This window comes from Corvus hawaiiensis, chromosome 33, assembly GCF_020740725.1.
Source record: "Corvus hawaiiensis isolate bCorHaw1 chromosome 33, bCorHaw1.pri.cur, whole genome shotgun sequence".
NCBI lineage: Eukaryota > Metazoa > Chordata > Aves > Passeriformes > Corvidae > Corvus > Corvus hawaiiensis.
The window spans coordinates 362,852-477,022 of record NC_063245.1 but is presented as its reverse complement, the minus strand read 5'-3'; the positions used below and the strand labels follow the sequence as shown (position 1 = coordinate 477,022).

General features: G+C 55.6%; 8 protein-coding genes and 1 long non-coding RNA gene across 9 annotated transcripts in view; 6 read left to right on the top strand and 3 right to left on the bottom strand.

The window, feature by feature from the left end:
* Window positions 1-19,067: 19,067 nt before the first annotated feature.
* Window positions 19,068-19,610, top strand: LOC125318961 (zinc finger protein 664-like; the record flags this gene model as incomplete). Its single annotated transcript, XM_048289928.1, has 2 exons — window positions 19,068-19,283; window positions 19,527-19,610. Coding segments are annotated over 2 exons (300 nt in total), but the record flags the coding sequence as incomplete, so codon positions are not given.
* Window positions 19,611-21,807: 2,197 nt separating this feature from the next.
* LOC125318960 (boLa class II histocompatibility antigen, DQB*0101 beta chain-like) lies at window positions 21,808-23,921 on the bottom strand. Its single transcript, XM_048289927.1, is given in 4 exon segments — window positions 21,808-21,962; window positions 21,965-22,165; window positions 23,009-23,258; window positions 23,916-23,921. Coding segments are annotated over 4 exon segments (612 nt in total).
* A 322-nt stretch (window positions 23,922-24,243) lies between these two features.
* On the bottom strand, window positions 24,244-31,682 carry LOC125318964. Its single transcript, XR_007200548.1, has 3 exons — window positions 31,648-31,682; window positions 28,979-29,125; window positions 24,244-24,282 (listed from the first exon to the last, which is right to left on the bottom strand). It is a non-coding gene; the product is annotated as an uncharacterized LOC125318964 (long non-coding RNA).
* Window positions 31,683-42,455: 10,773 nt separating this feature from the next.
* On the top strand, window positions 42,456-46,889 carry LOC125318959 (serine/threonine-protein kinase pim-1-like). Its single transcript, XM_048289926.1, has 8 exons — window positions 42,456-42,533; window positions 43,205-43,354; window positions 43,974-44,134; window positions 44,566-44,983; window positions 45,101-45,151; window positions 45,357-45,723; window positions 46,358-46,534; window positions 46,783-46,889. The coding sequence occupies exons 1-8, from the start codon at window positions 42,456-42,458 to the stop codon at window positions 46,887-46,889; spliced, it is 1,509 nt and encodes a 502-aa protein (XP_048145883.1).
* Window positions 46,890-51,191: 4,302 nt separating this feature from the next.
* LOC125318958 (serine/threonine-protein kinase pim-1-like) lies at window positions 51,192-56,153 on the top strand. The gene is made up of 6 exons (XM_048289925.1): window positions 51,192-51,259; window positions 53,830-54,247; window positions 54,365-54,415; window positions 54,621-54,987; window positions 55,622-55,798; window positions 56,047-56,153. Exons 1-6 carry the CDS (start codon window positions 51,192-51,194, stop codon window positions 56,151-56,153), a joined length of 1,188 nt encoding a protein of 395 aa, XP_048145882.1.
* Window positions 56,154-60,455: 4,302 nt separating this feature from the next.
* LOC125318957 (serine/threonine-protein kinase pim-1-like) lies at window positions 60,456-65,417 on the top strand. The gene is made up of 6 exons (XM_048289924.1): window positions 60,456-60,523; window positions 63,094-63,511; window positions 63,629-63,679; window positions 63,885-64,251; window positions 64,886-65,062; window positions 65,311-65,417. The coding sequence occupies exons 1-6, from the start codon at window positions 60,456-60,458 to the stop codon at window positions 65,415-65,417; spliced, it is 1,188 nt and encodes a 395-aa protein (XP_048145881.1).
* Window positions 65,418-69,719: 4,302 nt separating this feature from the next.
* LOC125318956 (serine/threonine-protein kinase pim-1-like) lies at window positions 69,720-74,681 on the top strand. Its single transcript, XM_048289923.1, has 6 exons — window positions 69,720-69,787; window positions 72,358-72,775; window positions 72,893-72,943; window positions 73,149-73,515; window positions 74,150-74,326; window positions 74,575-74,681. The coding sequence occupies exons 1-6, from the start codon at window positions 69,720-69,722 to the stop codon at window positions 74,679-74,681; spliced, it is 1,188 nt and encodes a 395-aa protein (XP_048145880.1).
* A 21,369-nt stretch (window positions 74,682-96,050) lies between these two features.
* Window positions 96,051-98,940, bottom strand: LOC125318962 (olfactory receptor 14J1-like). Its single transcript, XM_048289929.1, has 2 exons — window positions 98,782-98,940; window positions 96,051-97,286 (listed from the first exon to the last, which is right to left on the bottom strand). Exon 2 carries the CDS (start codon window positions 97,261-97,263, stop codon window positions 96,331-96,333), a length of 933 nt encoding a protein of 310 aa, XP_048145886.1. The 5' UTR covers window positions 97,264-97,286; window positions 98,782-98,940; the 3' UTR covers window positions 96,051-96,330.
* A 7,041-nt stretch (window positions 98,941-105,981) lies between these two features.
* The window catches only part of LOC125318973 (myosin-4-like), an 11,130-nt gene continuing 2,940 nt past the window's right edge, over window positions 105,982-114,171 (top strand). The window contains exons 1-4 of the mRNA XM_048289944.1: window positions 105,982-106,104; window positions 108,177-108,257; window positions 113,044-113,102; window positions 113,991-114,053. Coding sequence (XP_048145901.1) covers window positions 113,087-113,102; window positions 113,991-114,053 — 79 coding nt within the window. The 5' untranslated portion in view covers window positions 105,982-106,104; window positions 108,177-108,257; window positions 113,044-113,086. The remainder of the gene's footprint in view (window positions 106,105-108,176; window positions 108,258-113,043; window positions 113,103-113,990; window positions 114,054-114,171) is intronic.

Genomic DNA, 114,171 nt, shown 5'->3' with positions numbered 1-114,171 from the left:
AGAATGGAAATACAGAGTGCGGCGGACAGTTTCTGGTGCTTTACATGAGGCAAGGGGAAAGGGCAACCCAGCTATGGCTTTTACTTCTGGAGCCTTTTTCTTTGGTAGCAGCTGCTGCAAGTGGGTGACAGAGCTGCGAGAGTGAATAATGTGACGGTACGTCCATCTGAGAAGGAAGCTGCCGAGCTTGCAGTGTGTTGTGCTCAGTTTCAAGGCTACTTGGAGGAGGGGGGTACTTGAAGAACGCCTTCTTTCTGGACACGTCCTTCTGGGTGTGCTCAAGCTGCATGGACTCTGCAGCATTGAAGGTGTAAGAACCTGCTTCTGGCCAGGTAGTGTCCAGGAGTGCAACGGCTGCGCCTTACTTTGTGATGCAGCCAGAGCATTCTCAGCTGAATCTGCTTGTGAAGCAGCTTTTGGCTGGACAATTTGAAATTCGGTCCACTGAGTACATGAACCCGGTGCCCAGCTGCTTCGTTCTTCTCCTTCTGCGGTCTGGACAGAACTGAAGCCCAGCGATGCCTTTGAGCTTTGCCGCTCGTCAGTGTGAACACTGCACGCATCCACAGTGTGCTGTGCACGGATTTTCCTCAGCTCAACGTACAATCATTTTCTTGCTGTGTCACAGAGTCCAAACTGTCCGCGTAGCTCTCGCTCAGCGAAATGCGTCAGGAGAGAAGCACTTGCTGGATTAGCTTTTCGCTGGCCAGGATTTTCAACACAGCACCACAATTCGGGCAACGAGGAGGAGAAAGGAAGAACATAATTTCATCCTGGCACCTTCTTCTTTGAAATTCGGGACACTGAGTACATTAACCCGGTGCCCAGCTGCTTCGTTCTTCGCCTTCTGTGCTCTGGACAGAACTGAAGCCCAGCGATGCCTTTGAGCTTTGCCGCTCGTCAGGGTGAACACTGCACGCATCCACAGTGTGCTGTGCACGGAATTTCCTCAGCTCTCGCTCAGCGAAATGCATCAGGAGGGAAGCACTCGTTGGATTAGCCTTTCGCTAGCCAAGGCTTTCAACACAGCACCACACTCTGGGCAATGAGGAGGAGAGAGGAAGAACATCTTTTCGTCCTGCCCCGTTCTTCTCTGCGAGACGACTATCCGCGTCTTTGCTCCCTGCAAGGCTGTAATGCGCGCGGTGGTACTTGGAACTGAGAAAGAAGGTGCAGAGAGCACCGCGATCTGCCGGCGCTGTGCAGGCTGTAAAGGAAAGAGGGCTACCACTGGAATGTGGTGCAAATACAGGTTTCCACGCGTCAGAGTAAAGCTCTGGGTAAGCTTGTCAACCTAAAACTGTTCTCTGTGCCAGACGTAGCCGAGAATCTTTCCCTTTACATTCAGACCGAATGTGCTGCTGTATGTCGCTGAGAGGCAAAATGCATAGCCCAGGCGTGTGTCGGCAGAAGCAGTCGGCTGGAGCCTTTCGCTGCCGGCACCGTGCTCTCTGGGCGAGAAATAGACGACGGTTCGACTCCGGCAGAATGAAAGCACGACATGGCTACTAAAGAGGCCGAACAAAGGCGCCGAGCACCGGGCTCGTGTCTGCCGCGTACAAACTGAGAAAGGAGCGTGGCTGGCGCTCGCCTGCCTGCTGAATTCACATTAGCATTGAGAGGAGGAAGTTCAACAACAGCTACTTGTGCTACTACTTATTCCTCTTCCAACCATCCCTGGAAACACTGGCGCTTACCTTTCGGCTCCGAGATGCAGAAAACACAGTGGTCGATGCCAAGGAGAGGGGAAGTAGAGAGTGCAGCGGGGAGTTGAAGTGGCTTTACGTGAGGCAAGAGGAAGGTGCAGCCCAGCACTGGCTTGTCCTTCTAGTTCTTTTCTTCAGGAGAGCAGCTAGCAACCGAGCTGCGAGAGCCAACAATGGGATGGCACATCTGTCAGAGAAGCCACGGTCTACAGTGCTGTAGACGGCTGTGCACAGTTTTAATGCTGCTGTAAGTACACGGTACTTTTGGAACGTCTTCTCTCCTGACTCTCCCATCTCTGTGAGCTCTAGCTGCTTGAACTTGGCCACACTGAAGGTGTGTGGATGTGATTGCGCTGCGAGTATCAAGTCTTCCAGAGACGAGGGATAGTCAACAAATGCTTTCTCACCTGGCCCATCTCTCAGTCCGAACTGTGGCTGGAAACGCTGCGCTGCAAGGGTGGACTAACCCACTTTGAGAGAATGTAATGATGTTCTATATATAGTTGCGAAGGAAAATGCTGGTCACTGGAATGTTTCGCCTAGTTTACAGACTTTAGAGGGACTATGAAGGCCAACACCTTCTTCTAGCACTTGTTCTCTGCGTGCAGCTACTGGATGTTTGGAAGGGCTTTGGGATCCGCCAGAGGTGGAGGTACCTAGGTAGGATGGTAGGATGGTATCTAGAGCTTGAAGGAAAGTGCGTATCTCCAGGACCTTTGATGCAGTTCAGTGGGTGCGAGTTCCATGTTGAGCATGTTCATGATGGCACAGAAAAGGTTCTGAAAGAAAGAGGCCGTGCTGGAACTGCCTTTACTTTTGCCACTTAGAAACTGCACAGCCAACAATGAAAAGATTCCTCTTGCTTCCCCGCTACGCGCAGGATCACATTCTTTTATGTCTTCAAGAGGCAGGATGCACAGCCGAGCTCTTCCACCAACTGCTCGCGCATGACTGGGGCCACGCCAGCGAAGCGCTTGGCTTTTTCCTGGGCACTGTCAGCGCTCATCGAAACAAGCACACAATGGCGCTGAGGACTTGCAAAAGAAGGCCAAGCACCTGGCGCTGCTCGAAACCACCCCAAGGGCAGAGGCAAGTTGCAAACGTCCCTGCACTCAAATCAACGGTGTCAGGACAAAAACATTTCCCTCATCTTCCCCTTCCAAGAGCAGACTCTTCTTTACACCACACTCTAAGAGCCAGACAAACCTCTTTGGCCCAAACAAATCTTTTCCCTCTCCCAGATTCTGCCCACCAACTTGAAACCATCTGGCAAAAACAGAGCTCAAAACAGTGCCAGCTGAGGAAGCTCTTGCTGCCTACAACTTCAACTGCACCCCTCAAACTAGCAGCACACACGCTGTTCTCAGCACTTTCCTTCTCAGCTCTAGGTACCATCCTAAGCCTTCCCTGTCCCAGAGTCAGGATCCAAAGACAACGGCACCAGGCACTGCTCACACACTAAAGGCACCAGGACAAAAGGCTCAGGAGCTTGGCCTTTGCATTCCCACGGACAGCTCAACAGCTCTAACCCAGAGAGAGCTCTGCCTCTTGGGAAAAGCCCTTAAAATCCCTAAGAGCACCTGATGTGCACGTCCAAACCTGCTTTCCTTGCCAAAGAGAGCAACTACAAGCCTATCTCCAAAGAAACGGCATCCCCTCCTCCAAAATACAACACATCCAGCCACTGATCCACCTCCAGGATTGAATATGTCCAACAATTGCCCCTACCCGCCCAGGGAGAAATGAAGAGAAATGTCTTGCTGGACTCTTCCTCCCCATGGTACCTTAACATCTGCTCCAGCAACACTGGCGCTATGTCCTTGCCTTCCCAAGGAAAGGCACTCCGAGTCTCTTGGCCTTGCCTTGCCTTCAGTACCTTGTCTAGTTCTTCTTAAGCTACCCTTGCTCTGCTTCCTTTGCCTACGTCTGCCTTGCCTCGCACTACCTACAACTTGCTGGCTTTGCTTTGCCCTGCCTACCACTCTTGCCCTTGCCTTCCATGGAGGCAAGGCACTGCAAAGCAAGTGCAGGCAATTGTGGGCAAGTCAAGGGAGAGCTAAGCAAGGCCAGAGCAGTGAGGGGAAAGCAAATGGAGTGGTAGGCAAGAGAAGGCCCAGAAGTTAGAGGCAAGGCTGGCCGTAGGAAGGAAAGTCCACTGATGGGAAGGCCAGGCAGAAACAGGAAGGGCTCGGCAAGCCAAGGCCCTGGAGGAAAGCGGTAGGCAGGTCAAGGGCGGGGCATGGCCATGCAAAGGAATGCAAGGCTCCAGAGGGCTACAGAGGGCTAGCAGGGCAAGGCAAGGAAACGGTTGTGTTGCCAAGGCAAGGCAGGTGAGAAGTATATTCAAGGACTGCTGGTACACAAAAGTGGCCAGGACCAAGTGCTCTGTGTGGCCTTGATCCCGCGTGGGTCATCTCTCCTCTGCACCTCAAAGACTTGAGCTACCTGCTTTCCTTTGTATGCAAAAGAACTCTCATTCTGGTCCCCGAGCTCAAGGGCAAAATGTGAATTGCCCTTCCAAGATTCAAGACATGCAAGGATTGCTCCCAGACAAAGGCTGCCCATGGAGATGAGTGTGGCAACATGCGTCCTCCCCTGGTCTTCCTCTCCTGTGATCCTGAAACACCGGAGATGCTCGAGAGCTTTGAGATTCCTAGGAGGAGCAGAAAGGGCAGGGCAAGGCCATGAAATGTCATTGAAAAGGGGTCTGGGATTCCAGGTGGGAGAGGGGTGAGCAAGGTCATGCAAGGCAAGGGAGGGCTTCAAGGGCAGGGCAAGGCAAGTGGTGGCTTTGCGAGGTGAGGCGAGGTGAGGCAAGGCAATGAGGGTCCTAGAAGGAAAAGGAAAGGTGAGGCCAGACCTAGACGAATGTGAAAGGAAGTCAGGTGGGGGATGGGTGAGCAAGCCAATGCAAGGCAGGGGAGAAAAGGCAGGTTGAGGGAAGGCTACAGAGGGGGCAGCAAGGAAACGCAAGGCATGGGGAAGCATGTGAGGAGTGGGCGCTGCCAGCCGGCCGGGATGGCAGGGGCGGGGCCACTGCAAGTAGCATGGTGGGGATGTGGAGGGGGGTGTTAGTGTGCGGGAGGTGTGTGTGTGTGTGTGCAGCGGAGTGCAGGGTAAGTGCAGGTGTGCGTGTGCGCATAGGGGGGTTTTGTGCCAGGTGCTGTGCCGGGGGGAGCCGTCCCACCTCCAAGAAGGTGTGGGAGTGAAAGGAGTAACATAGATGTGTCTTTACAAAGAGACCGTGTGAATCCGTCCTCAGACAAGGCTAGGCATTTACAGGCAGGGAAGTAACAGAAGAAAGTTCTAGAAACTGTTACTAATCAACAGAGACTGTTGCTCAGCCAAGGCCGTGTTAAATTCCTGAACCTAGAGCAAGGCAACAAAGACTTAATAGCATTAGGAATAGTTCCGTTTTCTTCCTTATCCATACCAAGAGGGGTTGCATATTAGAGGGGGGCATAGAGTAGGCGGTTCCGGAAGCCTGTAATTCCCGAGTACCTCAGAGGGTGCTGTTGCCAGGATCTTAGCATAAAAAGGGGGCTGCATCCCGCAATCAGTTGAGAGACTCCATGGCAAAAGCCCCATGGCCTCTCCCTGTAGTTGAAGAATGTTACAGGACTCCTCTGTCTCCTTTTTGGTGGATGAAGAAACTCAGAAAGCAACACTTCTGCCAGAACTCTCCAAGATGCCCCCTTTGCTCCCAGCGACTCCATCACTGCCCGGGAAGCTGTCTTTTCTACCGGAGGAGTTCGAGATACAGTTAAAAGCCGTGTGGCAGAGAAAAAAGGCAAGAATTGGTTTACAAGGGATGGCAAACAAGAGATACCAGAAGCTTTGGCCCTACCAATATTAAAAGAACTCCGTGAAGAGAGTCCTTGTACTTCCTGAGGATTGGCAGAAGCCTTCCTCATGCTGTATGTTGCTGGGGGTCTTTTTAGACTGGCAAAACGAGCTGTTGAAGGTTGCTTGATCTGTGCTAAAGCAAACAGCCAAGTTACAAAGTAACTTGCCAGGGGAGGGAGGCCTTGGGCTGCATGTCCCTTCCAAAGATGCCGGGTGGATTTTCCTGACATGCCCCAAGTGGGAAGGCTTCATATCTTCTGGTAATCGTATGTCAGCTAGCAAGGTGGCCAGAGGCATTTCCAACTGCTTCAGCAACGACAGGATCAGTTGTTAAGGCATTTTTGGAACAAATCATTCCAAGATACAGCATTGTAGAAGCAATAGACTCAGATAGGGGAACTCATTTTGCAGGAAAGATCCTTCAAGGGGTTTTGGCTTCTTTAGGAACACAATGGAACCTCCATAGGCCCTGGCACCCCCAGAGCTCGGCTCGGGTAGAAAACAATGAATAGAGAAATAAACAGCTTTTGAAGCTGCTAATAGAAACCAAGATGCCATGGCTAGGGCTTTGGACATTGGCTTTGGCGAGAATGAGAGCCCGACCCAGAAGAGAGATTCCGTTATCCCCCTTTCCGTCGTTGTTATGAATTACCCGGCTAAGTCTCAACCTAGTGGGGAGGTAGAGGCAAGCGATGCATATTTAAAACCATCTGTGGCCAGGATACTGCTTCTTGTGAAACCCCTTCAACAGGAAGCTCAGCTGGCACAAGCCCCGCCTTCTTTGGACTTTGCTGCTTGTAACATCCAACAGGGCGATCGAGTCCTAGTTAAGGAGTAGAAAGAAGCACCAGTGGTTGTGAAATGGCGTGGCCCATTCCAAGTTTCTTGACGACAGAAACAGCCGTCAAGTAAGCTGAACACAGGTGAACCCGTCACTCTCGGGTCAAGGTCTCTGAAGCCTCAGAGATTTGCACATCTCAGCTGGAGGAGAAGGCCGGGAGGCCATGACTGACACTCTGCAGGAGTGGGCCGGAGCAGTAGCCAGTGCTTCGACATTGGAGGAAGCCCTGAGTGCCTACCCACAGACCATCTGCTGAAATAGTCTGTATAGGCATCCCTCCTCTAGAATCTCCACTCACTGGGGGGCTAATACTTGCTGGATTATTTTATGTTAAGTGGTTTCTGTGTCTTCAATTGCCACAGGTGGGGCAGAAGACAACGGGAAAATGAGACTAGCTAATTAGATCACACTATTAAAACATTTTCCTTAATAATTCTACTTTTATATGGTCAGCTAAATTTAGGCCAGGAGTGGGAGAATCAATTTGCAGCCTTAGGAGAAGAAGTAGCAAAAGTTTTTAACCTTAGCAATTGCTGGCTCTGTGGAGGGCCAGGAGGATCTGAAGAGTGGCCATGGTTGGCTAGCCCAGCTGAACCTAAATGGTGGGTCAATGGGAGGGCCACAATGGCATGGGATTTGGGGCCAAAGAAGGAAGTCCATGGCCACTTCATTCTTCTCCAACAGGCACTTATTGCCTAAACAGGACAGGGCGGGTCTATGTAGGAAAAGGCGTTTGTCAATTGACTTTCCCTCTGGGTTTAAACAATTGGGTTTGGCCCTCCAATTGCCCTCCTTACAATTGTTCCAAATATCAAGACAATTGCAATCAAATACCTGTTCAGCTCACTAATGGTAGCTGCGTAAGGTGTTCTTACGAAAAATATTTGGAAGCCTGTAAAGCAATGGGGAGGGACAAGGGGGTTTTTTGACCACCTGTTTTTAAGCTGTCCCCACAAAAATTCCACAAGTAGAAGACATGTTGTTTGTGATTATCAGTGGGAATGGCAACACCGGATTGGAACTCAAAGCCTTTTAGTGAGTTCTGCTCCAAATCCAACCAAGCAACTTGCAGATGTAAATGTAGATGGGAACCCTGTGTGGGAGCTTGGAAATGCAAATACTGTGACCCTTATGGTGGGGCAGCTATTGTTGGAGGACCGTTAGGCCCGGGAATCCTGCTGTATTTTGACCCACCAATTGATGACCAAGGGTAGGAAGGCCCCTTTGCTAATGGAACACGGGCTTTGAAAGGACATTATTGGATTTGTGGCCAACATGCTTAGCTCAGGTTACCTCCAAACTGGTCAGGGATATGGTATATGGGGTATATTAGACTGTTGTTCTTTTTGCTACTACAAATTCAGGGAAATCACTTAGGAATCAAAATCTGTGAGGATTTAATTAGAGAAAAGCAGTCAGCTGATGCAGCCCTGGCTGGAGGGAGCACCCAAAAACGGGGAAAAGATGAATGGTCACCAGAACGAGTTACGCAACACAATGGACCAGCCCCTTGGAAAGCTAAGGAATTAATCCCAGATGCCTGGGAACCCATTTATCATTTCAATGAGATAATTAGGTTACAAGGTGTCTCGGAAATAATTACCAACCAGCCAGCCACAGCTCTTGACCGTCTTGCTGAGCAGCCCACTTCAATGAGGAAAGCGGTATTTCAACATTGGATGGTATTAGATTATCTGTTAGCAGAAGAAGGAGGAGTTTGTGGGAAATTCAATGACTCCAGCTGCTGTTTGCAAGCAGATGACAGCGGAAATGTGGTCAAACAAATAACAAAGGAAATAACGTCAGCTCATGGACCTGTCCAAATGTTGAAAGGATGGTAATGGGACATGTTTTCATGGTTAACTGGCCAGCTATGGGCTAAATGAATACCATTTCTCCTCTTATATGCTATAGCAACTCTAATCTTTTGAGCATGCGTGACACCATGCTGGGTGCAGCTCTTTCAGCAGGTGGTCAAGGCAATGCCGCTAGCAGCCATGCCTACCTGATCCAGAAAGGACTACAAAAGGACAGAAAAGGATGTCACTGCAAATAATAGCAAAAGCCAAGAAGACTCAAGAAGAAAAAATTAAATCAATGGTAATTAAGGTTTGTAAAGACAAATACAGATCAAATAAAAAGAGGAGGGATTAAAGGAATGAGATGGATGAGTCTTTACAAACAGACCGTGTGAATCGGCCTGTAGACAAGGCTACGAACTTATGGGTAGTGAAGTAACAGAAGAAATGATTAGTTCTCTAGAACTGTTACTAATCAACAGAGACTGTTGATTAATCAAGGCTGTATTAAATTTCTGAACCTAGAGCAAGGCATCAAAGACTTAATAGCATTAGGAATGGTTTCTTTTTCTTTCTTTTCGATGCCAAAAGGGGGGTGCATATTAGAGGAGGGCATAGAGTAGGCAGTTCCGGAAGTCTGTATCTCCCGAATACCTCAGCCAGTGGGGAAAAGGAAGAGGGCGTTGTGGCCAGGAACTTGGCATCAAAAGGGGGCTGCATCCCGCAACCATTTGAGAGACCCCATGGGAAAAGCCCCATGGACTCTCCCTGTAGTCGAAGAATGTTGCAGGACTCCTCTGTCTCCTTTTCGGACATCAACCTCAGGCATCGTGGATTAATTTTTCCCTGACGGCAGCGACCTGCCGCGTGCTCTCCGTGCGCCTCCCCAGCCCCCCGGGAGGTGTAAAATAGTTCCCGGCGGCTCCCACCGCGCGTTACAGACGGCTGCATGGTCCCGGGGCTGCTCGCAGTGCTCCCCTGCTCCGCAAGGGCTGCCCGCGGGCTGCGGAGCCACCTCGCCACCGGCGCGGCCAGGGCCGGGGCCCTTCTCGACAGCAGCCGAGGGGCTGCGGAGCGGGCGGCTGCGGGACGATCAGCCATTTTATGCCGCGCGGTGCTGCCGCCTCCATCCAGTGCTCCATCGCGCCGCCGGCCGACCCCGCCTGGCGCGTTCACGCTCGGCCGCGCTCGCCGCCCGCCCAGCCTCGCCGGAAGCTCTCCGGCCCGGGCCGTGCCCCGGCTCCGCCTGCGGTTCGGCAGGGCCCGGCCGCACGCGTGCTGCGTGGCTCGGAGCACCCGCGTTGCGCCGCAGGCCACGGGGAAGGCGGGGCGGGGCGGGCCGGCGCCATGGTGGTAGCGCGAGGAGAGGAGCGCCCGGGCGGGGCGGCGCGTGGCGCGGCGGTGAGCGCTTCTGCTTCCTGTCGCTCGGCGGCCGCCCTCGGCAGGTGCCGTGTGACCCCGCGGAGCGGCGGGGCCGGCCGGGCGGTGCGCGGCGAGGCTTTCGGCCAGCGGCGGCCGCAGCGAGAGGCTGCTGGCACTGCCCGTGCCGGTGGAGAGAGCGGGGATCCGAGGCCGGCCTTCCTAGGGTAACGAGGGGTGGCCGCCTTTGCCGTGCTGCCCTCCGTGCAGCACGTGGCCGATTCCGGCGAACCCGGGGTCCCCGCAGCGGCGCGGGCGGGAGGGAGTGGGGAGCGCGCTCGGTGCTCTGCCGGCCGCTCCCGCCCAGCGCTGCGCTCCGCCGAGGCGTTTTCCCGCCCGTCCTGGGAAGGACATAAGGCACTCCGAAGTTGGAGCTTAGCTGTCAGTGGGAGCAACTTCCCTCCATTGTGGATGTCTTTTTCCTGCCCTCCGATTCAGCTACTTTGTGGTAGGTGCGGTGGTGCTGAAGAGGGGCGGTGTCTTGGCACAGTTGCTGGCATAGATGGTGCGAGAGCTCCATGCAAGGAGCTTGGAGTGGCATGTGTGAGGGTAGGAGGGTACGGCACCCGTAGCTGAAGGGAAAAAAGGTCAGGGCATGTCATCAGCCGCAGTCGTGTAAGTTGTTCATCTTTGCAACCTGCTTGCCGAGTTGTTCCTTTTCTTAGGTAATGGGGGTTTGTATCAACCAGAACTGCATATGGTCAGTATTTGCAGAGAAGGTTACTTGGACTGTTGTTGAAGTGAGTGTAGCAGTTTCTATGGCATTCTGCAAAAAAAGTGACAGGTGTCTCTGTGTTCCCCAATTCTTAACAAAAATGAAGTTAACAAAGCCCTGAAAAGAGGTTTTGCAAAACTTCAGGGATTTTTTCCTACTCGTACTGTAGAGACAACCATAGTCACCTTGTCTTTCCAAAAGTGAAGGTTACCTATTTTTGTCCAAGAGCATCAAGTGCTTTTGATCAGCGTTTGTGTGCATGCATTAGCCTTGCTCTTGTTCTTCCTTGGAGAACTTTTACAATACTCAGATGATCTGTGTAGGCTGCAGACTGCAGTGGTGAACTTCAAGGCTTCCAGCAGAAGGGAGATGCTGTCCACGTTTTGGATTCTCCTTAGTCTGAACCTTCAGTGTCCAAGAACGCAGCGTTTGGTGCTCGAGGCACCGACTCTGGCGGGCCCCGGGTCAGAGACAGTCCAGCTGCGTTACCTCCACGCGTCGCTGAAGCGACTTGGGGAACAGGAAAAGAGCTGCTTGCTGGGTTAGCTAGCTGGCTTCTTTGCAGAGGGAAAGACGGCAGGAGCCCATGATGTCGGCTCACGTTAGCTCAGAGACAAAGGAAGAGAGAGGCTGTTCAGGTCTGGCTTCTAACAGGTTTAATGCGATAGGATGATGATGAGGTGGGATTGATGGGAATCCGCTCCTCGGAGCCTTGTCCTCAGTTTTATAGGGAATTTGAAAACCCCCTGTAACTATTCCTGAAAAGACGTGCCATGCTAAATTAGTGCCTTTTAAGTCTTGTGTCCCCAGGATAGAACCAGAAACTCACAAAGATAACGGCAGTGGATCTACGGGACTTCCGCAGGCCTTCTGGACTGCAGACATCTCTGACCAAAGGCCACAGATGACATGTACCCTGATCCTGCCGAACGCCCGTCCGCCCTGGACTCAGCTTCGAGGTTTGATTGATACGGGTGCTGATGTAACTGTCATCTCCTTCTCTGCGTGGCCTCCCTCATGGCCTTTACCCCCAGTGGGATCGGCCATCGCAGGATTAGGAGGAACCACACAGAGCTATTTAAGCGAACAGCCTGTGGTGGTGAAGGACTCAGAGGGGCACACAGCTACAATTAGGCCTTATGTTACTACCACTTCCCTTAACCTTTGGGGACGGGATGTGTTGGCAGCCTGGGGCATACGGATTGGGACAAATTTTTAGCAGGGGTCACTGTGCGCAAGGGTGCACAGTATCCTACGCTGCCTTTGCAGTGGTTGATGAACACACCAGTCCGAGTCAGACTCTGCTTAGTTCGTTGAATTAAGGGCTGTTATCATGGCTTTTCAACGATTCTCACAGGAGCCTTTGAATTTGGTTCCTGAAGCCAACTAGCAAAAGCTCGTATACAATGAATCACCTTACAGTACCACAAAATTCAAAGAATCCTGTTATTCTGAATCGCTTTCTCTCATTGCAATCTGCAGGCAAGAGACAACTGCCCTGGGCAAAAGTCTGGGTGTGGAATTGACTCACTAACCAGCGGGAAGGCCTGCGTGAGCTTATCGTTTGGGGTCGTGGGTATGCTTGCGTTTCTACTGAATCATGCCACAACCGGGCCAGGAGACACTTGAGAGACAGAGTCAGAGAAGTGGGTATTTGCTTTATTCGGCGCGCCGGCTGTGTGGGGATCGCTCCTCCAAGCACACACACCCGGTGCTCTCTACAACACAGTATTATGGGCTAAATTATGAATATTCATCACATTCCTTGGGACAGGTGTGGTTATACAACTTCTTTATCGGAAGTCATTAGCATATGGGCCACACATGCGCTGTGTGTCCTGGTGGTCGCGCTGAGGAAGACCTCTCCTCTTCCTTGGGGGTCTTCTCTGATGAAGGCCAGTAGTCATCCTCTCATGAACTTTTCACCTTTCTCCCTGGGCATGCGTAGTCCTTTGAGGAATGATTCAGCAGTCTCGGAGATGATCCTTGTCCCCTCTATCTTGACAAGATGAGGGTGAATTCGGCTTCTTAGGCTTTGTAATTAACATCTTCTGTCTGAACTAACATTTGCTGTCTCCCAATAGTTAACTTGTGCTTCCATGAGTTAGTTATTGACTGCCCCTTCTTCAATCCCCCCTTTTCTTTGGTTATTTGTAATTCTTTACAAATCTTGCATGTCTTTAAAGTAAGAACCCTTCTCTATTTTATTTCTAAGTTTATGCTTTTGTCAATGAGCATAAGCATCGTGATTCTAAGTACATAAGATCATACAACAGTAACTACTAATACAAACAGTAAGAATGCAATAACACAAATAGCTATTCCAAACAATTGTTTAAGCCAGGATAAGTTGGGTAAGCATGATGTAAGTTTGTTTCATACCTCTTTAAGCCTTCAAGAAGTCTCATCTAAGGTGATTTGATGCAATGTTCACTTTGGAGCAATAATTTTAACAGTTTTCTGGGTATGACTACGAGACCTTTTTATCTTAGCCCACCCATCTGTGCTCATTTTTTTTTCTTGTATCTAATTTAAATCATAATTAGAGTTAGGGCTTGGATCTGAACTCTACTGGCCACTGCCTTTGCTGTTTTGTCTGCCATAGCATTTCCCAGTTCAGGGATAGTGTTACCCTGGGAGTGTCCCTTACAATGCATTATAGCCACTTTGGAAGGTTTTACCACTGCTTCCAGTAACTGCATGATTGCAGTAGCATGCTTGATTTCTTTCTTCTGTGAGGTTAATAAATCTCTTTCTTTCTAGATAGCCCCGTGAGCAGGTACCACCCCAAAAGCATACCTTGAATCAGTCCAAATGTTGATAGGTTTTCCTTTGGCCAACGCCAAGGCTTGAGTTAGGGTTGTTATTTCAGCCTTTTGAGCTGATGTCCCCACAGGTAATGGTTTTGCCTCAATGACAGCGTCTGTGGTTGTAACTGCATACCCAGCGAGCCGCTTACCATCCTTGACATAACTGCTTTCATCAGTGAACCAGTTGTCTGCATTTTCTAGCGGAGAGTCCTTTAGGTCTGGGTGGCCGGAGTCAACTGCCTCCATGGTTTCAATGCAGTCATGCTGTACAGGCTCCTCAGCAGCCTTGCCCTGGAGGTAGGCTGCTGGGTTTAAAACGTTGGTTACTTGGCTACTCACATCCTCCGATTCTGCTAGGACAGCTTGGTGTTTGAGAAAGCGAGATGGGCTTAACCAGTGATTTCCTTTCTGTGTGGGCACTGCTGACACTGTGTGAGAGACAAAAACAGTTCTCTGCTGGCCCAGCGTGAACTTGAGGGCTTCCTCTATGTTCAGGGTCCCAGCTGCCACTGCACAGGCAGGTGGGCTCTCCTTGGCTGACCACGTCCAGCTGCTTGGAGAAATAAGCCACTGGCCTTTTGTGTGGTCCCAGCTTCTGTGCCAAAAGTTCCAGCACCAGTCCTTGTCTCTCATGTGAGAACAACAGAAAAGGTTTAGTGACATCTGGTATGCCCAATGCTGGAGCTTGCATTAACTCACGTTTCGGAGTTATCAATGCATTATTAGTCTCTGGTGTCCAGCATAGGTGAGTTCCCCCAGCCTCTTTTAGAAAGAGTTGGTATCAAGGTTTCACAATGAGTCCATAGTTGTAAATCTAGAATCTACACCATCCTGTCATTCTCAGAAAAGTTACCAGTTCTTTGGTTGTGGTTGGCCTGGGCATTTGACAAATTGCCTCTTTCCTGTTGTCTCCCGAGGCTCTCTCCCCTCTTGCTAGTTTATACCTTCGATATGTAACATTCTGGAGGACTAGCTGAGCCTTTTCAGGGGAGACTCTATATCCACTTAGTCCCAGAAAATTTAGAAGACTTACAGTCTAGTTCTTGCAGTCTTCATGGGTCCTTGTTGCTATCAGCAGATCATCGACGTACTGCAGAAATGTACCTTCTCTAAGTGGCAGTGTCCAGGCTTCTAGTTCCTTGGCTAATTGGTTTCCAAATATCATGGGTCTTGAATCCTTGTGGCAATACAGTCCATGTAAGTTGGCTTTTTCTCCCTGTTCTGGGGTTTTTCCATTCAAAGGCAAACATTTCCTGACTGCTTTCAGCTAATGGCAGACAAAAGAGAGCATCTTTTAAATCTAAAACTGAAAATCACACTCAGTCACTTTGTAATTTTGTGAGTAAAGTGTCCTCAGGTCCTGAACTAATCAATCACTTTCATTTGGCTTTCGTACTGGTAGAATTGGGGTACTGCAGGAAGATCTACACTCTCTCAACAACCTCTGATTAATCAATTCAGTAATTATTGGTTCTATTCTTACTCATGTTTCATGCCTTAGTGTATATTGTTTAATTGACACTGGTTGTGCCCCTTCCAGTAGTTCAATAATCACTGGGGGAGCCCGTTTTGATCTCCCTGGAATTTCAACATCTTCTACTAATGGGATCACTTAATTTGTTCTTTTACTATCTATGGGTATTTCTCTTTCTTTTATCTAATCTTAGTGGTTTAACTTACACTTTAAAGTCCTAGTCAGGTATCTTCAGGAGGCTTCTTTGGTTGTAGCTTCTTTCTACAGTTTTTGTTATAATAATATTCTTACTCTGCTGTATAATTCTATACATTATGAAGGATTAGTTTTTATGATACAAAACTAACACACAAAACATTTTCATACAAAATGTTCTCATGCAAACATATCTTTACATTAGGGCTATGCTCTGTTTTCCAGGAGCCAGATTATAGCACTCTTGTCATTTAATCTTGACACAAATTACAAACTGTGGCTTTATTTTTGGTGGGATTAAAAATGAAATGAATTCTCTTTCAAATGTAGGGTTGGGGTTTTTTTGGTTTTTTTTTTTTTTTTTTTGGTGAATAAATTGCCTTCATCCCATTCTGCACCTACAACTGAGATTGCAGAATGTGCTATAAATAGGAGGGGTGAGGAAAAGTTAAAACATCCTCCTAAGACATATGGCATGAGATTGAACAGCACTTTAGTTTGAGAGCTGGTAGAAGGCTTTTCTATATCCCTCTTGGTTTAGGAAGGGGGATTCAATCATATCTCATGTAGCATTTGCTTGCGATTTGTCAAGATTTTTTAATTCGCTAATTAGAAAATCCAAAAAATTTAGCCAGATGATAATAATTTTGAAGCCTTCTGAGGCAGAACTGGGAAGGTTAGTCCATATTGGTAGGATTTCAAATATGTGTAAATTCTTATACCAACTCTCAGGATAATATTGGTTGAGACAAATGATACATCTAGAAGACCTTAACCACACCATTTTTCAGTAAAAAGACAAAACAAGTTAGACAAAAATTAAACTCAAGAATATGTAGAATGCTTTAACTACTATTTGATCTTTCACTAAGTCACTTGCAATGAAAACACAAACAAATTACAAACATTAACCAACTGACAATGCGAGCAATTATGGTGACACTTTAAATTTCATTGGTTTTCACACAGCTCCATCTCATGTGTTGGTAGATTCCTAGAAAAGAAAAGTGAAAATTTGGCCCACTAGACTGATTATTAAGAAGTAAAACTTTCTGGGGCTAACACAAAGTGACAGTGAAGCAATGGTTATCACATTTAGGTGTGATTTTGCTGCTTGCAGTTTCCTTGCTCTCAAACTGCTTTCTTTATCTTTGATGTCGGGACATTTGACATTCCTAGAAAAGAGAAAAGAAACAAACTTCCCCCCCCCTCCTCCCCCCCCCCAGAAAATGAAAAATATGTTTGAGTGAAACAAGACTTTAATTGCATTAACTTATTCAAGTGGAGTTTTAGTTTTTATTCTATGAAGAGCTTGTTGCACCACTTTGATTGTCTCCCACAGGTTTTCAGTGGGGTTTCTTCCAATTGATTCTTCAGTGGAGGGAGTGAGACTGCTTTTAAAAGTTTTGCAAGAGTTGCAGTCTGTGAATCAGGCATTTGGATTGCCTTTTTTTTTTTTCTCCTCAGGGTTTTAGTAGGCTTCTGCTTTTTGCCCTGGAGCAGTTTGCCTTATCTGTTTGCTCCTTTTGTTCTAGTGATTTTCCTTTTGGACAAGATCAAGTTCGGCAGCAAGCAATGCTACTGCCTAAAACCCCCTTCTCTCTCCTTTTTTTCTTTTTTTTTTTTTTTTTTTACACTAAGTCCACCCCAGGAGTAGAGAGGTGACTAACAAATTAACCAAGGAAGGACAGCAAAACACTTTGCCCATAGGTTTCTCTACAGCCCCTGCAGATGAGGCTGCGTGACAAATACCTGGGCCTGCACAGGGACAACATTATCCCCACAAGGCTGCAGGATTAGAATCTGCCAATTCTAGTTCTCCACAATAATCCACAGACTGGTGGCTGTTGCAGTGGGGATCCTGCAACACGCATATATCAAACCAGGAGTCCCGTGGAAAGGAAATATATATGGACAGACAGATTCTTGCTAGCTGTTTCAGAGATGTTTATTTCTCCAGCCGCATGGCCGGAGCTCTGCCCAGGAACTGTTCCAGTCACGGGACCAAGGGTCCTTCTGCCCGCGCAGGGAACACAAACCAACCAATGGGAACGAGGCTGAGCAGGGGCAGGGAAGCCCCGTGTCTGTGCCGTCAGGGCCCCTCTCCCAGGGCTACACGGCAGGGGAGGGACCCCAACACCTCACCCGTTTTATTTTAATAAAAGGAGAATGAAAACAACTGGATAAACATAACAAGAACAGTTTCAAAACAAAACAAGCCACCCTCCTGAGTCCTTAAATGTCCAAAGAGATTCTGTGGAACATCTTAGGGCTGACAGAAGGGAGACAGAACTCTCTCAGCATGCTTTGTGGGGAAACTGAGGCAGGAGAGCGTTTAATTTCTTCCCTTCCCCTTTTCATCCCCCACTCGGCATTGGAAAGAGATTTTTGGGGAAACAATTGGCAAAAGCATGGTTTTGTGAGGGAAACCATGGATAAAAAAAACCAGATTGGGAATACACTGGGGGTAATAGGACATAGGGTAAAAGGGAAAGGTGGGATTAGGAAAGGGACACTGTAGGGGGGGCTTACAATGGAGATATTGTCTAACATGACTACGATTTTTAGCATATATACTGCCTTTTACAGAAACACCATCAGGCCCAGTGACCTGCGATGCTTGTAACCCTTTTCTCCCTAGCACAATTTTGAATTCCACCACCTCTCCATCTCCCAAGCTTGGGATCCATTTTTCAGGGTTATTCTTTTTAATAGCAGTTCTATGCACGAATATGTCTTGCTGGTTGTCACACCTTGTTATAAAACCATAATTTTGCTTAACATTATACCATTTTACTATCCCTAATATCTTAGTTATTATGATCTTTTCCTTTTTCCGAGTGGCTGCTGTTTTCTGTCTCGCTGCGTCTTTGCTCTCTCTTTTGGTTGCTCCTGTGTTGGAATTGTCGGGGCTGCTGGTGCCTGCGCGCTCTTCCCGGGGTCGCGTTCGGGGCTGCGCGGGCCGGGCCGGGCTGCGCCGCTCAGTTCTCCGTGCGTCGCCTCCTCTGGTCGCAGCTTCGCTGCCGCTGCCAGGCGCTGCACCCACATCTCGGCCGGGCCCCCGAGCGACGACTCCCCCACGCCCCGCTCCAGCGCGCGTCTCGGTTGGGCGCGGCTCTGCTCCACCGCCACCGCCGCCAGCCGCCGCCCGCGCGCCGCCCCTCTCGGTCGGGCGTTCACGGGGCTCGCTCCACCACGCGCTGCACGGGGCCATTCGGGCACCGCCGGGTCCTGCCGCTCCTCGCTCCGCCACCGACACTGCGGCTCGCGTGGCTCCGCCCGGGCGCGGGAACTGCCTCGCTGCTGCTCGCAGAGCGCTCAGTGCACGTGGCCTGGGCCGCACGGACCCTTCGCCAGGCTTCCCTTCGCCAGGACACAGCTGACATTGCTCAACAGTCTCGGTAACTAAATAATATTCACGAAAATATTCTTCCATCGGCATATATTTTGACTCCAGTATTAACTGTGTCCAAACGGTTTTCCAAAAGCCCTTGGTAAGAATTAAATCCCAAGAAACATAGAAAAAGTTCTTAAACAACCATGCCAGGAAGTGTTTCAGTTCTTTTTGAGCTTGAATCAAGCTAAAATTTACAAATCGTTGTTCAAGAATCATTTTAAGTTTAAGATAAATGTCCATATGCGGCTCTGAGAGCCAAGAGTCTTCCCACCGTTCCTCCATAGTTTAGATATGGAATAGCAAAGCAAAACCAAGAAGAGGAATCCAAAGTTTCCAGGGTTTACTCACACAAATCAGTCGCTTAGGGATCGGGGATCGTTCTGCTCTCAATTCTCCACCATTTGTTGCAGTGGGGATACTGCAACACTCATATATCAAACCAGGAGTCCCGTGGAAAGGAAATATATATGGACAGACAGATTCTTGCTAGATGTTTCAGAGAGATGTTTATTTCTCCAGCCGCATGGCCGGAGCTCTGCCGAGGAACTGTTCCAGTCACGGGACCAAGGGTCCTTCTGCCCGCGCAGGGAACACAAACCAACCAATGGGAACGAGGCTGAGCAGGGACAGGGAAACCCCGTGTCTGTCCCCTCAGGGCCCCTCTCCGAGGGCTACACAGCGGGGAGAGGAGACCCCAACAGGAAAGCCCCGGAGATGCCTCACGAGGAGGGGCTGCAAATGCAGCCCAGAGAGATCCAAGGAGGAAAGAGCCCCCCTGTGCCGGGAAGGCGGCCGGAGATCCAGGGGGAGCTCAGAGGTGGGGGAGAAGCCTCAGGGTGGGGAGAAGCCTCACTAGTGCTTGGAATGTGGGAAGGGCTTCAGGTGGAGCTCCAACCTGTGGGGACACCAGAGGATCCACACTGGGGAGAGGCCCTATGCGTGTTCGGAATGTGGGAAAAGCTTCAGCAACAGCTCCAAGCTGATGGAACACCAGAGCACTCACACTGGGGAATGGCCCCCCAAGTGCTTGGAATGTGGGAAGGGCTTCAGCTACAAATCCCAGCTGAGGGAACACCAGAGGATCCACACCGGGGAATGGCCACGAGTGTGGGGAATGTGGGAAGAGCTTCTGGTGGAGCTCCAACCTGATTCAACACCAGATGATCCACACCGGGGAGAGGCCCTACGAGTGTTCTGAGTGAGGTTTCAGACCAGCTCCACTCTCCTTGTGCACCAGCGCATTCACACGGATGAGAGGCCCTTCCGCTGCCCCGACTGTGGGAAGGGCTTCAAACACAACTTGAACCTCATCAGGCACTGGCACATCCACACCGGGGAGAGGCCCTACGAGTGTCCCCAGTGTGGGAAGAGCTTCTCCAGCAGCTCTCACTTGACCCAACACCAACGGAGGCACCGCTAAGGGAAGCCCTGCGAGTGCCCCGAGTGCGGGAAGAGCTTTGTGCGCTGCTCCAGCTCCATCCCCCGTGGGAGGATCAGCGTTGGATGATCCCCAGTGACCCCCGTTGGGCAGAGCCCTGGTGATCCGTGCTCCTGGTGATCTGTGTTGGGAAGACACCTGGCTGACGGGCTCCACATCTTCCTGGCTCCCCGTGGGCACCTGGATGAACCCAGGGGCAGGAACATTCCTCAGGACACAGACTGACATCGGGAATTCATTGGGGAGAGCAGATTTAATGAATATTGAGCCCCAAAAATCTTTTCCATTCAATCCTATCTTCTGGTGACATCCAGGAATACTGGACTGTCTTGGAGGTCTTTTCCAACCTCAGTGATTCCATGATTCTGATTTTCTCTGGCCCAAGGGCATCTTCCACAACCAAATGGTGATGGAGTGGGGCAAAGACCAAGATTCTGGAGACAATGGGGTGGAAATCCCTCCAGAACAGGTTCTTCGCTCCAACCCAAGCACAAAGATCCTCAGCCAGCATGGACACAGAAATCCTTTTCTTTTGGCTTTGGTTTTCTTTTCATTTATCTTCATCCCTTCAATACACTTGAAACTGGGGAAAAAATAAAGGCATTGAACCAAGAGATGGGTGGGGACATGGGGGACATTGCATGGAGGGAAACGTGGTGGGGACACAGCCATGGGTGACGACACGGTGGGACAGGGCCAGGGACATGTGGGGATGTGGCCATGGCCGGTGCCATGGGGGGAACTTGCAGGGGATGTGGGGGATGCTGGGTTTGAGGGAGTTGAGGGTTCCTGGGAGGGATTTGGGGGTTGCTGAGGGCTTTGGGGCCCCCAGGCTGAGCGGCTCCGGCTGCGCTGGGAGACCCTGGCGGAGGCTCTGGGGCAGCTGCTCAAGGACCCCCTGAGCTGGACCCCCAGCCAGCATTGGGCTCCTGGAAGGGAATGAAGGTCCTTGTCCCCAGGAAGGAAATGGCTGAGAAGCTGCAAGAGGGAGGGGAAGGCGAGATACAGCTGTCCCCCTCCAAAACTGCACCCCAAAAATCCTGAAACAGAAAAAAGCTGCCAGGAGCTGCCTGAATTGAGGGAAAGGGGGAATGGGACCCCCAAATTGATTTGGGAGGGGTCCTGCTCCTCCTCCTTCCTCATCCCACCTGCTTCTCCTCTTCTCTCTGTTGTTCCTTCTTCTGCTCCTTCCTCTTAAGGAGGCGCCTTTTGGGGTTCACTGGGTGCTGTGTTGGGGTTCAGGTGCTTCCCAAAGCCCCCCCAGAGCGGCGTGACACGGGGGGGGCACACAGGGATCCCCATTCCTGATCTATCCCCGGGTTCTCCCCCCACAATCTCAGCCCCCCCAAGTCCCTCCCCAGTGCCCCCCCAATAAACGGGACCGGGTTGAACTGGGAAGCTTTATTGGGAACACTGGGAGCAGCCGGGCAGGGTCAGAGTGACAGCGGGGCGGGGGGGACACACGAACCCCCAAAATCAGCGCGGGGACGGAGCGGGGGGTCCCGGCCGGGCCCGATGCCACGGGGAGGGGCTGCGGCCGCCGGCGGCTCAGGAGCTCTGTGGGCAGAGCAAAGGGGGTGACACTGGGCTGGGGGGCCCTGGGGGAGCACAGAGCTCGGGGGGAGGGGGGACACGACCCCGGGACCCCCCCTCCCCCACACCTGCTTGCGCAGGTAGAAGCCGAGCCCCAGCGCCAGGAAGATGAAGCCCAACACGAAGCCCCCGATCCCCATCGGCATCTTGCTGTAGGCGGTGTCCAGCGCCATCTGTGGGGGTTCTGCAATGGTCAGGACCCCCAAAATCCTCTCACAGACACCCCAAAACCCTCCAAGCACTTTCTTAGTCACCCCCAGCCCACCCAGGACCTCCTGAAATCTTCTCCTCATCCCTTCCCAGCCTCTCCAGCACCCACCAAAGTCCCTCCTGTCCCTCCCAGTTGCCCCCCACCGCCCCAGGACCCACAGACCCTCTCCCAGTCCCTTCCCAGCCCCACCAGGACTCACCAAGACTCCTCCCAGTCTCTTCCCAGCACAACCAACCTCATTCCAACCCCTACTTTTCCACCCTTGATCTTCCAGCCCCTCCAGGCTCACTCAAATCCCTCCCAGTTACACCCAGAACCCCCAAACTCCCTCCCAGTGTCCATCAGCACCCCTGGAACTCCATCTCACCCTCCCCAACATCCTTCAAACCCCTTCCCAGTGCCCCCAGTGCCTGCCCCGCTCCCCCCGGAGCTGTGGGGCCGGGCTGTACCCCAGTGCAGGCTCAGGGGCTGCTCCAGGCTGTTGTGCTCCACCCGGCAGCTGGAGCTGACCCCGCGCTGGGGGGAGTTTCCAGCAGCACCAGGAGCTGGTGGGTCCAGTCCCCGTTGGGGACAATGTCGGTGGCCACCACGTGCCCCGAGAGCTCCTGGAACCACCTGAGCTGCACCTGCACAGGGTAGAAATCCATCCCGGAGCAGAGCAGGCGGCCGGGGCCGGGCTGGGAGCTCGAGGGCACCAGCAAGATGGACACGCTGGGGGGCACTGGGAGAGAGCGGTGAGGTTTCGTGTGGCATTGAGAGGGACTGGGAATGGAGTGGGAGGGACTGGGGGGGCACTGAGAGACAGGGGAGTGGATTGGGGGCCACAGGCATTGGGAGAGAGGGTGGAGGTCTGAGAGTGACCTGAGAAGGGTTAGGAGTGGACAGGGAATGGACTGAGAGGGATTAGGAGGGATTGAGAAGGACTATGGGGACACTGTGAGGGACTGGATTTGCACTGGTTGGGACTGTGGGGGCCCTGGTAGGGACTGGGAATGAACTGGAAGGGACTGGGGGGGGGGGGCACTAAGAGAGAGGGGAGGTGGTTGGGGGGCACTGGGAAGGCACTGGGCAGAGGGTGGAGGTCTGGAAATGGGCTGGAAGTGGACTGGGAATGGACTGAGAGGGACTGGGAAGGATTGAAAGGGCCTTAGAGTGACTGTGGGGAAACTGGGAGTGCCTACGGTGTCACTGGGAGGGATTGGGAATGGAGCGCGCGGCACTGGGAGGCCGAGTCCAGCACGGGGCAGTCGGCGCTGCGGGTCTGCCTGGCAACTGATGAGTCATCAGAGAGACGCGCTCTGATTGGCTGAGGGGCGTCAGCGCCACTCAGGGCTGGGATGGACACGCGCGGAGGCACTGGGAGACACTGGGAGGGACTGGGATGGACTGGGAGGGACTGGGAGGGACAAAGAGAGGGACGAAGGTGACTGAGAGGGGCAAGAGGCCCCGGGGATGGGCACAAGGAGAGCTGAGGGCTCTGGGGTGATTCCCAGAGAGGTTTTGAGGGGCTCCAGGGTCATTCCCAGGGCAGGGCCCGAGGGGACACGCTCTGCCCCACGCTCACCTCTGCGGCCCACCAGGAATGGGGTGGACACCTCGAGGCTGTGCCGGCAGTGCCTGTGCACCTGGGCCAGCGTTCTCTGCTTGGCTGAGGGCTGCCTGAGGGCTGGGGCTGCAGCAATGGAGGGACACCCTCCTCCAGTGGGGATGTCCCAAAAACGAGGGACACCCACAAGCCCCTCAGAAACCCCGGGGCTGGGCTGGCCCTGCCTGGATGCCGGGAGACACCAAAACCGCTCTGTCCCTGCCCTCTGCTACTGCACAGGGACAGGAAATACAAGGAAAAGCCCAGGAGCTGCGAGAAGGACCAGGAGAGATCCCGCCCCAAGCACCGGCACGGGCACACCAGACCCAGCCTGGGCACAGGGAGGGAATTTATTACCAACCACATCACAGCAGCACAAGGGGAAGGCAAAGAAATCTCTCCAACACCTTCCCCCCACCCAGCAGGGATCACCCGGAACGGGGGTCACCAGGGCTCTGCCCAACAGGGGTCACTGGGGATCATCCAACGCCGACCCTCCCACGGGGGATGGAGCTGGAGCAGCGCACAAAGCTCTTCCCGCACTCGGGGCACTCGCAGGGCTTCCCTTAGCGGTGCCTCCGTTGGTGTTGGGTCAAGTGAGAGCTCTGTGAAAAGCTCTTCCCACACTGAGGACACTTGTAGGGCCTCTCCCCGGTGTGGATGCGCTGGTGCCTGATGAAGGTGGAGTTGCGTTTGAAGCCCTTCCCACAACTGGGGCAGCGGAAGGGCCTCTCATCCGTGTGAATGCGCTGATGTCTGAGGAGATTGGAGCTGATCCGAAACCTCTTCCCACACTCAGAACACTCGTAGGGCCTCTCCCCGGTGTGGATGCGCTGGTGTCCCCACAGGCTGGAGTTCCGCCCGAAGCTCTTCCCACATTCCCTACACCCATAGGGTCGTTCCCCAGTGTGGATCCTCTGGTGCTCCATCAGGTGGGAGCTGTGCCGGAAGCTCTTCCCACATTGCCCACACTTGTAGGGCTTTTCCCCAGTGTGGATCCTCTGGTGTTCCCTAAGGCTGGAGCTCCACCTGAAGCCCTTCCCACATTCCAAGCACTTGTGAGGCTTCTCCCCACCCTGAAGCTTCTCTCCCAGCTCCAAGCTCCCCCTGGATCTCCGGCCGCCGCCTTCCCGGCACAGGGGGGCTCTTTCCTCCTTGGATCTCTCTGGGCTGCGTTTGCAGCCCCTCCTTATGCGGCTTCTCCAGGGCTTTTCCTCCTCCTCCATCCGGCCACGCCTTGGGAATGACAAATCCTGGTTTGGGGGGAGAAACAAGGAGTGTGATGCCATGAAGATTTTTGCCTTTTCTTTTATACCCCTGTTATACCTTTCTACAACTTCTGTATTCCTAGTGCCTTTTGCCTACATTCTTGGATTTGTTTGTCAAGCTAAGAAACTAAACATTTTGGAAGCTTTGTAGCTAGGGATCAGTGTGCCCCAGAGCCCAAGGTCCTCTCCAGAACACATTCTGTAAACCAAGATAGAACCATCCAAGGGAAGGTTCCTTGGGGAGGGGGGCTCACTTGAGCCTCTCATTGGGGAATCTTTGATAGACCTGCTAATTAGTAAAACCTATAATGTTATACCCAATGTTGGCGGGGGGGGGGGACACGGAGAGAGACAGAGAGAGAGACAGACTCGGCAGGGTGCATCTCGATGCATATGACCTGGACGTGTACACCTAAGGATCTTTAAAAATAAATACCAAGGTAAAATCCCTTTTCCCCTTCTAACCGTGTATGCCTCTTGATTTTAAGACCAGGAAAAGGCATCAAGTTAGTGCCTTGGGCTGGGAGTTCCTCCTCCCCAAGTGCATCACTGGGCAACCTGTGTCTGTTAAAACCTCAAAAACACAGAGATTCAGCCCAAAAGTCCCACAAACATCAAGACACAGACCCAGAACTCCCAAAACATCAAGATTCAGACAAAACTCCCTCCAAAATATAAACATTCAGCCCCCACAAAAAAACCAAAGCACCAACATGGAGCCCAAGAAACCTCAGAAACACCAAGATTCACCCACGGGGAAAATCGTGGATCTCCCTCCCTGATCACCTGCTGGATGGGGGGTGCAACTCTCCTGGGGCTGGGGGGAGGCTGCAGATACAGCAAGTGCTGGAACCTTGTGGTGTCTCCTCTTCCTGTTCCTCCTCCTTCTCCTGTATCCCTACTCTTCCTCACACTCCTCTTCCTCACACTACTCCTTCTCCTGCAGAATCCCACCTGCTGCTCCCACGTGCATCGTTTCACCATTCTGGTCTCCAGCCCTGCTCCTCCAGCCTTTCTCCTCCTACCCCCAGGCCCAGCACCCGCCCCTGGCTCGCTCTGCCCCCCAGAGCTCTCGGATCCCACAGCACCAGCAGGGATGCAGCTGCGGCAGCTCGGGCTGGGGCAGCGCTGGGCTCTCGGCCGCTCCTGCCCGCACTCGGCCCCCGCCGCAGCCACTTCTGCCAGCACAGCACGGGCCGGCCCGGCCTTGGCGCTCCCCCCCTCCCACCTCCCCAAATTCCCCTCGCGGGGGGCGCCAAGGCCGGGCCACACGGGGGCTCCAGCTGGGGAGCGCCGGGCGCTGCGGCTCTGCCTGGCAACTGCTGAGTCACCAGCGCCGCGCCTTCTGATTGGCTGAGCGCTGCCTGAGGGCCGCGCCTGCACCAAGGGGGGACACCCTGCTCCAGGGGGGATGGCCCGAAAACCGGGCACCCCCAGCCAAGGAACAACAGCAACGCCTCGCTACAAACACATGCTCTGAATCTGCTCGGACACAGCCACACCGACTTGGACACAAGCAAGTGACAGCACAAACCATCAGCTCCACAAAATGGTACTGATTGACACACACTGCTGCTCAGCCAAGCTCCTGCTCAATTCCTCGACTTCCAGAACAACAACAAAGCCTGAACAGAACCATGGACATCGTGTCCTATACAAAAGGGGACAATGTTGAGGCAGTTTGCACATTCTCCCAGAGGTATTTAAGAACATGGACACCCAGCGGGGGTAAAAAGGGAAGTCAAGAAGGGGTCTCAGCAACAAGGGATGGATGGTGTTGGTGTGCTGGGAAGGGATTGGTTGAAGGGAGTGTGCAGGAATATGGTTAAGGCAAACAGCAGCACGAGGAATCTATGTGGCAAGAAAGGAAAAGGAAGATGGAAAAGAGGAGGAAGAGAAAAACCTGAGGACAGGGATATTTTTCAGCACCATCTTATCCTCAAAATTTGCCAGCTGATCCAAATCTTCCGTATTCCTGGTCTCCAGGACAGGGAAACAAAGAAGTTCAGAATCTCAGGGTGTTTCTCTGTGGTGGGGAGCAGCAGGACAGGGCAGCACGGGCTGGGGGCCTGTGGGGAGCTGCGGGGCCGGGCCGGGGCTGTGGGGCAGCCGGGGCTCAGCGCCGGGCACTGCCTGACCCCAACCCCCCCCGGGCAGGGCCGGCAGTGGCCCCCGGCCCCCAGGAGGCTGCGGGATGTGGAAGGATCAGGATTTTCTTTTCTCGATCTCGTTTGGGTCACTGGAGAAACGAATGATTGTGCAGAAAGCTCAGCAGCTGTCAGAGGATGAGCACCCACAGGCACTGAGGGGGCTGCAGGAGAGGCACAAGAAGCCCCTGCAGCACTTGGCCAGAAAGGCTCAGCAGGGGAATGCAAGAAGGGATGAGCAAAAGGCCAAGGTGAAGGCAAAGGCCATGGCAGAGTTTCTACAGCCCCCCAGGGATGAACCGCAGGGCCCAAGGGGGCCCCAGCACCCAGGGGACGGCGGCGGCCACAAGCACCTGGCACAGGCATTGCCCTCCTCGGCACGGCAGAGCCCACCCAAACAGCCCCTGCCAAGGAATCAGGGCTCCAGCTGCAGGCCACAAGGACACTGCAAGCACAGACAGCAGCACCCTCAGCACCAGCAAGTCCACCCCTGATGGATATGGATTGTCAGGGCTCTCAGAGCTCCCAGCACACCAAGGACCCACCGCACCAGAGCCCTTGAGAACATTCAGGGCGCCTCTGGATCGAGACGAGGCCGCTCCTGATGGACACAGGGGCCTCTCGATCCACTCCGAATCTGAGACCTAAGGGGGGAAATTGTCAAGAAGTTCTTTCATTATTCAGGCAATAAGTGGGAAACATGAGCAGGTGTGTTTTATTCAACCACTATCAGTAGATGTGGGGGATGGGTTTGAAACGCATCAATTTCTGTTTGTTCCTAATTGTGATTGTAATTTACTGGGAAGGGATTTGGGGGCTGAAGTGGGAATACAAATTCATGTTGTAAATGAGATACAGAGGCTAATGCTGCTGTACCTTGGTGTCAAATGTCTGCGAAGGCCTCTGCTGAAGGGAACCCAGAAGTGTGGGCAGCCCCAGGGAAATAGGGAAAATTAGATATGGAGCTTCTCCAAATTCCTTTGAAGCATCCAGGACAAGTGGTGTCTAAAAGCAATACCCTGTTCCAAGGGAGGCAAGGAAGGGGTTACAGCCTCTTACTGAGTCCCTGCTAAAGGCAGCGCTTCTGGAGCCAGGCATCTCTCCCTACAACTCTCCTCTCCTGCCAGCCAAGAAACCTGATCATGGACACCAGAAGGAAAGCACAATTTTCAAGGCTTCAAAAGCAGATTAACTGAGCCTCCTGCCCTGGCCCTCCCAGACAGGGAAAAACCATTTGAATCGCATATGGATGTTAAACAGGGCCATGCCAAAGGAATTCTTGGGCTCAAATGTTTAAGCCAGTGGCCAGAGAGTGGCCTCATTGTCTGCAGAATTGTGCAGCCCCGGCTTTAATGGGAACTGAGGCCTGAAAACTGACAGCAGCACAATCTCTGATTGTTCAAGCCTGGCATCAAGTTAAAGCTTTGTTAACCAAAGGAGCCTCTAAATGGATGAGCAGCGCTCGGTTCTTACAGAATGAAACTCGTTGGATGGAACAGGAGGATTCAGAGTTGAGGACAGGGCAAGGGTTGAACCCAGCCTCCTGTTTGAACGGCCCTGCACAGGGGGCTGGGAAGAAACCCATGGCTGCAGCCAAGTGACAGAGCTCCAGACCTGGGCTAGGAGTGATTTACCAGACATTCCCTGGCCTGAGGGAGAAAATGTGTTTAGGGATGGGTCTGCAAGGGCAGCAGAAGGGAAAAGAGTGACAAGACACGCTGCTCTGAAGGAAAGGGAATGAGACAAAGCGCAGCTCAGTGCCCGCATGCTCAGCTCAAAGGGCCGAGCTGGGGGTGCTTGGAAGAGCCTGGCACTGAAATGCCCCCAGCAGGAAGGCTTCAACATCTTCTGCTAACAGCATGGCAGCTCACAGCGGGGCAGAAGCATTTCCAACTGCTTCAGCAATCCCTGCAACAGTTCTTAAGGCATGTTTGGAACAAACAATTCCAAGATATGGGATTGTGGAAGCAATGGACTCAGGGGAACTCATTTTACAGGAAAGATCCTTCAGGCCGTTCTGGCTGCTTTAGGAACACAGTGGCACCTCCAAACGCCCTGGCAACCCCAGAGCTCAGGTCGGGTGGAAAGAATGAATGGGGAAATAAAGAAACACCTTCTGAAGCTGCTGAAGAGAAACCAAGATGCCACGGGTACGGCTGCTGCCATTGGCTTTGGCACGAAGAAGAGCCAGACCCAGGGCAGATATTCAATTATCTCCCCTGGAATCCATGTCTGCAATTCCGTACCCTGGTGTGATAAATGAGTGAATGTTAAATGTTGTCTTTCACATATATGATTCAAACATTTAGAAGTGATGATGGATTGTGTAGAAATAGCGTTAAGGTAAAATGTAGTTAAGTAGAAACGAGATTAAGGTAAACTGTAATTTCGAAATAGTTGTAATACGCTAAGAAATGTATTAATAAACACATGGTAATAAATGTCTTTTGAGCTGAGAAACTACAGAGCCAGGAACCAAGACATCTTCGAGAAACAAAGAAGATAAACCGCATGCATGCCAGGAAGATTGTTACCTCATCAGAACTCACACCGCCCAAGGGAACTGGCAGCTGCCAATGAGGCTGGAGACTGCGGAGGCACCGGAGAGAGGGGGCCTGTCTGCAGTTCTGAAGCGATCCAGAGGACTGAGGCGGTGTCCTGCTGGGGGAAGGGGCAGAAACCTGTGCGGGGAAAGGTGAGTGAAGTGTAAATTCCTTCCTGGGTTAATGAATATGTAACAGTTCAGGAGAGTACTTAAGTCCACAGTAAAATGAATGGAGGGCGCCTCTGGCAATATTGCCAAGCGCCCCAGAGCTGTGATTTGCCTTTGTTCTACTAATAAATGTTCAATATTACATTGCTAAAAATTTAGCTTCTGTATTCATTTTCTTCAGCCTTAATCCTCTAACACTAAAAAGGTTGTTGGAGAGTTTTTGTTCTTCCCACAGTTTTGGTAACAAGATTACATCATTAGAAGGCTTTTTCTTAATAATCCTACTTTGATATTGTCAGCTGGGTTTGGGCCAGTGGTGTGAGAATCAATTTCTAGTCTTAGGGGAAGAAGTAGCAAAAATCTTTATTGCTTTGGGGCTTTTTTGTGTATGTGTGTGCATGGCTGTTAGTGATGGCAGAATTTTGGAATGGGTTTTTCGATATTCACCTGTAGGTTGCATTTTGGAAAACTGGAAGAGCTTTAAAACCGACCCTTTTCCTCATAAACAGTTAAAAAATATGAAAAAAAAAAGGGGAAAAAAAAGCCGCTTTTGGGGGGGGCCACTTGTGAGTCACCTGATGGCTGCCCTGGAGGAGAAGCTTCCTTCCAGGCAGCCAGCAGAGGAGCTTTGGAAATGCAAATTAACTCTGCTGGGGGAAGTGTGCACAATGTCCCAGGCTCTCCTTGCCTGCCACAGGAATTGAGCTGATTCCCTCTGCCCCTCACCCCAAGCTCTGCCTCCCTGCACTGACGGAATTTGCATCGCTAAAGGCAGAGCCCACACTGAGCATCTCTGACTCTGCAACAGAAATCCCTGAAGCTGCAAAGGAAAACAGCAAACGGAGAATGTTGGGAGAACTTCACTCACAAAAGCGGGGGGAATCATCCCTCTCCCCACTCCAACATCTGCTGGCACTCTCTGTGTTATACAGGGTGGGTTTGACCACTGGGCTGCTTTTGCTGCCACAAGTTCAGCGAAATCACTTGGGAATCCAAGGATGTGATGATTTAATCAGAGAAAAGCAGTCAATTGATGCATCCCTGGCTGGAGGGAGCGCCCAAAAATGGGGAAAAGATCAACGGCCACCAGAACAAATCCTACAACACCATGGAGCAGCCCCTGGGAACCCGAACAAATTCATACCAGGTGCCAGAGAACCCACTGATCATTTCAGTGCATCATTAGATCACAAACTGTCCTCCAAATCATAACCAAGCACACAGCTCCAGCTCCTGACCTTCTCACCCACCAATCCACTCCCATGAGCAGCGCCACATTTCACCCTGGGATGGCATCAGATTCTCTTTCAGCAGAAGGACCAGGAGGCTGTGGAAAATTAAATGACTCAAACTGCTCTTGGCAAAGAGATGGCCAAGGAAAAGTGGTGAAACAGAGAACAAAGGAAATAAGAAAGCAGCTCATGTACCACTCCAAATGTGGAAAGGATGGGAATGGGACACGTTTTCGTGGTTCCCTGGCAGACCATGGGTTAAACCAATGCTGTTTCTCCCCTCAGGTGCTACAGCAACTCTCATCTTTTTACCATGCACCACACCTTGCTCAGTGCAGCTCATTCAGCAGGGGATCAAGGGCATGCAGGTGGCAGCCAGGCCTCCTGACCCAGAAACGGCTACAAAAGGACACAGAATGAGGTCACTGAGAATAATCCCAAAACCAAAGAAGGCCCAGGAAGAACAGATTAAGGCATTTCTAGAGTTTGTAAAGAAAAGTACTGAAAAAATAAGAAGAGGGGGGGATTAAAAGGAAAAAAATGAACGCGTCTTTACAAACAGATGGTGTGAATCCCATTAGAGAGGGCCAGGGACTTGGAGATAAGGAAGTAACGAGAGAAACCATACATTTCAGAAAATGTTACTAACTGACACGAACTGCGGCTCAGCCAAGGTCCAGCGAAATTCCTGAACTTCCCGAAGAAGAACAAAGACTTCACAGAGCCATGAATATCGGATGTTATACAAAGTGGAGGTGCACATTAAGGGGCACATGCAGAAGGCAGATCGGGAAGTCTGTACCTTCCAAGGACCTCGGCCACTGGGGAAAGGGACACGGAGATGCGGCCGGGCAAATCGGCATAAAAAGGAGGCTGCGTCCTCCAACACTTGGACAGACCCCACGGGAAATGCCCCGTGGCCTCTCCCTTTGTCCAGGAACAAAGTTACTTTTACAGGATTCCTCCGGCTCCTCTGGGGACACAAACCTCTGGCCACGGGAACTTTCCCGCACACTCCCGGCCACGGGGCAGCCACCTCTGTCCTACCCACAGCAGCCGGGACGAGCCAGCGCTGCTCCGGCACCGGCTCCTGCCGAGGCAGCAGCGGGAAGGAGACCGCGGGCAGCCGCTCCCGCAGCGCCCTCACGCCAGGGCGAACACGGCGCCCACACGGCACAACGAACCCGCCACAGCCCCCTGCCGCCCCCTCCGCCCGCAGCCAGCCCCGAGCCCCGCCAGAACCGAGCGCGGCTCCCACCTGCGCTGGGGCCGCCTCCGAGCTCCGCCGCTGCCGCCTCACCGAGCTCCGGCCGCCGCCGCCGCCGCTCCCGGGCCCGCACAGACGCTCCGCCAATGGCGCCTCTGCTGCGCCACGGCCGCCCTGCCGGCGGCTCCGGGCCCGGGCTGCTCCCCGCTCCGACCAATCAGCGCGCCAGAACCACGACTGACGGCAGCACCGCCCAATCGGAGCGAGGGGCGGGCTCTGCACACGGCCCAGCCCCGCCCCGCGCTCCCAGCGCCCCCCGGGCTGCGTGAGGGGAAAGCCGCAGCTGAGGAACAGCCCTGGAACGGGCCCGGCCCGAGCCGCCATTCAGCTGAGAAGAGAAACAAAGCTCTCCGCTGCTCCCGGCCCGACCTGCCCAGCCCTGCGTGTGGGGTGCCTCCGGCTCCTTGGGAAGCCCTGCAGCCTCGCTACTCCCGCCCCTAATTCGGAGCATCAGTGCATGGCGTTGATTTCCCCGAAAAAGGGAAAACCGCCCCAAACTCCTTTGGCTGAGTGCACGAGGGGAGAGATTTGTGGCAGAAAACTCCAAAAACTCAGAGCAGGGTAATGCGAAGTAAAAGAAGACCCTTCCAAACTTCTTCCTCCCACCCCTCCCTCCTTCTAGCTCCACCTCCCACCCCGGCAGTGCAGGACACAGGGAATGGGGGCCATGCTCAGTTCATCCCCGGTGCCTCCTCCCGCTGCTCAGGGACAGGAGTCGTTCCCCTGCTGCACTCTGGGCTCCCTCCCACCAGACAGCTCTCCAGGAACTTCTCCAGCCTGAGTCCGTCCCACAGGCAGCAGTCCCCTCACACTGCTGCAGCCCCGGGGGTCACTCTGCCCCGGGGTCAGTCCTGCAAGGACAGGCTGCTCCGGCAGGGCCCCTCTGTCCACGGGTCTCGCACGGGGTCACAGCCTCTCCTCAGGCATCCCCCTGCTCCGGTGGGGGCTCCTCCAGGGGCTGCGGGGTATCTCTGCATCCCCATGGATTTCCAAATCTCTTCCACATTCCAAGCCCTTGTGGGGCTTCTCTCCACCCTGAGGCTTCTCCATCAGCTCTGAGCTGTGGCTGGATCTCCGGCTGTCTCATGGGGGGTCTTTTCTCCTCGCAGCTCCCTGGGCTGGGTTTGCCGCCACTCCTCGTGGATCTCTTCAGTTTTTCCTCCCCGCTGGATTCCTGCACTGAGGAGCTGCTCAAAGCGGCCTCTTCCACGAGGTTCTGCCGCAGGGATTTGTTCCCCCTGGTCTCCATCTGCAGCTCAGTGCCTGGGGCAGGAAGGAGAAGGAGAGGAAGGGACAGGGAGAAGGGAAGAGGAAAAGGTAGAAGGAGAGGAAGGAACAAGAAGAAGAAACCAGGGAGGAAGGAGAGGAGGAAGGAAAGTGGAAGGAAGAAGGACAGAACGAGGAGAGGAAGGAGAGTGGAGAAAGAGAGGATGGGATTTGCCTCCATGGCACAGGGAAGGGGAAGGAGATCCCCCCGGTCCGTCCCCGGCAGGACGGCGTCGGCAGCGGGGCTGTCCTGCAGCCAGGGGCGATGCTGGGCTGGGAGATGGAGCAGGAGAGAGGGGGAAAGGGGCACTGACTTCCTCCCCACCTGCCTGGTGGTCCCGGGACATCTTCCTCTTTCTTGCAGCCTCCTTCTCCATCTGGCCATAGCTTTGGAATGACAAATCCTGTTTTCAGGGCAAAAACAAGGGGTGAGTGTGTTAGGCTGGGGGTTCCTCCAGCCCAAGTCCATCTCTAGAAGTCACCAAGCATTTGTGTTCATAAAACCCTTCAAAATATTAAGATCCAGCCACAAAAGCCCTAAACACAGAGACACAGCCCCAAAACTCCCAAAATCTTGATATAAAGGAAAAACTCCTCCACAATAGGAAAATTCTGCCCTTCAAGAAACCAAACCACCAACATTTAGACCAATAAAGCTCAGAAACAACAGAATTCCCTCCCTCACCCCAAAAATTTAGAAAATATCAAGATTCAGCCCAAGAGATCCAAATTCAAACAGAAAACTCCAAGATTCAGCAAAAATAACCTCTCAGGAGTTCCCTCTCTCTGGGTTTCTGGGGGTCCTGTGTATTTTGAGGTTCCCCCATATCTGGGGTTCCCACCTTCTCTGGGCTATCAGGGGTCCGGGGAATCCCAGGGGTCCCCCCTTTCCAGGCTTCCCACTTCAGTGTCCAGGGGGTCCCTGGTTCCCCCGCTCTCCATCTTCCGCCTCCCTTCAGGCTGCCGGGAGTCCCCCAGCTCCAGGATCGCCCCTCTCCACTCTTCCCACTCCGTGGCTCTCGGGCTTCCCCCAAACCTGGATTTCCCAGGCAGTCCCCAAAACCGGTGTCCCTGAAACCGGTGTCCCGCTCGCGCTGCACCGGCACCGGGCGATCGCCACGTGGTACCAGAGCCTGACCCAGGGAGACCAACCCACACGTGGGGGGAGACCCCCCATCCCCCCACCCACAGCCGGGGCTCTGCTGTGAGCTACCAGCGGGAACCCCCCCAAAAATCCCTCCCAGGGACCACCCAAGATACTTGGGGCAAGCTTCCCCTCCCTGGTCCCCTGCGGAATGCGAGGGGAGCGATGCTCCCGGGGCAGGGGGGCTGCAGATACGGGGAGCGATGGACGCACGTGCTGCCTCCTCTTCCTCTTCCTCCTGTTCCTGCTCCCGCTCCTCCTCTATCCCTCCTCTTCCTCCCACTCCTCCTCCACTTCTCCTCCTTCCATCCCTTCTCCCTCTTCTCCTTCATCCCTCCTCCTCCACCCCTGCTCCTCCTCCCACCAGGCCCAGCGCCCACCCTTGGCCCCCTCCCCCCAAACCCATCGCATCCCACGGGAGGAGCAGGGATGGAGCCGGGGCCGGTCGGGCTGGGGCAGTGCTGGGCTCTTGGTTGCTCCCAGCCGCTGGGGGGGAAGCCAGGAAGGGGAAAAGAGGGAAGATTGTTGTGTGGAGAAAGAAGTTTGGTGCTTGTGGTCGCACTAGATGGGGATTTGGACCCCTTTGGTCTCCCTGCAGTAGCCTGGAGATTTTGGAGGGGGAATACAGAGATGGGTGGGGGATGCCAAGGGATTTTGGGGACAGGGTGAGGGGTTGTGGGAGCCACTTGCTGGGGGGGAGTCAGGCCAGCGACTTCTGGGCTGGACTCCTGGTCTGGGCATTCCAGCTCTGATTTTCTGCTCTCTTCCTCTCTTTTTCCAACCTCTCTCAATATTTTCCCGTTGTCCCCACCACACCCCTGAGACACCCACATTCACCTGAGTCCCACTGCTCCCAGACACATAAGCTCCCAGCACCACCAGTACCACCAGTACGGCCCCAGCTGCCAGCACACGCCCCATGGCCAGTGCCGGGCAAGTGCCGCCAGCCCCAAAGCAGCTGCGCTGTGCTGTAGAGGGGTCCCCATGGCCCTGCCCCATGTGGCACTGGGAGCACCAGTCCGGACCAGTGCAGAGCACGGGTGGGCAGCATCAGAACCCACGAAAGTGGTTCCACCATGTAGTGGTTTGGCCCAAAATACTGATTACTGTTTGTCTTCTGCGAGATAAGAATTAGGAGAAACGCAAAGCAGGCACCAAACTTGAAAGAATATAAAGAAGTTTATTAACAGACCTAAAGGAAGGAAAAAAAAATTATACCACCTTCAGAACTCTCCTCCTTCCCCCACCTTCCTCCCTTCTCTCACTGACAATGTAAAAAGACAACCCTTGAGATGTTCAGTCTGTTCACCACTTCCATAATAACCTTGTTCAGTCCATTTAGAAAGAGAAGTCTCTTCTTGCTCGTGCTATGAAAACAGTATCACAACAAGACAGCCACCCACTTCCAAATATTGTTCAGTCCATTTAGGAAGACGAGTCTCTCTGCCCGCATGCGAGTCCCTTCCCCCGACTTGCAGCTTTTCCCACAACTGCTTTCGAGGGTCCACTCTTGAAGTTTTTGGGGTACAATTTTAAAGTTGAGCCGTTCAGAAACAAGAACAGAGGCCCTTCTCCTTCCCTGGGAGCAAAGGGTCTTCCTCATCTTGATCTCTAGGACTATCTCTGGGAGCATCTCTAGGAACTGAGGTTTCTCCTTTCCCGTTTGGAGCAAAAGTCCTCATCTGGTTCATCTCTCCCTGTCCAAACTTCTCATGAAATTACAGCTGCACCAGCATCTGTCTATCTCAGCGCAGGTGCTTTTGCTTACGAGTTGAACACTCCACCCCCCAGATCTTCATGAAATTACAACGAGATACTCTGATATGTCATAGCTTCACAACAGAATTTCAGCTTTAAGCATTTCCTCTCTCTCTTCCCTCAGGTTTTCAGCTCTTCACAGCAATAAAAGGGTTAATCTCACCTCGGCCTTGCAGCTTTGCAGCTGGAATGTTGAGTGCTTCTCATCGAAGTGGAGAGGGGGGAGAGCCGAGCTGCTCAGGCTGCCCACCGCAAGGCAGTGGGGGGGGGGGGTGTTGTTCCACGGCTGGAACAGGTCCATCGACTCCAGGATGGCCGTGGCCCGGCCCGGTCTGGCCCAAGCAGGGCCTGGCCCGGGCCCGCTGGCCCCCACACAGGGCCCGCAGCCACCTGTCCCAGCACCGAAACGAGCGAGAGCTTGGGGGGGGAGTTTGTCTATTCTTAAGTGTGGATCACAGAGGCGGTCACAACTTTAAGTGGCTTAAAGATTTGTCCATATTCAAACTGGCCAGCTGATAGGTTCTATCAAGTCCCAGAGGAAGCTGTAAGCACCCCTTAGCAAGGACATCCCTTCCGGGACTATGCCTGCTAACCTATGACACACCACAAGCCATTTAGAACCCCCCAAAAGTGGTGGAAAGCATCAGGATCCTCCCAAAAAAGGGATCACCTCCACCTCCTGAAATGACTGGGAAATCTCCCAGAGCCGTTTATATCCCCCACCAAAATTGGTGGAAAGCAGCAGGATCTACCCTAAAATGGGCTCCCCATGTCCTTCCCCGTGGGGCCAAGTGCAAGAGCCAGGTGTGTCCCCCCTCCCAGTAACACATCCCTCAGGACTGGAGGGTGTTGTAATGTGTGTGAACCCTGTTAGTGTGCCCCAGCCAAACCATCTTTAGTGATTCTTATCAGAGCCACCCGTAATGCATCAAGGTTACCGAAATGTAAGCAGCGCTCAATTGGGAAAGAAGGAGCTGAGAAGCAGAATACCAAGGCAGTGAGAAATAGATAAAGAAGGACTGTGCCGCACTGGACTAGAACCAATCCTGTTTTCTGAAAAGTGCGTGCAGAACACGTGGACAAAATCGAGGGACCAATCAAGAAGTGTGTGATCGTGTGCACAGCAGTTGCAAAATGCGTAAGTAGAGTGCAATGTGAACAATAAAATGTCTTCTGTGGAATCATATTGGTTCGTTGTTCAGAAATCCTGAGCTCCCGCATGCTGGTGACCTCGTGATGTGATAAACGCTGCGATAATGAAGCAGACCGGACCCTTTGGATTCTGAAGGGGGTCTGTGGAGTGAAAAGGCAGGAGGCCCTGGTCGGAGCCTGCCGCGGCTGGACCGTGGAGGGGAGAGTCGGAGGACGGCTCCATTGGAGTTGGGGGAGCCGAAGAAAGCTCCTGGGGAAAGCACTCCGGAAAACGTACGCTGCAGCGGGTGCACCCGAAGAGGTGAGAGGCCGGGGGCAGGAGGATGGGGAAGGGTCTGTCGAAAGAGGAGCGGGCCACGTTCAGGGTCCTCCAGCACATTCTCTTTGAGAGAAGCATGACCCGGAGGTCTTGAAAAGACTGTTAAGATGGGGTCGGGAGAGAGGATTTTTTGCCACCCATGGGAGTGTTCTCAGCACTTCTTGAGTGGGAAAGGCTGGGAATCACTTTTTGGGACGCCATAAGCGATGGATTAAAAGAGACTAAGGGGCTTAGTACGTTATGGAAGTTAATAATAACGGCGCTGAGGCAAATAGAGGCAGAAAAAACAGCTGCGGTAGGGGCAGCAGCCTGTCTAGAGCCAGGCAGTCCCGCTGCTGCCTTTCCGACGTAAGCACGAGAATTCTTTGGGGGAGTAGACGCAGTTATACCGTCCCTGCCTTCTGCACCCGCGGAGACGGAGTTACAGGCTCCGCAGCCCGCGCCAGAACCAGAGAAAATGGAAGTGGATGAGCTCCCCTCTCCTCAAGCACCAGAACTGCCTCGGAGGTGTCCCGTGGTGTCCCCCGAAGAGTTAACTTCAGCACTGGGGGGGCGTGTGTGTCCCCCGCTGCCCCCATCGCCGTCTGCCTCACCGCGGCTTAGCCAGAGCGGGGATTCCAATGCGAAGGGCGGGTGTTCAAAGGCAGAGCGATTGAGCCGCTTTGAGAACACAAGCGGCAGGAGAAAGAAAGAGAAAACCAGAAACCGCCACTGGTGGCGGAGGGGAGAAAGAATCCTGAATCAGCTGCTGAATGTGTGTCGCGGTGCCGAGTTTTCGGCCGGCGTTGGCCGCGGGGATCGCGGGCCCGGCTCCCCGGGGGGGTGGCCCCGGTGGGGGTCCGTCCGCCCTGTGACTCCTGCCGAGGAAACAGTTTGGCGAACAGAGAACGGGGAAAACCGCGGGAGCGAGAAGGGGATGCAGGGAAATTCCAACTGGGGCAAAAGCTGGAGCGGAGCCGGGGAATGCGAAGAACGACTGATCCCCCGGTTCAAAGGCCGGAGCGGAAAAAAGAAAGTCCTGCCCGCGGCTCCCCAAGCCGCCCTGCTTCCGACAATCCTGCTCGGCGGTGGCAGGGAATCATACGGGAGGCTTTGATTGAGGGTGAATTTATTGCACAAGCGTTCCCGGGAATTGCTGCCCCCGGTAATCCGAACCAACGCCAGTGGGCGGGGCTCAATTGGAAGCTCGTCTGAGAAGGACGAAAAGCTGGGATGCAGTATGGATTAACCAACCCGGACGTGCAAACTTTGTTGCACCATATTTTTACGAGTGGTTTAATGACTCCGTTTGACTGTAGAAAGCTGGCAGAAATCTTTTTGAAACCCACACAGAGACTGCTATGGCAAGCGGGTTGGGAAAGGCATATAGATGGTGCCGTGATTGAAAATCTTGAGCTGCTGCAGGAGGGTGCCCAAAAACCTGCTCAGTGACGGGACCCCTTCAAACCTCTTCATCCCAACATGTGTCTGTCTCATTCCAGACCCCATCCCAGCCATCCTCCCTCTCCCAAATACAGCCTCGTTCTTAGGGGGGCAGAGCTGCTTCAGGAGGCATCGGTGAGTGCAGGGGATCCTTTATCCCCCTCGTGCCGCTCCAAGCTGCCGAGGGCAAAGCCCTGGTTTCTAGTGCTGTGCCAGCTCCTCAAATCTGTCGGATTTAATACCCAAGTGTGGCCAGGACACAGCCCCGGGAGCTGCGCTAATGCCCGGCGGTGCCCGGGAGGATCTGAGGGGAGGGGAGTTCATAAGGACTCACCGCGCACCCACTGCCGCGCACGAAAAGCTTTTTTAGTGCATGCCAGCGATTTTTCGTGGTTTCTGGGCTCGGCGGGACCGAGGCGGCGGCAGTGGGAGCCGCGGGGCCCGGCCCGTGGGGGCGGCCGGGGGTGAAAAGTGCGCGGCGACCCCAGCGCGGTGCCCGAGGGCTGAGCGGAGCTGGTCGGGAACAACCCCCGGAACCCCCCGGTGCCCGAGGGCTGAGCGGAGCTGGTCGGGAACACCCCGCTCGTCTCCGCCGCTCCAAGCCGCTTTCCCGGCTCCGGCTGCCGCCGCCGCCCGGCCCCGGCGCGGTCCCGCGGGGTCGCCGCTCGAGGCGCAGCTGGAGGGGCTCGATCCGGGCCGCGCCCTGCCCGTCCCTCGCTGCGGCTCCTCCAGTGACGCTTGGCGGCCGAGAGCCCTCGGGGCGGCTCCAGAAGACCCCAGAACTGCCCCCGGCTGCGGCTCTTTCGGTGACGCGGGGCGGCCGAGAGCCCCCGGTGTTGCCCCGACGGTCCCTCGGTGCGGCTCTTTCAGTCACGGGCAGCAGCCACACCCGGTGCGGGGTTTTTGTTATTTTTTTATTCTGTTCTCTAGAGTTTAGTCCATTCCCACCTTCCATCCCAAGCCCCTCCAGTGCGGCTTTTTCACCACCGTCACCTCTCGCCGCTCTCTCGGTGCAGCTCTTCAGTGACTCGGAGCTGCGGAGATCCCCGGGTGAGGCTCTTTTCTTGTATTTTATTCTATTCTCTCTATTTTTTTTGTTTTTCTATTCACATCTCTCTCTCTCCTCGGCGCGGCCCTTCTGGCCACACCCGACAGATCCCGTTCCGCCGTGCGGCTCTTCAGTGACACCGGGCGCCGCGGACATCCCGGTGCAGTTTTTTCTTCTATTTTACTCCATTCTCTGGATTTTATTCTACTCACCCCCCGCTTGTCCCTCGGTGCAGCTCCTTCAGACGCGGGCGGGGGAGACGCCTCTCGGTGCGGCTCTTTGATTGTATTTTATTCTCTTCTCTGTATTTCCTTTCGTTCCCAGCTCGCCCGTCCCGCGGAGCGGCTCCTTCAGGGACCCGGGGCGGCACAAACCCCTCGGGGCGGCTCCAGCAGAGCCCCGCCCGCCGCCGCTCCCCGAGGCCTCTCCGCTGCTCCCCGGCCATCGGACACCGCAAGCGGACCCGGCCCCTTCTTCCTCTTCTTCTTCTTCCTCCTCGCTGCTGCCGGGATTCAGCCCCCGCCGCCGCCCGGCTCCTTCTGCCGCTCCTGCCCGGCACGAAGCGGCGGTGCCGCTGACGGGGCCGGAGCGCGGCTGCCCCGCGACTGCCCCGAGCCTCAGGGCCGGGCCGGGGAGTGACCGCACGGCTGGGGAGGGACCCCCGCTGGACACGGCAAGGATTCCTGTCCCTCAGGGGGAAGCACGAACTCGCCGAAACTCCCATCCCTTCTCCGTGCGCCGCTGGCCAGAGGAGGGAGGGAAACGGGAATTGCTCTGGAGTTTTACATTCAATCCTTACAAAGCAGAGTCACAGACGGAGCTCCGCTTTCAGCTTCAAACGAGGGAATCCAACGGGAGCGCTGGCGCTTCTGTAACCTCAAGCTGTTCCATGATACTCAACACTTTAGTCCTGGCCATAGGAAGCCCTTCAGCAGCAATGTCTCTCCCAGTCACTGGTTTCTGGCTCACACCCAGCTCGGAGCTTGGACAAGAAACCCAAAGTCCCAGGAGAAGAAGCTCTGCTGTTACTTTCTTTTTTCAGAGTTCTTTTTTATTATATTTTACATATCATCTATATATTTTTTTCTTTTTCTAAAATCTCGTGTTTATTCTCTCTTTGCCCCCTCCAGCCCTTGTCCCCCTCCCGGAGGTTTGTGGGGCGCTGCTGTCCCTCAGCCCTTCCTGCCCCGGCACCCGCGGCCGCTCCGGTGCCCTCAGGCCCCGGCTCGAAGCAAAACCACAAAACCCTCTGGAAAGAAAGCCGGTCTGGGGGAAAACCCTGCAGGGGGGATTGAACCCCACGCACAGCGACTGCTGAGAGTTGGAGATTCCAAACGCTCCAAGGGGCCCGAGGGAACCGCGCTGCGGCCTCGGGGCCTCCCTGGGGCACCGCGGGGACGCCCCCCCCGAGCAGAGCGACTCTTCCCACCCCCCAAAATCCGCAGCTTCGGGTCAGCTGAGGAAAAGAGCTGGAAAAAGGGGCTGGAAAGGGGACTGGAGCCCGAGGGGACCCCTCAGCCATGGCCCGGAGCAGCCGCAGGAAAATGCCCCGGAAACCAAGGAAATGGATGGAAAGTAATGAGGAATTTTGGAACTCCTGCTGCTGCTGTTTCCAGAAGGTCCCGGCCGGGTCCTGCCGGGAGGAGCCGGGGGCGGGGAGGGGCCTCAGGGCTTAATTGGGGAGAAAAGTTGAATTGGGGCAAGGAAACTTTAATGGTGGGGAGAAAATGTGAACGGAGGGGATTTGAATGGGAGGGGATGATTTGAATTGGGCAGAGAAAATGAAGTGGGGGAGGAGCCCCCCAGCCCTCGGCTGTGCCCCGAAGGTGCTGCCAGCGGTTCCCCTGCTCCCACCCCCCGGCCTGGGGGCGTGGAGCTGCCGCTGCTCCCTGGGAATGCCACGGGATAAAAACTCCACTCAAGCTTTTATGTTCCCAGTCATTCCCAATAAGATCCCACTTGCCCCCAACATGGTCCCAGTTGTTCCCAGTCATGCCCTGTATGGTTCCTTTCACTCTCAGTCCCTCCCAGTAGAGTAAGGTAGGGCCCCAGTCACTTCCAGTATGAACCCAGCCACTCCCAGTCAGTCCCTCTATGATGCCTTTTGTCCCATCATGGTCCCAGTTGCTCTAAGCATGATCCCAGTATGAGTCCAGTCACCCCCAGTATGATTCCAGGTAACTTCCCAGTAGGAGTCTGGTTTGATTCCTGTCAGCCTCAGTATGATCCCAGTCACTCCCAGATACTCCCAGAACTATGCCAGTCACTCCAACATGATCCTGTCACTCCAAGTATGATCCCAGTATGATCCCAGTATGGGCCAGCTGCTCCCAGGATGATCCCAGTTGCTCCCTGCATTTTTCCAATTGCGCCCTTTCACCACCACTGTGGTTCCAGTCACTCCCAGTACAATCCCAGTCATTCCCAGTATGATGCAAATCACTCCCAGTATAACCTAGCAGCACCCATTGGCCCTCAGCATGTTCCCAGTAGCTCTCAGTGTGGTCCCAATATATCTCAGTATAATCCCTGGTGCTCCAAATCTGGTCCTGCCCAGTCCCGGTTGTGGTCCCAGTGTATCCTGCTGTCCCATTCTGTGCCAGTCCATTCCGGTCCCTTCCCGGCAGCCACCGCCGTTTCCCACATCATTCTGCCCCCCACCTCCCAAAGCTGCCCCCCCGCCCCCCAAGATGCTGACGGGGATCGGAGGATTCATGTTGGGCTTCATCTTCCTGGCGCTGGGGCTCGGCTTCTACCGGCGCAAGCAGGTGACGGGAGGGGCCCGGGGGTCGTGACCCCCTCCCCCCGAGCTCTGTGCTCCCCCGGGGCCCCCCAGCCCGGTGTCACCCCCTTTGCTCTGCCCACAGAGCTCCTGAGCCGCCGGCGGCCGCAGCCCCTCCCCGTGGCCTCGGGCCCGGCCGGGACCCCCCGCTCCGTCCCCGCGCTAATTTTGGGGGGTCGTGTGTCCCCCCCAGCCCCGCTGTCACTCTGCCCCTGCCCGGCTGCTCCCAGTGTTCCCAGGAAGGCTTCCCAGTTCGCCCCGGTCCCGTTGATTGGGGAACAGTGGGAAGGGACTTTGGGGGATCCCGCGCGGGGACCGAGAGTGGAGGGGGCGGAACCGGCCCCAGGATGGATCGGGAATGGGGACCCCCGTGTGTCACCCTTGTGTCGCCCCCCCCGGGGGGGTCCTTGGGAGGCACCTCAACCCCAAATCGGCACCCAGCGAACCCCAAAGGCGCAGAGGCCCCCCCCTAAGCCGCCCCACAGCCCCCACCGACCAACCAAAATTCCCCGCGAGTATCAGATAATCAGAGAAGGCGCTGAACAACCTTCAGGCAATCAGAGCGCGCGGCGCTGGTGACTCACCAGTTGCCAGGCAGACCCGCAGCGCCCGGCGCTCCCCACCCGGACCCCACCTGCGCCCCCCCCTCGCCCCCAGCGCCCCCCGCCAGGGGAATTTGAGGAGGGGGCGCGTGGGGGGCTCCCAGGCCGGGCCCACAGCCCAGCCCTGCCCCAGCCCGGCCTGTCCGGGCTCCATCCCGGCTCCTCCCGCCGGATGCGACCGCGCTGGGAAAACGGGGGGCCGAGGGTGGGCGCTGGGCCCGGGGGGAGCAGGAGAAGGGATGGGGGAGGAGGAGAAGGAGAAGGAGGCATCTTTTAATGGTATTTTATTGAGTCTCGTTTTTTAGAGACCAGGACCAATACTCCCCGGGCGTCAGGGCGAGTCCCTCAGGGCTGTGGGGCCCTGCTGCCGGCTCACCCCGTGCCAGCCCAGCGCCAGCGCTCAGCGGGGCTTTGGCTTCCCGTGCCCTTTCCCGTGCCCTTTCCCGTGTCCCCAGCCCAGCGTCACCACCCCCGTGTCCCCAGGTCGTGCCCCACCCCTCCCCCCCTCCCCCTCTGTCGAGACATGGAGGATGAGCATTTCCCCACCATCCACCCCAAAGGCTCCCCCGAGGCCATTTCCTCTCGTCCTTTCCCTTGGGAGCAGAGCCCCAGCCCTCCTGGCTGCCCCCTCCTGTCAGGGACTTGGAGAGAGCCAGGTCCCCCCTGAGCCTCCTTTCCTCCAGGCTCAGCCTCCTCAGATCCCTCAGCTGCCCCTCAGAAGTCCTCCAGACCCTTCCCCAGCTCCATTCCCATCTCTGGACATGCTCCAGCCCCTCCATGTGTTTCTTGAAGTTTGAAGCCCAATCGCTGCCCTGTCGCTGCAGGTGCCAAAACCCCAGGGAGACTCCTTGGAAATGCGGGTAGAGAGGAGCCCTTCAAAGGGAAACGTGTGCAAAAATGCTCCCAATGGCCGAGCGGGTTTGCTGTGGCTGCGGGAGGAAGAGATGCTCCGGGACTCCGCCTCGGCCCCGGAGCGGAGCGGCCCGTGCTGCCCCGGGGCGCGCGGGGCTCGGCCGTGGGGCGCGCGGGGGGGAACGGACAAACGGGCACCGGACACACGGACACGCGGACAAACGCTCCCAGCGCTTCAGCGGCAGCGGCAGCAGCGGCAGCAGCGGCAGCAGCGGCAGCAGCACAAGAGCAGCACAAGAGCAGCGAGTCCACGAACCCTCTGCGTCCCTTCTCCTGCTCCTCCTCTCCCTCTCCCAGTGTCTCGCACCCTCTCCCGCTCTCCCTTTCGTTCCCCAACCCCGCCTCCCGCGGCCTCCCTCTCCCCACGCCCGGCCGGGCCATGCCCCCGGCCCGCCCCCGGCCCCGGGCGGGGCTGCCCCCTCCCCGCCCCCGGGCGTCCCGCCGCGGTCCCGCCTCCGCCCGGCTCTCGCCGTCCTGGCTGTGGCGCTGCTGGGCGGGCATCAGCGCCTGGCTCCTGGGCACCATCGCCAGCCCCTGGCTCCGGCTGGCCCGACCCCGACCCCGGCCCCGGCCCCGGCCTCGGCTCCTCCCGGGGCCCGCCGGGGACACAGGCGGCGCGGCCGCTCCCGCCGCCTCCGCAGCGTCTTCCCCGCTCCGAAGTCCGCCGCTCTTGAGCGCGGCCGCCGGCCCCGAGCCGCCGGTGTCCGCTTCAAAAGAGCCAACATGTGGGGATGGCCGGCCCGGGGCGGTTGAGCGGCGCTCGGGGGCCGTTCCTGGCCCCGGGCCGAGCGCTGACGGCCGCGTCTCGCCGGCAGGGAAGGCGCAGCAGGGCCTGAAGGAGCGGTACCGGCTGGGTTCGCTGCTGGGGCGCGGCGGCTTCGGCAGCGTCTTGGCGGCGACGCGGCTCTCGGACGGCGCCCCGGTGAGTGGCGGGGCCGGCGGCGGGCGCAGGAGGCGGGGGGCAAAGGAGGAGGAGAAGGAGCATGGGGCTCGGCACGGCGGGCGGCGAGCTCAGCCCGCTGCTCCCCTTGCCTTGCAGGTGGCCATCAAACGGGTGCCACGGAACCGCATCCACCATTGGGGCCAGCTGGTGAGTGAGCGAGGGGCAGCGGGAGAAGCCGGGGCGCGACGGGCGGGGATGAGCCGAGGCCCGGCAGGGTGGAAGCCGCCAGAACGCCTCGAGGGAGAGCGGCCGTGGGGCCAGCGGAGCGCGCAGAGCGTCCCCGGCTGGCTGAGGGCTTGCCGAGCCCCGGCACGGCATCGGCCCCGCTGACGGCATCGTGCTCCTCCCACAGCCCGACGGCACCCGAGCACCACTGGAGATCGTGCTGCTGGACAAGGTGTCCGCTGGCTTCCCCGGCATCGTCCAGCTCCACGAGTGGCTGGAGCTCCCCAGCAACGTGGTGATGGTGCTGGAGCGCCCGGAGCGGTCTCAGGACCTCCTGCACTTCATTTGGGCACGGGGCTTCCTGTGCGAGGAGGTGGCGTGGCACCTGTTCCGCCAGGTGCTGGAGGCCGTGCGGCACTGCACCAGCTGCGGGGTCCTGCACCGGGACATCAAACCAGAGAACATCCTGGTTGACCTGGCCACCGGGCAGGCCAAACTCATCGACTTTGGCTGTGGCACCTACCTGCAAGCCGCAGCCTACACCAGCTTTGCAGGTGAGCCCACGCACGGGGAGGCTCCTGGTAGCGGCATCTCAGAGCCCAACAGCTCACAGCCCAAGCCGGCTGTGGCCCGGGGGATTGTCCCTTTTGCTGCCAGTCATGGCAGCCGGAGTCTTCGGCTGAGCTGCTTTTGAGCGGCGCTGGCTGAGGGGCCATCTTCCAGCCCTGCTGGCAGCCTTTGCCAGCCCCTCTGCCCAGGACTGGCGCTGGGGCTGGGGCAGCCAGCGCCACAGAAACACCCGTGGGTGGGGGTAGCAGAGAGGGGGGGCCAGAACCTGTGCTCCAGCCCGTTTGGTGTGCAGGCGAGACAGGGCTCGGACCGCTCTGCTGCCCGCGCTTGCCTTGGCTTAAGAATGGTTTCTGGGGCAGTGCAGGCAGGGAGGATGAAAGCGTGGTTTTTCCCCAGCACCAAGTGCGTTTTTCCTTTGCATGGAATGCTCGGGCCTTGCCAGGGCTTCCGCTGCCCTCTTGCGACACCAGCGGCTTCTTTTCCAACCCCCAGTTTGTACACAAGTCCCCGGTGCTGGCGAGAGGGCAGCGGGTGCGGCCCCCGCAGGCCCAGGGATGCTGGGGTGAGGCTCTGGGAGCAGGCAGCGTCCCCCTGAAGAACTCCATCTCTATTCCATAGGAACACCGTCCTACAGCCCCCCGGAATGGACGCACCTCGGCTGGTACCACGGCGAGGCAGCGACCGTCTGGTCCCTGGGCATCGTGCTGCACCAGATGGTCTGCGGGGAGCACCCTTTCAGGAGGGGCTGGAACAGCACCTGGGGCCGGCTCTCGCTCCCACGACGGCTCTCTCCAGGTGGATCCTCGTCTCTGCAGCACGGGGGGAATAGCAGTGCTGGGAGACAGCAGCGGGCTCAGGAGCATCTGGCTCTGGCAGCTGCTGAGGAGGTGGCAATGTCCTGCTCCCCTCCAAAAGAAAGAATTGATGGCAAAGTTTAGGCACAGCCCTGAGCACACGCAGCACGGCCTGGCCATGGCAAGAGTGGGGCAAAGCGGACAGGAGCCTTCTGCAACTGACTGGTGCTTTCTGCTTTCTCTGCGCAGAGTGCCAGGATGTCATCCGACGGTGTTTATCCGTGCTCTCCTCGGAAAGGCCCTCATTAGAAGACCTGTCCTGTGATCCTTGGATGCAGGATATTCGCGTGCCGTAGGAGAAGGGAGAGAGCCACACGCACGCTTTGAGCCAGGGAGCCGGTAAGTTCCAGCTGCACACGTGCCTTGGCAAGAGGCAGCAAAGAAAGGCAGAGTTTTTGTCCTGCCTGAATCGCCGCGCAGGGCTCCTCAGCTGGGCACGCGCAGCCCTGCTGCTGGAGCTGAGCTGCTCTTCCCAGCACTGGTGGCCCCCATGCCAGCTGCTTTTGCTTGTCCTGCTTCAGCGACAGCCGGGGCCCTGGGCAGAGCACTGACAGCCTGCTCCAGCCCCAGGGAAGAAGAAGCCCCTGGAGAAGCTGTGCCAGGTGCGGCTGCTGCTGCTGGAGACATGGAGGGTGACATCAAGGATGACAAGCTCTTCCTCCACCTGGCAAGCTGAAGATGATGGACTTCAATTGTGGCACCTTCTCCAAAGCCAGGCTCCATGGCGAATTTGCAGATGAGTCCACACGCAGGGGGCTGCTCCCAGATTTGTGCATTGCACAGCCTGGCCGGGAAGCAAAGGTTCCCCCCTTTGCTGGGGCGGATGCAACCAATTCTTCAGTCGGCTGCCAAGCTGCTTTTTGGCAGGGCTGGGGGGATAGGCTGGGCTGGTTTTGAGCTGGGAGTCTGCTCCTGGCCCTGCCAACAGCCCCCAGCACCCACCGTGCCCCGTGCTGGGGCTGGGGCAGCCGGCCCGACACAAAGCAAGCCCCATGGTGGGAGCAGAGGTTGGACAGCAGAAGCTGTGCATGGGCTGCTTTGCTCTGCAGGCAAGGAAGGGCTTGGGCTACTCCACTGCCCTTGTTGGCTTTGGGCTCAGCATGACTTTTGGGGGCAGTGCAGGGGGAAGGGAGAAAGCGTGGGCTGCCCTGGCCCGTGGGTGGGTTTTTCCCTCGCATGGCGGGCTTGGGCCTTCCTCAAGGCCCCAGCAGAGAGAAAATTTTTTACCTTTTTCCTTGTTTCCCCTTTTTGTCTGTAATCTCTTTTCATTGATTTATGGTTTGTTTTTCCAAAGGAAGCGTTCTAGGTGCTGTCGGGTCCGGATGGCGAAGTGCTCGGGAGCAGCTGCGGCGTGGGTGGGACGTGCCCTTGGAGAAGGCTGAGGACAGCGTTTGGGAGCAGCTTTTCTTCTGGCGGCGGGAGGCGTGAGGTGGGTGCCCGTCCTCTTGGCACGGCTGGGATAAGGGCTCTTGGGAGACGGCAGCGAGCGCAGCAGCATCCCGCTCTGGGCAGCTGCTGAGGAGGTGGCTGTGCCACGGCCGGCTGCAGGCTGGGCACGTGTCCTGCCCTCCTGCTCTCCTGCCAGAGGCAGCAATGCTGGGCAGCTTTGGGCAGCGCTCTGAGCACGGCCAGCACGGCCTGGGCACCGCGGGTGGCTGGGACAAGGGGAATGGGAGCCTTCAGCCGACGGGCGCTTTCTGCTTTGTCTCCTTGCAGCCGGGCTCTGTGGATGCTGAGGCTGCTCTGGGCTCCGCCAGGGCTCTGCTGCGGCTCAGCCCCGGGGCCACGAGAAGCCAAAGAAGAAACGCCGTGACCTGCAGCAGAGACGTGCTTGAGCAGCTCGGCAGTGCAGCTCACGTTTGCAGAGCGTGCACCTCCAGGGGAAAATATGACACCCTCCAATAACAAACTTGTTCAGTAACTTCTGAAATGAAATCAGTCTGGGATGACCCCCAATGACATTTTTCAGCTTGCTCAAGCTGAAGCTCAGCCCTTCTCTGAACAGTTCTCTCCCCCACCTGCCTTTTGCTTCACAAGTGCTCCCTCTTTCCCCCAGTGAGTTCCCAGCTCACCGCAGTCCCCATTGCACTGTAGCCTTCCTTGATGCCCCTGGCCACGAGGAAGAGTGAGCCCCAGGTTTAGGGACTCATGTAGTCACTGCCTGAAGAACAGCAATGTCTCAGAGGTCTGGTGAGATTTGGGTATCATTCAGAGCTGCTCTCCAGGCCTCAGCTCTGCTCACTGCTGGGTTCCCACTCCCTTTTCCTCGTTCTTCACAGAGCAGGATGAGCTCTGTGAATGCCCTTGACTCTCGCCACTCTTCCCAGCCCAGCCACCCAGCCCAGTCAGGCTTAAGCTGGAGCTTCTCTGTCTCCTCTGGCACCCCAGTGCAGTCCCCTCTGCGGGGAGCAGCAGCCCCAGAGCGCAGCACACAGCAGTGCAGGCCGCACCTGGAGCAGCTCCCTGCAGCCATGGCCTGGCTCTTTGTGGCAACCAAATGCTCCCTGTGTGCAGCTGTCCCTGGAGGATGGTCCCAGGGCAGAGCCCAGCCGGGCTCCCACTGCATCCCCTGGAGCCTGGGGCAGACGGCGCTGGCAGAGCTGAGGTTCATGGTGAGCACCCAGAGCTGTGGCTCGCAGTCGGTGTTTGCAAGCATTGTGATCTCATCTCCTGTGACCTGTGGGGAAAAGGAGCTGTGCAGCCAGGCCAGCGCTGCTCCTCTGGGCAGGGACGAGGCTGAAGGCCTTTCCTGTTGCCGAGGAGGCGGCATTAAGCCTTAGCGGGGCCTGGCAGCTGTGGAGCCGGATCTCGCCCGCTGTCCGGGACTCGCTGCCCACCAACCGCCCCCACCCGCCGCGCTCCGTTCTGCAGGGACAGAAGGCTCTGGCTGTGCGAGGCTTTCCATCACGTCTGTGTACCCGTGGCTCTGCAACGCACACGGAGAGGGAAAGTGTCAGTCACGGTGCTGGCACACTCCTTCCTTTCCATACAGGACACGTCCCTGCGCACCCCGTGTGCGGATCTATTCAAAGGAGAGGCGTGGATAGAGATTTCCCACGGAGCTCTGACTCTGGCGGAAGTCACCTTGTCAGCCAGCAGCCAGGGGATTTGTTTCCAAGCTCTGTGTCGGTCAGGGCCCAAGAGCTGAAGGGAGCAGCATTTAGAAGCAGTTCCCAGATTTCTAGGCAGCCAGTGGAGCTGACAAGCATCCGCGTAACTCGCCGTGTTCATCGGGAGGGGGTGCTGCTTCTTTGGGAGTACGGCACAACGGAGACACGAGACTTGGAAAAATCCCAGCTCCCTGTGGATTTGTGCAGCAGGGCTGGGGCTGCTCCCAAAGTTCCCCCGCCCCAGTGACACAGCCGGACATGGGCTGAGGGGGGGCTGGATCAGGCTTTCTTGTCCACCTGCATGCCAGGAGGGAGCACAAAATCTACCTGCATTCTCTGCAGCATGCCATCCTGGAGCAGAGCCATTCCCAAAGGAAGCCGTGAGCCCGTGACAAGCCAGTGCCGCAGTGGGATCCTAGCAGCACCTGTGGAAGCCGGGAGAGAGGAGCCCACCTGGAGCAGGTTCCTGTCAGGATTAATCATCCCGTGGCTTCCCACCAGGGTCTCCTTGCTTCCAAAAGGCCCCAGAGTGTCACCGTGGCCCCTCGGTTCCACCAGGTTCCATAGCGTCACTGTGGTGCCCAGGCTTCCGTCAGCTTCCCTAGCATCCCCACGGTCTCCAGGGCTCCGCGAGCTTCTGTGCTGGTGTCACAGTGGAGCCAGGGTTCCGTGTAGGTCCCCAGCATCACAAAGGCTCTCCTGGGAGCCACGGGTCACAAAGCAGCGTGGGTTCTGTGCAGCCCCGCTGTGTCACAGTGGCCGCTGGCTTCCACGAGCCCCCGCAGTGTCCCAGTGGCTTTAGGAGTGGGTGGCTGGGAGTTGGTGCCCCGCCAGCGGCTGGGGGAGAAGCAGCAGGGACAGCGTGCGGACAGTGCCATGGCCACTTCTGTGGCCACTCGTGTCTCTGTCCCAGGCACAGCCGTGGTGTGGAACACCGGCTCCGGCTCCTTTGGGTGTGCAGGTGGCAGTCACGGCCTGGCGCATGGCTGCTGCCGGGGGACACCCTGGGGCAGGAGGCTGCTGGAGATTCATCGCCACACGCTGCAGCTCCTTGTCATGAGGTGCTCGGAGTGATTCTAAAGGCTGTTCCCACCAGGCACTTCTCTGGCTTAGAGCTGTTGAGCTGTCAGCGGGAATGCAAAGGCCAAGCTCGGGAGCCTTTTGTCCTGGTGCCTTTCGTGTGTGAGCACTCCCTGGTGCCGTTGTCTTTGGATCCTGACTCTGGGAGAGGGAAGGCTTAGCATGGTGCCTAGAGCTGAGAAGGAAAGTGCAAGTTAGGGCAAAGGAGTTCATCTTGCTCTTGGAGTGTGGGTGCAAAGAGGAGTCTGCACTTGCAAGGGGAAGATGAGGGAAATCTTTTTGTCCTGACACCGTTGATTTGAGAGCAGGGAAGTTTCCAAGTTGCCTCTGCCCTTGGGCTGCTTTCGAGCTGGGCTCGCAGTGATTCCTTCTTCTGCAAGTGGGCAGCGCTATCGGGTGCTTGTTTCGATGAGCGCTGACAGTGGCCAGGAAAAAGCCAAGCGCTCTGCTGGCGCGGCCCCAGCGGTGTGCGAGCAGTCGGTGGAAGAGCTCGGCTGTGCATCCTGCCTCTTGGGGACATAAAGGAATGTGATCCTGCATGTAGCAGGGAGGGAGGAGGAATCGTTTTTGCTGTTGGCTGTGCAGTTTCTAGGCTGCAAAAGAAAAGGCAATTCCAGCACGGCCTCTTTCTTTAGAACCTTTTCTGTGCCATCAGCTGCTCAGCATGGAACTCACACCCTCTGAAATGCATCCAAATCCCTGAAGATATGCTTCTTCTCTCAAGCTCAGTGTACCATCTTACCCTCTCATTTTTGCATATGCCAAACCCCCTTGCAAACATCCAGCAGCTGCTTGTCAAGAAAAAGTCCTAGAACAAAAAGCCAGTGCTGGCTTTCATAGCCCCTTTGCTGTCTAGGAACTAGAGGAAACAAGCTAGCGATAGGCACTTTCTTTCTCAACTCCATAGAGCGCATCCTTCTCTCCAGGTGGCAGAGTCCTTGGCGGAAGTGAAGCATCTCCAGCTGCAGTTCAGACTGAGCCATGTGCCAGGACAGGAAACATTTGCTGACCTTCCCTCTTCCCTGTGCAACATGATTCTCGCAGCCCAGTCACTTTCACACACCTTCGCTATCCCTGAGTCCAAGCACCTGAAGCTCCCACAGACAGACGTGTCAGGAAGGAACACGTTCCAAAAGCACCCCCTTCTCTTATCAGCATATACATTGTGCACAACACGCTGCGGCACTGAACTGATTTTGGGGGGTCGTGTGTCCCCCCCAGCCCCGCTGTCACTCTGCCCCTGCCCGGCTGCTCCCAGTGTTCCCAGGAAGGCTTCCCAGTTCGCCCCGGTCCCGTTGATTGGGGAACAGTGGGAAGGGACTTTGGGGGATCCCGCGCGGGGACCGAGAGTGGAGGGGGCGGAACCGGCCCCAGGATGGATCGGGAATGGGGACCCCCGTGTGTCACCCTTGTGTCGCCCCCCCCGGGGGGGTCCTTGGGAGGCACCTCAACCCCAAATCGGCACCCAGCGAACCCCAAAGGCGCAGAGGCCCCCCCCTAAGCCGCCCCACAGCCCCCACCGACCAACCAAAATTCCCCGCGAGTATCAGATAATCAGAGAAGGCGCTGAACAACCTTCAGGCAATCAGAGCGCGCGGCGCTGGTGACTCACCAGTTGCCAGGCAGACCCGCAGCGCCCGGCGCTCCCCACCCGGACCCCACCTGCGCCCCCCCCTCGCCCCCAGCGCCCCCCGCCAGGGGAATTTGAGGAGGGGGCGCGTGGGGGGCTCCCAGGCCGGGCCCACAGCCCAGCCCTGCCCCAGCCCGGCCTGTCCGGGCTCCATCCCGGCTCCTCCCGCCGGATGCGACCGCGCTGGGAAAACGGGGGGCCGAGGGTGGGCGCTGGGCCCGGGGGGAGCAGGAGAAGGGATGGGGGAGGAGGAGAAGGAGAAGGAGGCATCTTTTAATGGTATTTTATTGAGTCTCGTTTTTTAGAGACCAGGACCAATACTCCCCGGGCGTCAGGGCGAGTCCCTCAGGGCTGTGGGGCCCTGCTGCCGGCTCACCCCGTGCCAGCCCAGCGCCAGCGCTCAGCGGGGCTTTGGCTTCCCGTGCCCTTTCCCGTGCCCTTTCCCGTGTCCCCAGCCCAGCGTCACCACCCCCGTGTCCCCAGGTCGTGCCCCACCCCTCCCCCCCTCCCCCTCTGTCGAGACATGGAGGATGAGCATTTCCCCACCATCCACCCCAAAGGCTCCCCCGAGGCCATTTCCTCTCGTCCTTTCCCTTGGGAGCAGAGCCCCAGCCCTCCTGGCTGCCCCCTCCTGTCAGGGACTTGGAGAGAGCCAGGTCCCCCCTGAGCCTCCTTTCCTCCAGGCTCAGCCTCCTCAGATCCCTCAGCTGCCCCTCAGAAGTCCTCCAGACCCTTCCCCAGCTCCATTCCCATCTCTGGACATGCTCCAGCCCCTCCATGTGTTTCTTGAAGTTTGAAGCCCAATCGCTGCCCTGTCGCTGCAGGTGCCAAAACCCCAGGGAGACTCCTTGGAAATGCGGGTAGAGAGGAGCCCTTCAAAGGGAAACGTGTGCAAAAATGCTCCCAATGGCCGAGCGGGTTTGCTGTGGCTGCGGGAGGAAGAGATGCTCCGGGACTCCGCCTCGGCCCCGGAGCGGAGCGGCCCGTGCTGCCCCGGGGCGCGCGGGGCTCGGCCGTGGGGCGCGCGGGGGGGAACGGACAAACGGGCACCGGACACACGGACACGCGGACAAACGCTCCCAGCGCTTCAGCGGCAGCGGCAGCAGCGGCAGCAGCGGCAGCAGCGGCAGCAGCACAAGAGCAGCACAAGAGCAGCGAGTCCACGAACCCTCTGCGTCCCTTCTCCTGCTCCTCCTCTCCCTCTCCCAGTGTCTCGCACCCTCTCCCGCTCTCCCTTTCGTTCCCCAACCCCGCCTCCCGCGGCCTCCCTCTCCCCACGCCCGGCCGGGCCATGCCCCCGGCCCGCCCCCGGCCCCGGGCGGGGCTGCCCCCTCCCCGCCCCCGGGCGTCCCGCCGCGGTCCCGCCTCCGCCCGGCTCTCGCCGTCCTGGCTGTGGCGCTGCTGGGCGGGCATCAGCGCCTGGCTCCTGGGCACCATCGCCAGCCCCTGGCTCCGGCTGGCCCGACCCCGACCCCGGCCCCGGCCCCGGCCTCGGCTCCTCCCGGGGCCCGCCGGGGACACAGGCGGCGCGGCCGCTCCCGCCGCCTCCGCAGCGTCTTCCCCGCTCCGAAGTCCGCCGCTCTTGAGCGCGGCCGCCGGCCCCGAGCCGCCGGTGTCCGCTTCAAAAGAGCCAACATGTGGGGATGGCCGGCCCGGGGCGGTTGAGCGGCGCTCGGGGGCCGTTCCTGGCCCCGGGCCGAGCGCTGACGGCCGCGTCTCGCCGGCAGGGAAGGCGCAGCAGGGCCTGAAGGAGCGGTACCGGCTGGGTTCGCTGCTGGGGCGCGGCGGCTTCGGCAGCGTCTTGGCGGCGACGCGGCTCTCGGACGGCGCCCCGGTGAGTGGCGGGGCCGGCGGCGGGCGCAGGAGGCGGGGGGCAAAGGAGGAGGAGAAGGAGCATGGGGCTCGGCACGGCGGGCGGCGAGCTCAGCCCGCTGCTCCCCTTGCCTTGCAGGTGGCCATCAAACGGGTGCCACGGAACCGCATCCACCATTGGGGCCAGCTGGTGAGTGAGCGAGGGGCAGCGGGAGAAGCCGGGGCGCGACGGGCGGGGATGAGCCGAGGCCCGGCAGGGTGGAAGCCGCCAGAACGCCTCGAGGGAGAGCGGCCGTGGGGCCAGCGGAGCGCGCAGAGCGTCCCCGGCTGGCTGAGGGCTTGCCGAGCCCCGGCACGGCATCGGCCCCGCTGACGGCATCGTGCTCCTCCCACAGCCCGACGGCACCCGAGCACCACTGGAGATCGTGCTGCTGGACAAGGTGTCCGCTGGCTTCCCCGGCATCGTCCAGCTCCACGAGTGGCTGGAGCTCCCCAGCAACGTGGTGATGGTGCTGGAGCGCCCGGAGCGGTCTCAGGACCTCCTGCACTTCATTTGGGCACGGGGCTTCCTGTGCGAGGAGGTGGCGTGGCACCTGTTCCGCCAGGTGCTGGAGGCCGTGCGGCACTGCACCAGCTGCGGGGTCCTGCACCGGGACATCAAACCAGAGAACATCCTGGTTGACCTGGCCACCGGGCAGGCCAAACTCATCGACTTTGGCTGTGGCACCTACCTGCAAGCCGCAGCCTACACCAGCTTTGCAGGTGAGCCCACGCACGGGGAGGCTCCTGGTAGCGGCATCTCAGAGCCCAACAGCTCACAGCCCAAGCCGGCTGTGGCCCGGGGGATTGTCCCTTTTGCTGCCAGTCATGGCAGCCGGAGTCTTCGGCTGAGCTGCTTTTGAGCGGCGCTGGCTGAGGGGCCATCTTCCAGCCCTGCTGGCAGCCTTTGCCAGCCCCTCTGCCCAGGACTGGCGCTGGGGCTGGGGCAGCCAGCGCCACAGAAACACCCGTGGGTGGGGGTAGCAGAGAGGGGGGGCCAGAACCTGTGCTCCAGCCCGTTTGGTGTGCAGGCGAGACAGGGCTCGGACCGCTCTGCTGCCCGCGCTTGCCTTGGCTTAAGAATGGTTTCTGGGGCAGTGCAGGCAGGGAGGATGAAAGCGTGGTTTTTCCCCAGCACCAAGTGCGTTTTTCCTTTGCATGGAATGCTCGGGCCTTGCCAGGGCTTCCGCTGCCCTCTTGCGACACCAGCGGCTTCTTTTCCAACCCCCAGTTTGTACACAAGTCCCCGGTGCTGGCGAGAGGGCAGCGGGTGCGGCCCCCGCAGGCCCAGGGATGCTGGGGTGAGGCTCTGGGAGCAGGCAGCGTCCCCCTGAAGAACTCCATCTCTATTCCATAGGAACACCGTCCTACAGCCCCCCGGAATGGACGCACCTCGGCTGGTACCACGGCGAGGCAGCGACCGTCTGGTCCCTGGGCATCGTGCTGCACCAGATGGTCTGCGGGGAGCACCCTTTCAGGAGGGGCTGGAACAGCACCTGGGGCCGGCTCTCGCTCCCACGACGGCTCTCTCCAGGTGGATCCTCGTCTCTGCAGCACGGGGGGAATAGCAGTGCTGGGAGACAGCAGCGGGCTCAGGAGCATCTGGCTCTGGCAGCTGCTGAGGAGGTGGCAATGTCCTGCTCCCCTCCAAAAGAAAGAATTGATGGCAAAGTTTAGGCACAGCCCTGAGCACACGCAGCACGGCCTGGCCATGGCAAGAGTGGGGCAAAGCGGACAGGAGCCTTCTGCAACTGACTGGTGCTTTCTGCTTTCTCTGCGCAGAGTGCCAGGATGTCATCCGACGGTGTTTATCCGTGCTCTCCTCGGAAAGGCCCTCATTAGAAGACCTGTCCTGTGATCCTTGGATGCAGGATATTCGCGTGCCGTAGGAGAAGGGAGAGAGCCACACGCACGCTTTGAGCCAGGGAGCCGGTAAGTTCCAGCTGCACACGTGCCTTGGCAAGAGGCAGCAAAGAAAGGCAGAGTTTTTGTCCTGCCTGAATCGCCGCGCAGGGCTCCTCAGCTGGGCACGCGCAGCCCTGCTGCTGGAGCTGAGCTGCTCTTCCCAGCACTGGTGGCCCCCATGCCAGCTGCTTTTGCTTGTCCTGCTTCAGCGACAGCCGGGGCCCTGGGCAGAGCACTGACAGCCTGCTCCAGCCCCAGGGAAGAAGAAGCCCCTGGAGAAGCTGTGCCAGGTGCGGCTGCTGCTGCTGGAGACATGGAGGGTGACATCAAGGATGACAAGCTCTTCCTCCACCTGGCAAGCTGAAGATGATGGACTTCAATTGTGGCACCTTCTCCAAAGCCAGGCTCCATGGCGAATTTGCAGATGAGTCCACACGCAGGGGGCTGCTCCCAGATTTGTGCATTGCACAGCCTGGCCGGGAAGCAAAGGTTCCCCCCTTTGCTGGGGCGGATGCAACCAATTCTTCAGTCGGCTGCCAAGCTGCTTTTTGGCAGGGCTGGGGGGATAGGCTGGGCTGGTTTTGAGCTGGGAGTCTGCTCCTGGCCCTGCCAACAGCCCCCAGCACCCACCGTGCCCCGTGCTGGGGCTGGGGCAGCCGGCCCGACACAAAGCAAGCCCCATGGTGGGAGCAGAGGTTGGACAGCAGAAGCTGTGCATGGGCTGCTTTGCTCTGCAGGCAAGGAAGGGCTTGGGCTGCTCCACTGCCCTTGTTGGCTTTGGGCTCAGCATGACTTTTGGGGGCAGTGCAGGGGGAAGGCAGAAAGCGTGGGCTGCCCTGGCCCGTGGGTGGGTTTTTCCCTCGCATGGCGGGCTTGGGCCTTCCTCAAGGCCCCAGCAGAGAGAAAATTTTTTACCTTTTTCCTTGTTTCCCCTTTTTGTCTGTAATCTCTTTTCATTGATTTATGGTTTGTTTTTCCAAAGGAAGCGTTCTAGGTGCTGTCGGGTCCAGATGGCGAAGTGCTCGGGAGCAGCTGCGGCGTGGGTGGGACGTGCCCTTGGAGAAGGCTGAGGACAGCGTTTGGGAGCAGCTTTTCTTCTGGCGGCGGGAGGCGTGAGGTGGGTGCCCGTCCTCTTGGCACGGCTGGGATAAGGGCTCTTGGGAGACGGCAGCGAGCGCAGCAGCATCCCGCTCTGGGCAGCTGCTGAGGAGGTGGCTGTGCCACGGCCGGCTGCAGGCTGGGCACGTGTCCTGCCCTCCTGCTCTCCTGCCAGAGGCAGCAATGCTGGGCAGCTTTGGGCAGCGCTCTGAGCACGGCCAGCACGGCCTGGGCACCACGGGTGGCTGGGACAAGGGGGACGGGAGCCTTCAGCCGACGGGCGCTTTCTGCTTTGTCTCCTTGCAGCCGGGCTCTGTGGATGCTGAGGCTGCTCTGGGCTCCGCCAGGGCTCTGCTGCGGCTCAGCCCCGGGGCCACGAGAAGCCAAAGAAGAAACGCCGTGACCTGCAGCAGAGACGTGCTTGAGCAGCTCGGCAGTGCAGCTCACGTTTGCAGAGCGTGCACCTCCAGGGGAAAATATGACACCCCCCAATAACAAACTTGTTCAGTAACTTCTGAAATGAAATCAGTCTGGGATGACCCCCAATGACATTTTTCAGCTTGCTCAAGCTGAAGCTCAGCCCTTCTCTGAACAGTTCTCTCCCCCACCTGCCTTTTGCTTCACAAGTGCTCCCTCTTTCCCCCAGTGAGTTCCCAGCTCACCGCAGTCCCCATTGCACTGTAGCCTTCCTTGATGCCCCTGGCCACGAGGAAGAGTGAGCCCCAGGTTTAGGGACTCATGTAGTCACTGCCTGAAGAACAGCAATGTCTCAGAGGTCTGGTGAGATTTGGGTGTCATTCAGAGCTGCTCTCCAGGCCTCAGCTCTGCTCACTGCTGGGTTCCCACTCCCTTTTCCTCGTTCTTCACAGAGCAGGATGAGCTCTGTGAATGCCCTTGACTCTCGCCACTCTTCCCAGCCCAGCCACCCAGCCCAGTCAGGCTTAAGCTGGAGCTTCTCTGTCTCCTCTGGCACCCCAGTGCAGTCCCCTCTGCGGGGAGCAGCAGCCCCAGAGCGCAGCACACAGCAGTGCAGGCCGCACCTGGAGCAGCTCCCTGCAGCCATGGCCTGGCTCTTTGTGGCAACCAAATGCTCCCTGTGTGCAGCTGTCCCTGGAGGATGGTCCCAGGGCAGAGCCCAGCCGGGCTCCCACTGCATCCCCTGGAGCCTGGGGCAGACGGCGCTGGCAGAGCTGAGGTTCATGGTGAGCACCCAGAGCTGTGGCTCGCAGTCGGTGTTTGCAAGCATTGTGATCTCATCTCCTGTGACCTGTGGGGAAAAGGAGCTGTGCAGCCAGGCCAGCGCTGCTCCTCTGGGCAGGGACGAGGCTGAAGGCCTTTCCTGTTGCCGAGGAGGCGGCATTAAGCCTTAGCGGGGCCTGGCAGCTGTGGAGCCGGATCTCGCCCGCTGTCCGGGACTCGCTGCCCACCAACCGCCCCCACCCGCCGCGCTCCGTTCTGCAGGGACAGAAGGCTCTGGCTGTGCGAGGCTTTCCATCACGTCTGTGTACCCGTGGCTCTGCAACGCACACGGAGAGGGAAAGTGTCAGTCACGGTGCTGGCACACTCCTTCCTTTCCATACAGGACACGTCCCTGCGCACCCCGTGTGCGGATCTATTCAAAGGAGAGGCGTGGATAGAGATTTCCCACGGAGCTCTGACTCTGGCGGAAGTCACCTTGTCAGCCAGCAGCCAGGGGATTTGTTTCCAAGCTCTGTGTCGGTCAGGGCCCAAGAGCTGAAGGGAGCAGCATTTAGAAGCAGTTCCCAGATTTCTAGGCAGCCAGTGGAGCTGACAAGCATCCGCGTAACTCGCCGTGTTCATCGGGAGGGGGTGCTGCTTCTTTGGGAGTACGGCACAACGGAGACACGAGACTTGGAAAAATCCCAGCTCCCTGTGGATTTGTGCAGCAGGGCTGGGGCTGCTCCCAAAGTTCCCCCGCCCCAGTGACACAGCCGGACATGGGCTGAGGGGGGGCTGGATCAGGCTTTCTTGTCCACCTGCATGCCAGGAGGGAGCACAAAATCTACCTGCATTCTCTGCAGCATGCCATCCTGGAGCAGAGCCATTCCCAAAGGAAGCCGTGAGCCCGTGACAAGCCAGTGCCGCAGTGGGATCCTAGCAGCACCTGTGGAAGCCGGGAGAGAGGAGCCCACCTGGAGCAGGTTCCTGTCAGGATTAATCATCCCGTGGCTTCCCACCAGGGTCTCCTTGCTTCCAAAAGGCCCCAGAGTGTCACCGTGGCCCCTCGGTTCCACCAGGTTCCATAGCGTCACTGTGGTGCCCAGGCTTCCGTCAGCTTCCCTAGCATCCCCACGGTCTCCAGGGCTCCGCGAGCTTCTGTGCTGGTGTCACAGTGGAGCCAGGGTTCCGTGTAGGTCCCCAGCATCACAAAGGCTCTCCTGGGAGCCACGGGTCACAAAGCAGCGTGGGTTCTGTGCAGCCCCGCTGTGTCACAGTGGCCGCTGGCTTCCACGAGCCCCCGCAGTGTCCCAGTGGCTTTAGGAGTGGGTGGCTGGGAGTTGGTGCCCCGCCAGCGGCTGGGGGAGAAGCAGCAGGGACAGCGTGCGGACAGTGCCATGGCCACTTCTGTGGCCACTCGTGTCTCTGTCCCAGGCACAGCCGTGGTGTGGAACACCGGCTCCGGCTCCTTTGGGTGTGCAGGTGGCAGTCACGGCCTGGCGCATGGCTGCTGCCGGGGGACACCCTGGGGCAGGAGGCTGCTGGAGATTCATCGCCACACGCTGCAGCTCCTTGTCATGAGGTGCTCGGAGTGATTCTAAAGGCTGTTCCCACCAGGCACTTCTCTGGCTTAGAGCTGTTGAGCTGTCAGCGGGAATGCAAAGGCCAAGCTCGGGAGCCTTTTGTCCTGGTGCCTTTCGTGTGTGAGCACTCCCTGGTGCCGTTGTCTTTGGATCCTGACTCTGGGAGAGGGAAGGCTTAGCATGGTGCCTAGAGCTGAGAAGGAAAGTGCAAGTTAGGGCAAAGGAGTTCATCTTGCTCTTGGAGTGTGGGTGCAAAGAGGAGTCTGCACTTGCAAGGGGAAGATGAGGGAAATCTTTTTGTCCTGACACCGTTGATTTGAGAGCAGGGAAGTTTCCAAGTTGCCTCTGCCCTTGGGCTGCTTTCGAGCTGGGCTCGCAGTGATTCCTTCTTCTGCAAGTGGGCAGCGCTATCGGGTGCTTGTTTCGATGAGCGCTGACAGTGGCCAGGAAAAAGCCAAGCGCTCTGCTGGCGCGGCCCCAGCGGTGTGCGAGCAGTCGGTGGAAGAGCTCGGCTGTGCATCCTGCCTCTTGGGGACATAAAGGAATGTGATCCTGCATGTAGCAGGGAGGGAGGAGGAATCGTTTTTGCTGTTGGCTGTGCAGTTTCTAGGCTGCAAAAGAGAAGGCAATTCCAGCACGGCCTCTTTCTTTAGAACCTTTTCTGTGCCATCAGCTGCTCAGCATGGAACTCACACCCTCTGAAATGCATCCAAATCCCTGAAGAGATGCTTCTTCTCTCAAGCTCAGTGTACCATCTTACCCTCTCATTTTTGCATATGCCAAACCCCCTTGCAAACATCCAGCAGCTGCTTGTCAAGAAAAAGTCCTAGAACAAAAAGCCAGTGCTGGCTTTCATAGCCCCTTTGCTGTCTAGGAACTAGAGGAAACAAGCTAGCGATAGGCACTTTCTTTCTCAACTCCATAGAGCGCATCCTTCTCTCCAGGTGGCAGAGTCCTTGGCGGAAGTGAAGCATCTCCAGCTGCAGTTCAGACTGAGCCATGTGCCAGGACAGGAAACATTTGCTGACCTTCCCTCTTCCCTGTGCAACATGATTCTCGCAGCCCAGTCACTTTCACACACCTTCGCTATCCCTGAGTCCAAGCACCTGAAGCTCCCACAGACAGACGTGTCAGGAAGGAACACGTTCCAAAAGCACCCCCTTCTCTTATCAGCATATACATTGTGCACAACACGCTGCGGCACTGAACTGATTTTGGGGGGTCGTGTGTCCCCCCCAGCCCCGCTGTCACTCTGCCCCTGCCCGGCTGCTCCCAGTGTTCCCAGGAAGGCTTCCCAGTTCGCCCCGGTCCCGTTGATTGGGGAACAGTGGGAAGGGACTTTGGGGGATCCCGCGCGGGGACCGAGAGTGGAGGGGGCGGAACCGGCCCCAGGATGGATCGGGAATGGGGACCCCCGTGTGTCACCCTTGTGTCGCCCCCCCCGGGGGGGTCCTTGGGAGGCACCTCAACCCCAAATCGGCACCCAGCGAACCCCAAAGGCGCAGAGGCCCCCCCCTAAGCCGCCCCACAGCCCCCACCGACCAACCAAAATTCCCCGCGAGTATCAGATAATCAGAGAAGGCGCTGAACAACCTTCAGGCAATCAGAGCGCGCGGCGCTGGTGACTCACCAGTTGCCAGGCAGACCCGCAGCGCCCGGCGCTCCCCACCCGGACCCCACCTGCGCCCCCCCCTCGCCCCCAGCGCCCCCCGCCAGGGGAATTTGAGGAGGGGGCGCGTGGGGGGCTCCCAGGCCGGGCCCACAGCCCAGCCCTGCCCCAGCCCGGCCTGTCCGGGCTCCATCCCGGCTCCTCCCGCCGGATGCGACCGCGCTGGGAAAACGGGGGGCCGAGGGTGGGCGCTGGGCCCGGGGGGAGCAGGAGAAGGGATGGGGGAGGAGGAGAAGGAGAAGGAGGCATCTTTTAATGGTATTTTATTGAGTCTCGTTTTTTAGAGACCAGGACCAATACTCCCCGGGCGTCAGGGCGAGTCCCTCAGGGCTGTGGGGCCCTGCTGCCGGCTCACCCCGTGCCAGCCCAGCGCCAGCGCTCAGCGGGGCTTTGGCTTCCCGTGCCCTTTCCCGTGCCCTTTCCCGTGTCCCCAGCCCAGCGTCACCACCCCCGTGTCCCCAGGTCGTGCCCCACCCCTCCCCCCCTCCCCCTCTGTCGAGACATGGAGGATGAGCATTTCCCCACCATCCACCCCAAAGGCTCCCCCGAGGCCATTTCCTCTCGTCCTTTCCCTTGGGAGCAGAGCCCCAGCCCTCCTGGCTGCCCCCTCCTGTCAGGGACTTGGAGAGAGCCAGGTCCCCCCTGAGCCTCCTTTCCTCCAGGCTCAGCCTCCTCAGATCCCTCAGCTGCCCCTCAGAAGTCCTCCAGACCCTTCCCCAGCTCCATTCCCATCTCTGGACATGCTCCAGCCCCTCCATGTGTTTCTTGAAGTTTGAAGCCCAATCGCTGCCCTGTCGCTGCAGGTGCCAAAACCCCAGGGAGACTCCTTGGAAATGCGGGTAGAGAGGAGCCCTTCAAAGGGAAACGTGTGCAAAAATGCTCCCAATGGCCGAGCGGGTTTGCTGTGGCTGCGGGAGGAAGAGATGCTCCGGGACTCCGCCTCGGCCCCGGAGCGGAGCGGCCCGTGCTGCCCCGGGGCGCGCGGGGCTCGGCCGTGGGGCGCGCGGGGGGGAACGGACAAACGGGCACCGGACACACGGACACGCGGACAAACGCTCCCAGCGCTTCAGCGGCAGCGGCAGCAGCGGCAGCAGCGGCAGCAGCGGCAGCAGCACAAGAGCAGCACAAGAGCAGCGAGTCCACGAACCCTCTGCGTCCCTTCTCCTGCTCCTCCTCTCCCTCTCCCAGTGTCTCGCACCCTCTCCCGCTCTCCCTTTCGTTCCCCAACCCCGCCTCCCGCGGCCTCCCTCTCCCCACGCCCGGCCGGGCCATGCCCCCGGCCCGCCCCCGGCCCCGGGCGGGGCTGCCCCCTCCCCGCCCCCGGGCGTCCCGCCGCGGTCCCGCCTCCGCCCGGCTCTCGCCGTCCTGGCTGTGGCGCTGCTGGGCGGGCATCAGCGCCTGGCTCCTGGGCACCATCGCCAGCCCCTGGCTCCGGCTGGCCCGACCCCGACCCCGGCCCCGGCCCCGGCCTCGGCTCCTCCCGGGGCCCGCCGGGGACACAGGCGGCGCGGCCGCTCCCGCCGCCTCCGCAGCGTCTTCCCCGCTCCGAAGTCCGCCGCTCTTGAGCGCGGCCGCCGGCCCCGAGCCGCCGGTGTCCGCTTCAAAAGAGCCAACATGTGGGGATGGCCGGCCCGGGGCGGTTGAGCGGCGCTCGGGGGCCGTTCCTGGCCCCGGGCCGAGCGCTGACGGCCGCGTCTCGCCGGCAGGGAAGGCGCAGCAGGGCCTGAAGGAGCGGTACCGGCTGGGTTCGCTGCTGGGGCGCGGCGGCTTCGGCAGCGTCTTGGCGGCGACGCGGCTCTCGGACGGCGCCCCGGTGAGTGGCGGGGCCGGCGGCGGGCGCAGGAGGCGGGGGGCAAAGGAGGAGGAGAAGGAGCATGGGGCTCGGCACGGCGGGCGGCGAGCTCAGCCCGCTGCTCCCCTTGCCTTGCAGGTGGCCATCAAACGGGTGCCACGGAACCGCATCCACCATTGGGGCCAGCTGGTGAGTGAGCGAGGGGCAGCGGGAGAAGCCGGGGCGCGACGGGCGGGGATGAGCCGAGGCCCGGCAGGGTGGAAGCCGCCAGAACGCCTCGAGGGAGAGCGGCCGTGGGGCCAGCGGAGCGCGCAGAGCGTCCCCGGCTGGCTGAGGGCTTGCCGAGCCCCGGCACGGCATCGGCCCCGCTGACGGCATCGTGCTCCTCCCACAGCCCGACGGCACCCGAGCACCACTGGAGATCGTGCTGCTGGACAAGGTGTCCGCTGGCTTCCCCGGCATCGTCCAGCTCCACGAGTGGCTGGAGCTCCCCAGCAACGTGGTGATGGTGCTGGAGCGCCCGGAGCGGTCTCAGGACCTCCTGCACTTCATTTGGGCACGGGGCTTCCTGTGCGAGGAGGTGGCGTGGCACCTGTTCCGCCAGGTGCTGGAGGCCGTGCGGCACTGCACCAGCTGCGGGGTCCTGCACCGGGACATCAAACCAGAGAACATCCTGGTTGACCTGGCCACCGGGCAGGCCAAACTCATCGACTTTGGCTGTGGCACCTACCTGCAAGCCGCAGCCTACACCAGCTTTGCAGGTGAGCCCACGCACGGGGAGGCTCCTGGTAGCGGCATCTCAGAGCCCAACAGCTCACAGCCCAAGCCGGCTGTGGCCCGGGGGATTGTCCCTTTTGCTGCCAGTCATGGCAGCCGGAGTCTTCGGCTGAGCTGCTTTTGAGCGGCGCTGGCTGAGGGGCCATCTTCCAGCCCTGCTGGCAGCCTTTGCCAGCCCCTCTGCCCAGGACTGGCGCTGGGGCTGGGGCAGCCAGCGCCACAGAAACACCCGTGGGTGGGGGTAGCAGAGAGGGGGGGCCAGAACCTGTGCTCCAGCCCGTTTGGTGTGCAGGCGAGACAGGGCTCGGACCGCTCTGCTGCCCGCGCTTGCCTTGGCTTAAGAATGGTTTCTGGGGCAGTGCAGGCAGGGAGGATGAAAGCGTGGTTTTTCCCCAGCACCAAGTGCGTTTTTCCTTTGCATGGAATGCTCGGGCCTTGCCAGGGCTTCCGCTGCCCTCTTGCGACACCAGCGGCTTCTTTTCCAACCCCCAGTTTGTACACAAGTCCCCGGTGCTGGCGAGAGGGCAGCGGGTGCGGCCCCCGCAGGCCCAGGGATGCTGGGGTGAGGCTCTGGGAGCAGGCAGCGTCCCCCTGAAGAACTCCATCTCTATTCCATAGGAACACCGTCCTACAGCCCCCCGGAATGGACGCACCTCGGCTGGTACCACGGCGAGGCAGCGACCGTCTGGTCCCTGGGCATCGTGCTGCACCAGATGGTCTGCGGGGAGCACCCTTTCAGGAGGGGCTGGAACAGCACCTGGGGCCGGCTCTCGCTCCCACGACGGCTCTCTCCAGGTGGATCCTCGTCTCTGCAGCACGGGGGGAATAGCAGTGCTGGGAGACAGCAGCGGGCTCAGGAGCATCTGGCTCTGGCAGCTGCTGAGGAGGTGGCAATGTCCTGCTCCCCTCCAAAAGAAAGAATTGATGGCAAAGTTTAGGCACAGCCCTGAGCACACGCAGCACGGCCTGGCCATGGCAAGAGTGGGGCAAAGCGGACAGGAGCCTTCTGCAACTGACTGGTGCTTTCTGCTTTCTCTGCGCAGAGTGCCAGGATGTCATCCGACGGTGTTTATCCGTGCTCTCCTCGGAAAGGCCCTCATTAGAAGACCTGTCCTGTGATCCTTGGATGCAGGATATTCGCGTGCCGTAGGAGAAGGGAGAGAGCCACACGCACGCTTTGAGCCAGGGAGCCGGTAAGTTCCAGCTGCACACGTGCCTTGGCAAGAGGCAGCAAAGAAAGGCAGAGTTTTTGTCCTGCCTGAATCGCCGCGCAGGGCTCCTCAGCTGGGCACGCGCAGCCCTGCTGCTGGAGCTGAGCTGCTCTTCCCAGCACTGGTGGCCCCCATGCCAGCTGCTTTTGCTTGTCCTGCTTCAGCGACAGCCGGGGCCCTGGGCAGAGCACTGACAGCCTGCTCCAGCCCCAGGGAAGAAGAAGCCCCTGGAGAAGCTGTGCCAGGTGCGGCTGCTGCTGCTGGAGACATGGAGGGTGACATCAAGGATGACAAGCTCTTCCTCCACCTGGCAAGCTGAAGATGATGGACTTCAATTGTGGCACCTTCTCCAAAGCCAGGCTCCATGGCGAATTTGCAGATGAGTCCACACGCAGGGGGCTGCTCCCAGATTTGTGCATTGCACAGCCTGGCCGGGAAGCAAAGGTTCCCCCCTTTGCTGGGGCGGATGCAACCAATTCTTCAGTCGGCTGCCAAGCTGCTTTTTGGCAGGGCTGGGGGGATAGGCTGGGCTGGTTTTGAGCTGGGAGTCTGCTCCTGGCCCTGCCAACAGCCCCCAGCACCCACCGTGCCCCGTGCTGGGGCTGGGGCAGCCGGCCCGACACAAAGCAAGCCCCATGGTGGGAGCAGAGGTTGGACAGCAGAAGCTGTGCATGGGCTGCTTTGCTCTGCAGGCAAGGAAGGGCTTGGGCTGCTCCACTGCCCTTGTTGGCTTTGGGCTCAGCATGACTTTTGGGGGCAGTGCAGGGGGAAGGCAGAAAGCGTGGGCTGCCCTGGCCCGTGGGTGGGTTTTTCCCTCGCATGGCGGGCTTGGGCCTTCCTCAAGGCCCCAGCAGAGAGAAAATTTTTTACCTTTTTCCTTGTTTCCCCTTTTTGTCTGTAATCTCTTTTCATTGATTTATGGTTTGTTTTTCCAAAGGAAGCGTTCTAGGTGCTGTCGGGTCCAGATGGCGAAGTGCTCGGGAGCAGCTGCGGCGTGGGTGGGACGTGCCCTTGGAGAAGGCTGAGGACAGCGTTTGGGAGCAGCTTTTCTTCTGGCGGCGGGAGGCGTGAGGTGGGTGCCCGTCCTCTTGGCACGGCTGGGATAAGGGCTCTTGGGAGACGGCAGCGAGCGCAGCAGCATCCCGCTCTGGGCAGCTGCTGAGGAGGTGGCTGTGCCACGGCCGGCTGCAGGCTGGGCACGTGTCCTGCCCTCCTGCTCTCCTGCCAGAGGCAGCAATGCTGGGCAGCTTTGGGCAGCGCTCTGAGCACGGCCAGCACGGCCTGGGCACCACGGGTGGCTGGGACAAGGGGGACGGGAGCCTTCAGCCGACGGGCGCTTTCTGCTTTGTCTCCTTGCAGCCGGGCTCTGTGGATGCTGAGGCTGCTCTGGGCTCCGCCAGGGCTCTGCTGCGGCTCAGCCCCGGGGCCACGAGAAGCCAAAGAAGAAACGCCGTGACCTGCAGCAGAGACGTGCTTGAGCAGCTCGGCAGTGCAGCTCACGTTTGCAGAGCGTGCACCTCCAGGGGAAAATATGACACCCCCCAATAACAAACTTGTTCAGTAACTTCTGAAATGAAATCAGTCTGGGATGACCCCCAATGACATTTTTCAGCTTGCTCAAGCTGAAGCTCAGCCCTTCTCTGAACAGTTCTCTCCCCCACCTGCCTTTTGCTTCACAAGTGCTCCCTCTTTCCCCCAGTGAGTTCCCAGCTCACCGCAGTCCCCATTGCACTGTAGCCTTCCTTGATGCCCCTGGCCACGAGGAAGAGTGAGCCCCAGGTTTAGGGACTCATGTAGTCACTGCCTGAAGAACAGCAATGTCTCAGAGGTCTGGTGAGATTTGGGTGTCATTCAGAGCTGCTCTCCAGGCCTCAGCTCTGCTCACTGCTGGGTTCCCACTCCCTTTTCCTCGTTCTTCACAGAGCAGGATGAGCTCTGTGAATGCCCTTGACTCTCGCCACTCTTCCCAGCCCAGCCACCCAGCCCAGTCAGGCTTAAGCTGGAGCTTCTCTGTCTCCTCTGGCACCCCAGTGCAGTCCCCTCTGCGGGGAGCAGCAGCCCCAGAGCGCAGCACACAGCAGTGCAGGCCGCACCTGGAGCAGCTCCCTGCAGCCATGGCCTGGCTCTTTGTGGCAACCAAATGCTCCCTGTGTGCAGCTGTCCCTGGAGGATGGTCCCAGGGCAGAGCCCAGCCGGGCTCCCACTGCATCCCCTGGAGCCTGGGGCAGACGGCGCTGGCAGAGCTGAGGTTCATGGTGAGCACCCAGAGCTGTGGCTCGCAGTCGGTGTTTGCAAGCATTGTGATCTCATCTCCTGTGACCTGTGGGGAAAAGGAGCTGTGCAGCCAGGCCAGCGCTGCTCCTCTGGGCAGGGACGAGGCTGAAGGCCTTTCCTGTTGCCGAGGAGGCGGCATTAAGCCTTAGCGGGGCCTGGCAGCTGTGGAGCCGGATCTCGCCCGCTGTCCGGGACTCGCTGCCCACCAACCGCCCCCACCCGCCGCGCTCCGTTCTGCAGGGACAGAAGGCTCTGGCTGTGCGAGGCTTTCCATCACGTCTGTGTACCCGTGGCTCTGCAACGCACACGGAGAGGGAAAGTGTCAGTCACGGTGCTGGCACACTCCTTCCTTTCCATACAGGACACGTCCCTGCGCACCCCGTGTGCGGATCTATTCAAAGGAGAGGCGTGGATAGAGATTTCCCACGGAGCTCTGACTCTGGCGGAAGTCACCTTGTCAGCCAGCAGCCAGGGGATTTGTTTCCAAGCTCTGTGTCGGTCAGGGCCCAAGAGCTGAAGGGAGCAGCATTTAGAAGCAGTTCCCAGATTTCTAGGCAGCCAGTGGAGCTGACAAGCATCCGCGTAACTCGCCGTGTTCATCGGGAGGGGGTGCTGCTTCTTTGGGAGTACGGCACAACGGAGACACGAGACTTGGAAAAATCCCAGCTCCCTGTGGATTTGTGCAGCAGGGCTGGGGCTGCTCCCAAAGTTCCCCCGCCCCAGTGACACAGCCGGACATGGGCTGAGGGGGGGCTGGATCAGGCTTTCTTGTCCACCTGCATGCCAGGAGGGAGCACAAAATCTACCTGCATTCTCTGCAGCATGCCATCCTGGAGCAGAGCCATTCCCAAAGGAAGCCGTGAGCCCGTGACAAGCCAGTGCCGCAGTGGGATCCTAGCAGCACCTGTGGAAGCCGGGAGAGAGGAGCCCACCTGGAGCAGGTTCCTGTCAGGATTAATCATCCCGTGGCTTCCCACCAGGGTCTCCTTGCTTCCAAAAGGCCCCAGAGTGTCACCGTGGCCCCTCGGTTCCACCAGGTTCCATAGCGTCACTGTGGTGCCCAGGCTTCCGTCAGCTTCCCTAGCATCCCCACGGTCTCCAGGGCTCCGCGAGCTTCTGTGCTGGTGTCACAGTGGAGCCAGGGTTCCGTGTAGGTCCCCAGCATCACAAAGGCTCTCCTGGGAGCCACGGGTCACAAAGCAGCGTGGGTTCTGTGCAGCCCCGCTGTGTCACAGTGGCCGCTGGCTTCCACGAGCCCCCGCAGTGTCCCAGTGGCTTTAGGAGTGGGTGGCTGGGAGTTGGTGCCCCGCCAGCGGCTGGGGGAGAAGCAGCAGGGACAGCGTGCGGACAGTGCCATGGCCACTTCTGTGGCCACTCGTGTCTCTGTCCCAGGCACAGCCGTGGTGTGGAACACCGGCTCCGGCTCCTTTGGGTGTGCAGGTGGCAGTCACGGCCTGGCGCATGGCTGCTGCCGGGGGACACCCTGGGGCAGGAGGCTGCTGGAGATTCATCGCCACACGCTGCAGCTCCTTGTCATGAGGTGCTCGGAGTGATTCTAAAGGCTGTTCCCACCAGGCACTTCTCTGGCTTAGAGCTGTTGAGCTGTCAGCGGGAATGCAAAGGCCAAGCTCGGGAGCCTTTTGTCCTGGTGCCTTTCGTGTGTGAGCACTCCCTGGTGCCGTTGTCTTTGGATCCTGACTCTGGGAGAGGGAAGGCTTAGCATGGTGCCTAGAGCTGAGAAGGAAAGTGCAAGTTAGGGCAAAGGAGTTCATCTTGCTCTTGGAGTGTGGGTGCAAAGAGGAGTCTGCACTTGCAAGGGGAAGATGAGGGAAATCTTTTTGTCCTGACACCGTTGATTTGAGAGCAGGGAAGTTTCCAAGTTGCCTCTGCCCTTGGGCTGCTTTCGAGCTGGGCTCGCAGTGATTCCTTCTTCTGCAAGTGGGCAGCGCTATCGGGTGCTTGTTTCGATGAGCGCTGACAGTGGCCAGGAAAAAGCCAAGCGCTCTGCTGGCGCGGCCCCAGCGGTGTGCGAGCAGTCGGTGGAAGAGCTCGGCTGTGCATCCTGCCTCTTGGGGACATAAAGGAATGTGATCCTGCATGTAGCAGGGAGGGAGGAGGAATCGTTTTTGCTGTTGGCTGTGCAGTTTCTAGGCTGCAAAAGAGAAGGCAATTCCAGCACGGCCTCTTTCTTTAGAACCTTTTCTGTGCCATCAGCTGCTCAGCATGGAACTCACACCCTCTGAAATGCATCCAAATCCCTGAAGAGATGCTTCTTCTCTCAAGCTCAGTGTACCATCTTACCCTCTCATTTTTGCATATGCCAAACCCCCTTGCAAACATCCAGCAGCTGCTTGTCAAGAAAAAGTCCTAGAACAAAAAGCCAGTGCTGGCTTTCATAGCCCCTTTGCTGTCTAGGAACTAGAGGAAACAAGCTAGCGATAGGCACTTTCTTTCTCAACTCCATAGAGCGCATCCTTCTCTCCAGGTGGCAGAGTCCTTGGCGGAAGTGAAGCATCTCCAGCTGCAGTTCAGACTGAGCCATGTGCCAGGACAGGAAACATTTGCTGACCTTCCCTCTTCCCTGTGCAACATGATTCTCGCAGCCCAGTCACTTTCACACACCTTCGCTATCCCTGAGTCCAAGCACCTGAAGCTCCCACAGACAGACGTGTCAGGAAGGAACACGTTCCAAAAGCACCCCCTTCTCTTATCAGCATATACATTGTGCACAACACGCTGCGGCACTGAACTGATTTTGGGGGGTCGTGTGTCCCCCCCAGCCCCGCTGTCACTCTGCCCCTGCCCGGCTGCTCCCAGTGTTCCCAGGAAGGCTTCCCAGTTCGCCCCGGTCCCGTTGATTGGGGAACAGTGGGAAGGGACTTTGGGGGATCCCGCGCGGGGACCGAGAGTGGAGGGGGCGGAACCGGCCCCAGGATGGATCGGGAATGGGGACCCCCGTGTGTCACCCTTGTGTCGCCCCCCCCGGGGGGGTCCTTGGGAGGCACCTCAACCCCAAATCGGCACCCAGCGAACCCCAAAGGCGCAGAGGCCCCCCCCTAAGCCGCCCCACAGCCCCCACCGACCAACCAAAATTCCCCGCGAGTATCAGATAATCAGAGAAGGCGCTGAACAACCTTCAGGCAATCAGAGCGCGCGGCGCTGGTGACTCACCAGTTGCCAGGCAGACCCGCAGCGCCCGGCGCTCCCCACCCGGACCCCACCTGCGCCCCCCCCTCGCCCCCAGCGCCCCCCGCCAGGGGAATTTGAGGAGGGGGCGCGTGGGGGGCTCCCAGGCCGGGCCCACAGCCCAGCCCTGCCCCAGCCCGGCCTGTCCGGGCTCCATCCCGGCTCCTCCCGCCGGATGCGACCGCGCTGGGAAAACGGGGGGCCGAGGGTGGGCGCTGGGCCCGGGGGGAGCAGGAGAAGGGATGGGGGAGGAGGAGAAGGAGAAGGAGGCATCTTTTAATGGTATTTTATTGAGTCTCGTTTTTTAGAGACCAGGACCAATACTCCCCGGGCGTCAGGGCGAGTCCCTCAGGGCTGTGGGGCCCTGCTGCCGGCTCACCCCGTGCCAGCCCAGCGCCAGCGCTCAGCGGGGCTTTGGCTTCCCGTGCCCTTTCCCGTGCCCTTTCCCGTGTCCCCAGCCCAGCGTCACCACCCCCGTGTCCCCAGGTCGTGCCCCACCCCTCCCCCCCTCCCCCTCTGTCGAGACATGGAGGATGAGCATTTCCCCACCATCCACCCCAAAGGCTCCCCCGAGGCCATTTCCTCTCGTCCTTTCCCTTGGGAGCAGAGCCCCAGCCCTCCTGGCTGCCCCCTCCTGTCAGGGACTTGGAGAGAGCCAGGTCCCCCCTGAGCCTCCTTTCCTCCAGGCTCAGCCTCCTCAGATCCCTCAGCTGCCCCTCAGAAGTCCTCCAGACCCTTCCCCAGCTCCATTCCCATCTCTGGACATGCTCCAGCCCCTCCATGTGTTTCTTGAAGTTTGAAGCCCAATCGCTGCCCTGTCGCTGCAGGTGCCAAAACCCCAGGGAGACTCCTTGGAAATGCGGGTAGAGAGGAGCCCTTCAAAGGGAAACGTGTGCAAAAATGCTCCCAATGGCCGAGCGGGTTTGCTGTGGCTGCGGGAGGAAGAGATGCTCCGGGACTCCGCCTCGGCCCCGGAGCGGAGCGGCCCGTGCTGCCCCGGGGCGCGCGGGGCTCGGCCGTGGGGCGCGCGGGGGGGAACGGACAAACGGGCACCGGACACACGGACACGCGGACAAACGCTCCCAGCGCTTCAGCGGCAGCGGCAGCAGCGGCAGCAGCGGCAGCAGCGGCAGCAGCACAAGAGCAGCACAAGAGCAGCGAGTCCACGAACCCTCTGCGTCCCTTCTCCTGCTCCTCCTCTCCCTCTCCCAGTGTCTCGCACCCTCTCCCGCTCTCCCTTTCGTTCCCCAACCCCGCCTCCCGCGGCCTCCCTCTCCCCACGCCCGGCCGGGCCATGCCCCCGGCCCGCCCCCGGCCCCGGGCGGGGCTGCCCCCTCCCCGCCCCCGGGCGTCCCGCCGCGGTCCCGCCTCCGCCCGGCTCTCGCCGTCCTGGCTGTGGCGCTGCTGGGCGGGCATCAGCGCCTGGCTCCTGGGCACCATCGCCAGCCCCTGGCTCCGGCTGGCCCGACCCCGACCCCGGCCCCGGCCCCGGCCTCGGCTCCTCCCGGGGCCCGCCGGGGACACAGGCGGCGCGGCCGCTCCCGCCGCCTCCGCAGCGTCTTCCCCGCTCCGAAGTCCGCCGCTCTTGAGCGCGGCCGCCGGCCCCGAGCCGCCGGTGTCCGCTTCAAAAGAGCCAACATGTGGGGATGGCCGGCCCGGGGCGGTTGAGCGGCGCTCGGGGGCCGTTCCTGGCCCCGGGCCGAGCGCTGACGGCCGCGTCTCGCCGGCAGGGAAGGCGCAGCAGGGCCTGAAGGAGCGGTACCGGCTGGGTTCGCTGCTGGGGCGCGGCGGCTTCGGCAGCGTCTTGGCGGCGACGCGGCTCTCGGACGGCGCCCCGGTGAGTGGCGGGGCCGGCGGCGGGCGCAGGAGGCGGGGGGCAAAGGAGGAGGAGAAGGAGCATGGGGCTCGGCACGGCGGGCGGCGAGCTCAGCCCGCTGCTCCCCTTGCCTTGCAGGTGGCCATCAAACGGGTGCCACGGAACCGCATCCACCATTGGGGCCAGCTGGTGAGTGAGCGAGGGGCAGCGGGAGAAGCCGGGGCGCGACGGGCGGGGATGAGCCGAGGCCCGGCAGGGTGGAAGCCGCCAGAACGCCTCGAGGGAGAGCGGCCGTGGGGCCAGCGGAGCGCGCAGAGCGTCCCCGGCTGGCTGAGGGCTTGCCGAGCCCCGGCACGGCATCGGCCCCGCTGACGGCATCGTGCTCCTCCCACAGCCCGACGGCACCCGAGCACCACTGGAGATCGTGCTGCTGGACAAGGTGTCCGCTGGCTTCCCCGGCATCGTCCAGCTCCACGAGTGGCTGGAGCTCCCCAGCAACGTGGTGATGGTGCTGGAGCGCCCGGAGCGGTCTCAGGACCTCCTGCACTTCATTTGGGCACGGGGCTTCCTGTGCGAGGAGGTGGCGTGGCACCTGTTCCGCCAGGTGCTGGAGGCCGTGCGGCACTGCACCAGCTGCGGGGTCCTGCACCGGGACATCAAACCAGAGAACATCCTGGTTGACCTGGCCACCGGGCAGGCCAAACTCATCGACTTTGGCTGTGGCACCTACCTGCAAGCCGCAGCCTACACCAGCTTTGCAGGTGAGCCCACGCACGGGGAGGCTCCTGGTAGCGGCATCTCAGAGCCCAACAGCTCACAGCCCAAGCCGGCTGTGGCCCGGGGGATTGTCCCTTTTGCTGCCAGTCATGGCAGCCGGAGTCTTCGGCTGAGCTGCTTTTGAGCGGCGCTGGCTGAGGGGCCATCTTCCAGCCCTGCTGGCAGCCTTTGCCAGCCCCTCTGCCCAGGACTGGCGCTGGGGCTGGGGCAGCCAGCGCCACAGAAACACCCGTGGGTGGGGGTAGCAGAGAGGGGGGGCCAGAACCTGTGCTCCAGCCCGTTTGGTGTGCAGGCGAGACAGGGCTCGGACCGCTCTGCTGCCCGCGCTTGCCTTGGCTTAAGAATGGTTTCTGGGGCAGTGCAGGCAGGGAGGATGAAAGCGTGGTTTTTCCCCAGCACCAAGTGCGTTTTTCCTTTGCATGGAATGCTCGGGCCTTGCCAGGGCTTCCGCTGCCCTCTTGCGACACCAGCGGCTTCTTTTCCAACCCCCAGTTTGTACACAAGTCCCCGGTGCTGGCGAGAGGGCAGCGGGTGCGGCCCCCGCAGGCCCAGGGATGCTGGGGTGAGGCTCTGGGAGCAGGCAGCGTCCCCCTGAAGAACTCCATCTCTATTCCATAGGAACACCGTCCTACAGCCCCCCGGAATGGACGCACCTCGGCTGGTACCACGGCGAGGCAGCGACCGTCTGGTCCCTGGGCATCGTGCTGCACCAGATGGTCTGCGGGGAGCACCCTTTCAGGAGGGGCTGGAACAGCACCTGGGGCCGGCTCTCGCTCCCACGACGGCTCTCTCCAGGTGGATCCTCGTCTCTGCAGCACGGGGGGAATAGCAGTGCTGGGAGACAGCAGCGGGCTCAGGAGCATCTGGCTCTGGCAGCTGCTGAGGAGGTGGCAATGTCCTGCTCCCCTCCAAAAGAAAGAATTGATGGCAAAGTTTAGGCACAGCCCTGAGCACACGCAGCACGGCCTGGCCATGGCAAGAGTGGGGCAAAGCGGACAGGAGCCTTCTGCAACTGACTGGTGCTTTCTGCTTTCTCTGCGCAGAGTGCCAGGATGTCATCCGACGGTGTTTATCCGTGCTCTCCTCGGAAAGGCCCTCATTAGAAGACCTGTCCTGTGATCCTTGGATGCAGGATATTCGCGTGCCGTAGGAGAAGGGAGAGAGCCACACGCACGCTTTGAGCCAGGGAGCCGGTAAGTTCCAGCTGCACACGTGCCTTGGCAAGAGGCAGCAAAGAAAGGCAGAGTTTTTGTCCTGCCTGAATCGCCGCGCAGGGCTCCTCAGCTGGGCACGCGCAGCCCTGCTGCTGGAGCTGAGCTGCTCTTCCCAGCACTGGTGGCCCCCATGCCAGCTGCTTTTGCTTGTCCTGCTTCAGCGACAGCCGGGGCCCTGGGCAGAGCACTGACAGCCTGCTCCAGCCCCAGGGAAGAAGAAGCCCCTGGAGAAGCTGTGCCAGGTGCGGCTGCTGCTGCTGGAGACATGGAGGGTGACATCAAGGATGACAAGCTCTTCCTCCACCTGGCAAGCTGAAGATGATGGACTTCAATTGTGGCACCTTCTCCAAAGCCAGGCTCCATGGCGAATTTGCAGATGAGTCCACACGCAGGGGGCTGCTCCCAGATTTGTGCATTGCACAGCCTGGCCGGGAAGCAAAGGTTCCCCCCTTTGCTGGGGCGGATGCAACCAATTCTTCAGTCGGCTGCCAAGCTGCTTTTTGGCAGGGCTGGGGGGATAGGCTGGGCTGGTTTTGAGCTGGGAGTCTGCTCCTGGCCCTGCCAACAGCCCCCAGCACCCACCGTGCCCTGTGCTGGGGCTGGGGCAGCCGGCCCGACACAAAGCAAGCCCCATGGTGGGAGCAGAGGTTGGACAGCAGAAGCTGTGCATGGGCTGCTTTGCTCTGCAGGCAAGGAAGGGCTTGGGCTGCTCCACTGCCCTTGTTGGCTTTGGGCTCAGCATGACTTTTGGGGGCAGTGCAGGGGGAAGGCAGAAAGCGTGGGCTGCCCTGGCCCGTGGGTGGGTTTTTCCCTCGCATGGCGGGCTTGGGCCTTCCTCAAGGCCCCAGCAGAGAGAAGATTTTTTACCTTTTTCCTTGTTTCCCCTTTTTGTCTGTAATCTCTTTTCATTGATGTGTTGTTTGTTTCGTTAAAGGAAGTGTTCTAGGTGGTGTCCGGTCTGGATGGGGAAGTGCTTGGGAGCAGCTGCGGCGTGGGTGGGACGTGCCCTTGGAGAAGGCTGAGGACAGTGTTTGGGAGCAGATTTTCTTCTGGCGGCGGGAGGCGTGAGGTGGGTGCCCGTCCTCTTGGCACGGCTGGGATAAGGGCTCTTGGGAGACGGCAGCGAGCGCAGCAGCATCCCGCTCTGGGCAGCTGCTGAGGAGGTGGCTGTGCCACGGCCGGCTGCAGGCTGGGCACGTGTCCTGCCCTCCTGCTCTCCTGCCAGAGGCAGCAATGCTGGGCAGCTTTGGGCAGCGCTCTGAGCACGGCCAGCACGGCCTGGGCACCGCGGGTGGCTGGGACAAGGGGGACGGGAGCCTTCAGCCGACGGGCGCTTTCTGCTTTGTCTCCTTGCAGCCGGGCTCTGTGGATGCTGAGGCTGCTCTGGGCTCCGCCAGGGCTCTGCTGCGGCTCAGCCCCGGGGCCACGAGAAGCCAAAGAAGAAACGCCGTGACCTGCAGCAGAGACGTGCTTGAGCACTCCGGCAGTGCAGCTCACGTTTGCAGAGCGTGCACCTCCAGGGGAACACATGCTACCCCCAAAAAATAAACTTGTTCAATAACTTGTGAAATGAAATCAGTCTGGGATGACCCCCAATGACATTTTTCAGCTTGCTCAAGCTGAAGCTCAGCCCTTCTCTGAACAGTTCTCTCCCACACCTGCCTTTTGCTTCACAAGTGCTCCCTCTTTCCCCCAGTGAGTTCCCAGCTCACCGCAGTCCCCATTGCACTGTAGCCTTCCTTGATGCCCCTGGCCACGAGGAAGAGTGAGCCCCAGGTTTAGGGACTCATGTAGTCACTGCCTGAAGAACAGCAATGTCTCAGAGGTCTGGTGAGATTTGGGTGTCATTCAGAGCTGCTCTCCAGGCCTCAGCTCTGCTCACTGCTGGGTTCCCACTCCCTTTTCCTTGTTCTTCACAGAGCAGGATGAGCTCTGTGAATGCCCTTGACTCTCGCCACTCTTCCCAGCCCAGCCACCCACCTCAGTTAGGCTTAAGCTGAAGCTCCTTTGTCTCCTCTGGCACTCCAGTGCAGTCCCCTCTGCGGGGAGCAGCAGCCCCAGAGCGCAGCACACAGCAGTGCAGGCCGCACCTGGAGCAGCTCCCTGCAGCCATGGTCTGGCTCTTTGTGGCAACCAAATGCTCCCTGTGTGCAGCTGTCCCTGGAGGATGGTCCCAGGGCAGAGCCCAGCCGGGCTCCCACTGCATCCCCTGGAGCCTGGGGCAGACGGCGCTGGCAGAGCTGAGGTTCATGGTGAGCACCCAGAGCTGTGGCTCGCAGTCGGTGTTTGCAAGCATTGTGATCTCATCTCCTGTGACCTGTGGGGAAAAGGAGCTGTGCAGCCAGGCCAGCGCTGCTCCTCTGGGCAGGGACGAGGCTGAAGGCCTTTCCTGTTGCCGAGGAGGCGGCATTAAGCCTTAGCGGGGCCTGGCAGCTGTGGAGCCGGATCTCGCCCGCTGTCCGGGACTCGCTGCCCACCAACCACCCCCACCCGCCGCGCTCCGTTCTGCAGGGACAGAAGGCTCTGGCTGTGCGAGGCTTTCCATCGTGTCTGTGTACCTGTGGCTGTGGAATGCACATGGAGAGGGAAAGTGTCAGTCCCGGTGCTTGTGCACTCCTTCCTTCAGATACCAGACACATCTATGAGCAACCCCTATGTGCACAGATGGATTAAAAGGATAGGCATGGATAGAGATTTCCCACAGAGCTCTTACTTTGGCGTAACTCACCTTGTAAGCTGGCAGCCAGGGGATGTTTTTTCCCTGCTCTGTGTCAGTAGGTGTCCAAGAGCTGAAGGGAGCAGCATTTAGAAGCAGTTTCCAGATTTCTAGGAAGGAAGCGGAGCATCCGTGGAACTCGTCGTATTCATTGGGAGGGGCTGCTGGTTCTTTAGGAATATGGCACAAGGGAGACATGAGACTAGGAGAAATCCCAGCTCTCTGTGGATTTGTGCAAAGGGGGAGCAGCAGAAACACTTTGTGTCTGCTTTTGGGGACACAAGGTCCAAGGAGCTGCAGTGGCAGAGGGTGACCTGGGCTGGTGGCCAGTGAGGTCCTGTTTCATGACATCCTGGAGGGGCACAGGACAGAGCTCCAAGCACCCACAGCCACACTGCTGCAGTCTCTGGGATGCTGCACATCCTCCAGGAAAAGCTGCTGTCACACATCCCACTGGGATTGATAATCTCTATTTGCAAGATTTTAGGGCCATGTTACAAACTTCAATAGTTTTACACTCAAGACACAAGTCCTGCTCAATCCATATTTCAATTTCCTGTTGCTTCAGCCACAATTTAAATTAACAGTATTGGAAACAAACCTTATAATCTTTAAAAAAGGCTGAAGAGCTCAGTTAGATGGATCCACACCATCAGTACATTTGCAAAATAAATACCTCAGTTCTCTTTGGAAAAAGACCTCTTAATCCAGAGTTACAGAAGATTTTCCTCTACACATTTGGGGGTTGATTTTATCTTTTTTTTATTATTATTTATTTATTTTCCCCCCCATTATTTTAAATGGAAAACATGTTCTAAAAAAGGAGTATCCTTTACTCCTTGTTTCCATGTGGAGCAGCTCCCTTCCTGCTGGCTGAGCTGCTCGGGCAGAGCCCGGCAGCTCCTGACCCTGCAGGGCTGAGGCTTTTCCCCGTTGCTGTGCACAGAGTGATGGAGCAGCACTGCTGAACACGGGGACACACAGAGGGACCAGAAGCAGCTGCCTTTGTCCCCCTGCAGCTCCAAGGCCCAATCTCTGAGCAGACAGGGCTGGCAGAGACTCACAGGCTCCCTGTTTGCTGTGCTGCCCCACTTGTGAGCGGCCCAGCTCTGCGTGAGGCACAGGGAGAACAAGGGGCAGCTCCCTGCCAGCCCCACAGCCCAGGCACCCCTCGGGCCCCGGGGCTTGGGGCACTGTCAGCACCCGCTGCTCCAGCGCCCGCTCCTGCTGGCACTGACAGCAACACCCAAACTGTGCCTGATCCCGAGGGAGCAGCAGCAGGGCCTGGATCTGATCCCTGACTCTGGGGCAGGGCTGGACAAATGACCTCCCCAGCAGCAGCAGCAGCAGCAAATGGAGCTGACTTTCAGCACAGCCCCTGCCGCTGTTCCCTCCCGTTGGCAGCGGTGTCACAGCAGCCTGGGGCACCTGGGAGCCCTCAGTGCCAGCAGGGACTGGAGATGGCAGCCCTGGGCTCCTGGAGGGTGGGCAAGGAGCAGAGGTGGGCACTCCCTGTCCATGTGGAGCTTGCAGATGGAAAAGGCTGCTGTGAGCAGGCAGCTCCAAGGGCAGAGAAAGGAGGGTCTCGAGCACTGGATCTGTGCCAGTGCCACAGCCCTGGGCAGCAGCCACCGAACCCCGGGGGCACAGAGGGCACAGCAAGAGGGACAAAAGCAGTCAAGTGCAGAGACTGGGAAGGGCGAGAGCTGGGAGCAGGAACAGCTGCTTCATTGCACTCTTGGAGAAAGCTCTTGGCTGTTTCAAAGTGCTGAAAGGCGTGAAGGGCACAGAGGAGGCCACAGCAAACAATGCTCCTGTTTTCACAGCCTCCCCTCTCCGTGTTCCAGAAGGAATTGGATGAACTGTATTCTTCTCTCCGAGTCGTCTTGTTCAGCATGAGCAGCTCAGTACCAGGAGCTGAAGGAGCTGAAGCCTTAGGCCACAAGAGCTGAGCAAGAGGAGACTTTTAGAGCCAAGTAATGCTGCTACCATGGGCCTGGCTGAATGCAGCAGACAGAATCCTGGAATTACAGAATCCTTCCTGTTGGGAAAGACCTCTGAGCTCATCAAGTCCAACTGTTAACCCAGCACTGTCAAGCCCAGCACTAAACCACGTCCCTGAAGTGCCAAGGCCTGAACAAGAGGCCTGACTGAGGCCTGAACAACAGGCCCTGAGCCAAAGGTGACCTCTGGATGAACCTTCCAACCAAAGGTTATCTTTGTATCTCCTCATTACCTAAATTTGCATGATCATTAGCGCTGTGATAGATGTATCCACTCATTAGTGAAACATGTATTGACCTTCCTGTGTTTAGAAGTGAGACAAGGCCATGAAATCCAACATCTGGCCTTGTTTGGGGCTGTATGGTCAAAGTCAGCTCCCTTTGCTCCTCCTTGAGCCCTGGCCAGGCTTAGGAGGAAGCCAAGAGGAGGATGAAAGCAGATGTTCCCGCACTGGAAGTGCTGTCAGTTTGTTTCTGCAGCACTGTCAAAACTGGGCCCTCTCCCAGCGGGGTTGGAGCCTCAGCTGTGGCTGGAGGCAGCTGCAGGAATTCCCAGTGTCCGGGAGTGGCTCTCCAGTCCTTGGCTGGGACAGCTTCCCCCAGCTGATGGGTGGCTCTGGGTGATGGTAAAGTCTGAGGGGAACTGGGGCTGGATCTTGGTTAATCACTGCAGGCAATCTTTGGCAGGGATGATTGGGGGCATTGCTGAGCTGCTCCTGCTGTGATTCTTTGCTAATGATGATGTGCTTTGCTGAGCTTATGCTTTTGTGACTTTTTGCAGATTGGCAATTATATAAATTGCACATTTCCTTCAGTTGCTGTCTGTGTCTTTGGTGCTGACCCTGCCCACCAGCAAAACAGGGCCCCATCCTGCCTGATTGTTACCTGGGAAGACAAAAACCCTCACTCTAAATGTCCCCCCCTTCCTCCTTGTTCCCCCCACTTTATACTCTGGCCATGATGTCCTGTGGTCTGGGATATGCCTGGAGTCAGTTGGGGTCAGCTGTCCTGGCTGTGACCCCTCCCAAGCCCCCCTTCACCCCCAGCCCCTCGCCAGCGTGGCCGGACAAGGGGCAGGAAAGGCCTTGGCTCTGTGCAAGCTGAGCAAGAACAAAACCATCTCAGTGTGAGCAACGCTGTGCTCAGCACAGAGCCAAACACAGCCCCAGAGAAAGGCCTGGCAAGGAAATTCCCTCTGGCCCAGCCCACAGCAGCACCCCATGGCCACCCACCATCACCACAGCTCCACGGGTTCCTTTCCATGCCCCCGGCCCTGGCCACGGGACCTTGGGCTGGTGGCCACGGCAGCCGCCTGTGGCCCAGGGCTCCGTGCCCGTGTCCATGGCAGCAGTGCCCGGCCACGGGCCCTGAGTGCAGGTGACCGTGCCAATGCCCATGGCAGCGGGGCCAAGCGTTGGTGTCCGTGGCACCAAAGTGAGGAACGGGTCCCTGTGGCCGCTGCCGTGGCACCTGAGGGCATCAGCGAGTGTCACTGCAATTGTAGCTGGCACCAGCCCCGGCACCGCTCTGTCCTGAGGGCTGCCATGGCAGCCGAGGGCAGCCACAGCTCTGCGGGCAAGTGGCCATGGAGCCTGACTGCAGCAATGGGTCCTGGGGGGGTTTCCAAGGGCACTGGAACTGCTGAGGGTTGCCATGGCATCCAACCCCCTGGGATGTCACACAGCCACCCTGGGATGTCACAACCCATTCTGTGATGTCACAACCACGCAGTGATGTCATAGCCTGCTCTATGATGTCAGACCTCTGCCCTGTGATATCACAGCCCTCTCTATGATGTCACAGCTCTGCACTGTGGTGTCACACCAGCACCCTGTGATGTCACAGCCTGCTCTGTGATCTCACAATTGCTCTGTGATGTCATACTCTGCTCGATGCTATCTGACCTCTGCCCTGTGATGTCAGAGCCCAAGCTGTGATGTCACAGCACCACTCTCTGATGTCACAGCACCACTCTCTGATGTCACAGAGCTGCTCCATGATATCACAGTAGACTCAATGATGTCATACAGCCACCCTGTGATGTCACAACCCACTCTGTGATGTCACAGCCTCTTCTAGGATGGGCCAGCCCTCTCTGTGACGTCACAACAATACCCTGTGATGTCACAGCCCACTCTGTGATGTCACACAGCCCCTTCCTGACATCAAAGCTGCTCTGTGGGTCTGTGACACAGGCACAGAGGTGTTACCAAAACTTCAGTGAAACAAAACCTCCTCAGCACCAGCGCAGCACGAAGCAGCAGCATTCTTTATTGGGCCGGATGCACGAGGGGAGAGCCCCTCCCAAAGTCGTGTGTGCCGAGTTCAGGAATGTTCCTGTTTGCAGACTGTGTTTCACACACACATTCCCAGATTGTCCCACAACAAACACACACACGATAATCATTGCCCCAAAATCATTGCATATTTCCCCCGCCACTTTGCACATCTGTTCTTCTGCCCTGGGGGTCTCTTTGGGGGTCCCTGGTGGTTGGTGACCCCAAAGCCAGCCCTGACTGCCCGGTGAACTGGTGAAAGTTGGCACACCTGGGCTGGTTGCTGCCTACAGAATCAGTCTTGTGCGGTTCCATGGCCAGTGGCTTTTGGAGAAGAAGCATTGTATGAACCCACCAGGTGCAAACGGTTTTTCATCTGGCAAATTTCCCCCCCTTGGAGGGTTGGGAAGCTTCTCTTCCCTTCAAGCCTTCCTAAGCCTCACTCTGCTCCTTTGCTCACATCCCACGAGTTCCTCAGCTGCTTTCACAACCATGTTCTTTACACAGCTCAAAGCAAGTGTCATAAGCACAAGTATTGCTGTGATCCCAGTTAGACTTTGCAAAAGTGAGGCCAACCATCAGTCAGGGAAAATCCTTTAAATATTTTATCCAAACAGTTACTTTATAATCCTCCCCTTAATTCCCTGCTGGATGCAGCAACCAATTTTATCCTCTCTACCTGATCATCCAATCCAGCATCACATTTGGAATGTGCACACAACAAGTGTTGCTGTTTCAGTTCAAGAATCCACACACTCCCTGTCCATGTAACAGCAATGGGGCTAAAGCCAATCTGCTCTGGAAGGTCATTTTAGCTGTGCCTGGCAATTGTTCCTTTATTTCAGCAAACCCCAAAGGAGCTGCATTCACTCAAGTTTCCATCTGCAGAGCCCAATGGTATGTGGCTGGTCTGTTCCTAAAGGCAGATCTTTGCAGAGCAGAGATGGATTCTAAAATCCATCCCGCTGGAGTTCCCGCACTGGGAGGTTTCCAAGTTCCATCCCCTTTAACCTTTCCCCACAGTCGGGTTCCCAGTGGTGACTCCTTGCACGAGGGACGGAACGTTCATACCCCCAGTGTCCATGGTGCTCCTGATTCTCCCAGGGGCAAACGTGTGCTCCAAATTCCATCACTTCCCACCCATCCTGGGGCTCCTAAGGATCTGACCATGTCCTGCTGACCCTCTGTGCCTCTCCAAGGCTCGTTGTTTGTTGGCTGAGCCCAGGTGTCCCTGAGAAAGGCAGAATCATTTCTACAAACACAGCCCAGCCTCAGAGCCTGGGCCACAGCCAGGAGCCGCTGGACCTCAGCATTCCAAACAGCTCAAGTGTCTGCCCCAGGGCAATCCCACTTTTCCTTTGTCCTGGGATCCTTTGGCCTTGACCTTGTTAAATCAGGATATTTTATACCCACCTGTAAAGGGGTCCTGTGGGAGGCCTGGGCTCCCTTCCCAGCCCAGACACCCCTGAACTGGCTGGAAACATTCCCAGTGTCCTGTCTGAGGGCCATTCCATACTGCTGGAATTTGACAGCCCCAGGGGGTATCAGTGCAATCTGTCAGCTGATCAATATTTCCTGAGGTAATTTCCAGATCTGCTTTGGAAATGTTACAATTCTCAGCGCTATTGTTCTGATGTGTCCATGGTAAGGAATATTCTCCTTCCATCCCTGTCCAGGTGCCCTGGGTGCTTTCCTTCCCACACGTGTTCCCAGATTTTTGTCAAATTGCTGACTGAAGCTCCCCATGGAACTGGATTTTCTGCAGAGGTTGGTGTTGGCAAGCAAGCTGTTACAGGGGTTACATTCTGTCATCTGCCAACATCTTGCACTGACTTTGAAAACCGCATTTTCCTTCCCAGAAGCCAGGAACATCGTTTCTATTATTATTATAGATACACAATTATTGATCATCTTCATCCAGATCCAAAAAATAGTATCCCCTTAGAAAATCATATTCAATACCTAAAACAATAGGATTTATGTAAAACCCCAAACTCCAAGGTGTCAGTCAGTCTTGTTTCTGCTGTGGTTAATGTGTGCTCGCTGGTTTTACCTGCATGTGATGAACCCCGAGTTTGATTCCTTCTACCTTGAGTGCAGGGTAGGTTACCAGGAGGACTTGAGATGGTCCCTTCCACTTTGGCTGGATTGTTCCAAAATTCCAGGTTCTGGTGCACACCGCATCTCCTGGTTGGAAAGGATGTACAGGCGAGTCCAGCCCCAATGATCTGTTGAGAACCATGCACCTTTTAAGGCTTACAAGAGTTATTCCCAGTGCTATTAAATATTCATTTCAGCAAAACTTCTGAGACTTCCCTTGTCTTGTTGCTGCCACATGGGAAAGCTTCTGGCCATCCAGAAAAAGGATCCACCAATGCCAAAATGGGCCAGTCCCCCTTCTGCCTTGGCAGTTCTGCAAAATCAGTTGGCCAAAATCACCTGGTGATTCCCATTTAACGAGCCCTGGAGGCAGCCTTCTTCCTTCAAAACTAATCACATCTTTCTCCACAACTGATCTATCATTTTTTGCCATTTTTGTGCTTACTAGATGCCTTTGTAAACTGGCCACCATATTCTCCATTTCCTCATGGGTTTCCTGATGTTTTAGTTCCATTATACATTAATTGTGGAGCTACAATTACCTGCCCACATGGGGTTACCAATCACCTGCTGGCATTTTCCGTAGCTGCTGCTGCTGACGGGGCTGACTGCCTGTCCTGATCACTGGAATCTGGTTTTTGTTGCAGAGCATTCCAGTTTTTGCTAGGTATTAGTGCAAGGAGAGCTTTTTCAGCACCCTCTTGAGCTGTTTGGTCAGCCAATGGATTCCCTGGATTAACTGGGGAGTCTCCAAACCCATGGGCTTTACAAGGGCATCAGGGCCACTTCTTTTGGCTTTGGCACACTCTGCAGTAGGTGACTGATTGCTTTTTGTACTCACTGGAGACCTCTGTGCCCTTGCCTTCCATGTGGCTCCCTGGGCGGGTATTATTCCAAACCCAGAGTTCAAATCAGTCCATATGGTCACCCTTTGTCCTTCAGGGATTTCTAGGCAAGGTCATTCATTCTGCTTTTTGTGCTGCTGTGTTCAAAGCTAAAGCCTGGCCTTCTATGACCTGGCTCGAGGTTCCCACTGCACACCCAGCTGCCCGTTTCCCATCCGTACCACGCTGCTCCCACCAGGGTGCAGGGCCAGTGCTGGCTCCTGCATGGGATTGCTCTCGAGGTCCCAGAGTCTGCCAGAACACACTTGTTCCATGCATCCCAGGCAGCCATGGCACAAAGAGTCCAAGCCTTCTCTTAGAAGGGACTCGAACACTTCCCTGTTCCAACCTTGGGGACCTTGAACCAAACCCTGCAAAGCTTTTGCTGCACTTTACAGGCAGGTCAACAGTTTACACCAGGAAAGGAAAGGGAAAAGGAAAAGGAAAAGGAAAAGGAAAAGGAAAAGGAAAAGGAAAAGGAAAAGGGAAAGGGAAAGGGAAAGGAAAAGGAAAAGGGAAAGGGAAAGGGAAAGGAAAAGGGAAAGGGAAAGGGAAAGGGAAAGGAAAAGGAAAAGGTGCCTTGATCTGACCAGGGCTCTTTCTCTGATTTCCTTTGGAGCAGGGATCAAAGGCTCTCCCCAGAATCCTTCCGTGCTGCCTGCAGGTGCTGCCATCCCTCAGAGCTGTTGGAATTCCAGAGGATGAGGCCACAGGGTGTCCCAATGGTGCCTTGGTTCCATGGGCCCCGCAGTGTAACCATGGTGTCCTTGGCTCTGCAGTGGCACCATGGACCCTTCATTCCATGAGGCCCCCCAGTGTGGCAACGGTCCCTTGAGTCCAGGAGGCCCCACAAGGTCCCAATGGTGCCTTGGTTCCCTGGCCCCGCACTCTCACAATGCTCTCCTTGGCTGCACAAGGTCCCGCAGCGGCACAAGGGTTGCATTTTCTCCTTGATTTCTTTCAGCTTTCTTTCTTTCTCCATTCTTTTCTCTTTTTTCTTTCTTTTTCCTATTTTTTTGTTGCTTTCTTGTTGCTTTCTTCTTTCTTTTATTTTTTCTTGTGTCTTTCTTTTTTCTTTCTTTTTTGATTCTTTCTTTCCTTTTTTTTTAAATTTTTTTTGTTTCACGTTACTTAGTCTTTCTTTCTTCTTTTCTTTTTCTTCCCTTTTTAAATTTTCTTGTGGATTTCTTTTCGTTTTCTTTCCTTCTTCATTTTTTTACCTTTTTTCTTTTTCTTTCTTTTTTGTTGCTTTCTGTATTTCATCTTTCTTTTTTTGCTTTGTTTCTCTTGTACTTTTATTTTTTCTTGTGTCTTTCTTTCTGTCATTTTCTTTCTTCCTTGTTTCTTTCTTTCTTCTTTTTTTGACTTTTCTTAAAATTCATTTTCTTGTTGGTTTCATGGTTTTAGTCCTTCTTTTCTTCCTTTCTTTCATTTTTATTATCTTTTTGCTTTTTTCTTTCTTTCTTAATTTTTGAATGTTTTCTCTTTCTTGATTTTTTTTATTGTTTCTTGCTGCTTTCTTCTTTCTTTCTTTTTTCCATTTTTCTTCTTGGTCTCACGTTATTGATTCTTTCTTTTTTTATCTTTTACTTTTCTTTGCTTTTTTCATTTTCTTGCTGATTTCTTTTAGCTTTCTTTCTTTCTTCATTCTTTTATCTTTTTTCTTTTTCCTGTTTTTTGTTGTTGTTTTCTGTCATTCTTCCTTCTTTCTCTTTTTTCTTTCTTTATTTTCTTCTTGTGTATATTTGTGTCTCTCTTTCTGTTCTTTTTTTCTTTCTTCCTTGTTTCTTTCTTTGTTTTTTTTCTTTTTCTTTTCTTGTCCGTTTCATGTTATTTACTCTTGCATTCTTTTTTCTTTGTTTCTTTCTTCTTTTCTTTTTTCTTCACTTTGTTCATTTTCTTGTTCATTTGTCTTTTCTCTTTCTTTCTTCCCTTCTTTTCTTTTTTCTCTTTCCTTTTTTCTTTTTACTTTCTTTCTTTGTTTTTTCATTTTTTATGGTTTTTTCTTTTTTTTCTTTTTGTTTCTTGATGCTTTCTTCCATTCTTTTTATTTTCTCTGCTTTCTTTTTCCTTTTTTTTCTTCTTTATTGCTTTCTGATTTTCTTCTTTCTTTCCTTTTTGCTTGCTTTCTTTTTTGTTTTCTTTCATCTTCTTTCTTTCTCTTCTTTTTTGTCTTTCTTCCTTGTTTCTTTCTTTCCTTCTTCTTTTTTTTGTCGTTTTTTACATTTATTTCCTTGTTGGTTTCATGCTATTTAGTCTTTCTTTCTTCTTTGTTTCTTCTTTTCTTTTTCCTGCCCTTTTTTCATTTTCTTGTTGATTTCTATCTTTTGATTGTCTTCCTTTCTTTCTTCTTTTCTTTTTATTATCTTCCTTTCTTTCTTCTTTTCTTTTTATTATCTTTTTGCTTGCTTGCTTTCTTCATTTTTTAATGATTTTTCTTTCTTTTTTTTTTCCTTTTTTTCATTTTTCTTGTTCTTCTTTCTTTCTTTTTTCATTTTTCTTCTTGGTTTCATGTTATTGAGTCTTTCTTTCTTCTTTCTCTTCACTTTTTTTCTTGTTGATTTCTGTCTTTTCATTTCCATTTTCTTTCTTTCCTTCTTTCTTCCTTTTTTCATTCCTTTCTTCCTTTTTTCATTCCTTTCTTCCTTTCCTTTCTTCCTTTTTTCATTCCTTTCTTCCTTTCCTGTTTTCTTGCTTTCATTTTTTAATCTTTTTGCTTTCTTTCTTTTTCTTTCTCTTGTTGCTTCCTTTTTCTTTCTTCTTTTCCTTTATTATACTTTTCTTCTTTCTCCTTGTCTTGTTTCTTTCTTTTGTTCATGTTTTTATCTTTTTGGTTTTTTTTCTTTCTTTCTTTCTTTCTTTCTTTATTTTTAAATGTTTTTTCTTTCTTTTTCCCTCCTTTTTTTGTTTCTTGTTTCTGTCTTTGTTCTTTCTTTTTTTCCATTTTTCTTCTTGGTTTTATATTATTGAGTCTTTCTTTCTTTTATCTTTTCTTTTTCCTTGCTTTTTTCATTTTCTTTTTGATTTCTTTTAGCTTTTTTCTTTATTAATTTTTAAATCTTTTTTCTTTCTTTTCCTTTTTTGTTTTTTGTTGCTTTCTGTCTTTCTGGTTTCTTTCTTTTTTAACTTTTTATTCTTCTGGCTTTCTTTCTGTTCTTTTTTTTTCTTTCCTCCTTGTTGCTTTCTTTCTTTTCTTTTTTTTCTTGTTGATTTCTTATTTCTTTATCTCTTTCTTTCTTTCTTTTTTCCTTTTTCTTGTAGGTTTTATGGTATTGAGTCTTTCTTCATTTTTTTAATCTTTTTTAAAATTTGTTTTGTTTTTTGTTGCTTTCTGTCTTCTTTTTTTTTGCTTTCTTTTTTTCATTTATTTTTTCTTGTGTCTTTGTTTTTTGTTCTTTTTTTCTTTCTTCCTTTCTTCTTTTTTTCTTTTTTTTCTTTTTTTTCTTTTTCTTTGTTATTTTCTTGTTGGTTTCATGTTACTTACTCTTTCTTCATTTCTTTCTTCTTTTCTTTTTTCTTCTCTTTTTTCAATTTGTTGTTGATTTCTCACTTTGCATTTTCTTTCTTCCTTCCTTTTTTATCTCTTTGCTTTCTTTTTCTGTTCCTGTTTCTTGTTGCTTTATTTCTTTCTTTTTCTTCTATTCTACTTTTCTTCTTTTCTCTTTCCTTTTCTTGCTGCTTTCTGTCTTTTTGCTTTCTTTCTTTGATTCTTCATTTTTTAATTTTTCCCCTTTCTTGTTACCTGTTTCTTTCTTCCTTTCTTCCTTTTATTTTTTATCTTTTTGTTTTCTTTTTCCTTTTTTTTTCTTTTTTGTTGCTTTCTTTACTTTTTCTTTCCTTTTTGCTTTCTTTCACTTTTTGGTTTGTCTTGTGTCTTTCTTTCTAGTTTTTCTTTCTTCCTTGATTCTTTCTTTCTTCTGTTTTTGTCTTTTTTTAAAATTTATTTTCTTGTTGGTTTCATGTTATGTACTCTTCCTTTCTTTGTTTGTTTCTTTTTTATTTTCTTTTTTCTTCACTTTTTTCATTTTCTTGATGATTTCTGTCTTTTCATTTCCTTTATTCTTTCTTTCTTTTCTTTCTTTCATTTTTATTATCTTTTTGCTTGCTTGCTTTCTTCATTCTTTATGTTTTTTCTTTCGATTCTTTCTTTTTTTTTTCTTGTTGCTTTCTTCTTTCCTCCTTTTTTTCCATTTTTCTTCCTGGTTTCATGTTATTGAGTCTATTTTTCTTTCTTTCTTTCTTTTTCCTTTTTCTTGTTCGCTTCACGCTACTGAATCCTTTATTCCTTCAATTTCTTCAATTTCTTCAATCCTTCTTTCTTCAATTTTAAATCTTTTTTCTCCCATTTTTCTGGGTTTTGTTGCTTTCTGTCTTTCTTCTTTCTTTCTTTTTCTCTTTTATTTTTTCTTGTGTCTTTCTTTCTGTTCTTTTTTTTTTCTTTCTTTCTTTCTTTCTTTCTTTCTTTCTCTTTTATTTTCTTGTTGGTTTCATGTTATTTAGTCTTGCTTTCATTCTTTTTCTTTTCTTTTTTCATCACTTTCATTTTCTTGTTGATATCTGTCTTTTGATTTTCTTCCTTTCTTCTTTCTTTCTTTCTTTCTTTCTTATAATATTTTCCTTGCTTACTTTCTTCATTCTTAAATGTTTTTTCTTTCTTTTTTTTTCCTTTTTTATTGTTTCTTGTTGCTCTCTTTCTTTCTTTTTTCTTTCTTCTCTTCTACTTTCCTTTTCTTCCTCCTTTCCTTGTAGCTTTCGGGGTTTTTTTCCCTTTCTTTCTTCCTTTCTTCCTTTCTTTTCTTTCCTTCCTTCCTTCCCTCACAAGCCGCTTCTCACCCCATTGAAGGGTTGCAAAGCAGCAGGATCCCCTCCCAATTGGGGGACCCTCACCCTCCCAAAATGCCGGGACTTCACCTCAGCCCCCCAAATTGCAGAGGGGGTTTTATGACCCCAAATTCACTGCAACCTCCCAGAAGCCACTTAGAGGCCCCAAAATTGTCAAAAAGCAGCAGGAGCCTCCCCAAAAGCAGCTCCTGGTTTCCCTCCCTGGAGTGCTCCACTCCAAGTGCCCAAACCACCCCATCCCTCCCAAACGTCATCCCACCCCCACGATGCCACCCCCATCCCATCCCATCCCATCCCATCCCATCCCATCCCATCCCATCCCATCCCGCCCCACCCCTCCTGGACACCAATTCCCCTTCTGTGCTTCCTGACTCCCCACAGCCGGGCCTTGGGGCTGACGGATCGAGCCATTTGGGGCTGTCATCGACACATTGGGGCTGGCATTGAGTTTATTGGAGGCACCTGCTCAATCCCTCCATCCCAAATGGGAGCTTGGAACCTCTCCTGAGCCCTTGCTGTGCCCATGGGCTCACCTCAAGTCCCAAAATGAGAGCCAGGGCCCCACAGCCCATTCAGAACCTCTCAACATTGCCAGAAACAGCAGCATCCTTCCCAAAATGGGCTCCCCGGCTCCCTGACAATAGGTCCCCCTTCCAAGTACCACAGCCCCCCTCTCAGAACCCCTCCCGAAGCATTGGGGGCACCCCAAAACTGCCTCAGGAACGGGACATAGCCTGACATCCCTTCAGGAATGTGGGATACCCCAGCACCCACTCAGGAATGGGGTCTCCCCGGCCCCATGATGCTCAGCGTTTGAAACATAGATTTAGAAGAAACATAAAGATTTTAGTTATAGGCTAGCTATGTTGAAATTAGTTAGAATAGGAAGGAATTTGGGCCCAGATAGAGTTAATTTAAATAGTTAAGACAGCTGGACCAGAAATGGGTTTTAAGATGTTAGTAACTGATTACCAAAAAACTGATGATCTGTTATTTGTATGTTTGCTTAGCTGTGCTTAGAACGAGGAACAGAAACATTGATAAGTTGGTGTAGGGAACAAGGACAATTACCAATTTCCTCCCTTGGTGGGAACCCGTTCAAGTCATGCAAGAGGAAATGTAGAGGTCACTAAAGTAATTGGGATTGTTACAGTTCAGAGAGGCGAAAAGGTCAAAATGAGGAAGATTAGTTACTTCATCTTTTTAAGACCACTGACCCAATTCGAGACCACTGACTCAATTCAGATCACACGCTATGCATGCTTAATTACATTAAGCTAATTTCCATATGAAGCGGAGAATGGGACATGTTAATGTTATGAATATACATTTGTATTTTGGATATTCATAACTGTTGTAGATAAAAAACTTTGTGTTTGCTTGGATCAGGGCCCTGCGTCTTAGGGAACTATCCCACACAGTTCCTGGCACCAAATAAAACATACACTTTCTAACTCTAAACTGTTAGAGAGTTTTTATCTATCTCAGTTGGATATCGATACTAGATCGATATTCATATTTTGGTAAATCACCTTCAGCTGTCTCAGGCAGAGCCCATCCCGCCCTCAGCAGCCCCAGCCCAGCCCAGCCCAGCCCTCGTGGGCAGGAAGCCCCAATGGCCGAGCCGGCCTGGGACACTTGCAGGGATGCGGGGGCAGCCGCAGCTTCTGGGGCCAGCCTGTGCCGGGCCCTGAGCGCCCTGCCAGGGAACCATTGCTGCCCCACATCCCATCTCAGCCTGCCCTCGGGCAGCGGGAAGCCGTTCCCTGGGGCCCGGCCCCGCAGGCCCTTGGCAAGAGTCTCTCTCAGCCAGCAATTGCTGCTCCTCCCTGCTGCGGGGCCCAAGCTGCAAGTTGATTTTCTGCCGCTGGCCCCGGCCCAGCCCCGAGCCAGGGCCAGCACCTTGCCCTGGAGCTCTGCGGGCGCTGCCTTTGTGCGGCCGCAGCGCAGCGGCCGCAGCTCGGAGCTGCCCTTTGTGTCCCCGCCGGCAGCTGGCAGAGCTGGCGGGGCCGGGCCAGGGCCGGGCCAGCCCCGGCCTTCCCGGCTCTGGGACACAGCGGCGGCAGCCCCAGCCTTCCAGCCCTGCACACGCTCCCACACAAGCCTCCAGAGCCGCGGCCACCAACGCAACTGACCGGCCGCTGACCCCCCAGCCTGGCCTGATGGCCATTCCTCTGCCCACACCTCGGCCAAGCTCCCCTTGGCCACCTCCTGAGCCACAGTGCCACAGACAAGTGGCACATACAGCTACAGAGCTCTGCCCAGAGCTGGCAGGGAACGTTCATTCAACAGAAAAACCACCAAGAAAAAGAGAACTGCCCCCAGCAGAGCTGTTCCCTCCTGCAGTAGTTACACCTGCACACCCACAGCACCTGAGACTGCAAGCAATGAGCATTCCCTGGGCACATGTGCAGCCCAAGTAGCTCGAGGACAGCCTTGCAGCAGGACTGCTCTCAGCTGAGCCAAAAAGGCCCCTCTGGCAGCTGCAGGGCCATTGCAAAGGGCAAGGGCCAGAGCCTGGGCCCACGGGGGAGGAAAGGGCTCTGAATTCCCCTGCCCTGGCACCTAAACCCTGTTCCCAGGGTGCTTCCCACACCTCTGGATTCCTCTGCAGGACTGCGGAAAGCTGAGAGGCAGCTCTGGCTTCTCCACTTTTCATGTGCTAAAGCTGCCTGGCAGAAGAAATTGAGAGACAGCTCTGGTGGCACAATCCCTCCTGGCCCAGGGCACAGCGCTGGGAAGGTCTTTCCGTGCCGAGGCTTTGCTGCGGCCAAGGAAAGCTCCTGGCTCAGGGTCACCTTTCCTGCTGGGCCAGAGCCCCCGAGTGGCCCAGCAGCAGCAGCAGAGAATTCCAGCACAGCCCCGGCACGGGCAGGGCGGCACTGGGCGGGCTGCGGGAGCCAGCAGCGCCTCAGCTCAGAGCAGCTGAGCCCGGGGGCTCTTGGCCAAGGCCGAGGCTGCGTGGGCATTTCTCAGGTCGCAGGCCGGCCTGGAAAGGTGCTGGGGGGGATAATTCACCCCCCAGTGCGGTCCCAGTGGCTCCCAGGATTTCCATGTCCGTGGTCCCAGTGCTGCTCCCAGCCCTGATCCGTGGGGATGGGAATGTCCCGCTCCCTTCCCGGGGCAGGCTCACACCTGAGCCAGGTGTGCAGGGCAGGACCTTGCCCTGAGCCCAAGCCCTGTCCCCCCTGCAGGATCTGCTTCCCATCGGCCTCTTCCTCCTGCGGCCCCAAGCCCAGCTCGGTGCTGAACGAAGGGCGCTGGGCCGGGGTCATCCCCCGGCGGGGGCTGTGCACCCCCTCTGCCCCCTCCCCAAATTCCCTCCCGGGGCAGCAGGGGCTGGCTCAGGAGCCCTGGGGCTCCTGGGGCTCCGTGCTTTCCTTCCGAAGGAAGAGAACCGTCCTTCTCATCCAGGCTCCCATGGCCAAAACTGAGATTCTACCTCCCAAATTCTGTCTATCCAAGGATTGCTCCCAGACAAAAGCTGCCATGAGAGACAGGTCTGGCTGCTCTCGCCCATGGTGGTCACCTCTCATCTCCTTCCAAAACTCTTGGACTTTGTGCTTTTCTTTCATGTGGAATAAACCCATCCTTCTCAACAAGGTGCCCATGGCCAAAATTGGGATTCCACCTCCTGAATTCCCAATATCCAAGGGCTGCTCCCAGACAAACCTGGCAGGACAGACAGATGTGGCTGGCCTTGGCCTCTGGTGGCCGTGCCTCATCTGGTCCTGAAACCCTGGGGCTCGGTGCTGCCCTTCCTCTGGAGACCCCTGTGACCCTGTGTGGCCTCGTGGAACCCAGGGGCCGTTGTGACCTTGCAGGGCTGGTGGCACCAAGGGGACCATTGTGACCCTGTGGCGTTCCATGGAACCAAGGGGCCACTGTGGCACTGCTGGGCCCAAAGAACCGAGGAGCCTTTGTGACCCTGCAGGGCCCACGGAACCAAGGGACCATGGAACGGCTCTGGCTGCCTTGGGCTCCTGGGGCCGCCTGGCAGCTCCGGCTGACCTTGGCATGGCGAGAGCTGCTTCTCACCTGCCCTGGAGCCCTGGGGCTCCGTGCTTTCCTTCCTGTGTGTGTTGGTTTGGCACGGCCTGGTTTTTGGTAGCGGGGGGCCACAGAGGTGGCTTCTGTGAGAAGCTGCTGGAAGCTTCCACCATGTCCGGCAGAGCCAATCCCTGATGGCTCTGAAGATGGACATGGCACTGGCCAAGGCTGGGCCACTGAGAGAGGCTGGTAATGCCTCTGTGATAGCAGATTTCAGAAGGAAATGAAAACAAAGTGGGACACAGTGTTTTTGTAGTCAGAGAAGAGGAGGAGGGGAGAACGTGTGAGGGAAACAACAGGGAGACACTAAGGGCAGTGGAGAAGGAGGGGGAGGAGGTGCTCCAGGAGCCAGAGCCGAGATTCCTCTGCAGGCCGTGGTGAGACCATGGGGGAGCAGCTGTGCCCCTGCAGCCCCTGGGGATCCATGGGGGATGCAGAGATCCACCCACAGCCCTGGGGGATCCACGGGGGATGCAGAGATCCACCCGCAGCCCCTGGGGATCCACGGGGGATGCAGAGCTCCATCCACGGCCCCTGGGGATCCCCGGGGGATGCAGAGATCCACCCGCAGCCCCTGGGGATCCCCGGGGGATGCAGAGATCCACCCGCAGCCCCTGGGGGAGGTGCCCACGCCGGAGCGGGTGGATGCCTGCAGGAGGCTGTGATCCAGGGGCAGACCTGGTGCAGAGGGGCCCTGCTCCCAGGCTGGAGCAGCCTGGCCTTGAAGAACTGACCCCATGGAAGAGTGACCCATGCCGCAGCAGTTTTGGGAGGACTGCTGCTCGTCAGATTGGACCCACGTCAGAGACGCTCACGGAGAACTGTCTCCCGTGGGAAAGGACCCCATGGTCTCACAGGAGAACAACTCTGTGAGAGATTGGTTACGTGAAAAGGGACATATAGATTCGGGATATACAGATTCTTTGCAGCTTACTGATCTGAGAAGCTGGCTACGTGAGAACGGGCACATAGACCCTTGCAGTTAGCTGAGCAAGGTCTCATAAGACAATGCACCACACATCCTGTGTAACAACTGAAGTTACAGAATATTACATGTATCTTGCTCAGTAACTGAACCACCATTGAGTCTTACTGCTGAACTATGGGTTTATTTGCAGAGCCAGCAAGGTTAGGTTTTGGCAGTATAAACGATAGACATCTGTGGTTAGAAGGCCAGAGAAAAAGGAGAACTGCTGACCAAGAAAGGGGGACTAAGGAGGGGTTTAGGATCAGCTTAGTTGACGTGAACCACTTAGAATGCGCCGTTACGAATATGCATAACGCCTATTATTGTTAGTATATAAGGAGTTTTGGTACAATCATTAATTGGATTCCTGCTGATCACTCATATGAGCGTCTGGGTTTCCCCTCTATCGCGACACAACTCCCCTCCCTGAGCCGCGGGAGAAGCCACAGGAGATGAACTGACCACAATCCCCATTCCCTGTCTCCTGTGCCATTGGTGGGAAGGATGGAGGGGTGGGGGAAGGTGTTTTGAAAGCTCTTCTTTCACTTCTCATTATCCTGCTCTGATTTTGTTATGAATAAATTCACTTGAAAGCTGTAAGTTGAGCCTGTTTTGCCCAGGACGGTGTCGGATGAGGGATCTCTCCTGGTCCTTATCTCAACCCATGAACCCTTTGTTGTATTTTCTCTCTCCTGTCCAGCTGTGGACAGGAGTGAGAGAGCAGCTTTGGTGGGTGCCTGGAGTCCAGGCAGCATCAATGCACTACAGACCCGAACAAAAACTCCCTGGGCAATGATTCCCCTGGGATCTAAAGCCCCCACCCCTCACACGACAGCCCCGTCCCACAGAAATGTCAGCCACTGAGCCTCTCGCTCTCCACGGCTTCACTGCTTTGGTGCCCAGTGGTTGCCACAGGGCCACCATGGCCCCTCTGAGCTGCGTTTGGGTGGGGTTTTGGTGGGTCTGCAGTCCCTGTTGTAATGTGGTTGTTCCAGTTCACAGACCACGATCTCTGGGCTGGCCACTCTGGGGATTTATTTTTAAGTCACATTTAAGCTGCAGCTTTGTCCATTCTATTATTCATGTTCAGCTTGGCAGCTCCAGGACTCGCTGGGATCCACCTGTGACTCACATGCCAGGGCCATAAAATTCTGAAAAACTTCACTGATCAGCCCAGCAATTCCAGCCACTGCTGTCTTCTTTTAAATAACACAAATCTGTCAACCCCTCCTGTGCTCACAGGACAGCCACAGAGCAGGACAGCAGTGCAGCAGCCAGAGCTGAGGACTCCCACAAGGACAGAAGGACAGCGTGGAAGGATAAACAGAGCAGCTCTGAAAGCACCGAGTGCTGCTGCTCCCTGGCCCTGCTGCTGTGCTGGGACTCAGCTTCTCTCTCCCTCTGCACACAGGCACTGCCCTGCCAGATTCAGATGAGGTTTCAAAGGAAGCATTTTTGACCAACAAGTTGCTGCAGGATCCTTTATTTTGCTACAGTGCACAGAGGAGGTGATTCCTCATTTCCATTGTCTCTGGGTAAAATTCAAGGTGTAAGCAGTGAATTCTAAATAGGATGAATGATCCCAGTAATGGGATGATGACAGGATAAATAAAGTTTCATTGAGCACAACATTATCACAAAATGAAAAAGGAAACCCTGCACACACACAGCCACTCTGAAAAACTTGAGCAGACAGGCTGGGCCTGCACTGAGTTACACTGCAGCTGTGGAGAACAAAACCGGCACTTCATTGCTGCTGAAAAAATCCAATCACCATTTTCCTCAGGGCATCCCTGAGCTCCTGGTTCCTCAGGCTGTAGATGAGGGGGTTCAGGGCTGGAGGCACCATCAAGTACAGAACTGACACCACCAGATCCAGGGATGGGGACGAGATGGAGGGGGGCTTCAGGTGGGCAAACATGGCAGTGCTGAGGAACAGAGAGAGCATGGCCAGGTGAGGGAGGCACGTGGAAAAGGCTTTGTGCCGGCCCTGCTCAGAGGGGATCCTCAGCACGGCCCTGAAGATCTGCACATAGGAGAAAACAATGAACACAAAAGAGCCAAAGAGCAAACAGACACTGACAGCAATGAGCCCAAGTTCCCTGAGGTAGGATTTGGAGCAGGAGAGCTTGAGGATGTGTGGGATTTCATAGAAGAACTGGCCCAGGGCATTGCCCTGGCACAGGGGCAGGGAAAATGTATTGGCCGTGTGCATGAGAGCATTGAGAAAGGCACTGGCCCAGGCAGCTGCTGCCATGTGGGCACAAGCTCTGCTGCCCAGGAGGGTCCCGTAGTGCAGGGCTTTGCAGATGGACATGTTGCGGTCGTAGCACATGATGGTGAGGAGGAAATATTCTGCTGAGAGGAAGAACAGAAAGAAAAACACCTGAGCAGCACATGCTGAATAGGAGATGTGCCTGGTGCCCCAGAGGGAATTGTGCATGGCCTTGGGGACAGTGGTGCAGATGGAGCCCAGGTCGGTGAGGGCCAGGCTGAGCAGGAAGAAGAACATGGGGCTGTGCAGGTGCTGGCCGCAGGCTCCGGCGCTGATGATGAGGCCGTTGCCCAGGAGGGCAGCCAGGGAGATGCCCAGGAAGAGGCAGAAGTGCAGGAGCTGCAGCTGCCACGTGTCTGCCAATGCCAGCAGGAGGAAGTGGCTGATGGAGCTGCTGTTAGACATTGGCTGTGTCCGGGCATTGGGTTCTGCCATGGAGAAAAAGACAGTGAAGAGTTAGAGATGTCAGTAACCACAATCAAAGCCATTTACTGTATACCCTCCCCTGTGTTTAAGAGTTCTGAGGTTTTTGTTTTTAAGCTCCCCCTATATCTCTCCTGGTATTCTTGGATATCAGAAATCCTCAGCATTTCTGCTGCCCTCAGGGAGAACAGAGCAACTTTGCAAGGCAAGATGATGAGTGGAGACTCAGGGGAGGTGCTCTGTCATTCTGACCTGTTCAGAGCTTTTCTGTTTCACTTTTCTCAAATGCAGAATGTTCACCCTCCCATGTTTCCCTTAAAGATCACCAGGTGCTGCTGAGAGCAGATGGATCCACCACAGACCCCCAAATGTCCGTCCCTCTCTCAAGGTCTCAGCACCACATTCGTAGCCGAGGACACCCCTGGCTCATTTCACCAACCCGACAGCATTTTCACACTTGTAGCATCTCTGCTTTTCTCCTCTCTCTGGGCCTTTCAGATAACACAAAGATGCTCCAGGACACGTTTGCATCCTGGAGGAAACTCCCAGCTTGGAAGGAAACCTCGGGGAGAGAGCCAAGAGTCCCAGAGCTGGCACTGGATGAAGGGAGATTGAGCTGCTGCCCTGGCTGCACTGACAGCCCTGCCCACAGCCGGGCACTGGGGCCAGCGTCACCCTGAGCCAGCTGTGCCCCCTCCCAGAGCCCCCCAGTGCCAGGCAGCTGCTCCCAGCCCTGTGCTCTGCAGAGGGAACTGGGCCCGGGGCTGCAGAGCTGCCCCACGGCTCTGCTGCAGCTCTGCCTGCCCAGGAGGGGCTTCACGCCTTGGAGCCCCGGCCCTGAGGGCAGAGGCTTGGCTGGGGGGCACAGGAGGGAGGGGGCTTCTTCAGAGGGAGGGGCTGCACTGGAGGGGATCCTGTGGGGATCTCTAAACTCTCCCTGGCACATTGCTGGGTTTGTTTTCTCTCCTTCCCTGATCTCATCTCTGCTTCCTGGGGATTTTCCTCCTGGAGCTGTTTCCCTGTGCCTGATCTCTCCCTGCCAGCACTCACAGACCCCAAATCTCTGTGCACTCTCCTTGGCCCTACAGAAACCTGCCTGTGTGCAGGGCACTGGCTGGGGCAGGTTCTGTTTGCAGCTTGGAGAAAGGACAGCTCAGACTGAGCCTGATGGGTCCAGCCAAGGTGATGCTGGTGCTGTCCATGGGCACAGGAGTGGCTGAAAGCACAGGAGGGATCTCCTGTGCACCTGCTGATCACTAAAAGGAACAGTTCGGATGTCCCAGGGACCTGACAAAATTCATAATACCTTCAATATTTGTCCTCCCTCCCCACCATTCTCCAGTGGCAGGAAACTGAAAACAAAGTCTCAGGAAATTTCCTCATTTTTATCAAAATCCTTGCATTGGAAATATTCTGGGAGTGATCAGAAACCCTCAGCCTGTCAGAGCCTCATGAACATTTCACCTCCCCTGCACTCGAGATGCTCTGAGTTGTACTCACAGAATCCGTAGGCACTGGGATGTTGCAGCTTTAGGAGATCCCTCCAGGAGCTGCAGCTGCCGTGTCCTGCAGCCAGAGGCTTCCTGTGCCAGGGGCTGGGAGTGATTCTCCCGCAGTCACTTCCCAGCCCCTTCCCAGCCCCAGCTGAGTTTAAGCCCTGTGTGCCTCTGTGCTGTGCCCGGGCTGGCTGCAGGCAGTGCCCCAGCCCTGCTGGGCTGTGCCCAGGAGCTGCTCCTGGCCAGAGCTGTCTCTCTGCAGCGCTGCCGCTTGCCAGGAGCTGCCTCTGTGCCAGGAGCCCGGCCCAGCTCAGCAGCACAGACACAGCACAAGGACTGGAATGACCCTCTCGGGCCTTGGTGCTGAGGCCCTGAACATCAGTCCCTGACAGGGACTGGCACAAACCTTTCAAGTATTCAAGTCAGAATTGAACTTCAAAGTTTCTGGAAGTTTTCATGGGTCCCAGTGAGGGACACGACTGAGAAAGTGTCCCCAGGCTCCAGTCAGAGCAGAGAACTGGAGGCAGGGATGGCAGGGGGGGACAAAGAGAAGCCAAGTCTTGGTGCCCTGGGGCACAGCAGCGTCTGTGCCACCAAGGGCTGGGAGGAGACACCTTGTCCTGAGGCCCTGGGGCCTCCTGGCACAGCCCCAGCAAGGCTGGGCACTGTCAGCCCCTTGTCCTGCCCTCAGCATCCCCCCACATCCCAGTGGCCTCAGGGATCTGCTGGAAGGAGTCCCTGGGGAGCCTTGGTCAGGAATGGCCCTGGGGGGCTCCTGAATGCTCCCAGGGACTGCAGGGTTTTCAAAGGACTTTGGCTTTTGCCTGGGAGCCTCTGAGAGCTTTGTGCAATCCTGGCCCCCAATTATCTGCTCTAATGAGTCCCTGGAGATTCTTTGTCAGTAACAACACTCACTGGGGCTCATTCATGCTTCAGGGTACTTCAGGTTTTTTAAAGTACTTGGTGCTTCCCTTTTGATACCGACTCAATGAGAGGTTTGTGCAATCCTGGCCTCCAATTATCTCCAATTACTTTAACGAGTCCCTGGAGAGCTTTGCATTGACACTCAGTGGGGCTCATTAATGCTCTGAGATACTCAAGGTTTTTAAGGTACTTTGGATTTTCGTTCCCACACTGAGGCTCTGAGAGGTTTTTGGGCAATCCTGGCCTCCAATTCTCTCCTCCAAGGAGTCCATGAGGAGCCTGTGTTGGGGATGGACCTCAGTGGGACCCATTAATGCCTCGAGACACTTTGGGTGTTTCCTCTGCCTTTGACTCCTGGAAAGGTTTGTGCAATCTCCTCTCAGGCCCTGAGCTTCAAGGGCTCAGCCCCAAATGCACCACGGGGCTCATTAGGATCAAGCAAGTGCTGACAAACCCTGGCTCTGCCTTGATTTCCCTCTGGCCTGGTGCAGTTCATTAGGAAGGTTTCCTTCTCCAGTTATGGAGAAATATTTCAAAGAGCTTCTAAGAAATACTCATTCCTATTTGAAGAGGTGTGTTTTATTGCTGTTCTCTTTAGAGAAAAGGTGATTGCAGCATTCTGTGACTGACACTGATGCAGGGTCTCTCCTAAGGAGGTGTGGCCTGGTCACAGAAGCTGTGCCTTGAGGTCTGACCCAGTGTGGACAACCCTGCTCCACATTCCCAAGCCCATCCTGTCTCTCCTCACTCACCTGGGACCTGCTTTGCTCAGAGAACTGGCTGCACTCAGGCAAACGGGGGGGGTTTCCCTTTTGTTTTTTAGCATTGTAAAACTCCTGAGTTTCCCCACTAAAAACAGAGACACTCCTCAAGGGTGTGCCAAGCAGAAGCTGCCATCGATGAGGTTGCCATTCCCCACAGCAGTGTCAGGAAATTAATCCACAAACATCAGAGGTTTATGTCCAAAGAGGAGACAGAGGAGTCCCATTACTTTGTTCGAATAAAGAGAGAGGCCATGGGGCATTTCCCCTGGGGTCTCAAATTTTTGGAGGGTGCAGCCTCCTTTTTATCCTAATTTCTCAACCGCATTTCCCTCTCTCTTTCCCCACTGTCTGAGGTACTTGAGAGGTACAGGCTTCCCGAAACACCTAATACTCCCTTAGAATGCATAAACCGCCCCCCCCCCTTTATTTTTATTTCTTATTGAATTTTATGGTTTTCCCATTGTTTCTTTTATCTCTTAATATCCAGTTTCATTTATTAGCAGACCTACATTTTGTTTGTAGAGACAAATCTCTTTCTTTCCATTCATCAATCAGTGGAATCCTTCCCATTGTTTCTTTTATGTCTCAGTGCTAGCTTGATCTACCAGCAGGCCCACAGCTTGTTTGTACAGACAAGTCCCTCATTCCTTTCAATGGCAACTGCCAGTAGGACACAACCCCAGGGTCTCCTGTCATGACAATTTCCATGGAAACCCCTGGTAGGGACTGATGCCACGGACACTGGCAATGAGACACTGCTGGGGTCTGTGCTGAGCACAGCGTTGCTCACACTGAGATGGTTTTGTTCTTGCTGAGCTTGCACAGAGCCAAGGCCTTTCCTGCCCCTCGTCCGGCCACGCTGGAGAGGGGCTGGGGGTGCGGGGGAGCTTGGGAGGGGTCACAGCCAGGACAGCTGACCCCAACTGACCCCAGGCATATCCCAGACCACAGGACATCATGGCCAGTGTATAAAGTGTAGGGAACAAGGAGGAAGGGGGGACATTTGGAGTGAGGGTTTTTGTCTTCCCAGGTAACACTCAGGCAGGACGGGGCCCTGTTTTGCTGGTGGGCAGGGTCAGCACCAAAGACACAGACACCAACTGAAGGAATTGTGTAATTTATAGAATGCAAATCTGCAAAGAATTACAAAAGCATAAGCTCAGCAAAGCACATCATCATTAGCAAAGAATCACAGCAGGAGCAGCTCAGCAATGCCCCCAATCATCCCTGCCAAAGATTGCCTGCAGTGATTAACCAAGATCCAGCCCCAGTTCCCCTCAGACTTTACCATCACCCAGAGCCACCCATCAGCTGGGGGAAGCTGTCCCAGCCAAGGACTGGAGAGCCACTCCCGGACACTGGGAATTCCTGCAGCTGCCTCCAGCCACAGCTGAGGCTCCAACCCCGCTGGGAGAGGGCCCAGCTTTGACAGTGCTGCAGAAACAAACTGACAGCACTTCTAGTGCGGGAACATCTGCTTTCATCCTCCTCTTGGCTTCCTCCTAAGCCTGGCCAGGGCTCAAGGAGGAGCCAAGGGAGCTGACTTTGACCATACAGCCCCAAACAAGGCCAGATGGGGCCTCTTCCAGCTTCTACATACAGAAAGGTAAATCTGTGTTTCACCAATGCACAGGTACATAGAACATATTGTTCATAGTACTTCGTTAATGACCAGATAGAAATATAACCTTTGGCTGGAAGGTTCATCTAGAGGTCACCTTTGGCCCAGGGCCTGTTGTTCAGGCCTTGGAACTTCAATCGCTCCTTTGACCTAGACATGAATTACATCCTTCATAACAACTCTTTCAATAACAGAGTCTTAGATTTAGGTATTAGGCATAAAGGCATCACCTCTTGCTCTCCAATTAAGTGCTGCTCAAGGTCATCACTCACAGCTATAATTCACATTCCTTTTAAAACATGCCTCATTAGTTGCTATTCTCTGTTCTTTATCAAATCCCCCTTTTTCTAGAGACTGTGTCTCCTTTTAGACAAGTCTCAGTGCTCCATTTCCCAGCACAAAGTGTCACAACAGCTCTAACATGGAATCATAACACACCAAGTGCTCACACTGCAGTGATGACAGTGACTGCCACAAATGCATTTCGCAGCAGCCTCCAGTTTGGCAGCCCCAAAGCCAATCCCAGCAAGGAGAATTTTCTTCTTTCTGCCACTCTTCTACTGCTCTTTCCATCGAGGTGATTCCTGACTGTTGGACTTCAAACCCATCACTGATAACAGTGCAGCATTCCTGTCCTAGAATAGCCCAGGCTCCTCCTTGGCCAGCAGGCAGATAATCCAAGGCCATGCGGGTCTGCAGAGCCCCCGTTCGTGTTTGTTGGAGCTCACAGGATATGCTGTTGGATATTTTAACAGTTATCATTTGCTGCTTCTTCTAATAATCGATTCAGCTCATTAATGTGAACTCCACAGGATGAGGCAACGCATGTGGGGCACAGGGTGAACCAGAATCTTTGGCTTTCTGAAATCCAAGGCACTCTTTGGGTGGAAAATGTTCTCTTAATGTGAAACTCTTCCTTGCAGTTATTGCTGAAGTATCCTAAAGGGAAGTATCAATATTGCCTGGCAACAGGACTCAAACCATCCTTTAGGATGCCATTTATGGGCATTGTCTCTGCACACCCAGCAGGTCCCACTCCCAGTACCAAAGGTCTGATTTCCTATTTCCCACTGTTGGGCTGCTGATGGATCCAGGGCTCCTCCCTGTGCTCCTGTTGTGTCCCCGGTGCCATTGGGCCAGAGGAGTTTCACAGAGGTCCTGCAGCTGGGAGCGGTGTAACACTGACACTGACCAGCTCCAGCATCCCGAGTTCTACCAACATTGATAGTAAAGCACAGAAATCCTTTCCCATTGTGGCCTTTAACTATTACAGGGTTTGGTTACTCCTGAAGGGAAATCCTAGTTGTTATAAATAAAGTATGTAATTCGTGCTATTGTGTATAAAACTGGAATGTAATCAGACCATGTAGAGACAGAGTTTCAAAATCCCTCCACCAGCCTGGCTGAGAGAAAAATTTCACAACACCAAAAGAAGTTCTCTCACAGATGTAATCAATAAGTGAGGATTCCACCTAGGTGGGGTTGGATCTTATCACCGAGACATTTGCACCATGACGACTTGATCACCACCTTCTGATACCTACATCTCATCTGATAAGGACATTCCGGGAACTAAACTGTTCCAGGAACCAGAGATGGCCCATCCATCACCAGAGATGGCCCTTCCATCACCAGAAATGGCCCACTCATCACCCAAGATAGACAATTCATCAGACCCAGGAAAGGCTTTGTGCAGCCCAATTCTGGGACAAGAAAACTTCATGAATATGCTAAAATTACGAGAAGAATAGAATTAATTCGGACTCTGCCCAAAAACTGTATAAGAAGGGACCAGCCGAAGCAGCAGTCATGAACTTGGGAGGTCTGGTGCGATAGAGGTCAGATCTGTGCGTGTTCACCCAGCTCTGATCCTGGGCTCGGGGCTGCTTTTCTTGATCGTGGCTTTCTGTGTGACCGATCTTTCGGCCGCGGAATAAAATCTATTTCTTTATTAAATTTAATTTGGCTGAATTTCTTTGCTTCATAGTGAATCCTGTAAAACTGATAATTGCATTCCTTTGCTCACTGCACAGTTCTCTTTAACTGTCCCTGCACTGACTCCTTTACGAGTCAGAGCCCATTGACAGAGTTCTGCCACCCTGTAGGGTGGGCCCTCCAAGGGAATCCCATTCCTCCCAACTTTAGTTGAGAACATACCCAGCAATTATTACACTGAGTATTTTGGCTACTTTTATATTTAAATTTTCATTAGAACTTTCCTGACTAATCCATGGTGACACTCTAGAGATGTCTTTGGCAAACAAAGATTCTGGCTGACTCTCAAGACACAACTTACAGACTTCAGTAGTACTTTAGTGACACAGTTATTAATTTTTTCCTCAGTCTTATTCTGGCTAGGAACAATAATAATAATTAGGAACAATAATTCCACTGTCCATGGAGCAGGCACCTTTTTATTCTAGAATTATGCACCCAAGGTCTTTTATTGTTTAACTTTACTGTGGTGTTGTTACAATCCAGTTTAGACCCAGGAAAGCAAAGCAAGCTAAATCTCTGAGCATAAACCGGAAAGAACTTAGAAGGTTCAAAATATCCCCAGAAATGAGATCAAAACCAAACGAGGTTAGATGTTGTTGCCAAAAAATGAATGTATTTTATTTAATAGTAAAAGAGGCAAAGAGAAGGGAAGAGAAAAGAAAGAGAGAAAGAAATGGAAAAAAGAAGCGTGCGTGGGGGGTGGGGGAACAGGGAGAGGTGACAGGGGTTAGGTGGAAGTATATCACTGATCCGAGGGTCCCAACGATGTCTCGTTGCTCCCCTCCATCTGCTCTGCTGGTGGGGAGGGTCCCCCGTCACTGCTGTGGCCACGCCACTACATTCTGCCACACGCCGTGGCCACGCCGCCACACGCCGCCACCACACGCCAAAGAGTGCAGAATTCCGTGGATTAATACACACTTTGGGCCAGGTGGGAACTCCCACGTGCCTCTCTTGCAGGGGCTGGCTTGACACACTGTCCCTTGCAACACTGAGGGTCTGTTGCATCATCTCTGGTGCTCTGGTGCAGGGTCTGGGGACCCCTTTGGGGGGCCCCTGTGATGGGCCATGTCACCCCTTTCTCCTGTGGATAAGCCCCCCCGGGTGAGGACCCCTCAGCTGGGCTCCTTTGCACAGTGGAGGATGGGCGGTCACTGCAGCTCTGACCAGAGGCTTTTCCAAGATACCCAGAGCCTCTCTCCCTCCCCCGCCCTTTGGTGGAGGGTCTGTGCCAGCCTGGCAGCTGATAGCCCTGGGGCTGTGGTCTCCACTTTTGCAGGTGTTAAGCCTGTGCTCGTGAATATCCCCAGCCCTGAGTTGTTACTTTATCTTATCTTCATCAGCGAGCAGTGTAGGGCCTCACTCAGGGCCCCATTCAGGGTGCGGTAGTCTTCTCTTCAGCTTTTGTAATAGTTTTAAAAGTCCTTTAAGAACATGTTTAAGTCATAAAATATAATATTTCAGTCTCTGACAGGTGTACGTGGTTAAATAAACAAAAACCACTGTAATCCTTTTTATTTGCTTCTCCACTGGTTCCACACACGTTTATCATCCTGTGTAAATACTTTTATAGTCTTTTATCTTTTCTGCTAGTGAGTCTTTAAGCTCTATTCAGCAACTTCAGGGGAACTGAAAATTTCTATTCTTTACGTTATTTATCATCCTGCTCCCCGCAGTGCTCCAATTCCTTCCCAGTGCCATTCCTGGTGCCCTGGGAAGCCCCCAGGACCAGGCAGGGGCTGCCGGCCATGTCCCCTCCTCACTCCCCCGCGGAAGCCCCAGGGCTCATTTCCTGTCTCGGAGGAGGCGCTCCCTTCCTGGAGCACCGCTGCTTTCGCTTTTTCAGCCGTTTCCGAGATTCTGATGTAAAAACAGGAAGTGAGGGGAGGGGGTCGGACAGTGTGGGGAGGTGCAGCCCGTGTGCAGGGAGGGGGTGGGGGCACAGGCAGGGGTATAACCGGGCTGAGCCGCGCTGCTCCCGGCCCCGCCGCAGAGCCGCTCATTCAAAGCCTTGTCCCAGGTAAGCGCCAGCCCCTCGCTCCCACCCTGCCCCCGCGCTGCTGCTTCTGCTCTCAAAATTAATGTTTCTGAGCCCATGAGATCCTAAATCTCTGGAGCTCCAAAGCTTCCTAAATGGGTGTGACGGAGTTCAGAATCTGCTTAAATTGGTCTTTCGGAGCCCACGAGCTCTTCAAATTGCTGGTTTTGAGGCAAGAATATCCCCAATTCTCTCTCCCTGACCCAAAGCTTCTGACATTAGGCCCGAGATTCCTTAAATTGGTGTTTTAGAGCCCCAGTGCCCCCTAAACCAGTGTTTCTGAACCCCAATGGACCCTGAATTGCTATTTCAGGTCCCAGAAGCTCCCTACATGCATCTCTGGGCCCAAGAGCTCCCTAAATGAGTGGATTTGAGCCAAATGTTCCCCAAATGGGTGTTTCTCAACCCCAAAGATCCCTAAAATGCTGTTTCTGAGCCCAAAATCTCCCTAAATCAGTGTTTGGGACCCCAGAAGCTCCCTAAATGGATGTTTCTGAGCCTCAGAGCTCCCCAAATCACTGATTTTGAGCCCTGAAGCTCCCAAACTTGCAGTATCTGAGCCCAAAAGCTCCTGAATGGGGTTTCTGAGCCCCAAAGAACCGGAAATTGCTGGTTTTGAGCCCCGAAGCGCGCTAGATAATTTTTTTTCTGAGCCTAGAAATTCCATAACTGGGTATTGCTGAAGCCAGAAGCTCCATAAATCACTCTTTCTCAGACCAAGAGCTCTGAAAATGGGTGTTTTGGAGACCTAAAGAATTGGTCTTTCTGAGTCCAGATGCTCCCAAAATCGGTACTTTAGACCCCCAAAGTTCCCTAAATTGCTGGTCCTGTCTCTTCTAAAAGCTCGTTGTACTCCGATTTCTTGCGCACAAATCTCCCTAAATTGGCTTTTTTGGGAGGTCCAAAACCTCCTTAATTTGATATTTCTGAGCACAAATCCTCCTGAAACAAATGTTTCTCATTCCCAGTGCTCCCTAAATTGGTGTTTAGGACCCTAAAATATCCTTAATTGGGTGTTTCTGAGCCCCAAATCTCTCTAAATTGCTGTTTCTGAGCTCAAAATATCCCTAAACTTTTTTTTGTTGTTTTGAGCCCAAAGCTTGCTTAATTAATGCTTCTGAGACTCGGAGCACCCTAAGTGGTTTTTTTTTTTTCTGAGCCCAAAACCTGAAATCGGTGTTCTGGGGTCCCAAAGCCCCCAGAATTGCTCTTTCTCGTCTCCAAAACTCCCGAAGTGACTGTTCTGGCCCCAGAGCTGCCAGAATAGAGATTTCTGAGCCATGAAGTTCCTGAGATCAGTGTTGCAGAGCTCCGACCCCCGTAACTCAAGCCATGTGCCCTGTTGGCAATCAGCCCATGGGGTTCGCTCCCAGTGCTCCCAGTGCTCCCAGTGCCATTCCTGGTGCCCCTGGGAGGCCCCCAGGACCGGGCAGGGGCCGCCGGCCGCGCCCTTTCCCCGCCCCAGCGGGGCTGCCCCGAGGAGCCGCTCCGTGACTGGACCTCCCCAGGTTCGGTTTCAGTTTTCCAGGGATTTACGGGAAATCGGTGTAAAACCAAGAAACGAGGTGCTGGGGGAGGACGAGGAGCCCGTGGGGGTGGGAAATGGACATAGCCGGGATGACGGAAAGAGCCGGACCGTGCGGAGCCCCGCGGTGCTGCTGCCCCTGCTGCGGAGCTGCTTCTTCCCAGCCTTGTTCCAGGCTGCCCCAGCGCCAGACCCTCGCTCCTGCCTTTCCCCACGGGTTGCTCCTTCTGCGCCTGAAATTCACGTTTCTGAGCCCAAAAGCTCCCTAAATGGGGGCTACTGAGCCCAAAATCTGCTTTAATTGGTTTTCTGGAGCCCTAAAGCTCTCTAAATTGCTCTTTTTGATCTGAAAATATCCCCAAATCACTCTTTTTGGCTGCCAAAGCTCCCGACATCATTTTTTCTCAACCTCAAATGCCCTAAATCAGGGTTTCTTAAGCCCAAGATTCCCTAAATCGGTGTTTTAGAGCCCCAGTGCTCCCTAAATCAGTGTTTGTGAACCCAAATGCATTCTGAATTGCTGTTTCAGGTCCCAAAAGCTCCCGAGGTGGGAGTTCCTGAGCCCAAATACTCCCAAAACTTTTCCATTCTCAGCTGTGAAGTTCCCTAAGTGGCTGTTTTTGATGCCAAAAGCTCCTTGAAATGGTGTTGCTGAACCCCAAAGGATCCTCAATTGCTGCTTTTGAGTCCAAAGTCTCTGGACATTGATTTTTCTGAGCCCCAAAGCTCATGAAATGGGTGTTTCTGAGCCCTGGGGCTCCCCAGGTGGCTCTTCATGACCTCCAAAGCTCCCAACATGGCTTTTTCTGAGCACTGCAGTTCCCTAAACGTGTTTCTGAGGCCAAGAGCTCCCTAAATTGGAATTTTGAATCAAAAGCTGGCTAGAGAGGACTTTGTGAGGCCAAAAGCTCCCCAAAGCAGTGTTTTTGAGCCAAATGCTCCTTTAATTGGCCTTTCTCAACCCCAAAGCTTCCTGAAGTCTGAGCCCAAAGTCGCTCTAAATCAGTGTTTGGGGCCCCATAAGCTCCCTGCATCAGTGATTTTGAGCCCGAAAGCTCCTGAATGGGAGTTTCTAAGAACCTGAAATTGCTGGCTTTGAGCTCAGAAGCTCTCTACATAATTTTTTTCTGAGTCAAAACCATCCCTAAATGGTTTGGAAGGCTGTGCTTGAACATGGGTGGAACGCAGGGGAAGGGGAGAGGCTCTGCCGGAGGGAATGGCAGGGAGGATGAGGACACGGGAGGTGTGAAGAGCAGCTTGAACACATGGAGGAGATCCTCCACAGGATGGGCAAAGGTCGATTTGACTTAGAGTGAGCAGTAAAGGGCTCAGAAAGGGGGCACTGTCTTGGCAGTTCAGAAACTGCTTGACCAGGGAAAGTTGGCAGAAGAGGCCTGAGAGCAACCTGGAGAAGTGTCCAGGCCAGTGAGCAGGTTCCCATGGGGAAGGGTGACTGCCCTGGCATTCACGGGCAGGCAAAGCAGCAGGGCTCCAACAGCATGGGGGATGCTGGGGTGACGGCTCAGCAGAGCTGCCTGGTGGGTGAAAAGGGGGGATGCTCACGGGGACCTGGTGGTGGCCCACAAGGAAGAGCTGGTCAGGGATGGGCTCATCAGTGCCAGCCTGGGCTGTCACAGCCGGGACATAGTGGGGTCCCAGGCACCAAAGGGCAGGGACTAAGGCCAGCAGCAGAGCACAGAGCTGGGGCTCCAGAGGATGAACTCGGGGTGTTGAACCAGATGGTGGCAGGGGCAGCAGCTCTGAAGGGTGAAGGAACTCAGGAAATCTGATAGGCCCTACAGGGCAGCCTGTTCCAAGGGCAGGAATGGTCTCTCCAAGAAGCCGTGAGTAAAGCACTCATCTCTTGAGGCTCTTGGCTGAACTGAGCGAGCTCCAGGGTGAAAAGGCAGCACATGGGAGGTGGAGCACATGAGCCAGCAGCACAGAAAGCCAACAGCACAGCCCTGGGCTGTGTGAGCAGGAGCAGAGGCAGGGGAAGGGTTTAACCCCTGTGCCCAGCACATTTACACCACACCTGCCCAGCAACAGCGGGGCTGTGGCAGTCAGGAACCTCTGCCCTGGTGGGTCACTGGGGTGGGAGTCCTCCAGCTGTCCTTCAGGTGCTGGTGGGATTTCCCTAAGAATATCAGTGTCTGCAGCAACAAAACCAGCAATGAAAGTGTGACTCTGCCCAAACAGAAACATCTGCAGCAGAGCAATCTGCACCTGCAGTCGCCCCTCTGGGCAAGGCCAATGGAATTGCTACTGGCAATACACAGCAATGACACCCCCTCCTCACAAGGCTTCACAGGCCGTGACCATCCCTCTGGGCTGGGCACTGCTGGGGCCCCTCAAATGCTGTGTCCAGTTCTGCCAGAGAGAATTGAATGGGAAAAGGACACTCCCTGAACCACCCTGGGGCCTTCACTGGGCTCTGCTGAGGCTTAAAGGAGCCCTGCTGCTGTCACCAAAAATTTGGGAGGAAAATAAAAACCTTCTAACACTATATTTGAAGTGATGGAGAATCAGGCATTACTTTATTCTGGCTCAGATGTGCCATGGAAAATATTCCATACACACATGCCTTTTACCAGGCTTCCTGCAGATTTATACAGCAAAAAACTCAAAGCACTTCCCATTCATTGGTCCCAAATGACACAATTTTTCTAATATGTGGTTTCTTATTGGCCACGGGTTCCTTTGCCTCTAATGCTAATTCAGCCCTCACTCCCTTATCGATCTTTTCTGGAACAAGTATCTCCAACCATGCCAGGGGGCAACATCTGGGGTTGATGTCTGTTGATGGGCGTTGATGGTTGTTATTTTTTGGGCATCTTCGGGGCTGCTCCCAGTCTGTTGAGATATTAAGCTCATCCTATGAGGAGTGGTGCAATGTCCCCTGAAAAAATCGTAAAATTCCTTTCCCTCGGGCAAAGGCAAACCAAGCCTGACTGGAGAAATAAAGTAAAAACTTTCAAAAGTTCCATTATTTCCAACACTGCCCTCCAGAGCCCTCAGGGCTTTCAGTGTCTTTGCCTCATCAAGGCCCAGTGTTGCTGCAGAGGGTGGGGGACTGGTCAAGAAGGGTTGGAGTGAGTTAATAAAGTTAATATTTCATAGAATTCCCGTGCAAAGTCTGTTGTCCCTTCCCGCTCACAGTCCATTGGTCTCTGGCCAGCAGAGACCTCACTGACAATGCAGAAGAGAGAATTTCTTCTTTTTTTTTTCCCCTGGCTGTACTTTTTCTTTCTCCCCCCTTCCCCCACTTCCTTTAACTTTTCCTTCTCCTCCCCTCTCTTGTCTTTCTCCCCTTCCTTTTCCTCTCAAAGCTTCAGCTGTGGCGGAGGATTGCAGATCTGGCACTGCGTAAAATAAGTTTCCTGTCTAAACCAGTTGTCAGGGCTCCTTCAGAGTATGAGAGAGAGACAAGGAGACAAGAGAACAATTTCTCTCTGACTGTGAGAAGTGGGGTGACCCGTTCCTGGAAGCACAACCATCTTTCCATGAGTGGTGATCTGAGCTAAATGTCTGCGTTCATCACTTATCAATAGCAGAGGCCTGTTCATGGCAGCTCCACGTGCACATCATCTGTTCATTGTTACTGTTTAGGAAGCCGTCACTCTATTGCTCTGCTTTCAGGAGAAATAACCCTCAAATACTGAGTGGCTTATGCCACTTACATTCTTTCCCTCCTTTCTGACTAGAGCAGATTAGGAAAAGCCGTCTGAAGAAACAGAGCAGGGTTCAATGCTGGGGTTAGACCCGAGGGACACCGACAAGCCCTGGGGCTGTGACTTCTGATGGGTCCTTGCTGGCATTTCTTGATTTCTAGTTCTCAGTGGAGCTTTCTTTCTCAGCCAGGTTTCAACTCCTCTTGAACACCAGGAAAGCTTTCTTGACATGCAAGATTCTTGCTTTTGGCAAGGAGTTTCTTAATTCACCCCCATTTGACCTGGTCCTCCTCCTTCTCTGGAACATGGCCCTTGGCAAAGAAAACAAAAAGTCACAAAGAGCAGACAGCACAGGGAAATGGAGTGCAAGAAAGAGAGGGAGAGCAGAGCACAGCAGTGAGCTGTGCCCCGAGCAGACCTTTCCTCATTTCTGATCAATCCCCATTTCTGCCTTCTGCCTTCACCTCGTCATTGCTGCTCTGATGGGTTGGACTCGGCGAATGGGTTGGACTTGGTGATCTTGAAGGTCTCTTCCAACCAGGTTCTGTGGTTCTGTGATCTGGTCAGAAGGGACAGGGGCCTTTGTTGGAAGGGTCAGCGAGGCCATGCTTTCTGCAGGCAGTTGTGCAGAAGAGGATGTTAAGGGAACTCCGCAGTCTGACCGTTCCCGAGGCTCTCTGGCCATCACATTCCCACCACCAGAGACTTTCAGTGCTGGGACCAGAGTCCCTTTGCAGCCACGGCTCCAGTGCCCCAACGGGCCTTGCTGGACTCCCCACAGCCCTCAATCCCACACTCAGCCCCTGTGTCCTCCCCAGTTCCAGCCCAGGTTTCCCATGGCAGAGTCTCAGAGGTCTCCTTCCATAAAGCCATTTCTTCCTGGCACAGTAACACAGAAACAGCCTGAGCTGTTTCCCCGACAAAGGAACCCCTCAGTTTTATTCCCTCACAGTTTGAGGACCCAAGGCTCAAGTCTGGCTTTCTCTTGAGCCCTTGGCTCCTGCCGTGTCTCTCAGTGTCCCTCCCCCAGCTGTGCCAGTGCTCTTGGGGCCCTTTGTTGTGCTTTGTTGGCAGTTCATGGGCTCTTGTCTCGAGCTGCACCTGGCACTGCAGCTGTCCCCGAGCCACCTGCACCTGTGTGCTCACAACCAGGAGGAGGGGAGCGTGGGAGTGAGGTGGTTTCAGTTTTGTCTTTGTTACTCGCCTTGCTGCTCTGTTGGGAATTGCCAAGAAAGCAAAGCAATCGTCCCCAGATGGAATCTGGTTTGCCCATGATGGCAACAGGTGAGGGATGTCCCAGGCTTTATGTGAGCGTTTCAGTTGTAGTTTTTCTTCCTGTCCAGTTGAGGAGGGGGAGTGAGCAGCTTGGTGGGCATCTGGCAGCCAGCCAAGGTCACCCCTGTCCTTTCTCCATAGATTTCTTCATAGCTGGTCAGGATAACCTCCAGGATTTGAGTCTGAAGGAATGGACAATGGTCCCTCTCCTCTGCAGAAAATCATAGCTGGGGTTGAACACCTGGTTCTGCACTCTGCAAAGGCAGGTCGTCTTTATTCTGACCAACGAAGACAATGTGTGTGGCTGTGAGAATTCTCAGGGAGCTCCAGTGCAGCCAAGATGGGTTTGGGACCAGCTGGGACTACAACAGAACATTTTACTATTGCCTTTTCTTCTGTAGTCCTGTGCCCACCACAGAAATTTTGCTCCCCTTTTCCCTTGCACTGCAGAGTGAACCTTGAGAAGAGGACGCAGGAGGCAGGAACCGAGGACATGGCAACAAGAGTTGGTAAGAGCTGCATTTCTTCTGTTAGACAGTGATGGCAGGGAAAATAAGTAATTTAAAAAACCCTGTGTAGATCAGAGGTTTGAGTAGTATAAGGGATGTGTGTGTTCCAAAAAAGCTCTTTAATGCATTGTTGAAATCCTTGGGGAAATACCACAGCAAAGTTTCCTTTTTTTCATTTTTCTTCTTATTTTCGTGTGAACCTAATGGCGAGAAGGAAGGAAAGTATTCAAATACACAGGCAAGTGTGCTGGATCCCATTCTTTTTGTCTGCGGCCATCCTTGGGAACCTTTGGGATGCAGTGTGTTATCCCTGAGAGGAGTGAGGCCAGTGGAGGTCTCTTCCCCCAAGCATGTTACCTGCAGAACCCCTTCCAGAGCACAGCAGAAGGCCTGGCCTTGGCTTGGGATTGAATTGAGGAATTTGGTCAGAGTGGTGACCTTCTTTGACCAGAGACACATCCTACCCTAGCAGGGGGTGTTGCTGAGCAAGACTTTGAGGAGTCAGGCTGAAATGAATGTGCCGAGGGTCACTGAAGGGAGCTGGGGGTCCCTCTCCACTCCTGGAGTGTGAGGCAGGACAGTCTCACCCTCTCGTGGGTGGCTGTGCTCTGGTGGGCTGGTGCCGAGGCACCTGAGTGGTGCCTGAATGCTGTGGCAGCTGAGGCAGCTTCCTGGCCCAGGAGAACCTCAGTGGCCCCAAGGGTCAGAAACCCCCCAGCACTGCTCTGGGGCTCCTGGGTCACAGCACCTCATGGCTCCTGGGCCAGCTGCAGGATGTGCTCTGCCCCAGAACTGCTCAGTGCAGTCCTGGAGTTCCTTAGGGAAAGGTCCTTGTTAAATGTTCCTTTTTTCTTTTTCATTTTATTTTCATATGAACCTGATGTCCAGGTGTCGTGCTGGCTGCGTGCGAAATTATTTATAGAGCTGCAGGATGGGTACTCGAAAGACGAAGTAAGTGTGCTGGATCCCATTTCTCTTGTCTGTTCTCATCCTCGGGAACCCTTGGGATGCGATGTGTTATCCCTGAGAGAAGTGAGGCCAGTGGGGGTCTCTCCCGAGCACAGCCGCA

Excerpts from the sequence above, each read along its gene's own strand:
- LOC125318959 (XM_048289926.1), top strand. The coding sequence starts at position 42,456 with ATGCTGACGGGGATCGGAGGATTCATGTTGGGCTTCATCTTCCTGGCG. Across the intron at positions 43,355-43,973 it reads GGGAAAACGGGGGGCCGAGG|GTGCCAAAACCCCAGGGAGA; the intron begins GTGGGCGCTGGG and ends CTGTCGCTGCAG. Across the intron at positions 44,135-44,565 it reads GCCCCGGAGCGGAGCGGCCC|CGCCTGGCTCCTGGGCACCA; the intron begins GTGCTGCCCCGG and ends GGCGGGCATCAG.
- LOC125318958 (XM_048289925.1), top strand. The coding sequence starts at position 51,192 with ATGAGCGCTGACAGTGGCCAGGAAAAAGCCAAGCGCTCTGCTGGCGCG. Across the intron at positions 54,988-55,621 it reads AGCCTACACCAGCTTTGCAG|GAACACCGTCCTACAGCCCC; the intron begins GTGAGCCCACGC and ends TCTATTCCATAG. Across the intron at positions 55,799-56,046 it reads CCCACGACGGCTCTCTCCAG|AGTGCCAGGATGTCATCCGA; the intron begins GTGGATCCTCGT and ends TTCTCTGCGCAG.
- LOC125318957 (XM_048289924.1), top strand. The coding sequence starts at position 60,456 with ATGAGCGCTGACAGTGGCCAGGAAAAAGCCAAGCGCTCTGCTGGCGCG. Across the intron at positions 63,680-63,884 it reads TCCACCATTGGGGCCAGCTG|CCCGACGGCACCCGAGCACC; the intron begins GTGAGTGAGCGA and ends CTCCTCCCACAG. Across the intron at positions 64,252-64,885 it reads AGCCTACACCAGCTTTGCAG|GAACACCGTCCTACAGCCCC; the intron begins GTGAGCCCACGC and ends TCTATTCCATAG.
- LOC125318956 (XM_048289923.1), top strand. The coding sequence starts at position 69,720 with ATGAGCGCTGACAGTGGCCAGGAAAAAGCCAAGCGCTCTGCTGGCGCG. Across the intron at positions 72,944-73,148 it reads TCCACCATTGGGGCCAGCTG|CCCGACGGCACCCGAGCACC; the intron begins GTGAGTGAGCGA and ends CTCCTCCCACAG. Across the intron at positions 74,327-74,574 it reads CCCACGACGGCTCTCTCCAG|AGTGCCAGGATGTCATCCGA; the intron begins GTGGATCCTCGT and ends TTCTCTGCGCAG.
- LOC125318962 (XM_048289929.1), bottom strand. The coding sequence starts at position 97,263 with ATGTCTAACAGCAGCTCCATCAGCCACTTCCTCCTGCTGGCATTGGCA.